Genomic DNA, 144179 nt, shown 5'->3' with positions numbered 1-144179 from the left:
TCCCTGAGCTGTACCCTGGGGCATATCCATGAGCTGTACCCTGGGGCATATCCCTGAGCTTTACCCTGGGGCATTTACCTGAGCTGTACACAGTGACAAATCACTGCACTATATACTGAGTCATATTACTGTACTGTACATGGTGACACATTACTGCACTATATACTCAGTCATATTACTGAACTGTACACAGTGACACATCACTGCACTATGTACTGAGTCATATTACTGAACTGTACACGGTGACACATCACTGCACTATATACTGAGTCATATTACTGAACTGTACACAGTGACACATCACTGCACTATATACTGAGTCATATTACTGAACTGTACACGGTGACACATCACTGCACTATGTACTGAGTCATATTACTGAACTGTACACAGTGACACATCACTGCACTATATACTGAGTCATATTACTGAACTGTACACAGTGACACATCACTGCACTATATACTGAGTCATATTACTGAACTGTACACAGTGACACATCACTGCACTATATACTGAGTCATATTACTGTACTGTACACGGTGACACATCACTGCACTATATACTGAGTCATATTACTGAACTGTACACAGTGACACATCACTGCACTATATACTGAGTCATATTACTGAACTGTACACGGTGACACATCACTGCACTATGTACTGAGTCATATTACTGAACTGTACACAGTGACACATCACTGCACTATATACTGAGTCATATTACTGAACTGTACACAGTGACACATCACTGCACTATATACTGAGTCATATTACTGAACTGTACACAGTGACACACCACTGCACTATATACTGAGTCATATTACTGAACTGTACACAGTGACACATCACTGCACTATATACTGAGTCATATTACTGAACTGTACACAGTGACACATCACTGCACTATATACTGAGTCATATTACTGAACTGTACACAGTGACACACCACTGCACTATATACTGAGTCATATTACTGAACTGTACATGGTGACAAATCACTGCACTATATACTGAGTCATATTACTGTACTGTACACGGTGACACATCACTGCACTATATACTGAGTCATATTACTGAACTGTACACGGTGACACATCACTGCACTATATACTGAGTCATATTACTGAACTGTACACGGTGACAAATCACTGCACTATATACTGAGTCAAATTACTGAACTGTACACGGTGACACATCACTGCACTATATACTGAGTCATATTACTGAACTGTACACGGTGACACATCACTGCACTATATACTGAGTCATATTACTGAACTGTACACGGTGACACATCACTGCACTATATACTGAGTCATATTGCTGAACTGTACACAGTGACACATCACTGCACTATATACTGAGTCATATTACTGTACTGTACACTGTGACACATCACTGCACTATATACTGAGTCATATTACTGTACTGTACACTGTGACACATCACTGCACTATATACTGAGTCATATTACTGTACTGTACACGGTTACACATCACTGCACTATATACTGAGTCATATTACAGAACTGTACACAGTGACAAATCACTGCACTATATACTGAGTCATATTACTGAACTGTACACGGTGACACATCACTGCACTATATACTGAGTCATATTACTGAACTGTACACGGTGACATCTCACTGCACTATATACTGAGTCATATTACTGTACTGTACACGGTGACACATCACTGCACTATATGCTGAGTCATATTACTGAACTGTACACAGTGACACATCACTGCACTATATACTGAGTCATATTACTGAACTGTACACAGTGACACATCACTGCACTATATACTCAGTCATATTACTGTACTGTACACGGTGACACATTACTGCACTATATGCTGAGTCATATTACTGAACTGTACACGGTGACACATCACTGCACTATATACTGAGTCATATTACTGAACTGTACACGGTGACACATCACTGCACTATATACTGAGTCATATTACTGAACTGTACACGGTGACACATCACTGCACTATATACTGAGTCATATTACTGAACTGTACACAGTGACACATCACTGCACTATATACTGAGTCATATTACTGAACTGTACACAGTGACACATCACTGCACTATATACTGAGTCATATTACTGTACTGTACACGGTGACACATCACTGTACTATATGCTGAGTCATATTACTGAACTGTACACGGTGACACATCACTGCACTATATACTGAGTCATATTACTGAACTGTACACGGTGACACATCACTGCACTATATACTGAGTCATATTACTGAACTGTACACAGTGACACATCACTGCACTATATACTGAGTCATATTACTGAACTGTACACAGTGACACATCACTGCACTATATACTGAGTCATATTACTGTACTGTACACGGTGACAAATCACTACACTATGTACTGAGTCATATTACTGAACTGTACACAGTGACACATTACTGCACTATATACTGAGTCATATTACTGTACTGTACACGGTGACACATAACTGCACTATGTACTGAGTCATATTACTGAACTGTACACAGTGACACCTCACTGCACTATATACTGAGTCATATTACTGTACTGTACACTGTGACACATCACTGCACTATATACTGAGTCATATTACTGAACTGTACACGGTGACACATCACTGCACTATATACTGAGTCATATTACTGAACTGTACACAGTGACACATCACTGCACTATATACTGAGTCATATTACTGAACTGTACACGGTGACAAATCACTGCACTATATACTGAGTCATATTACTGTACTGTACACGGTGACACATCACTGCACAATATACTGAGTCATATTACTGAACTGTACACGGTGACAAATCACTGCACTATATACTGAGTCATATTACTGTACTGTACACGGTGACACATCACTGCACAATATACTGAGTCATATTACTGAACTGTACACGGTGACAAATCACTGCACTATATACTGAGTCATATTACTGTACTGTACACGGTGACACATCACTGCACTATATACTGAGTCATATTACTGAACTGTACACGGTGACACATCACTGCACTATATGCTGAGTCATATTACTGTAATGTACACGGTGACACATCACTGCACTATATACTGAGTCATATAACTGAACTGTACACGGTGACAAATCACTGCACTATATACTGAGTCATATTACTGTACTGTACACGGTGACACATCACTGCACTATATACTGAGTCATATTACTGAACTGTACAGGGTGACACATCACTGCACTATATACTGAGTCATATTACTGAACTGTACATGGTGACACATAACTGCACTATATACTGAGTCATATTACTGTACTGTACACGGTGACACATCACTGCACTATATGCTGATTCATATTACTGAACTGTACATGGTGACACATCACTGCACTATATACTGAGTCATATTACTGTACTGTACACGGTGACACATCACTGCACTATATGCTGAGTCATATTACTGAACTGTACACGATGACACATCACTGCACTATATACTGAGTCATATTACTGAACTGTACACGGTGACACATCACTGCACTATATACTGAGTCATATTACTGAACTGTACACGGTGACACATCACTGCACTATATACTGAGTCATATTACTGAACTGTACACAGTGACACATCACTGCACTATATACTGAGTCATATTACTGAACTGTACACAGTGACACATCACTGCACTATATACTGAGTCATATTACTGTACTGTACACGGTGACACATCACTGCACTATGTACTGAGTCATATTACTGTACTGTACACAGTGACACATTACTGCACTATATACTGAGTCATATTACTGAACTGTACACAGTGACACATCACTGCACTATATACTGAGTCATATTACTGTACTGTACACGGTGACAAATCACTGCACTATGTACTGAGTCATATTACTGAACTGTACACAGTGACACATTACTGCACTATATACTGAGTCATATTACTGTACTGTACACGGTGACACATAACTGCACTATGTACTGAGTCATATTACTGAACTGTACACAGTGACACCTCACTGCACTATATACTGAGTCATATTACTGTACTGTACACTGTGACACATCACTGCACTATATACTGAGTCATATTACTGAACTGTACACGGTGACACATCACTGCACTATATACTGAGTCATATTACTGAACTGTACACAGTGACACATCACTGCACTATATACTGAGTCATATTACTGAACTGTACACAGTGACAAATCACTGCACTATATACTGAGTCATATTACTGTACTGTACACGGTGACACATCACTGCACAATATACTGAGTCATATTACTGAACTGTACACGGTGACAAATCACTGCACTATATACTGAGTCATATTACTGTACTGTACACGGTGACACATCACTGCACAATATACTGAGTCATATTACTGAACTGTACACGGTGACAAATCACTGCACTATATACTGAGTCATATTACTGTACTGTACACGGTGACACATCACTGCACTATATACTGAGTCATATTACTGAACTGTACACGGTGACACATCACTGCACTATATGCTGAGTCATATTACTGTACTGTACACGGTGACACATCACTGCACTATATACTGAGTCATATAACTGAACTGTACACGGTGACAAATCACTGCACTATATACTGAGTCATATTACTGTACTGTACACGGTGACACATCACTGCACTATATACTGAGTCATATTACTGAACTGTACATGGTGACACATCACTGCACTATATACTGAGTCATATTACTGAACTGTACATGGTGACACATAACTGCACTATATACTGAGTCATATTACTGTACTGTACACGGTGACACATCACTGCACTATATGCTGATTCATATTACTGAACTGTACATGGTGACACATCACTGCACTATATACTGAGTCATATTACTGTACTGTACACGGTGACACATCACTGCACTATATGCTGAGTCATATTACTGAACTGTACACGATGACACATCACTGCACTATATACTGAGTCATATTACTGAACTGTACACGGTGACACATCACTGCACTATATACTGAGTCATATTACTGAACTGTACACGGTGACACATCACTGCACTATATACTGAGTCATATTACTGAACTGTACACAGTGACACATCACTGCACTATATACTGAGTCATATTACTGAACTGTACACAGTGACACATCACTGCACTATATACTGAGTCATATTACTGTACTGTACACGGTGACACATCACTGCACTATATACTGAGTCATATTACTGTACTGTACACAGTGACACATTACTGCACTATATACTGAGTCATATTACTGAACTGTACACGGTGACAAATCACTGCACTATATACTGAGTCATATTACTGAACTGTACACGGTGACAAATCACTGCACTATATACTGAGTCATATTACTGTACTGTACACAGTGACACATTACTGCACTATATACTGAGTCATATTACTGTACTGTACACGGTGACACATCACTGCACTATATGCTGAGTCATATTACTGAACTGTACACAGTGACACATTACTGCACTATATACTGAGTCATATTACTGAACTGTACACAGTGACACCTCACTGCACTATATACTGAGTCATATTACTGTACTGTACACAGTGACACATCACTGCACTATGTACTGAGTCATATTACTGAACTGTACAAGGTGACACATCACTGCACTATATACTGAGTCATATTACTGAACTGTACACGGTGACACATCACTGCACTATATAATGAGTCATATTACTGAACTGTACACAGTGACACATCACTGCACTATATAATGAGTCATATTACTGAACTGTACACGGTGACACATCACTGCACTATATACTGAGTCATATTACTGAACTTTACACAGTGACACATCACTGCACTATATAATGAGTCATATTACTGAACTGTACACGGTGACACATCACTGCACTATATACTGAGTCATATTACTGAACTGTACACAGTGACACATCACTGCACTATATACTGAGTCATATTACTGAACTGTACACAGTGACACATCACTGCACTATATACTGAGTCATATTACTGTACTGTACACGGTGACACATCACTGCACTATATGCTGAGTCATATTACTGAACTGTACACAGTGACACATTACTGCACTATATACTGAGTCATATTACTGAACTGTACACAGTGACACCTCACTGCACTATATACTGAGTCATATTACTGTACTGTACACAGTTACACATTACTGCACTATATACTGAGTCATATTACTGTACTGTACACGGTGACACATCACTGCACTATGTACTGAGTCATATTACTGAACTGTACACGGTGACACATCACTGCACTATATACTGAGTCATATTACTGAACTGTACACAGTGACACATCACTGCACTATGTACTGAGTCATATTACAGAACTGTACACAGTGACACATCACTGCACTATATACTGAGTCATATTGCTGAACTGTACACGGTGACAAATCACTGCACTATGTACTGAGTCATATTACTGTACTGTACACGGTGACACATCACTGCACTATGTACTGAGTCATATTACTGAACTGTACACGGTGACACATCACTGCACTATGTACTGAGTCATATTACTGAACTGTACACAGTGACAAATCACTGCACTATGTACTGAGTCATATTACTGAACTGTACACAGTGACACATCACTGCACTATATACTGAGTCATATTACTGAACTGTACACAGTGACACATCACTGCACTATATACTGAGTCATATTACTGTACTGTACACGGTGACACATCACTGCACTATATGCTGAGTCATATTACTGTACTGTACACAGTGACACATCACTGCACTATATACTGAGTCATATTACTGAACTGTACACGGTGACACATCACTGCACTATGTACTGAGTCATATTACTGAACTGTACACAGTGACACCTCACTGCACTATATACTGAGTCATATTACTGAACTGTACACGGTGACAAATCACTGCACTATATACTGAGTCATATTACTGTACTGTACACAGTGACACATTACTGCACTATATACTGAGTCATATTACTGTACTGTACACGGTGACACATCACTGCACTATATGCTGAGTCATATTACTGAACTGTAAACAGTGACACATTATTGCACTATATACTGAGTCATATTACTGAACTGTACACAGTGACACCTCACTGCACTATATACTGAGTCATATTACTGTACTGTACACAGTGACACATTACTGCACTATATACTGAGTCATATTACTGTACTGTACACGGTGACACATCACTGCACTATGTACTGAGTCATATTACTGAACTGTACACGGTGACACATCACTGCACTATATACTGAGTCATATTACTGAACTGTACACAGTGACACATCACTGCACTATGTACTGAGTCATATTACAGAACTGTACACAGTGACACATCACTGCACTATATACTGAGTCATATTGCTGAACTGTACACGGTGACACATCACTGCACTATGTACTGAGTCATATTACTGAACTGTACACAGTGACACCTCACTGCACTATATACTGAGTCATATTACTGAACTGTACACGGTGACACATCACTGCACTATGTACTGAGTCATATTACTGAACTGTACACAGTGACACCTCACTGCACTATATACTGAGTCATATTACTGAACTGTACACGGTGACACATCACTGCACTATATACTGAGTCATATTACTGAACTGTACACGGTGACAAATCACTGCACTATATACTGAGTCATATTACTGAACTGTACACAGTGACACATCACTGCACTATATACTGAGTCATATTACTGAACTGTACACGGTGACAAATCACTGCACTATATACTGAGTCATATTACTGAACTGTACACGGTGACACATCACTGCACTATATACTGAGTCATATTACTGAACTGTACATGGTGACACATCACTGCACTATATACTGAGTCATATTACTGAACTGTACACGGTGACACATCACTGCACTATATACTGAGTCATATTACTGAACTGTACACAGTGACAAATCACTGCACTATATACTGAGTCATATTACTGAACTGTACACGGTGACACATTACTGCACTATATAGTGAGTCATATTACTGAACTGTACACTGTGACACATCACTGCACTATATACTGAGTCATATTACTGAACTGTACACGGTGACACATTACTGCACTATATACTGAGTCATATTACTGAACTGTACACGGTGACAAATCACTGCACTATATACTGAGTCATATTGCTGAACTGTACACGGTGACACATCACTGCACTATATACTGAGTCATATTACTGAACTGTACACGGTGACACATCACTGCACTATGTACTGAGTCATATTACTGAACTGTACACGGTGACACATCACTGCACTAAATACTGAGTCATATTGCTGAACTGTACACTGTGACATCTCACTGCACTATATACTGAGTCATATTACTGTACTGTACACGGTGACACATCACTGCACTATGTACTGAGTCATATTACTGAACTGTACACGGTGACACATCACTGCACTATGTACTGAGTCATATTACTGAACTGTACACAGTGACACATCACTGCACTATATACTGAGTCATATTACTGTACTGTACACGGTGACACATCACTGCACTGTATACTGAGTCATATTACTGCACTGTACACGGTGACACATCACTGCACTATGTACTGAGTCATATTACAGAACTGTACACAGTGACACATCACTGCACTATATACTGAGTCATATTACTGAACTGTACACGGTGTCACATCACTGCACTATATACTGAGTCATATTACTGAACTGTACACAGTGACACACCACTGCACTATATACTGAGTCATATTACTGAACTGTACACAGTGACACATCACTGCACTATGTACTGAGTCATATTACAGAACTGTACACAGTGACACATCACTGCACTATATACTGAGTCATATTGCTGAACTGTACACGGTGACAAATCACTGCACTATGTACTGAGTCATATTACTGTACTGTACACGGTGACACATCACTGCACTATGTACTGAGTCATATTACTGAACTGTACACGGTGACACATCACTGCACTATGTACTGAGTCATATTACTGAACTGTACACAGTGACAAATCACTGCACTATGTACTGAGTCATATTACTGAACTGTACACAGTGACACATCACTGCACTATATACTGAGTCATATTACTGAACTGTACACAGTGACACATCACTGCACTATATACTGAGTCATATTACTGTACTGTACACGGTGACACATCACTGCACTATATGCTGAGTCATATTACTGTACTGTACACAGTGACACATCACTGCACTATATACTGAGTCATATTACTGAACTGTACACGGTGACACATCACTGCACTATGTACTGAGTCATATTACTGAACTGTACACAGTGACACCTCACTGCACTATATACTGAGTCATATTACTGAACTGTACACGGTGACAAATCACTGCACTATATACTGAGTCATATTACTGTACTGTACACAGTGACACATTACTGCACTATATACTGAGTCATATTACTGTACTGTACACGGTGACACATCACTGCACTATATGCTGAGTCATATTACTGAACTGTAAACAGTGACACATTATTGCACTATATACTGAGTCATATTACTGAACTGTACACAGTGACACCTCACTGCACTATATACTGAGTCATATTACTGTACTGTACACAGTGACACATTACTGCACTATATACTGAGTCATATTACTGTACTGTACACGGTGACACATCACTGCACTATGTACTGAGTCATATTACTGAACTGTACACGGTGACACATCACTGCACTATATACTGAGTCATATTACTGAACTGTACACAGTGACACATCACTGCACTATGTACTGAGTCATATTACAGAACTGTACACAGTGACACATCACTGCACTATATACTGAGTCATATTGCTGAACTGTACACGGTGACACATCACTGCACTATGTACTGAGTCATATTACTGAACTGTACACAGTGACACCTCACTGCACTATATACTGAGTCATATTACTGAACTGTACACGGTGACACATCACTGCACTATGTACTGAGTCATATTACTGAACTGTACACAGTGACACCTCACTGCACTATATACTGAGTCATATTACTGAACTGTACACGGTGACACATCACTGCACTATATACTGAGTCATATTACTGAACTGTACACGGTGACAAATCACTGCACTATATACTGAGTCATATTACTGAACTGTACACAGTGACACATCACTGCACTATATACTGAGTCATATTACTGAACTGTACACGGTGACACATCACTGCACTATATACTGAGTCATATTACTGAACTGTACACGGTGACACATCACTGCACTATATGCTGAGTCATATTACTGAACTGTACATGGTGACACATCACTGCACTATATGCTGAGTCATATTACTGAACTGTACACGGTGACACATCACTGCACTATATACTGAGTCATATTACTGAACTGTACACAGTGACAAATCACTGCACTATATACTGAGTCATATTACTGAACTGTACACGGTGACACATTACTGCACTATATAGTGAGTCATATTACTGAACTGTACACTGTGACACATCACTGCACTATATACTGAGTCATATTACTGAACTGTACACGGTGACACATCACTGCACTATATACTGAGTCATATTACTGAACTGTACACGGTGACAAATCACTGCACTATATACTGAGTCATATTGCTGAACTGTACACGGTGACACATCACTGCACTATATACTGAGTCATATTACTGAACTGTACACGGTGACACATCACTGCACTATGTACTGAGTCATATTACTGAACTGTACACGGTGACACATCACTGCACTATATACTGAGTCATATTGCTGAACTGTACACTGTGACATCTCACTGCACTATATACTGAGTCATATTACTGTACTGTACACGGTGACACATCACTGCACTATGTACTGAGTCATATTACTGAACTGTACACGGTGACACATCACTGCACTATGTACTGAGTCATATTACTGAACTGTACACAGTGACACATCACTGCACTATATACTGAGTCATATTACTGTACTGTACACGGTGACACATCACTGCACTGTATATTGAGTCATATTACTGCACTGTACACGGTGACACATCACTGCACTATGTACTGAGTCATATTACAGAACTGTACACAGTGACACATCACTGCACTATATACTGAGTCATATTACTGAACTGTACACGGTGTCACATCACTGCACTATATACTGAGTCATATTACTGAACTGTACACAGTGACACACCACTGCACTATATACTGAGTCATATTACTGAACTGTACACGGTGACACATCACTGCACTATGTACTGAGTCATATTACTGAACTGTACACAGTGACACATCACTGCACTATATACTGAGTCATATTACTGAACTGTACACGGTGACACATCACTGCACTATATACTGAGTCATATTACTGTACTGTACACGGTGACACATCACTGCACTATGTACTGAGTCATATTACTGAACTGTACAAGGTGACACATCACTGCACTATGTACTGAGTCATATTACTGAACAGTACACGGTGACACATCACTGCACTATGTACTGAGTCATATTACTGTACTGTACACAGTGACACATCACTGCACTATATACTGAGTCATATTACTGAACTGTACACAGTGACACATCACTGCACTATGTACTGAGTCATATTACAGAACTGTACACAGTGACACATCACTGCACTATATAATGAGTCATATTGCTGAACTGTACACGGTGACACATCACTGCACTATGTACTGAGTCATATTACTGAACTGTACACAGTGACACCTCACTGCACTATATACTGAGTCATATTACTGAACTGTACATGGTGACACATCACTGCACTATGTACTGAGTCATATTACTGAACTGTACACAGTGACACCTCACTGCACTATATACTGAGTCATATTACTGAACTGTACACGGTGACACATCACTGCACTATATACTGAGTCATATTACTGAACTGTACACTGTGACAAATCACTGCACTATATACTGAGTCATATTACTGAACTGTACACAGTGACACATCACTGCACTATATACTGAGTCATATTACTGAACTGTACACGGTGACAAATCACTGCACTATATACTGAGTCATATTACTGAACTGTACACGGTGACACATCACTGCACTATATGCTGAGTCATATTACTGAACTGTACATGGTGACACATCACTGCACTATATGCTGAGTCATATTACTGAACTGTACACGGTGACACATCACTGCACTATATACTGAGTCATATTACTGAACTGTACACAGTGACAAATCACTGCACTATATACTGAGTCATATTACTGAACTGTACACGGTGACACATTACTGCACTATATAGTGAGTCATATTACTGAACTGTACACTGTGACACATCACTGCACTATATACTGAGTCATATTACTGAACTGTACACGGTGACACATTACTGCACTATATACTGAGTCATATTACTGAACTGTACACGGTGACAAATCACTGCACTATATACTGAGTCATATTACTGAACTGTACACGGTGACACATCACTGCACTATATACTGAGTCATATTACTGAACTGTACACGGTGACACATCACTGCACTATGTACTGAGTCATATTACTGAACTGTACACGGTGACACATCACTGCACTAAATACTGAGTCATATTGCTGAACTGTACACTGTGACATCTCACTGCACTATATACTGAGTCATATTACTGTACTGTACACGGTGACACATCACTGCACTATGTACTGAGTCATATTACTGAACTGTACACGGTGACACATCACTGCACTATGTACTGAGTCATATTACTGAACTGTACACAGTGACACATCACTGCACTATATACTGAGTCATATTACTGTACTGTACACGGTGACACATCACTGCACTGTATACTGAGTCATATTACTGCACTGTACACGGTGACACATCACTGCACTATGTACTGAGTCATATTACAGAACTGTACACAGTGACACATCACTGCACTATATACTGAGTCATATTGCTGAACTGTACACGGTGACACATCACTGCACTATATACTGAGTCATATTACTGAACTGTACACAGTGACACATTACTGCACTATATACTGAGTCATATTACTGAACTGTACACGGTGTCACATCACTGCACTATATACTGAGTCATATTACTGAACTGTACACAGTGACACACCACTGCACTATATACTGAGTCATATTACTGAACTGTACACGGTGACACATCACTGCACTATGTACTGAGTCATATTACTGAACTGTACACAGTGACACATCACTGCACTATATACTGAGTCATATTACTGAACTGTACACGGTGACACATCACTGCACTATATACTGAGTCATATTACTGTACTGTACACGGTGACACATCACTGCACTATGTACTGAGTCATATTACTGAACTGTACAAGGTGACACATCACTGCACTATGTACTGAGTCATATTACTGAACTGTACACGGTGACACATCACTGCACTATGTACTGAGTCATATTACTGTACTGTACACAGTGACACATCACTGCACTATATACTGAGTCATATTACTGAACTGTACACAGTGACACATCACTGCACTATATACTGAGTCATATTACTGTACTGTACACGGTGACACATCACTGCACTATATACTGAGTCATATTACTGAACTTTACACAGTGACACATCACTGCACTATGTACTGAGTCATATTACAGAACTGTACACAGTGACACATCACTGCACTATATACTGAGTCATATTGCTGAACTGTACACGGTGACACATCACTGCACTATATACTGAGTCATATTACTGAACTGTACACAGTGACACATTACTGCACTATATACTGAGTCATATTACTGAACTGTACACGGTGACACATCACTGCACTATATACTGAGTCATATTACTGAACTGTACACAGTGACACACCACTGCACTATATACTGAGTCATATTACTGAACTGTACACAGTGACACATCACTGCACTATGTACTGAGTCATATTACTGTACTGTACACAGTGACACATCACTGCACTATGTACTGAGTCATATTACTGAACTGTACACGGTGACACATCACTGCACTATATACTGAGTCATATTACTGAACTGTACACGGTGACAAATTACTGCACTATATACTGAGTCATATTACTGAACTGTACACGATGACATATCACTGCACTATATACTGAGTCATATTACTGATCTGTACACGATGACACATCACTGCACTATATACTGAGTCATATTACTGAACTGTACACAGTGACACATTACTGCACTATATACTGAGTCATATTACTGAATTGTACAAGGTGACACATCACTGCACTATATACTGAGTCATATTGCTGAACTGTACACGGTGACATCTCACTGCACTATATACTGAGTCATATTACTGTACTGTACACGATGACACATCACTGCACTATATACTGAGTCATATTACTGAACTCTACACGGTGACACATCACTGCACTATATACTGAGTCATATTACTGAACTGTACACAGTGACATCTCACTGCACTATATACTGAGTCATATTACTGAACTGTACACGGTGACACATCAATGCACTATATACTGAGTCATATTGCTGAACTGTACACGGTGACACATCACTGCACTATATACTGAGTCATATAACTGTACTGTACACGGTGACATATCACTGCACTATATACTGAGTCATATTCCTGAACTGTACACGGTGACACATCACTGCACTATATACTGAGTCATATTACTGAACTGTACACAGTGACACATCACTGCACTATATACTGAGTCATATTACTGAACTGTACACGGTGACACATCACTGCACTATATATTGAGTCATATTACTGAACTGTACACGGTGACACATCACTGCACTATATACTGAGTCATATTACTGAACTGTACATGGTGACACATCACTGCACTATATACTGAGTCATATTACTGAACTGTACACGGTGACACATCACTGCACTATATACTGAGTCATATTACTGTACTGTACACAGTGACACATCACTGCATTATATACTGAGTCATATTACTGAACTGTACACGGTGACACATCACTGCACTATATACTGAGTCATATTACTGAACTGTACACGGTGACACATCACTGCACTATATACTGAGTCATATTGCTGAACAGTACACGGTGACATCTCACTGCACTATATACTGAGTCATATTACTGAACTGTACACGGTGGCACATCACTGCACTATATACTGAGTCATATTACTGAACTGTACACGGTGACACATCACTGCACTATATACTGAGTCATATTACTGAACTGTAATATTGCTGAACTGCTTGTGCAATGCCACGCCTTGCAGATTTGCGGGCAATCGTCCACTAGCACTATATACTGAGTCATATTACTGAACTGTACACGGTGACAAATCCCTGCACTATATACTGAGTCATATTACTGAACTGTACACGGTGACAAATCACTGCACTATATACTGGGTCATATTACTGTACTGTACACAGTGACACATTACTGCACTATATACTGAGTCATATTACTGTACTGTACACGGTGACACATCACTGCACTATATGCTGAGTCATATTACTGAACTGTACACAGTGACACATTACTGCACTATATACTGAGTCATATTACTGAACTGTACACAGTGACACCTCACTGCACTATATACTGAGTCATATTACTGTACTGTACACAGTGACACATCACTGCACTATGTACTGAGTCATATTACTGAACTGTACAAGGTGACACATCACTGCACTATATACTGAGTCATATTACTGAACTGTACACGGTGACACATCACTGCACTATATACTGAGTCATATTACTGAACTGTACACAGTGACACATCACTGCACTATATACTGAGTCATATTACTGAACTGTACACAGTGACACATCACTGCACTATATACTGAGTCATATTACTGTACTGTACACGGTGACACATCACTGCACTATATACTGAGTCATATTACTGGACTGTACACAGTGACACATTACTGCACTATATACTGAGTCACATTACTGAACTGTACACGGTGACAAATCACTGCACTATATACTGAGTCATATTACTGAACTGTACACGGTGACAAATCACTGCACTATATACTGAGTCATATTACTGTACTGTACACAGTGACACATTACTGCACTATATACTGAGTCATATTACTGTACTGTACACGGTGACACATCACTGCACTATATGCTGAGTCATATTACTGAACTGTACACAGTGACACCTCACTGCACTATATACTGAGTCATATTACTGTACTGTACACAGTGACACATTACTGCACTATATACTGAGTCATATTACTGTACTGTACACGGTGACACATCACTGCACTATGTACTGAGTCATATTACTGAACTGTACACGGTGACACATCACTGCACTATATACTGAGTCATATTACTGAACTGTACACAGTGACACATCACTGCACTATGTACTGAGTCATATTACAGAACTGTACACAGTGACACATCACTGCACTATATACTGAGTCATATTGCTGAACTGTACACGGTGACAAATCACTGCACTATGTACTGAGTCATATTACTGTACTGTACACGGTGACACATCACTGCACTATATACTGAGTCATATTACTGAACTGTACACGGTGACACATCACTGCACTATGTACTGAGTCATATTACTGAACTGTACACAGTGAAAAATCACTGCACTATGTACTGAGTCATATTACTGAACTGTACACAGTGACACATCACTGCACTATATACTGAGTCATATTACTGAACTGTACACAGTGACACATCACTGCACTATATACTGAGTCATATTACTGTACTGTACACGGTGACACATCACTGCACTATATGCTGAGTCATATTACTGTACTGTACACAGTGACACATCACTGCACTATATACTGAGTCATATTACTGAACTGTACACAGTGACACATCACTGCACTATATACTGAGTCATATTACTGAACTGTACACGGTGACAAATCACTGCACTATATACTGAGTCATATTACTGTACTGTACACAGTGACACATTACTGCACTATATACTGAGTCATATTACTGTACTGTACACGGTGACACATCACTGCACTATATGCTGAGTCATATTACTGAACTGTACACAGTGACACATTACTGCACTATATACTGAGTCATATTACTGAACTGTACACAGTGACACCTCACTGCACTATATACTGAGTCATATTACTGTACTGTACACAGTGACACATTACTGCACTATATACTGAGTCATATTACTGTACTGTACACGGTGACACATCACTGCACTATGTACTGAGTCATATTACTGAACTGTACACGGTGACACATCACTGCACTATATACTGAGTCATATTACTGAACTGTACACGGTGACAAATCACTGCACTATATACTGAGTCATATTACTGAACTGTACACAGTGACACATCACTGCACTATATACTGAGTCATATTACTGAACTGTACACGGTGACAAATCACTGCACTATATACTGAGTCATATTACTGAACTGTACACGGTGACACATCACTGCACTATATGCTGAGTCATATTACTGAACTGTACATGGTGACACATCACTGCACTATATGCTGAGTCATATTACTGAACTGTACACGGTGACACATCACTGCACTATATACTGAGTCATATTACTGAACTGTACACAGTGACAAATCACTGCACTATATACTGAGTCATATTACTGAACTGTACACGGTGACACATTACTGCACTATATAGTGAGTCATATTACTGAACTGTACACTGTGACACATCACTGCACTATATACTGAGTCATATTACTGAACTGTACACGGTGACACATTACTGCACTATATACTGAGTCATATTACTGAACTGTACACGGTGACAAATCACTGCACTATATACTGAGTCATATTGCTGAACTGTACACGGTGACACATCACTGCACTATATACTGAGTCATATTACTGAACTGTACACGGTGACACATCACTGCACTATGTACTGAGTCATATTACTGAACTGTACACGGTGACACATCACTGCACTATATACTGAGTCATATTGCTGAACTGTACACTGTGACATCTCACTGCACTATATACTGAGTCATATTACTGTACTGTACACGGTGACACATCACTGCACTATATACTGAGTCATATTACTGAACTGTACACGGTGACACATCACTGCACTATGTACTGAGTCATATTACTGAACTGTACACAGTGACACATCACTGCACTATATACTGAGTCATATTACTGTACTGTACACGGTGACACATCACTGCACTGTATACTGAGTCATATTACTGCACTGTACACGGTGACACATCACTGCACTATGTACTGAGTCATATTACAGAACTGTACACAGTGACACATCACTGCACTATATACTGAGTCATATTACTGAACTGTACACGGTGTCACATCACTGCACTATATACTGAGTCATATTACTGAACTGTACACAGTGACACACCACTGCACTATATACTGAGTCATATTACTGAACTGTACACGGTGACACATCACTGCACTATGTACTGAGTCATATTACTGAACTGTACACAGTGACACATCACTGCACTATATACTGAGTCATATTACTGAACTGTACACGGTGACACATCACTGCACTATATACTGAGTCATATTACTGTACTGTACACGGTGACACATCACTGCACTATGTACTGAGTCATATTACTGAACTGTACAAGGTGACACATCACTGCACTATGTACTGAGTCATATTACTGAACAGTACACGGTGACACATCACTGCACTATGTACTGAGTCATATTACTGTACTGTACACAGTGACACATCACTGCACTATATACTGAGTCATATTACTGAACTGTACACAGTGACACATCACTGCACTATGTACTGAGTCATATTACAGAACTGTACACAGTGACACATCACTGCACTATATAATGAGTCATATTGCTGAACTGTACACGGTGACACATCACTGCACTATGTACTGAGTCATATTACTGAACTGTACACAGTGACACCTCACTGCACTATATACTGAGTCATATTACTGAACTGTACATGGTGACACATCACTGCACTATGTACTGAGTCATATTACTGAACTGTACACAGTGACACCTCACTGCACTATATACTGAGTCATATTACTGAACTGTACACGGTGACACATCACTGCACTATATACTGAGTCATATTACTGAACTGTACACGGTGACAAATCACTGCACTATATACTGAGTCATATTACTGAACTGTACACAGTGACACATCACTGCACTATATACTGAGTCATATTACTGAACTGTACACGGTGACAAATCACTGCACTATATACTGAGTCATATTACTGAACTGTACACGGTGACACATCACTGCACTATATGCTGAGTCATATTACTGAACTGTACATGGTGACACATCACTGCACTATATGCTGAGTCATATTACTGAACTGTACACGGTGACACATCACTGCACTATATACTGAGTCATATTACTGAACTGTACACAGTGACAAATCACTGCACTATATACTGAGTCATATTACTGAACTGTACACGGTGACACATAACTGCACTATATAGTGAGTCATATTACTGAACTGTACACTGTGACACATCACTGCACTATATACTGAGTCATATTACTGAACTGTACACGGTGACACATTACTGCACTATATACTGAGTCATATTACTGAACTGTACACGGTGACAAATCACTGCACTATATACTGAGTCATATTGCTGAACTGTACACGGTGACACATCACTGCACTATATACTGAGTCATATTACTGAACTGTACACGGTGACACATCACTGCACTATGTACTGAGTCATATTACTGAACTGTACACGGTGACACATCACTGCACTAAATACTGAGTCATATTGCTGAACTGTACACTGTGACATCTCACTGCACTATATACTGAGTCATATTACTGTACTGTACACGGTGACACATCACTGCACTATGTACTGAGTCATATTACTGAACTGTACACAGTGACACATCACTGCACTATATACTGAGTCATATTACTGTACTGTACACGGTGACACATCACTGCACTGTATACTGAGTCATATTACTGCACTGTACACGGTGACACATCACTGCACTATGTACTGAGTCATATTACAGAACTGTACAAAGTGACACATCACTGCACTATATACTGAGTCATATTGCTGAACTGTACACGGTGACACATCACTGCACTATATACTGAGTCATATTACTGAACTGTACACAGTGACACATTACTGCACTATATACTGAGTCATATTACTGAACTGTACACGGTGTCACATCACTGCACTATATACTGAGTCATATTACTGAACTGTACACAGTGACACACCACTGCACTATATACTGAGTCATATTACTGAACTGTACACGGTGACACATCACTGCACTATGTACTGAGTCATATTACTGAACTGTACACAGTGACACATCACTGCACTATATACTGAGTCATATTACTGAACTGTACACGGTGACACATCACTGCACTATATACTGAGTCATATTACTGTACTGTACACGGTGACACATCACTGCACTATGTACTGAGTCATATTACTGAACTGTACAAGGTGACACATCACTGCACTATGTACTGAGTCATATTACTGAACTGTACACGGTGACACATCACTGCACTATGTACTGAGTCATATTACTGTACTGTACACAGTGACACATCACTGCACTATATACTGAGTCATATTACTGAACTGTACACAGTGACACATCACTGCACTATATACTGAGTCATATTACTGTACTGTACACGGTGACACATCACTGCACTATATACTGAGTCATATTACTGAACTTTACACAGTGACACATCACTGCACTATGTACTGAGTCATATTACAGAACTGTACACAGTGACACATCACTGCACTATATACTGAGTCATATTGCTGAACTGTACACGGTGACACATCACTGCACTATATACTGAGTCATATTACTGAACTGTACACAGTGACACATTACTGCACTATATACTGAGTCATATTACTGAACTGTACACGGTGACACATCACTGCACTATATACTGAGTCATATTACTGAACTGTACACAGTGACACACCACTGCACTATATACTGAGTCATATTACTGAACTGTACACAGTGACACATCACTGCACTATGTACTGAGTCATATTACTGTACTGTACACAGTGACACATCACTGCACTATGTACTGAGTCATATTACTGAACTGTACACGGTGACACATCACTGCACTATATACTGAGTCATATTACTGAACTGTACACGGTGACAAATCACTGCACTATATACTGAGTCATATTACTGAACTGTACACGATGACATATCACTGCACTATATACTGAGTCATATTACTGATCTGTACACGATGACACATCACTGCACTATATACTGAGTCATATTACTGAACTGTACACAGTGACACATTACTGCACTATATACTGAGTCATATTACTGAATTGTACAAGGTGACACATCACTGCACTATATACTGAGTCATATTGCTGAACTGTACACGGTGACATCTCACTGCACTATATACTGAGTCATATTACTGTACTGTACACGATGACACATCACTGCACTATATACTGAGTCATATTACTGAACTCTACACGGTGACACATCACTGCACTATATACTGAGTCATATTACTGAACTGTACACAGTGACATCTCACTGCACTATATACTGAGTCATATTACTGAACTGTACACGGTGACACATCAATGCACTATATACTGAGTCATATTGCTGAACTGTACACGGTGACACATCACTGCACTATATACTGAGTCATATAACTGTACTGTACACGGTGACATATCACTGCACTATATACTGAGTCATATTCCTGAACTGTACACGGTGACACATCACTGCACTATATACTGAGTCATATTACTGAACTGTACACAGTGACACATCACTGCACTATATACTGAGTCATATTACTGAACTGTACACGGTGACACATCACTGCACTATATATTGAGTCATATTACTGAACTGTACACGGTGACACATCACTGCACTATATACTGAGTCATATTACTGAACTGTACATGGTGACACATCACTGCACTATATACTGAGTCATATTACTGAACTGTACACGGTGACACATCACTGCACTATATACTGAGTCATATTACTGTACTGTACACAGTGACACATCACTGCATTATATACTGAGTCATATTACTGAACTGTACACGGTGACACATCACTGCACTATATACTGAGTCATATTACTGAACTGTACACGGTGACACATCACTGCACTATATACTGAGTCATATTGCTGAACAGTACACGGTGACATCTCACTGCACTATATACTGAGTCATATTACTGAACTGTACACGGTGGCACATCACTGCACTATATACTGAGTCATATTACTGAACTGTACACGGTGACACATCACTGCACTATATACTGAGTCATATTACTGAACTGTAATATTGCTGAACTGCTTGTGCAATGCCACGCCTTGCAGATTTGCGGGCAATCGTCCACTAGCACTATATACTGAGTCATATTACTGAACTGTACACGGTGACAAATCCCTGCACTATATACTGAGTCATATTACTGAACTGTACACGGTGACAAATCACTGCACTATATACTGGGTCATATTACTGTACTGTACACAGTGACACATTACTGCACTATATACTGAGTCATATTACTGTACTGTACACGGTGACACATCACTGCACTATATGCTGAGTCATATTACTGAACTGTACACAGTGACACATTACTGCACTATATACTGAGTCATATTACTGAACTGTACACAGTGACACCTCACTGCACTATATACTGAGTCATATTACTGTACTGTACACAGTGACACATCACTGCACTATGTACTGAGTCATATTACTGAACTGTACAAGGTGACACATCACTGCACTATATACTGAGTCATATTACTGAACTGTACACGGTTACACATCACTGCACTATATACTGAGTCATATTACTGAACTGTACACAGTGACACATCACTGCACTATATACTGAGTCATATTACTGAACTGTACACAGTGACACATCACTGCACTATATACTGAGTCATATTACTGTACTGTACACGGTGACACATCACTGCACTATATACTGAGTCATATTACTGGACTGTACACAGTGACACATTACTGCACTATATACTGAGTCACATTACTGAACTGTACACGGTGACAAATCACTGCACTATATACTGAGTCATATTACTGAACTGTACACGGTGACAAATCACTGCACTATATACTGAGTCATATTACTGTACTGTACACAGTGACACATTACTGCACTATATACTGAGTCATATTACTGTACTGTACACGGTGACACATCACTGCACTATATGCTGAGTCATATTACTGAACTGTACACAGTGACACCTCACTGCACTATATACTGAGTCATATTACTGTACTGTACACAGTGACACATCACTGCACTATATACTGAGTCATATTACTGTACTGTACACGGTGACACATCACTGCACTATGTACTGAGTCATATTACTGAACTGTACACGGTGACACATCACTGCACTATATACTGAGTCATATTACTGAACTGTACACAGTGACACATCACTGCACTATGTACTGAGTCATATTACAGAACTGTACACAGTGACACATCACTGCACTATATACTGAGTCATATTGCTGAACTGTACACGGTGACAAATCACTGCACTATGTACTGAGTCATATTACTGTACTGTACACGGTGACACATCACTGCACTATGTACTGAGTCATATTACTGAACTGTACACGGTGACACATCACTGCACTATGTACTGAGTCATATTACTGAACTGTACACAGTGAAAAATCACTGCACTATGTACTGAGTCATATTACTGAACTGTACACAGTGACACATCACTGCACTATATACTGAGTCATATTACTGAACTGTACACAGTGACACATCACTGCACTATATACTGAGTCATATTACTGTACTGTACACGGTGACACATCACTGCACTATATGCTGAGTCATATTACTGTACTGTACACAGTGACACATCACTGCACTATATACTGAGTCATATTACTGAACTGTACACAGTGACACATCACTGCACTATATACTGAGTCATATTACTGAACTGTACACGGTGACAAATCACTGCACTATATACTGAGTCATATTACTGTACTGTACACAGTGACACATTACTGCACTATATACTGAGTCATATTACTGTACTGTACACGGTGACACATCACTGCACTATATGCTGAGTCATATTACTGAACTGTACACAGTGACACATTACTGCACTATATACTGAGTCATATTACTGAACTGTACACAGTGACACCTCACTGCACTATATACTGAGTCATATTACTGTACTGTACACAGTGACACATTACTGCACTATATACTGAGTCATATTACTGTACTGTACACGGTGACACATCACTGCACTATGTACTGAGTCATATTACTGAACTGCACACGGTGACACATCACTGCACTATATACTGAGTCATATTACTGAACTGTACACAGTGACACATCACTGCACTATGTACTGAGTCATATTACAGAACTGTACACAGTGACACATCACTGCACTATATACTGAGTCATATTGCTGAACTGTACACGGTGACAAATCACTGCACTATGTACTGAGTCATATTACTGTACTGTACACGGTGACACATCACTGCACTATGTACTGAGTCATATTACTGAACTGTACACGGTGACACATCACTGCACTATGTACTGAGTCATATTACTGAACTGTACACAGTGAAAAATCACTGCACTATGTACTGAGTCATATTACTGAACTGTACACAGTGACACATCACTGCACTATATACTGAGTCATATTACTGAACTGTACACAGTGACACATCACTGCACTATATACTGAGTCATATTACTGTACTGTACACGGTGACACATCACTGCACTATATGCTGAGTCATATTACTGTACTGTACACAGTGACACATCACTGCACTATATACTGAGTCATATTACTGAACTGTACACAGTGACACATCACTGCACTATATACTGAGTCATATTACTGAACTGTACACGGTGACAAATCACTGCACTATATACTGAGTCATATTACTGTACTGTACACAGTGACACATTACTGCACTATATACTGAGTCATATTACTGTACTGTACACGGTGACACATCACTGCACTATATGCTGAGTCATATTACTGAACTGTACACAGTGACACATTACTGCACTATATACTGAGTCATATTACTGAACTGTACACAGTGACACCTCACTGCACTATATACTGAGTCATATTACTGTACTGTACACAGTGACACATCACTGCACTATATACTGAGTCATATTACTGTACTGTACACGGTGACACATCACTGCACTATGTACTGAGTCATATTACTGAACTGCACACGGTGACACATCACTGCACTATATACTGAGTCATATTACTGAACTGTACACAGTGACACATCACTGCACTATGTACTGAGTCATATTACAGAACTGTACACAGTGACACATCACTGCACTATATACTGAGTCATATTGCTGAACTGTACACGGTGACAAATCACTGCACTATGTACTGAGTCATATTACTGTACTGTACACGGTGACACATCACTGCACTATGTACTGAGTCATATTACTGAACTGTACACGGTGACACATCACTGCACTATGTACTGAGTCATATTACTGAACTGTACACAGTGACACCTCACTGCACTATATACTGAGTCATATTACTGAACTGTACACGGTGACACATCACTGCACTATATACTGAGTCATATTACTGAACTGTACACGGTGACAAATCACTGCACTATATACTGAGTCATATTACTGAACTGTACACGGTGACACATCACTGCACTATATACTGAGTCATATTACTGAACTGTACACGGTGACAAATCACTGCACTATATACTGAGTCATATTACTGAACTGTACACGGTGACACATCACTGCACTATATGCTGAGTCATATTACTGAACTGTACATGGTGACACATCACTGCACTATATGCTGAGTCATATTACTGAACTGTACACGGTGACACATCACTGCACTATATACTGAGTCATATTACTGAACTGTACACAGTGACAAATCACTGCACTATATACTGAGTCATATTACTGAACTGTACACGGTGACACATTACTGCACTATATACTGAGTCATATTACTGAACTGTACACTGTGACACATCACTGCACTATATACTGAGTCATATTACTGAACTGTACACAGTGACACATTACTGCACTATATACTGAGTCATATTACTGAACTGTACACGGTGACAAATCACTGCACTATATACTGAGTCATATTACTGAACTGTACACGGTGACACATCACTGCACTATATACTGAGTCATATTACTGAACTGTACACGGTGACACATCACTGCACTATATGCTGAGTCATATTACTGAACTGTACACGGTGACATCTCACTGCACTATATACTGAGTCATATTACTGAACTGTACACAGTGACAAATCACTGCACTATATACTGAGTCATATTACTGAACTGTACACGGTGACACATTACTGCACTATATACTGAGTCATATTACTGAACTGTACACTGTGACACCTCACTGCACTATGCACTGAGTCATATTACAGAACTGTACACGGTGACACCTCACTGCACTATATACTGAGTCATATTACTGAACTGTACACGGTGACACATCACTGCACTATGTACTGAGTCATATTACTGAACTGTACACGGTGACACATCACTGCACTATATACTGAGTCATATTGCTGAACTGTACACTGTGACATCTCACTGCACTATATACTGAGTCATATTACTGAACTGTACACGGTGACACATCACTGCACTATATACTGAGTCATATTACTGAACTGTAATATTGCTGAACTGCTTGTGCAATGCCACGCCTTGCAGATTTGCGGGCAATCGTCCACTAGCACTATATACTGAGTCATATTACTGAACTGTACACGGTGACACATCACTGCACTATGTACTGAGTCATATTACTGAACTGTACACAGTGACACATCACTGCACTATATACTGAGTCATATTACTGTACTGTACACGGTGACACATCACTGCACTATATACTGAGTCATATTACTGGACTGTACACAGTGACACATTACTGCACTATATACTGAGTCACATTACTGAACTGTACACGGTGACAAATCACTGCACTATATACTGAGTCATATTACTGAACTGTACACGGTGACAAATCACTGCACTATATACTGAGTCATATTACTGTACTGTACACAGTGACACATTACTGCACTATATACTGAGTCATATTACTGTACTGTACACGGTGACACATCACTGCACTATATGCTGAGTCATATTACTGAACTGTACACAGTGACACCTCACTGCACTATATACTGAGTCATATTACTGTACTGTACACAGTGACACATTACTGCACTATATACTGAGTCATATTACTGTACTGTACACGGTGACACATCACTGCACTATGTACTGAGTCATATTACTGAACTGTACACGGTGACACATCACTGCACTATATACTGAGTCATATTACTGAACTGTACACAGTGACACATCACTGCACTATGTACTGAGTCATATTACAGAACTGTACACAGTGACACATCACTGCACTATATACTGAGTCATATTGCTGAACTGTACACGGTGACAAATCACTGCACTATGTACTGAGTCATATTACTGTACTGTACACGGTGACACATCACTGCACTATGTACTGAGTCATATTACTGAACTGTACACGGTGACACATCACTGCACTATGTACTGAGTCATATTACTGAACTGTACACAGTGAAAAATCACTGCACTATGTACTGAGTCATATTACTGAACTGTACACAGTGACACATCACTGCACTATATACTGAGTCATATTACTGAACTGTACACAGTGACACATCACTGCACTATATACTGAGTCATATTACTGTACTGTACACGGTGACACATCACTGCACTATATGCTGAGTCATATTACTGTACTGTACACAGTGACACATCACTGCACTATATACTGAGTCATATTACTGAACTGTACACAGTGACACATCACTGCACTATATACTGAGTCATATTACTGAACTGTACACGGTGACAAATCACTGCACTATATACTGAGTCATATTACTGTACTGTACACAGTGACACATTACTGCACTATATACTGAGTCATATTACTGTACTGTACACGGTGACACATCACTGCACTATATGCTGAGTCATATTACTGAACTGTACACAGTGACACATTACTGCACTATATACTGAGTCATATTACTGAACTGTACACAGTGACACCTCACTGCACTATATACTGAGTCATATTACTGTACTGTACACAGTGACACATTACTGCACTATATACTGAGTCATATTACTGTACTGTACACGGTGACACATCACTGCACTATGTACTGAGTCATATTACTGAACTGCACACGGTGACACATCACTGCACTATATACTGAGTCATATTACTGAACTGTACACAGTGACACATCACTGCACTATGTACTGAGTCATATTACAGAACTGTACACAGTGACACATCACTGCACTATATACTGAGTCATATTGCTGAACTGTACACGGTGACAAATCACTGCACTATGTACTGAGTCATATTACTGTACTGTACACGGTGACACATCACTGCACTATGTACTGAGTCATATTACTGAACTGTACACGGTGACACATCACTGCACTATGTACTGAGTCATATTACTGAACTGTACACAGTGACACCTCACTGCACTATATACTGAGTCATATTACTGAACTGTACACGGTGACACATCACTGCACTATATACTGAGTCATATTACTGAACTGTACACAGTGACAAATCACTGCACTATATACTGAGTCATATTACTGAACTGTACACGGTGACACATCACTGCACTATATACTGAGTCATATTACTGAACTGTACACGGTGACAAATCACTGCACTATATACTGAGTCATATTACTGAACTGCACACGGTGACACATCACTGCACTATATGCTGAGTCATATTACTGAACTGTACATGGTGACACATCACTGCACTATATGCTGAGTCATATTACTGAACTGTACACGGTGACACATCACTGCACTATATACTGAGTCATATTACTGAACTGTACACAGTGACAAATCACTGCACTATATACTGAGTCATATTACTGAACTGTACACGGTGACACATTACTGCACTATATACTGAGTCATATTACTGAACTGTACACTGTGACACATCACTGCACTATATACTGAGTCATATTACTGAACTGTACACAGTGACACATTACTGCACTATATACTGAGTCATATTACTGAACTGTACACGGTGACAAATCACTGCACTATATACTGAGTCATATTACTGAACTGTACACGGTGACACATCACTGCACTATATACTGAGTCATATTACTGAACTGTACACGGTGACACATCACTGCACTATATGCTGAGTCATATTACTGAACTGTACACGGTGACATCTTACTGCACTATATACTGAGTCATATTACTGAACTGTACACAGTGACAAATCACTGCACTATATACTGAGTCATATTACTGAACTGTACACGGTGACACATTACTGCACTATATACTGAGTCATATTACTGAACTGTACACTGTGACACCTCACTGCACTATGTACTGAGTCATATTACAGAACTGTACACGGTGACACCTCACTGCACTATATACTGAGTCATATTACTGAACTGTACACGGTGACACATCACTGCACTATGTACTGAGTCATATTACTGAACTGTACACGGTGACACATCACTGCACTATATACTGAGTCATATTGCTGAACTGTACACTGTGACATCTCACTGCACTATATACTGAGTCATATTACTGAACTGTACACGGTGACACATCACTGCACTATATACTGAGTCATATTACTGAACTGTAATATTGCTGAACTGCTTGTGCAATGCCACGCCTTGCAGATTTGCGGGCAATCGTCCACTAGCACTATATACTGAGTCATATTACTGAACTGTACACGGTGACAAATCCCTGCACTATATACTGAGTCATATTACTGAACTGTACACGGTGACAAATCACTGCACTATATACTGAGTCATATTACTGTACTGTACACAGTGACACATTACTGCACTATATACTGAGTCATATTACTGTACTGTACACGGTGACACATCACTGCACTATATGCTGAGTCATATTACTGAACTGTACACAGTCACACATTACTGCACTATATACTGAGTCATATTACTGAACTGTACACAGTGACACCTCACTGCACTATATACTGAGTCATATTACTGTACTGTACACAGTGACACATCACTGCACTATATGCTGAGTCATATTACTGAACTGTACACGGTGACATCTTACTGCACTATATACTGAGTCATATTACTGAACTGTACACAGTGACAAATCACTGCACTATATACTGAGTCATATTACTGAACTGTACACGGTGACACATTACTGCACTATATACTGAGTCATATTACTGAACTGTACACTGTGACACCTCACTGCACTATGTACTGAGTCATATTACAGAACTGTACACGGTGACACCTCACTGCACTATATACTGAGTCATATTACTGAACTGTACACGGTGACACATCACTGCACTATGTACTGAGTCATATTACTGAACTGTACACGGTGACACATCACTGCACTATATACTGAGTCATATTGCTGAACTGTACACTGTGACATCTCACTGCACTATATACTGAGTCATATTACTGAACTGTACACGGTGACACATCACTGCACTATATACTGAGTCATATTACTGAACTGTAATATTGCTGAACTGCTTGTGCAATGCCACGCCTTGCAGATTTGCGGGCAATCGTCCACTAGCACTATATACTGAGTCATATTACTGAACTGTACACGGTGACAAATCCCTGCACTATATACTGAGTCATATTACTGAACTGTACACGGTGACAAATCACTGCACTATATACTGAGTCATATTACTGTACTGTACACAGTGACACATTACTGCACTATATACTGAGTCATATTACTGTACTGTACACGGTGACACATCACTGCACTATATGCTGAGTCATATTACTGAACTGTACACAGTCACACATTACTGCACTATATACTGAGTCATATTACTGAACTGTACACAGTGACACCTCACTGCACTATATACTGAGTCATATTACTGTACTGTACACAGTGACACATTACTGCACTATATAATGAGTCATATTACTGTACTGTACACGGTGACACATCACTGCACTATGTACTGAGTCATATTACTGAACTGTACACGGTGACACATCACTGCACTATATACTGAGTCATATTACTGAACTGTACACAGTGACACATCACTGCACTATGTACTGAGTCATATTACAGAACTGTACACAGTGACACATCACTGCACTATATACTGAGTCATATTGCTGAACTGTACACGGTGACAAATCACTGCACTATGTACTGAGTCATATTACTGTACTGTACACGGTGACACATCACTGCACTATGTACTTAGTCATATTACTGAACTGTACACGGTGACACATCACTGCACTATGTACTGAGTCATATTACTGAACTGTACACAGTGACACCTCACTGCACTATATACTGAGTCATATTACTGAACTGTACACGGTGACAAATCACTGCACTATATACTGAGTCATATTACTGAACTGTACACGGTGACACATCACTGCACTATATACTGAGTCATATTACTGAACTGTACACGGTGACAAATCACTGCACTATATACTGAGTCATATTACTGAACTGTACACGGTGACACATCACTGCACTATATGCTGAGTCATATTACTGAACTGTACATGGTGACACATCACTGCACTATATGCTGAGTCATATTACTGAACTGTACACGGTGACACATCACTGCACTATATACTGAGTCATATTACTGAACTGTACACAGTGACAAATCACTGCACTATATACTGAGTCATATTACTGAACTGTACACGGTGACACATTACTGCACTATATACTGAGTCATATTACTGTACTGTACACAGTGACACATTACTGCACTATATAATGAGTCATATTACTGTACTGTACACGGTGACACATCACTGCACTATGTACTGAGTCATATTACTGAACTGTACACGGTGACACATCACTGCACTATATACTGAGTCATATTACTGTACTGTACACAGTGACACATTACTGCACTATATAATGAGTCATATTACTGTACTGTACACGGTGACACATCACTGCACTATGTACTGAGTCATATTACTGAACTGTACACGGTGACACATCACTGCACTATATACTGAGTCATATTACTGAACTGTACACAGTGACACATCACTGCACTATGTACTGAGTCATATTACAGAACTGTACACAGTGACACATCACTGCACTATATACTGAGTCATATTGCTGAACTGTACACGGTGACAAATCACTGCACTATGTACTGAGTCATATTACTGTACTGTACACGGTGACACATCACTGCACTATGTACTTAGTCATATTACTGAACTGTACACGGTGACACATCACTGCACTATGTACTGAGTCATATTACTGAACTGTACACAGTGACACCTCACTGCACTATATACTGAGTCATATTACTGAACTGTACACGGTGACAAATCACTGCACTATATACTGAGTCATATTACTGAACTGTACACGGTGACACATCACTGCACTATATACTGAGTCATATTACTGAACTGTACACGGTGACAAATCACTGCACTATATACTGAGTCATATTACTGAACTGTACACGGTGACACATCACTGCACTATATGCTGAGTCATATTACTGAACTGTACATGGTGACACATCACTGCACTATATGCTGAGTCATATTACTGAACTGTACACGGTGACACATCACTGCACTATATACTGAGTCATATTACTGAACTGTACACAGTGACAAATCACTGCACTATATACTGAGTCATATTACTGAACTGTACACGGTGACACATTACTGCACTATATACTGAGTCATATTACTGAACTGTACACTGTGACACATCACTGCACTATATACTGAGTCATATTACTGAACTGTACACGGTGACACATTACTGCACTATATACTGAGTCATATTACTGAACTGTACACGGTGACAAATCACTGCACTATATACTGAGTCATATTACTGAACTGTACACGGTGACACATCACTGCACTATATACTGAGTCATATTACTGAACTGTACACGGTGACACATCACTGCACTATATGCTGAGTCATATTACTGAACTGTACACGGTGACATCTCACTGCACTATATACTGAGTCATATTACTGAACTGTACACAGTGACAAATCACTGCACTATATACTGAGTCATATTACTGAACTGTACACGGTGACACATTACTGCACTATATACTGAGTCATATTACTGAACTGTACACTGTGACACCTCACTGCACTATGTACTGAGTCATATTACAGAACTGTACACGGTGACACCTCACTGCACTATATACTGAGTCATATTACTGAACTGTACACGGTGACACATCACTGCACTATGTACTGAGTCATATTACTGAACTGTACACGGTGACACATCACTGCACTATATACTGAGTCATATTGCTGAACTGTACACTGTGACATCTCACTGCACTATATACTGAGTCATATTACTGTACTGTACACGGTGACACATCACTGCACTATGTACTGAGTCATATTACTGAACTGTACACGGTGACACATCACTGCACTATGTACTGAGTCATATTACTGAACTGTACACAGTGACACATCACTGCACTATATACTGAGTCATATTACTGTACTGTACACGGTGACACATCACTGCACTATATACTGAGTCATATTACTGTACTGTACACGGTGACACATCACTGCACTATGTACTGAGTCATATTACTGAACTGTACACGGTGACACATCACTGCACTATGTACTGAGTCATATTACTGAACTGTACACAGTGACACATCACTGCACTATATACTGAGTCATATTACTGTACTGTACACGGTGACACATCACTGCACTATATACTGAGTCATATTACTGTACTGTACACGGTGACACATCACTGCACTATGTACTGAGTCATATTACTGAACTGTACACAGTGACACATCACTGCACTATATACTGAGTCATATTACGGAACTGTACACGGTGACACATCACTGCACTATATACTGAGTCATATTACTGTACGGTGACACATCACTGCACTATGTACTGAGTCATATTACTGAACTGCACAAGGTGACACATCACTGCACTATGTACTGAGTCATATTACTGAACTGAACACGGTGACACATCACTGCACTATGTACTGAGTCATATTACTGAACTGTACACAGTGACACATCACTGCACTATGTACTGAGTCATATTACTGAACTGTACACGGTGACACATCACTGCACTATATACTGAGTCATATTACTGTACTGTACACAGTGACACATCACTGCACTATATACTGAGTCATATTACTGAACTGTACACAGTGACACATCACTGCACTATATACTGAGTCATATTACTGTACTGTACACGGTGACACATCACTGCACTATATACTGAGTCATATTACTGAACTGTACACAGTGACACATCACTGCACTATGTACTGAGTCATATTACTGAACTGTACACAGTGACACATCACTGCACTATATACTGAGTCATATTGCTGAACTGTACACGGTGACACATCACTGCACTATATACTGAGTCATATTACTGAACTGTACACAGTGACACATTTCTGCACTATATACTGAGTCATATTACTGAACTGTACACGGTGACACATCACTGCACTATATACTGAGTCATATTACTGAACTGTACACAGTGACACACCACTGCACTATATACTGAGTCATATTACTGAACTGTACACAGTGACACATCACTGCACTATGTACTGAGTCATATTACTGTACTGTACACAGTGACACATCACTGCACTATGTACTGAGTCATATTACTGAACTGTACACGGTGACACATCACTGCACTATATACTGAGTCATATTACTGAACTGTACACGGTGACAAATCACTGCACTATATACTGAGTCATATTACTGAACTGTACACGATGACATATCACTGCACTATATACTGAGTCATATTATGGATCTGTACACGATGACACATTACTGCACTATATACTGAGTCATATTACTGAACTGTACACAGTGACACATTACTGCACTATATACTGAGTCATATTACTGAACTGTACACGATGACACATCACTGCACTATATACTGAGTCATATTGCTGAACTGTACACGGTGACATCTCACTGCACTATATACTGAGTCATATTACTGTACTGTACACGATGACACATCACTGCACTATATACTGAGTCATATTACTGAACTGTACACGGTGACACATCACTGCACTATATACTGAGTCATATTACTGAACTGTACACAGTGACATCTCACTGCACTATATACTGAGTCATATTACTGAACTGTACACGGTGACACATCACTGCACTATATACTGAGTCATATTGCTGAACTGTACACGGTAACACATCACTGCACTATATACTGAGTCATATTACTGTACTGTACACGGTGACATATCACTGCACTATATACTGAGTCATATTCCTGAACTGTACACGGTGACACATCACTGCACTATATACTGAGTCATATTACTGAACTGTACACAGTGACACATCACTGCACTATATACTGAGTCATATTACTGAACTGTACACGGTGACACATCACTGCACTATATACTGAGTCATATTACTGAACCGTACACGGTGACACATCACTGCACTATATACTGAGTCATATTACTGAACTGTACACGGTGACACATCACTGCACTATATACTGAGTCATATTACTGAACTGTACATGGTGACACATCACTGCACTATATACTGAGTCATATTACTGAACTGTACACGGTGACACATCACTGCACTATATACTGAGTCATATTACTGTACTGTACACAGTGACACATCACTGCACTATATACTGAGTCATATTACTGAACTGTACACGGTGACACATCACTGCACTATATACTGAGTCATATTACTGAACTGTACACGGTGACACATCACTGCACTATATACTGAGTCATATTGCTGAACTGTACACGGTGACATCTCACTGCACTATATACTGAGTCATATTACTGAACTGTACACAGTGACATCTCACTGCACTATATACTGAGTCATATTACTGAACTGTACACGGTGGCACATCACTGCACTATATACTGAGTCATATTACTGAACTGTACACGGTGACACATCACTGCACTATATACTGAGTCATATTACTGAACTGTAATATTGCTGAACTGCTTGTGCAATGCCACGCCTTGCAGATTTGCGGGCAATCGTCCACTAGCAGGGGGTGTCAATCAACCCGATCGTATGCGATCGGGTGCATTGATGTCCGTAGCCTCCGAGGAGGCGTACAAGTTAAAGGGACACTGACTGAACTCAATTTTTTCTTTTTTCTTTTGTGATTCAGATAGAGCATACAATTTTAAGCAACTTTCAAATGTACTCCTATTATCAAATGTTCTTCATTCTCTTGGTATCTTTATTTGAAAAGCAAGAATGTCAGTTTAGATGCCGGACCAATTTTGGTGAACAACCTGGGTTGTCCTTTCTGATTGGACAACACCAATAAACAAGTGCTGTCCAGGGTACTGAATCAAATGATGGCTGGCTTCTTAGCTTAGATGCCTTCGAATAAAAATTGATAATAGGAGTAAATTAGAAAGTTGCTTAAAATTGCATGCTCTATCTGAATCACGAAAGAAAAAAATTTGGTTTCAGTGTCCCTTTAAGGAGCAGCAGCCTTAAGACCGCTGCTTCTTAACTCCTGGTTCCGGCGCAGGGGCATTCGGCCCTTGATAAATCGGCCCCAATATCCATGCAACTTGTAATCTTGCCCTTAGTTTTCTTTTTTAACTTAGGGGATCCTAGGTTAGGGATTTTTAGGTTTATCACAATGGCGGTTGTGGCTGTTTAGTGGTTAATAGTTTAGGGATGTGTAGGAGGTTTATTACAATGGAGTTGTTGTGGTTTAGGGGTTAGGTGGTGCAGGGGTTTTTATTGAGATGGTTGTGGCGGTTTAGGGGTTAATAGTGTAGGGAGTTTATTGAGATGGGGGTTGTAGCGGTTTAAGGGTTAATAGTGAAAGAATATGCAGTGGTTTATTGCAACATGGTGGTGTCAGTTTAGGTGTTCATAGTGTAGGCGGTTTATTGAGATGGGGTTGTGGCTGTTTAGGGGTTAATGATGTAAGGGGTTTATTGAGATGGGGTTGTGGCGGTTTAGGGGTTAATGATGTAGGGAGTTTATTGAGATGGGGTTGGGGCAGTTTAGGGGTTAATGATATAGGGGGTTTATTGTGATGGGGTTGTGGTGGTTTAGGGGTTAATGATGTAGGGAGTTTATTGAGATGGGGTTGTGGCAGTTTAGGGGTTAATGATGTAGGGGGTTTATTGTGATGGGGTTGTGGCAGTCTAGGAGTTTATAGTATAGGAGGTTTATAGTGATGAGGTTGTGGCGATTTTTAGGTTATAGAGTAGGGGTTAAATAGTGTAGGTAGGGGGTTTATTATTGTTTTTAAAGTTATTTAATTTATTTGAAGGAATCTTGGTTAAAACTAATGAAATGTCTATTGAAAGTGAGATGCCTGAATGGGTTTAAAATTTTGGAAAGAACAATTTGTTAGAACAAATATTTTTTCCGACTAGACAGCTAGGGGTCTATCTATCAAGCTCCGTACAGAGATTGATGCCCCGTGTTTCAGGCGAGCCTGCAGACTCGCCAGAAACACCAGTTATGAAGCAGTGGTCTAAAGACCGCTGCTCCATAACCCTGTCCGTCTGCTCTGATGAGGCGGACAGGAATCGCCGGAATTCAACCCGATCGAGTACGATCGGGTTGATTGACACCCCCTGCTGGCGGCCGATTGACCGCGAGTCTGCAGCGGGCGGCGTTGCACCAGCAGCTCACAAGAGCTGCTGGTGCAATGCTGAATACGGAGAGCGTATTGCTCTCCGCATTCAGTGATGTCTGTCGGACCTGATCCGCACTGTCTGATCAGGTCCGACAGACATATGACAAATAGGCCTCTTTGTGTGCAAATATCTGAAGCACTATATGGCAGCAGTTTACTTACTCATTGTCAACAGCATTCTAGGAAAAATGCTACCATTTAGCGCTCCAGACACATGCCCTATCCTAAGCCTACCCACCTGCTTTTCAATAAAGGATACCAAGAGAAAAATGTAATTAGAACTTTTTTTTAATTTTATTTTTTAAATGTTACACTTTACCGGAATCAAAAATGAATGATTTGTGTTTCATGTCTCATTAAAAGTGTAGCAGCTCACCCAAACTCTTTTTGGAACAGACTTAGGTACAATGGCCGCCTGCTCCTTGGTGCTGTCTTACATAAGTGAGAGCTTTGCTGTGTAAAATAGCGGAACTTTAATAGCAATGAATGAGCTATATGATATGTCAGGCATTACTGAAGCACGGTGAGACGATACACGTGTTAAGGCAGCAATGCAGAACTTGTAAGGAACAGGCAGTACAAATAGATGAGGAGGAATATGTCTATCTGTTAAAACTAATTTAGGAAGATAATTATAAACTGCTTACAACATACAATCCTTGTGAGTAGAAACGAATAATTACGGGAACAATTACACAAATATTGGTAAGGAGATACTGCAACCTCAGAAAGTATGAGGTCTTTTAAAAATTAAAAAAACAGGCCAACAAGGGTAATTTGCGCAACCAATACACAACTAATACACTGAGGTCCCCCTTTTAAAAAGATCTAGAGAAAGAGATAAAAGAATATACATTTAAACTCTAAAAAAGGAGCGCTGGTAACCACAATAGGAGATGTATATAAATAAAATATGTGTTTTAAAATGAAAAATGTATTACACAAAATTACAACAATAAATATAAAAAATTACAAAAATATATATATAAAATAATTCCGGAATTCATAAATGAAAACATTTAAACAAAGGGCATTGTTCATATAATACAATACAATATACACAAAACAAAGTTAGAACAATAATAACAATATTTTCAGCACGAGACGTCTTTATACAACTCGAACAAATAGTCTTCAAGCAGTCTGAGAAAACAGAATCTAATCCATAATCCCAGTGAACCCAAAATCAGTTGTATCTAAAGACAAAGAAAGAGACAAATGGTCCCGTTACAGGCGGTAAGATGTTAAAGGATTGGTGTATTTCAGTACTTACACCGGATGTTGCTGATTTATTCGAAAACAAAAAGTCCACAGGCTACTTTCCTTGTTATTCAAACTTTAACAGCTAACACGACTGTAGTAATAAGTTATTCCCAGCAACTTGTATTGTTACGTTTATAGTTTAGAAGTCCTTAATAGAGAGCTCAGGAGATCCTTGAAAGTGTATGGGAAAAAACACTTTAAACGGCTGTGGATGAATAGCGTTAAAGGGACACTGAACCCAATTCTTTTCTTTTGTGATTCAGATAGAGCATGTAATTTTAAGCAACTTTCTAATTAACTCCTATTATCACATTGTCTTCAGTCTTTTGGTATCTTTATTTGAAATGGAAGAATGTAAGTTTAGATGCCGGCACATTTATGGTGAACAAACTGGGTTGTTCTTGCTGATTGGTGGATAAATTCACCCACCAATAAACAAGTGCTTTCCAAGGTCTGAACCAAAAAAATAGCTTAGATGTTTTCCTTTTCAAATAAAGAAAGCAAGGGAACGAAGATAAATTGATAATAGGTGTAAATTAGAAAGTTGCTTAAAATGGTATGCTCTATCTGAATCATGAAAGAAAATTTTTTGGGTTCAGTGTCCCTTTAAGCCTATACCATACTCACACACCGTTATTGATCCCCTCCCTACACCTGCTCCTACAGGTACTGCATTAGGTCAACAGCTTAGTGAAAAATGAGCAACGCGTTTCCAAGGTTTCCCTCCTTTCTCAAGCTCATTAGAAGCATCTGGTAATGACTCAATTTGTTAATTGCTGACACAATACAAGTCCCACTGGTGCTCTGATCAGCTGCAGTATTTAAAATGCTGGTGCACTGAGAGTATCTAGCTATGCTTCACATGCACATCATGAGAAGCTTGAGAAAGGAGGGAGACCTCAGAAACGCGTTGCTCATTTTTTACTAAGCTGCTAAGCTTTTGACCTAATGCAGTACCTGTTGGAGCAGGTGTAGGAAGGGAAACAATAACAGTGTGTGTGTTTGGTATAGGCTTAACGCTATACATCCACAAAGTTTCTTTCCCATACCCATTTCCCAAGGATCTCCTGAGCTCTCTATTAAGGACTTCTAAACTATAAACGTAACAATACAAGTTGCTGGGAATAATTTATTACTACAGTCGTGTTAGCTGTGAAAGTTTGAATAACAAGCAAAGTAGCCTGTGGACTTTTGGCTTTCGAATAAATCAGCAACATCCGGTGTAAGTACTGAAATACACCAATCCTTTAACATCTTACCGCCTGTAACGGGACCATTTGTCTCTTTCTTTGTCTTTAAATACAACTGATTTTGGATTCATTGGTATTATGGATTAGATTCTGTTTTCTTAGACTGCTTAAAGACTATGTTCGAGTTGTATAAGGACTTCTCGTGCTGAATAACTTGGTTTTGTGTATATTGTATTGTATTATATGAACTATGCCCTTTGTTTAAATGTTTTCATTTATGAATTCTGGAATTTTTTATACATATTGTTGTAATTTTTTATATTTATTCTTTTAATTTTGTGTAATAAATTGTTCATTTTAATACACATATTTTATTTATAAATATATGAATATTTATTCAACGAATTTCTATCAAATTAAGTGATGCTACACCTTATAACTTATAGGACATCACTGTTTAGCAGGCTACCCATAGGCGATTTAATACATCTTCTATTGTGGTTACCAGCGCTCCTTTTTTGGTGTTTAAATGTATACTTTTAAAAATTAAATCACGGTTAAAAATGTGAAAATTTGCAAATTTTCATCAGATAAAATTTGTATCAGATTTTAAAGAGCAAAGTGAAAATGCTTTATTAAATAGATCAGAACCCCCCCCCCACCACCCAAATTGTGATTCAGACAGAGCATACCATTTTACTTCTATTATCAAATTTGCTTTGTTCTCATTATATTGTTTGTTGAAGAGATACTTAGGTAGGTGTCTGGAGAATACATGGTAGGAAATAGTATTGCCATGTAGTATTCTTGCAAATGGATAACATTCTTGCACAACTGCTGCAACATTGTGCTCCAGAAATGGGCAGGCTCCTAAGCATACGCCTCGGCTTTTCAACAAAAGATATCAAAAGAGCAAAGCAAAATTGATAATAGAAGTAAATTAGAAAGTTATTTAAAATTGCATGCTCTATCTAAATCATGAAAGATAAAATGGGGGTTTTAGATTTCTTTAAAGGGACACTGAACCCATTTTTTTCTTTTGTGATTCAGATAGAGCATGCACTTTTAAACAACTTTTTAATTTACTCCTATTATCACACTGTCTTCATTCTCTTGTTATCTTTATTTGAAAAGCAAGAATGTAAGTTTAGATGCCAGCCCGTTTTTGGTGAACAACCTGGGTTGTTATTGCTGATTGATGGATAAATTCCCCCACCAATAAACAAGTGCTGTCCAGGTTACTGAACCAAACTTTGGCTAGTTCCTTAGCTTAGATACCTTCTTTTTCAAATAAAGATAGCAAGAGAACGAAGAAAAATTGATAATAGGAGTAAATGAGAAAGTTGCTTAAAATTGCATGCTCTATTTGAATCACAAAAGAAAAAAATTGAGTTCAGTGTCCCTTTAATGTTCATTTAACCTTCTGCAAAGGGAATTAAATGGATATTAAACATTAAATAAATGATTGACAGAATTACGTATTTAAAGGAAATATTTACGTGAGAATACGTTTCAGCGTTTAAGCCATAGTCATATGTATAATAGATGTCCAATAAGTATGACCAGGTGGACCATGGACAAATATAACCTACTTCTTTATACAAAGTCAAACACTGATTTACCAGGAAATCAACAGGATGTGTATCTTTACTTCTGCCGCTTTACAAAAATCATCAAACAAAAAATCGATAGTTATAAAACCTTAAAAATATAACTTCAGAAAATCCCACATTGACTTTCGTTTAACTCACAGTTTACATACTTTTGCATTAGGTTTTACCAGCTCAAAAAAAAGGTGATAAGCGTAATACTGGCTTTTCGACATATTTGTGAGTATCCATCGCTATTGTACAATTCATAGAATGAATATACTGAGTATATATATATATATATACACACATGTATTTTTTTTAAGTATCTATAATAATATTTAATCATTATTATTAATTTTAATATTTTTATATGTAATATTTCAATAACAAGCCTTAAGATCACTACATTTTCCGTTGCAGGAACTCGACACAGCATTAGACCCAAAAGGAGAAATTAAAACGACATTCCAGCCAAAATCAGAATCCACGTGGATATATTTCAGTTTTAAATAGATTTTTGTAATATACATTTATTAGCAAAAATGCTTCTAATAAAAGCTATAGCTTTTTCAAAAGTATATTTAAAGGGACACTGAACCCAAATTTTTTCTTTCGTGATTCAGATAGAGCATGCAATTTTAAACAACTTTCTAATTTACTCCTATTATCAATGTTTATTTGTTCTCTTGCTATCTTTATATAAAAAAAAGGCATCTAAGCTTTTTTTCTTGGTTCAGTACTCTGGACAGCAGTTTTTGATTGGTGGATGAATTTATCCGACAATCACCAAAAATGGGCCAGCATCTAAACTTACATTCTTGCATTTTAAATAAAGATACCAAGAGAATAAAGAACATTTGATCATAGGAGTAAATTAGAAAGTTGCTTAAAATGTCATGCTCTATCTGAATACAAAAGAAAAAAATTGGGTTCAGTGTCCCTTTAAGTATGCACCGTGCACCAGCATTTAAGTACCATACTGCCCAACACTTCCTGCAGGCATTCTGGGACAGGGAGGTGAGGGGGACTTGTAGCTGCGTGGCACATTGGTGTTTGGTTGGTGGAGCTCAGACAGGAGGGGCAGGAAAAAAGTTTAAGTTTTAACCCAATATTACAGTAAAAAGTTATACAGCAAATAAACTCTTAGTACTGCATATAATACTATGATATAGCAAACTTCATAAGGTTAAATTAAAGGTATGTTGTACTCCTGATAAATATTTCATGCTAATGCTTATTGGTTGATAAATACTTCCCGATAATGCTTATTGGCTGATAATTATTTCCTGCTAATGCTTATTGGTTGATAAATACTTCCTGATAATGCTTATTGGCTGATAATTATTTCCTGCTAATGCTCATTGGCCAATAAATACTTCTTGCTAATGCTGATTGGCTGATAGACACTTCCTGCTAATTCTTATTGGCTCAAAAATATTTCTTTGCTAATGTTCATTGGCTGATAAATATTGCCTCCTAATGATCATTGGCTGATAAATATTATTACCTGCTAATGCTGATTGGCCAATAAGAACTTCCTACAAATATTCGTTGACTGATATATATGTATATATTTCCTGCTAATGCTCATGGCTGATGGATACTTCCTGCTATTTCTTGATGACTAATAGATACTTACTGCAAACGCAGAACCTTATCTGTTGCTGTGAAGGTTCATTCAAGATCCAAATCAATACTTGACAATTATGATTTTACTGGGACTGTCCAGGTTTTTGGCCTCTTGTCCCGTGTGATAACTGTTCCAGGATTCTGTCCGACAATGTAAAAAATAAATTTAAACTTAAAAGAAATTTGATAACTTTGAAAAAGTGTCAGAGCCGAATGTGTATTCGGAACATCAGTAATGACTTAAGCATCGATCTGCGTCGGATTGAGACCAACGGATTGTATGTTACGTCACAAATTTTAACTTTTGCCGGTCTCTAGGCTTTGATAACTAGGTCGGATCAAGCTCGCAAAAATTACACTGCGGAATTCCGGCGTATTTGCGATTGACGGCTGATAAATATCCCCCTATAACTAGGGAGAAATCTGGTGGAGTAGGCTGTTTCCAGCTCCTAGCTATACAGATTTTCATTACTGCAAAAATGAAGATCATCAGTCGCATGAGTGATTTTGGAATTTTGTCAGGTATAATGTTTAGAAATATGACTTCTGGTTTGGGTTGAAGGGGACACCCAGATCCTTGCCAAGTTAGAACATTCGTTCCCAAAGTGGGAACCAAATGTTCATTTTTTTGTTATTTAAGACAAAATTAAACATTTTCTTCAACTTTAAAAGTTTTTTTTTCTTCTAATTTTCATAGGACGCTAAAAGTTTATGGGCCCAATGCACTGTGTCCCTTGTATGTCGCCTGTCACAAGGGTCTTCCAGGGCTGTAAGAGCATGGGTCTTGGTGATTGTAGCAAGGCTTTGATATTTCAGTCTCTTCACTGAGGACAAAACCTTGCGTTATTACAACCCTGTAAGCACTGCAGACAGCCAACCTATATGTTATGCTGGCTGTCATTAAGGCGTTAAAGAATGCAGAATGTTGAATAAGGTAGATTCATTAATTTAATAAGTGTCAAAAAACAAGGAAAACTATTCACAAATAATAAACTAAGCATAAAGCATTACTCATAAAAAGGGTATTAAAGTTCTAACATAATACCGCAGGAAGAATGCAAAATATAATAACCTAAAATATACTACTTGCTGAAGGCAGACTAATCTGAAATACATATTTTTGGAAACAGTGCTAAACTTTTTTCCAAGCTTTTCATTTCGGGGCATTCCCCAAAGCCTCAAGCAGTGCCTCCACAAAACGCCATACAGTGTGTTAATAGTTGTACCACACAGATGGCATCTCCTTTGAATTTGTAGATGTTTTTAGAGAGCCTACTGATCTAATAAATGCCAGCTCTGCTGGTGTTAAGGTATCGATTGCCATTTCTAATGATCGGTCATATCTACTTGTGAGATATTCTGGTAGAGATGTGGCGAGGTGGTGATTGATAGAGATTGAGGAGCTTTGGTTTGATGGAGGTAACAATGATCGTCAGAAGAGGCTTCTCTTCAATCTGGCCGAACAACCTCCCTTGAGTTTCCTGCGTGGGAATTCTTCTCAATGCCCCCCAAATTGATTGGGCAATGAAGATGCAGATATGTGCCATATGTCAGGCTTCTTTTGTGGGGTAGTGGTACATAGAAGAGTTTGAGTTGGTTAATGAGACTTCTCAAGTGCAGAAGTATTTGTGCAGGATTTAGTCTAAATGTATAGTCATTTTATTTGCGTTGGCTTGCATGTTCTCTTAGACAAAATACAGGAACTTTGGAAGCTGGTGTCTGTCTTTTATGATCAAAACTCCTGCACCTATCTATATGCCATAATGTGTCTTTATATGAGAGCTTTTAGATCCCAGAAATTCTTACTGGGGTTATTTATTCTCTTCTTTTATATATATATATCCTCACAAAAATAGTACAGTGTTCACTAAAAACAGGCGACTTCCCAGATCCTCTAAAAGAAGCTGTGGTAAAACCACTCCTAAAGAAACCTTTATTAGACCCAGACTGCATGAGTAATTACAGACCAGTATCCAACCTCCCATTTCTGGGGAAAATAATTGAAAAAGTAGTGGCAACTTTACTCAACTGGAAGCCCATCTATCACGCCTAAACATATTCGATCCTTTCCAGTCAGGCTTCAGATACCGCCACAGCACTGAAACAGCGCTAGTCCGAGTGCTAAATGATCTCCTCATGGCAAGAGACAAAGGTGATTACTCCATTCTAATCCTCCTGGACTTGACACCATTGACCATAGGATTCTAATAGAGCGCTTGCAGTACATCTGTGCTCTAGGAGGTACAGTCCTTAACTGGTTTAAATCTTTCCTCGCTGGTAGATCACAGAGAGTAATATCAGGATCAAACTCATCAGCACCAACAGAACTGGCCTGCGGAGTTCCACAAGGATCTATCCTGTCTCCCATGCTATTCGCAATTTACTTACTACCACTGAGAGACATCATTAACCAACATGGCCTAAGGTATCATTGTTACGCTGATGACACACAACTCTACTTCTCCTTTGCTCCAGATACTACAGACCCAGCATGCCGCATAAACAGTTGCTTAACAGACCTCATCGAATGGATGAATGCTAGCTGTCTCAAAGTGAACCCGGACAAAACAGAGTTACTCTTGGTGAGGGGACCCTGAGCATCAAAAATATCCCACGATCACCCAACTGGCCTGGAGCTTGGAGGGTCTGAACTCGTTAGTTCAGCAAAGGTACGAAACCTCGGAGTGCTGATTGATGCTGGACTATCTTTTAAACAGCAGATTTCCTCTTTAATAAAATCTGCCTACTTTCATCTGAAAAACATAGCCAGGATACAACACTTAATTCCCCCGGATGATATGCCAACATTAATCCATGCATTTGTATCCTCTAGACTAGATTACTGGAATGCACTTTACTTGGGCCTCCCAAAAAAAGAACTCCATCGCCTTCAGACAGTACAAAACGCAGCAGCCAGGCTTTTGACCAATCAAACTCACTCCTGCCACATAACACCTGTTCTCCACTCCCTACATTGGCTTCCAATTAAATGGCGAACATATTTTAAAATTGGCCTGCTGACTTTCAAAGCCTTAAACAACCAAGGCCCACAGTACCTGAAAGAGCTCCTGACACCCTACATCCCATCCTGTTCACTTATGTCTGCCAACACATCCCTCCTCTCAGTGCCAAGAATAAGGACAAACTCAGGCTCCAGAGCATTCGGCCACGCTGCCCCTACTTTCTGGAACTCTTTACCGTGTGCAATCAGAGAGGCACCGTCCTTACAGACTTTTAAAAAAAAGCTAAAGACCCACCTCTTCCATCAGGCATTCAGTCCGCTTATCTGACCTTCAGAAACTCCTAACTTTTATGTCTTATGTTGGTATATTTGAAAAGTGCTTTGAGTCTCACAGGGAGAAAAGCGCTATATAAATTGCAAATTATTATTATTATTAAATTATTATTATATATATATATATATATATATATATATATATATATATATATATATATATACAGTATATATACAGTATATATAGACACATCCATTCCAAGAAGGCACTCTCCGTTTTTGCAAATAAACAAATTATTCTTTATTGAATTCCTCAGAAGAGGGAGACCTCGAAAATGTTTATTCAATAAAGAATAATATGTTTATTTGCAAAACAGAGAGTGCCTTTTTGGAATGGATGTGTCTATGTTATGGATTTGAAGTGCACTCCGGCTGTTGTACCAGAAGTGGAATAGTGAGTGCTGGATCCCCTTTTAAATTTGTTATATATATATATTACGGTAAAGTCAGATATACGGGTAATCCTAGGATCACCTGGGTGAAACGGACATTACCCAAGCAACTGTAGGAAAATCCTGATGAACTGTAATCCCCCCCATCTACACTATTTGTTTTGCCTCCGCCTGGGGGGTTCAAGGAAGGCGCCCCGCCGATCCTCTGGCATCCACCCCAAGTGAACCTTGGGAAATGTGGTTTACAAGGAGGGATTGAACCCCCCCAGACGGAGGCAAAAAAGGTAGTGAAGATGGGCGAATAACAATGCATTGTATATATGTTTGATGCAGTGACTCGAGTACTCTGAGGGGATTTATGAGGCTTTGAGGATTATAACTATATCGCTTGCAGTCGCATATACTATAATAGCTTGAATATAATTTTGTATATGACTGTTTTGGGATATTTATGCCTTTTTTTCTAGTGTTAATATACTATTCTCATATACTATTCTCTGTACCAATGTAAGACTACCTTTTTGGGCTATTTGGCACTCATGATTTTTTAAGCTCCACCCTACAGCGTTATCGGCGAACTGCACATGCGCAAAACATGGGAGTGTGGACGGACGAAAATGAGCTGTTAGAGCTGCACAATGAAGATACTGATGATGAAATATGGGAGGGGGCAGGCGGGCATTTTAAACAGCCACAAGAGACAAAAGTAAGTACTAATACTTAGAAACGTTTTAGGCTACTAAATTAGGCTATAGTTCAAAATAATAATCATTAGCTAGTTTATAGGAATTACCTTTTGAAATTTTGGGTTGACTGTCCCTTTAATTCTCTTGGAATCCTTTGAAAAGCATACCTAGATAGGTTTAAGAGCAGCAACACACTAATGGGATCAAGATGGTGATTTAATGGCTACACACATATGCCTCTTGTGAGTAATTCACCAGAGGTGTTCATCAGGTCTGAGTAGTCTATTGTTGCTCTGGTGTTGACAATATATCTATGTGTTCAACCTCTTTGCAAGGCGTTTGAGCACCCACATTTTATGGAGGATGTTATGGACCAGATTAAAGATATTTGAAAAGCATGAGTAGAGAAGCAGTGGTCCTTGGTTATCGGTCTTCTAAAGTAAGCAGTATAAGGACACCCGTGCAAAATGTATAATTACTGCCTAGATCTTGAAACTCTCATAACATAAACGGTGTATACATTTTTCCTATTTTTTTAAAATATGGATTATAGTCTAGATCCAATTAAACAGGTTTGTGAAATGAGTATCCCGATAAAAAGTTCCGCTGCTTTATAATCACTGGAGCCCCATCTACTGTATCTCTTGACTGTTAACTTCTCACAGTTGATTCTAACATAGGCACCAAACAAAAAAAGTGAAAGATAAAATACGAATGAGGCAACTTAATCAGCTTTGAAATAGTCAGACACGACTGTGAGACAATATACTTCACATGTGCAATAGAATATTTATGAATTCTGCTCGCTTGGCCGAGAAAAATGTTTTGGGATCCTTTAGCGCTACTTTTGAGCTTCTACACAGGCCTGAGATACATTGGTGTAACTTTCTAACAGTTTCACCATCACTTTGGCAACTTCAACTATTTTTTGCAGTCAACAAGTGCTTCTTTTCTGTGCTGAGGTTCATCTTTGCAAGGCGTATGAGTACCCACATTTTATGGCGGATGTTACAAGTGCACAATGGGCAAGTTGAGCGGGAACGCATGGGAACGGAGTTCCTGCACTATTTTTGTAGGTGGAACTAAAGTCCCCCCTGGACAGAGAACAGAAACGTTTCAGTAAACACTGCTGCTGCTGGTGGGAGACAATGGAGCCAGTCTGGTTAGAGGGATAGTGAGATTCTCTAGTAATGGGCAGTAACACTTCCTACAATACACTGAATGCAAGCCTGTCAGGGGTCCTGCTGTGTGATCACCCCGCACTGTGCTTACATGGTGCTTACATTTAGATCCTCTCAGCAGAAATAGGACTATTGCACTTTAGGTGGGTGAGACTCCGTGACAGAGGAAGAGTCTCAGGCCCAAAGGCAACCATTCAACCCTTCATTGGTTTTAATTTGCTTTCATTAACCAAAGTGTATAGATTATATACATATAAATACAGTGTGTGAGTATAAAACAATATTAATTGTTTTGGGGGTGGAAATCTTTGTGAGTTCCCACACTTTTTTTTGTAGGACTTGTACATAAGTACAGCCTTTTTAAAATTAGTTATATAACACAAATTATAAAGGAACATCAAATACGAATTGTAAACTGCATTAAAATTCACTTTCATACCTGAGAAGAATTTTTGCAACGAAAACTGCAGCTTTATGTTCACTGGACCCTTTTTTTTTTAGCTGCTTATAACATTAGGTTGTGTGAACACATTTCTGTTTTGTAGGGTCCTCACTGACTAGAAATGTTACAATTCTGAAGTCAATTGGCTGAGTTTTTCTGGAGGTAAGTGTTGAAATGATGAGTCAAATCCTACAGCAAAAAATGCTGCACCAATCTTTATGAAATTAGTCATGAATATAGATTTAACATTTGTGAACACCGTTGCTGAGATACAAAGGTTTAAAAGTCAGATGAAAAGAATTAACCAAGAGATGCTCAGAAATTATTTGTTAGCAGAGGTTTTCGGTAGTGTAATCCTATATACTGTAGGTGTGAGTGAGTTGTGTGCATGTGCTTAAAGGGACACTCAGGTTAAATTAAATTTTCATGATTCAGATACAGCATGTAATTTTAAACAACTTTCCAATTTACTTCTGTTAAAAAAAATGTGCACAGTCTTTTATATTTACAATTTTTGAGTCACCAGATCCTACTGAGCATGTGCAAGAATTCACAGACTATACGTATATGCATTTGTGATTGGCTGATTGCTATCACATGGTACAAGGGGAGTGGAAATATACATAACTTTGAAATTTGTTATAGAAAATCTACTACTCATTTGATGTTCAGACTAAGTGCTATTGCATTGTCTTGTTATCTTGCATTTGTTGTTTATGCAAATCTAATATGTTGACTGGTCCTTTAAGATTAAATATACATTTTATGATACAAACTATAAAATTCAGTGGCAAGAAACCTGAAAATTGATGAGAGTTTAAGTTTCCAATTAAACATTAAAGGGATATGAAACCCAACATTTTTGTTTCATGATACAGGTGGAGCACTCAATTTTAAACAACTTTCTAATTTACTACTATTATTTTTTTCATTCTCTTGCTATCTTTGGTTGAAATGCACAGATGTAAGTTTAGGAGCCAGCCCATTTCTGAAGCACTATATAGCAGAAGTTTTGCAAGAATATTATCTATTTTCAAGAGCACTAGATGACAGCACTATTTCCTGTCATGTAGTGCTACAGACACAATCCTAGATATCTCTTCAACACAGAATATCACGAGAACTAAGCAAATTTGATAATAGAAGTAAATTGGACACTTTTTTAAAATGCTATGGTTCTGTCTGACACAAAAGATGTTTTTTTTTTGTTTCATATCCCTTTAAAAGGCATTACATTTCCTAAATAAATCGCACCCATTCTATTGCATTAAAATATTATTTTTTCAGTAAAAATCATATTTCGCAAATCTTTTCTTCAGTTTCAGAAATCTGCAAGGTTTACATTTGCCTGACACCTAATAGGATTTTGTTACCTTACAAGTACTAATATGCTATTCAAATATTTATTTTGTATCCAATTCTATATACAGAATTACTATATTTTCAACAATCAAATAATTTTAAAATGCTAAATGGATTATATTTATATAAAACTACAATAAATGCAAATTTTTAAAATTTTATTGTAAAAGTAAGAATCTATGCAGTCTTGAAACATAAATATATTTAAAACGGTGTATTTACTAATACGACCGCTGCTTCTTAACTTAAGGGACACTGAACCCAATTTTTTTCTTTTGTGATTCAGATAGAGCATGCAATTTTAAGCAAATTTATAATTTACTCCTATTATAACATTTTCTTCTTTCTCTTGGTATCTTTACTTGAAAAACAAGAATGTAAGTTTCGATGCCGGCCCATTTTTGGTGAACAACCTGGGTTGTTCTTGCTGATTGGTGGATTAATGTAACTGACCATTAAACAAATGCTGTCCAGTGTCTGAACCAAAAAATAGCTTGGATGCCTTCTTTTTCAAATAAAGATAGCAAGAGAACAAAGAAAAATTGATGATAGGAGTAAATTAGAAAGTTGTTTAAAATTGCATGCTCTATCTGAATCACAAAAGAAAAAAAATGGGTTCAGTGTCCCTTTAAGTTTCTGGCGAGCCGGAAACTTCAGGGGTAGATTGCAGCATCTGCTGATTGGTAAATCTACCCCATAGAGTCCTTACTGAATGTACTGCACTCCATTTTTAGGTTTGCCAAATATACAGCTTCTTTTTTTTTTACAAATTATAAAGGAACATTAAACACTTGCCTCCAGAAATACTCAGCCAATTGACTTCAGAGTTTTAACATTTCCAGTCAAGGAGGGCCCCAGAATATTGACAAATGTCACAGAATTGTTACAAGGGTCCAGTGAATATAAAGCTGCAGTTTTCATTGCAGATTTCTTCTCAGATATGAAGGGACATTTTTATGCAGCTTACAATTTGTGTTTGAAGAGATATGAAACCTAAAAAATGTATTTTGTGAGTCAGACAGAACATATCATTTTAACAAAGTTTCCAATTTACTTTTATGATCAAATTTGCTTTGTTCCCATGATATTCTGTGTTGAAGAGATGTCTAGGTGTCTGGAGCACTACATAATTCTGCCACCTATACAGAGCTTGTAATTTCCTTTAGTCCCTTATACCTGGATGAGTGACAAATTGCAGTGGAGTTAAAAAAAAGAAGACTTTTTCCTATTTTTAACACTGAAACCTTGAGCAGACTATTAACTTTCTTCCTCTGGGCTAGTAACTTTTAACCCCTAACTAGGGAATCATATATATATTTATATATAAACACACACACACTGTATAGACATATATTACACAGGTCTAAGAATGACAGATGTCAGAAGATTTACTATTTATTACGTTATTCTATCCAGCTGAATCACTAAAGCTTTGCATTGATTGGATTTGAGCACAATGTTGTGTTTTGGGTTTACAGTAATAGAAGTACAGTGATGTATTTTACCACTATAGTATGTAGACTAGACTAGAGTATTAGCTTGGTGACCCACATGACAAAATAAAGGAATATTACAGTACTTTTCATTGGGCCATTATAAGACAGTGTTTCCTCTCTCTGTTAATATGGAATGTTAGTTTTTTTTTAGGATATAAACAAAAATAACAATTAATAGTACTTAGGGTTTGTGTTACTGCTGGGTCAGTAGGACAGAAGGTGCCCTAAATTCCTGCTTAGGGTCACAAATGTTAATGTCTATCTGAGTTGTGACCACCTGTGTGACAGGCTGTGACGTGTGTGACAGTGTGTGTGCCCAGCTCCCAGCTGCTGTATATATAGAGCAGAAAACAGTCCCATATTTCTTGGCTGACACCATGAGAGGACCAGGCTTATTCTTCTGCTGCCTTACGGCACTTTTCCTTTTTGGGGGTGCAGGTAGGAAATCCATTTATCTTTTATCTATATTGAAGATTCGTCATGTCTCCCTGTGACCGTTGTGCAATGCAGATTGGGAACATAGTGCAGGGAAAGTTACAGGGGGCACTATAGCTAATTCTGCAGCACAGACCTCAGCATCAGTAGCAACGAAAAAGTTTCAGAGCTCTCCAAAATGCAGCATTTTAATAGCACATGACCCAAACTTTGTTCAAGTTCCAATCTATGGGGTGCAATACTACATACATATGATATTTACTCCAAATGTAAATCTTTTTAATCCTTTGCCGCACAGAGCAGTTATATCTATTTCAATCATCTCCCCCCCCCCCTCTCTCTCTCTCTTTCTCTCTCATACAGTGACATTTAAATTAAGGGGGGGAACAAAGTTGTATTTTTTGTTTAAAAGATACATTTAGATAAAACATATTGTTGTAACTTAATAGTAAAGTTTTCAGTAATACTTGCTGGAATAAAATAAAAATCTGTACAGTATTACAGAAATGAAGAAATGTATTTGTGTAACATTAACCCTTTTTGGCAGACAATGAGTTAAGCAACATTATCCCTGTACTTTTCTCTCAACTTCGAAAAGGCGACAGGCAGCTGGTCAGCTTTTGCACAGAGGGTGTTAAAGGTCTTTCAGGCATACAGTTCAATATCAAATAGGTCACTGTAGTCTCCCTATTTGGTCCTTTATTTGTCACAGCAATAAGGGTGTGGCGGATACTGAGGCCCATGAAAGTGAGAGTTTTACAATCTAAAATATTTGTGGTTTCATGTGTCAAATTAGAAAGCAAATTCTTTATTTTAATATAAAATATAAAATATAAATTGTAAGAAAGTGTTAGTGTCATTAAAAGACGCATATTATATAATAGTATGTAAAGTTGTTCTACCCTATTTGTATCAATTAAAGCTGTTCTGTTCTGTCACACTATTTGAGGTCTGTTCTCCCGATCACACTATGGATTAATAAAGTAAATAAAATTGTACAAATCTATTTCTCTGTGATTAGAAATCTGCAGTAAGATTACATTTGTCTTATCTGATATGATTCTGTTGCAGTAAAAGTACTAAACTTTTATTGAGATTTTATTATTTTATTTATTATGTTTTTTTGTGTGAATTGTATCCAATACTACATACAGAATTACTACATTTTCTAAAGTCAAATAATTTGAAAAGGCAACATTAATTATTTATGAAATACACAACAAATGTAACTTGTTTTATTTTTTACTTCAAAATTAAGTGTGTTAAACAAAGATGTGTTAAACAAAGGTTTATTTACTGAGTCAAAGATTTCAAATGTTATTGTACAATCTCAAATACTGAAAAAAATATTAAATGCAAATAATTTTCCACAAACACTAAAGTGTAAATGAAAAAGAGGGACAAACCAGTTTGTATAATACAGTAGACATATGTGACAATACCAGCTAGGCAAATGAATGCACCTTGTGAAATATTTTCCCAAGCTAGTTGATCTGATTTATAGGGTCATTAAATAAAAGTGATGGAAAATTCTCCCCTTTACAAAAACAGATCCAGAATGTTAGTGATATTTTAGATGGACTTTAATTCATCAGTTGTAATGAAGATGCGCTATAACTTACTTTTTAACATAGATATAAAATGCTAATACCCTGCGCTCCGCCTTCCACTTCAAAAGTAATTTTTCTGTGAGCTAACGGTTTGAATTGTTGTCCAATCAGCACTCTAGCTACAACAAAAGTGCCGCATGGGGAGATCTCTGATTGGACAACACTTTAAACTGTTAGCTCACAGAAAAATGTACTGTTGAAGTGGGTGGTGGAGCACGGGGTATTTGGATTTCATATCTATATTAAAAGTAAGTTATAGTGCAACTTCATTACAACTGATTAATTAAACTCCATCTAAGATATCACTAACATTACAGATCTGATATTAAAAAAAGAAGAGTTTACCATAACTTTAAGTATTCGTTTGGAAAAGGAATAACACATTTGAAAAACTTTGTCATTTGTTGATTTCATTAATGAACCAAATGTACCAATATTACTTTGTTTTGCTAATGTATTTATTTTCTCTATAATAGACAGGTAAATTAAATTAACAGATATATTATTCATTCATTCATTTTGTTCAATATAGATATGAATGAATATCGGCAAAAGTTTTCATTTATCGTTTTTTTTTTTTTAAACTTTGACATTTTGAACATCAAAACCAAAATGGATTTTATTGCACTCCATTTATATAATTATCACCCCCTCTTTATAAAAAAATAAAAATAAATAGGTAAACTATTAAGAAATAATACAGGAATAAAAAAAGGAAAACATTTTTTTTTAACAAACATACTTAGAGATAAAAATGTTTTTTACCATCTGTATTTTTTAGACTATTCCTACATATATCTATTTTTCTTTCTTTTCTTATTTTTTAATTCGATCATTTCTGCCAGAAGACAATTCTGAGAAGTTATTAAACCATTTATAAAGCAATATAGAGCATAGTTAAAATGCTGATTTAATTATTATTGTAGGAAAATGCAGGTGGTGAAGAAATATTAAAGGGATATAAAACCCAACATTTTTCTTTCATGATTCAGATAGAGCGTGTGTTTTTAAACAACTTTCTCATTTGTTTCCATTGTCAATTTTACTTTGTTCTCTTGGTATTTTTTGTTGAAAAGCAGAAATGTATGCTTAGGAGTCGGCCCATTTCTTAAGCACTATATGGCAGCAGTTTTGCTTTCCATTTGAAAGAGCACTAGAGGGCAGCATTATTTCCTGTCATGTAGTGATCCAGGTGCCTACCTAGGTATCTCTTCAACACAGAATACCATGGCAACAAATCAAATTTGATAATAGAAGTAAATTGGATTTTTTTTTTAAATCGTATGTTCTGTCTGAATCACAAAATATTTTTTTGGGTTTTATATCCCTTTAACGATATCTGTATGGATTTACAGTTGTTGCAGTTTTGCTTTCTATGAAATTATAGTTGGCAACATTGAAACAAATTGCATCATTTTCTATGGGGGAGAGGGGGTGGCATATCTGATGTCACCAGCTGTGGGATACAGTATACAGAGATAATTATAAAGCTGAACATATACACAACCCTCAGCTGTATATAGGAATTCTAATACAATTTCAGTCCGGCAGTTAAATAAAATAAAATGATTGACATGACAATTCTAGGATTGTTTGCTGCTCTGACAATATAACCATCTGTGCTTCTCTCTGACTATATATATGTTTCTCTGACTATATATATATGTTTCTCTGACTATATATATGTTTCTCTGACTATATATATGTCTCTCTGACTATATATATATGTTTCTCTGACTATATATATGTCTCTCTGACTATATATATGTTTCTCTGACTATATATATGTCTCTCTGACTATATATATATGTTTCTCTGACTATATATATGTTTCTCTGACTATATATATGTCTCTCTGACTATATATATGTCTCTCTGACTATATATATATGTTTCTCTGACTATATATATGTTTCTCTGACTATATATATGTTTCTCTGGCTATATATATGTTTCTCTGACTATATATATGTTTCTCTGACTATATATAAGTTTCTCTGACTATATATATATGTTTCTCTGACTATATATATGTTTCTCTGACTATATATATATGTTTCTCTGACTATATATATATGTTTCTCTGACTATATATATGTTTCTCTGACTATATATATGTTTCTCTGGCTATATATATATGTTTCTCTGACTATATATATGTTTCTCTGACTATATATAAGTTTCTCTGACTATATATATATGTTTCTCTGACTATATATATGTTTCTCTGACTATATATATATGTTTCTCTGACTATATATATATGTTTCTCTGACTATATATATGTTTCTCTGACTATATATATGTTTCTCTGACTATATATATGTCTCTCTGACTATATATATGTCTCTCTGACTATATATATATGTTTCTCTGACTATATATATATGTTTCTCTGACTATATATATGTTTCTCTGACTATATATATGTTTCTCTGACTATATATATGTCTCTCTGACTATATATATGTCTCTCTGACTATATATATATGTTTCTCTGACTATATATATGTTTCTCTGACTATATATATGTTTCTCTGACTATATTTATGTTTCTCTGACTATATATATGTTTCTCTGACTATATATATATGTTTCTCTGACTATATATATATGTTTCTCTGACTATATATATATGTTTCTCTGACTATATATATATGTTTCTCTGACTATATATATGTCTCTCTGACTATATATATGTTTCTCTGACTATATATATGTTTCTCTGACTATATATATGTTTCTCTGACTATATATATGTTTCTCTGACTATATATATGTTTCTCTGACTATATATATATGTTTCTCTGACTATATATATGTTTAGAGGTTTTAGTAATGTTGTTCACCAAACTTCATCTATTGCTGCCTTGTAAATGACCCCACTCTCCCTGTAACTTCCCTTTGTAGTATACAGAGACAGCAGCTGACAGGGACAGATACATAATGTGTCCCAGGGCGCAGAGTGACAGATGGCACGAGAGGGCACCAGGTGCCCCACTGGGGGGAACTTGGTTAAGTTGAATATTCTGGTAGTGAAAAAGCAAAGCACTAATCATAACTCTACATACTTAAAGGGACACTGAACCCAATTTTTTTCTTTCATAATTCAGATAGAGCATTACATTTTAAGCAATTTTCTAATTTACTCCTATTATCAAATTTTCTTTGTTCTCTTGCTATCTTTATTTAAAAAGCAGGAATGTGATGCATAGAAGCCGGCCCATTTTTTGTTAAGAACCTGGGTTATGCTTGCTTATTGGTGGGTAAATGTCAGCCACCAATAAGCCTGCGCTATCCATGGTGCTGAACCTAAAATGGGCTGGCTGCTAAGATTTACATTCCTGCTTTTTAAATAAAGATAGCAAGAGAACGAAGAAAAATTGATAATAGGAGTAAATTAGAAAATAATACTAACAATGAAAGTATGTGCATCACTAATACTGGAGTATTCACATTCCTTGGCTGTTATTCACAACTCCAACAGCTGTACCGGTGGACAAAACTCAAAAAAACATGAAACAAAAGGCAGCTTTATTCAGCACATGAATAAAAAAAGAGAAAAAACGAATAAAGAAATTATATTGATCTAACAAATAAAAAAAGATTATTTTCTACTTCTTTTGATTTGGGGTCAGTTAAGTTGTATTAGCTTTAAATGACCTCACTTAGGGTCACTGCCGTATAGCTAAGGTCAGAATTAGCCAATAAAGTGACAACTATCGGTGTTGCGCTTGTTCTGTGATGTTTCTTGCCTATTGGATACTGCAGATAGAGTGTAAGAGCTTATTCCCTGTAGGTGACGTCACAACACTCTCACCATGTGACATCTTAAAGCACTGTTGCCAAACTCGGTATCAGATGTTCAGCATGGGAATAAAAATACAACTTTCATAATTCAAGCAGTGTACAATATACTTTTATCAAATTTAACTCATTCTCTTGGTCTCCCTTTTTGAAATTGTGCTACTGCCCACAAAGGCATACTGAAGTAGGCTCAGGAGTGTGCACATGTCTAGAGCAGTTTGTAACAATAATATACACAAAGAGCTCAAGACACGTGCATGCTCCTGAGCCTTACTTAAAGGGACATGAAACCCAATTTTTTTCTTTCATGATTCAGATAGAAAATACGATTTTAAATAACTTTCCAGTTTACTTCTATTATCAAATGTACTTCATTTTCTTGGTATCCTTTGTTAAAAAAGCAGGAATGCACTATTGGGAGCTAGCTGGAAACTTCAGGTGAGCCAATGACAAAAGGCATACATTTGCAGCTACCAATCAGAAGCTAACTCTCAGTAGTGCATTGATGTTCTTAAGCCTACGCAGGTATGCTTTTCAACAAAGGATACCAAGCAAACAAAACAATTTAGATAAGCAATGTAATTTAGAAAGTTGTTTATAATTGTACGCTCTATCTAAATCATAAGACTTTTTTTTTTTTGGTTTCATGTTATATGAGCTTCCAGTGTTATTACATTTACCTAGCTGGCTACTTGGTACTTCTCCTGGTAGCCACTTATATTTAATACCAGTTGTGTGTCAAGGTTGCATATAAATCAGTAATAGGCTACAGGAAAAAAAACATTTCGGAGGCAGACAATGTGGTGCTTTTTCTGTAACAGTCATTTATACCTACCTGTATAATAAGTTCACTGTTTTGGACCCCCATATTAAATGGACCTTTTAGTCCAACTTGAAATGGACATCAGTCTATACCAGTTTTCTAGCGAAACCTATCACTATTTCACAGGCATGTAGCACATATCTAGATATTTCCAATTCTACGATAGAACAGAGCACAGCGTAAAAAACTACAAGTCCAACGTAAAATATACTTACTTGGTTAAAACAAATAAAAGTCTTATTCTCATATGAAGTTCCAAAGAGTACTCCAAATGGCCCCATCATTGATGTTTGGAAGATTCCTCCCCACATTCAGGCGTCTCTCCAACAGGTGAAGCTTTGCTGTGATCCAGCATTTTCCTTGGGGTTCGGTGCCTGTTTAAGGTACAAAGGAGATCTGTACCCTCAAGAGGCACCATACCCCAAGGCAAACACTGACAAGGAAGTCTGGAATGCTAGATCACAGCACACTGAGCACAGCTTCATCTGTTGGAGAGACGGTTGAACGTCAATGATTTGAGGGGCCATGTGGAGGACTCTTTGGGACTTCATATGAGCATAAAGTTTTATTTGTTTAAACCAGGAGTTTTCAAATCTGTCCTCAGGCCCTCCTAACAGGTCAGATTTTCAGGATTACCTTGGGTAAGAGTTTAAACCAAGTAAGTGTGATTTATATTGCACTTGTTATTTTACAAATAAATAGATTTGAATCAGAGTTGCGCTCTGTTCTATTGTAGAATTTAGCGTTTCTGTGTACACTAGGGGGTATATTTATTAATGTGCGAGTGGACATGATACGTTGTAGCGTATCATGTCCGCTGCACATCGATAAATGCCAACAGCATACGCTGTCTGCATTTATTATTGTACCAGCAGTTCTTGTGAACTGCTGTTGCAATACCGCCCCCTGCAGATTCGGGGCCAATCAGCTGCTAGCCGATTTCTGTCCCCAGCCTCAGAGCAGACGGACAGGTTATGGAGCAGCGGCCCATACGGAGCTTGATGAATCGGCCGCTAGATGTGGGAACGAACGAGTGGACAGAGAGCTGCTGGCAATTCAATATTTTTAGCTGGGATTTATTTGGCATTTAAAGGGACAATTGTGATGACTACAGTATCTATGACTGGATATAGTTATTCATTTTCTTTTCTTTTATACGTTCCATTTTATACATTTTATCTTATTGCTTTGTAATTGAGGGAGCACCAGTTTTTTGGTTATTGTGTTTTTGTGTTAACATATGTAGATATTCTCTGTGCACCAGCATTTTAAACAAGCATGTCTACTCAGAGAGCCAATGGAGCCTTCTTTTGTGCCAGTGATAAATCAATTTACATAATACAAGGCACCACCATCTTTGTTTAAAAAGCTAAATGCACAGAGCATATTTAGATATCTGTGCACAGTAAAAGCTATCAACGAAATAGCTTTCAAAAAGCATTTTTGCCATACGTGTGTATTGTAAAAATGCTTCTTTTAAACAATGAAATGTTTTTACGTGCATCTCAGTATTGAATAGAATATGCCTCCCACCAAATCATAGGGAACTTATTTTGCTAACTATATGAAGATATCCAATAGGCAGTACCATTTCATCATTTTATATCACAATATATTATTTCATGTATATTATGAAAAAGAATAAATGCACTTAAAAATCACATAAAATCTTACTTCATCTCGTTTTCACAATGAAAAATATGAATAAAATGTAATTGTTAAAACAAAAATAGAATGAATCGAATATGATATCATTATATTGATAGTCATTGCATGAAATGTTTGTAAACAAACAACTAAAATTAACTGGCCATATTTTTATTTATAAAGTTTGTACAGCATCGCTTGGCTATATATGTCACAGTCCTTGTGAAACGTTTTTAAAATGCAAATCTGTTTTCCCTAGTTACCTAACTGTCTTGTCTCATCCTTAAAGGACATTGTACACTAGATTGTTCTTTGCGTAAATGTTTTGTAGATAATCCATTTATATAGCCCATCTGGGAGTTTTTTTGTAACAATGTATAGTTTTGCTTATTTTTTAATAAAATTGTGCTAATTTTAAGACTCCTAACCAAGCCCCAAAGTATTAGATGTATACTGATGTCTACAGACTCCTGAGGCTCCTGTTTGTATAATGTGTCTTTTCATATGCAAGGAAGGGAGGAGTATCTACTGTTCCTGTTTTCCCAGACCCTAAACTTGGAGCTTCTAAGTACGTTTTTTAAAAGTATTACATGCAGTTTATATGAACATTGGTGTATGCTGTATACTGTCCCTTTAACAAAATTACAATTTGAGATTTAACTGAAAAATCATGAAAGGTGAAGGACCTGCTTAGTCCCATGACTAATAATTAATGTTGTAATAAGTGAAATAATCATATTTTTAAAGGAGTGGTAACTACAGCTGTAAGATTATATTTGCCCACCTATAAAATAACCCCTAAGCTAGCTACAATATAACAAATAGTTACATTGTAGCTATCTTAGGTTTTATTTTTATTTCACAGCTAAGTTTGTATTTATTTTAACTAGGTACAATAGCTATTAAATAGTTAATAACTATTTAATAGCTACCTAGTTAAAATAAAACAAATTTACCTGTAAAATAAAACCTAACCTGAGTTATACTAACACCTAACATTACAATAAAATTAACCCCTTGAGTGCTAATGATGGCTCTGAGCCGTCACAGAGTTTCCATCTCTGGTGCTAATGACGGCTCAGAGCCGTCACTATCACTCTCCCACCTTGAGGGAGATCTGGGGGCTCCCACCCGCTCCTGCCCTGGCAATCGGGCCTGCAGAGTGACAGGCATCGCCGAGGTTCACGTTATGCGCGTTGATGTCACGGGCAATGACGTGATGGCGTCACCTCACAACTTTATTTAACATTAACAATGTTAAATATAGGAGCAGGGGGCATGCTGCTTAGAAGCCTGTTTCTCAGGCATCTAAGCAGCTACAGACCCCCAAGACCCACCGTTGGAAAGGTAATCGCCTAACCTTTCCAACAGTTTAAGTCTTGGGGATCTGAAATTAAAAAAAAGTAAAATGTAAAATAAAAAAAACCTTTAAAAAACCTTAGCACCCAGGTGGGAAAGTGCTTAGCACTCAAAGGGTTAAAAAATACATTTATCTAAATTACAAAAAATAATAAACACTAAATTACACAAAATAAAAAAAGAAATTATCAAAAATAAAAATGAATTACTCCGAATCTAATAGCACTATGAAAATAAAAAAGCCCCCCCAAAATAAAAAAAAACCTAGCCTACACTAAACTGCCAATAGCCCTAAAAAGGGCCTTTTTTGGGGCATTGCCCCAAAGAAGTCAGCTCTTTTACCTGTAAAAAAAAAAAATACAAACAACCCCCTAACAGTAAAACCCACCACCCACACAACCAACCCCCCAAATAAAATCCTATCTAAATAAACCTAAGCTCCCCATTACCCTGAAAAGGGCATTTGGATGGGCATTTAGATATTTTACATTGCCCAAATCCCTAAGCTAAAAATAAAACCCACCCAATAAACCCTTAAAGAAACCTATCACTATCCCCCGAAGATCCACTTGCAGTTTTTAAACACCGGACATCCATCCTCATCCAGTCGGTGAAGTCTTCATCCAAGCAGCCGAAAGTCCTCAACAAAGCCGGGAGAAGTCTTCATCGAAGCGGCAAGAAGTCATCATCCAGACGGGCAGAAGTCTTCATCCAGACGGCATCTTTTATCTTCATCCTTCCGACGTGGAGCGGCTCCATCTTCAAGACATAGGGCACAGAGCATCCTCTTCATATGGTCCCAACCGTACACTGAAGGTTCCCTTTAGGGGACGTCATCCAAGATGACGTCCCTTGAATTCCGATTGGCTGATAGAATTCTATCTAGATGCCGTCTGGATGAAGACTTCTGCCCGCCTGGATGATGACTTCTTGCCGCTTGGATGAAGACTTCTCCCAGCTTCGTTGAGGACTTCTTCCTGCTTGGATGAAGACTTCGCAGGCTGGATGAGGATAGATGTCCGGTCTTCAAAAACTGTAAGTGGATCTTCGGGGGTTAGTGTTAGTTTTTTTAAAGGGTTTATTGAGTGGGTTTTATTTTTAGCTTAGGGTTTTGGGCAATGTAAAAGAGCTAAATATCCTTTTAATGGCAATGACCATCCAAATATCCTTTTCAGGGCAATGTGGAGCTTAGGTTTATTTAGATAGGATATTATTTGGGGGGTTGGTTGTGTGGGTGGTGGGTTTTACTGTTGGGGGGTTGTTTGTATTTTTGTTTACAGGTAAAAGAGCTGATTTCTTTGGGGCAATGCCTCGCAAAAGGCCCTTTTAATGGCTATTGGCAGTTTAGTGTAGGCTAGGGTTTTCTTTATTTTGGAGGGGCTTTTTTATTTTGATAGGGCTATTAGATTAGGAGTAATTCGTTTTTATTTTTGATAATTTCTTTTTTTATTTTGTGTAATTTAGTGTTTATTATTTTTTGTAATTTAGATAAATGTATTTTTTTAATTTAATTTATTTAATTGTATTGTAATGTTAGGTTTTAGTGTAACACAGGTTAGGTTTTATTTTACAGGTAAATTTGTATTTATTTTAACTAGGTAGCTAGTAAATAGTTAATAACTATTTAATGACTAGTTTTCCTAGTTAAAATAAATACAAACCTAGCTGTAAAATAAAAATAAAATCTAAGATAGCTACAATGTAACTATTAGTTATATTGTAGCTAGCTTAGGGTTTATTTTATAGTTAAGTATTTAGTTTTAAATAGGAATTATTTAGTTATTAATAGTAGGTTTTATTTAGATTTTTTTAAATTATATTTAAGTTAAGGGGTGTTAGGGTTAGGGTTAGGTTTAGGGGTTAATAGGTTTATTATAGCGGCGGAGTGGGCGGACGGCAGATTAGGGGTTAATTATATTTAAATAGTGTTTATTATGCTGGAGGGTGGCGGTTTAGGGGTTAATAATTTTATTCTAGTGGTGACGATGTCGGGGAGCAGCAGAATAGGGGTTAATAAATTTTTTAAGTGGTGGCGATGTCCAGAGCGGCAGATTAGGGGTTAATAATTTTATTTTAATGTTTGCGATGCGGGAGGGCCTAGGTTTAGGGGTTAATAGTTAGTTGGTGTGTTAGTATGGGTGTTAGTTTATGAATCTTTTCGGTATAGGGTGTACCGCTCACTTTTTGGCCTCCCAGGCAAAACTCGTAATACCGGCGCTAGAAGTCCCATTGAAAAAGGACTTTTTTAAAAGTGCGGTACTGACGTTGCATGGCGGCCAAAAAAGTGTGCGGTACACCTATACTTACAAGACTTGTAATAGCAGTGGTAGTGAAAAAGATCCATAACGATGCTTTTTCACTCATAACGCACAACTCGTAATCTAGCTGAATGTTATTGAGCCAGTTGTTCGTTACTGTGAGTGCACTTCTCTCTGTATGTATTTAGTCTGCCTAAGGGAAAAAGGGGCAACCAGATGTGGACTCCTTGCTCAGTGTGCTTAGAGGGATATGGCTACACCTTACTGACAAGGCCCAATGAAGGCCGAAACGATCGTCTGGGGTTGCTGTGTTCTTTGTTCAGAGAAGAATTGCCTGGTATTTCGGCGCTGGACTGACCATAATAGGCGGGATCAGACAGATATACTACAGGAAAGTTCCACTCTGTGAAAAGCATTACTGGGCTAAAAAGAAGCTGCACCCAGGTGGTAAATCGCCATAGAACAGGCTATCAATGGTATTGAGCTGGTTGTTCGCTCCTGTGAGCGCTTTTCTCTGTGTGTGTGTGTATATATATATATATATATATATATATACAGTATATACATATATATACAAATATATATATAAGTGCATTCGAGCCATTTGCAGTCAAGTAGTTGAAAATATGAAAAATAAAATGTATGCAATATTTATATTTGATAAAGAGTTTTACTATGTATGTACTGTAAATATTTCACATTCCAATGTTCTTCACATATGGGAATATGTTCTAAGTATTTATAAATAGATATTCCTATATATATATATATATATATATATATATATATATATATATATATATATATATATATATATATATATATATATATATATATATATATATATATATATCTGTATATATCTATACCTATATATAATCATCTATATTTATATATACCCTTATACATGTGAAGAAGATTGGAATGTGATATATTAATATTTCATGTTGGGTTAGCACACTTGAGAAAATGCTATCGGATTTGCACAACTTATTTGGTGTTAGTTTTTTTTCCCGACTTTTCAAGCTCAATTGAAGTCTATGGGGGAATACGTGCACAAAAAGCTTACTTCTAGCGAAGTTAACACGTGAGCCGGAGCGATAAATAGCGCTCCACTCATAATCTAGCCCTTTGTGGGTACCATACATATATGATTATGATCTAACACAATTTGATGGTGCATGGTCTACAACTTCATAGCACAGACTGCATGATGTAATTTAAAGAAAATAATATGAAAGCTGTTAAGTCCATAATAACATGGTGTTGAGAAATATTGGAATTGTCTGCAGTATTTCGTTTACTGCAGTGATTAGATTTATTTGTTTGCAGATTCTACAGTGTACATATGAGTCAGTCTGCACTGTATATCAGTGTGTATCTGAGTCAGTCTGCACTGTGTGTCAGTGTGTATCTGAGTCAGTCTGCACTGTGCATCAGTATGTATCTGAGTCAGTCTGCACTGTATATCAGTGTGTATCTGAGTCATTCTGCACTGTGTATCAGTGTGTATCTGAGTCAGTCTGATCTATTTATCAGTGTGTATCTGAGACAGTCTGCACTGTGTATCAGTGTGTATCTGAGTCAGTCTGCACTGTGTATCAGTGTGTATCTGAGTCAGTCTGATCTGTTTATCAGTGTGTATCTGAGACAGTCTGCACTGTGTATCAGCAGTGTGTATCTGAGTCAGTCTGATCTGTGTATCAGTGTGTATCTGAGTCAGTCTGATCTGTGTATCAGTATGTATCTGAGTCAGTCTGCACTGTGTATCAGTGTGTATCTGAGTCAGTCTGCACTGTTTAACAGTGTGTATCTTAGTCAGTCTGATCTGTGTATCAGTGTGTATCTGAGTCAGTCTGCACTGTGTATCAGTGTGTATCTGAGTCAGTCTGATCTGTGTATCAGTGTGTATCTGAGTCAGTCTGATCTGTGTATCAGCATGTATCTGAGTCAGTCTGCACTGTGTATCAGTGTGTATCTGAGTCAGTCTGCACTGTTTAACAGTGTGTATCTGAGTCAGTCTGATCTGTGTATCAGTGTGTATCTGAGTCAGTCTGCTCTGTGTATCAGTGTGTACCTGAGTCAGTCTGATCTGTGTATCAGTGTGTATCTGAGTCAGTCTGATCTGAGTCAGTCTGATCTGTGTATCAGTGTGTATTTGAGTCAGTCTTCTCTGTGTATCAGTGTGTATCTCAGTCAGTCTGATCTGTGTATCAGTGTGTATCTGAGTCAGTCTGATCTGTGTATCAGTGTGTATCTGAGTCAGTCTAATCTGTGTATCAGTATATATCTGAGTCAGTCTGCACTGTGTATCAGTGTGTATCTGAGTCAGTTTGTTCTTTGTAGCAGTGTGTATCAGAGTCAGTCTGTGCTGTGTATCAGTGTATATCTGAGTTAGTCTGCACTGTGTATCAATGTTTATCCGAGTCAGTCTGCACTGTGTATCAGTGAGTACCTGAGCCAGTCTGCTCTGTAAATCAGTATGTATCTGAGTCAGTCTGATCTGTGTATCGGTGTGTATCTGAGTCAGTCGGATCTGTGTATCAGTATGTATCTGAGTCAGTCTGCTCTGTGTATCAGTATATATCTGAGTCAGTCTGCTCTGTGTATCAGTGTGTATCTGAATCAGTTTGCTCTGTGTATCAGTGTGTATCTGAGTCAGTCTGCACTGTGAATCAGTGAGTGCTTGAGTCAGTCTGCTCTGTATATCAGTATGTATCTGAGCCAGTCTGCTCTGTGTATCAGTGTGTATCTGAGTCAGTCTGATCTGTGTATCAGTATGTATCTGAGTCAGTCTGCTCTGTGTGTATCAGAGTTAGTCTGCTCTGTGTATCAGTGTGTATCTGAGTCAGTCTGCACTGTGTATCAGTGTGTATCTGAGTCAGTCTGCTCTCTGTATCAGTGTGTATCTGAGTCAGCTTGCTCTGTGTATCAGTGTGTATCTGAGTCAGTCTGCACTGTGAATCAGTGAGTGCTTGAGTCAGTCTGCTCTGTATATCAGTATGTATCTGAGCCAGTCTGCTCTGTGTATCAGTGTGTATCTGAGTCAGTCTGCTCTGTGTATCCATGTGTATCTGAGTCAGTCTGCTCTGTGTATCCGTGTGTATCTGAGTCAGTCTGCTCTGTGTATCAGTATGTATTTGAGTCAGTCTGCTCGGTGTATCAGTGTGTATCTAAGTCAATCTGCTCTGTGTATCAGTGTGTATCTGAGTCAGTCTTCTCTGTGTATCAGTGGGTATCTGAGTTAGTCTGCACTGTGTATCAGTGGGTATCTGAGTCAGTCTGCTCTGTGTATCAATGTGTATTTGAGTCAGTCTGCATTGTATATCAGTATGTATCTGAGTCAGTCTGCTCTGTGTATCAGTGTGTATCTGAGTCAGTCTGCTCTGTGTGTCAGTGTGTATCTGAGTCAGTCTGCACTGTGCATCAGTATGTATCTGAGTCAGTCTGCACTGTATATCAGTGTGTATCTGAGTCAGTCTGTTCTGTGTATCAGTGTGTATATGAATCAGTTTGCTCTGTATAGTAATGTGTACCTAATTAATTTGTTCTCTGTATCAGCATGTATTTGAGAAGTATGTGAGTCAGTCTGCACTGTGCAATAGTGTGTACCTGAGTCAGTCTGCTCTCTAGGTATTAGTGTATCTAATACAGTCTATGTCTTAACGGCTACAATCTGTTCTATGTGTATTAGCTTGCTCTGTGCACCAGTGTGCGTATCCAAGTAGCCTAAGGACCAAAAAAAAAAATTGAAACAGACGATAACAGTGAGAGCCAAACCCCTTATGCATGAGATTTACTACTATTTATGATTTATTTATGAAACACCTGTAGCAACATACTAAGGGATATAACATCTGACTGGGTACATTGACTCTCCCAGTCCAGTTCCCTAGCCCATACCATAGTTCATGTCCTATTCATATAGCATCCAAAAGACAAGAGACGGAGGGGAAAGCCCGCAGCCTCCCTTACAAGCTGGCTTGGCAATACCCTTGCTCGCCCTTGGGTAAATTTAGGCTGCTCCCCTGGGCTTGGAGACACGTAGCTAATGATTCATGTCAGCTTGCTAAGTATGGAAACTGTGTGGTAACTGGACACCAATCTGCTCAGAACTGCAACATCCCCATGTGCCCCTCATAGCTTCACTCCTGCCCTCCTCTTTCCCTGCATGGTCAACTTGCCTTTAAGCTCCCCCTCCTTTTCTCTGTCACAGTTGCCCACAGCTGCTCCATTCTCACACTGTCACATAGCACATTTGTAGACACGGTCATATCCTTTTAAGGTTATATTTCACACACTTTCATTTTGCATGCTCTTAGGGACCAGTTAGGGTTTATTCTACAGATGTTCAATGTTTGTGTCCACCAGAGAGTATTTCTGATAGCTCAGGAAGTTAAGATGGAGGTTTCGGTTTTTGAGACAGTGGCAGTGGTGTTGGGACTTTGTAGGAAGCAGGTGAGGTCTGTAGCTAAGGAGCAATACTCAGACCATCTAAATATGGAAGGGACAACTGACACTAACTATAAGTGAAATAGCAGATGGGTGTGTTACAAGAAGTCTAGCAATGTCTAGTTAATGGAAATAAAAACTAGAAGATACAACAAAATGGTTGCTTACCTTTTTGATTTTCAGACTGGCAAAAAGAACATATTTATGGACACACAAGACTCCAAAGTAAATACAGACAAGGAATAAAACTCAATGTCATTGAGTGAGATATACAAATAAATAACGGCAGACAACGTCAAGTTGTGAGTGAGACAAGCAGATAATGAGTAGCACTCTGTTGCAATGAATAGGACATAAAAATGAATGAAACATATTGCCAAATAATTAGATGAGCTAGACACAATGGGGCATATTTATTAATCTCTGTATGGAGCTTGAGGCCCCTTGTTTCCGGCGGAAGCCTGAATGCTCGCCGTAAAGAGAAGTTATGAAGAAGTTATGAAGCAGCGGTCTAAAGACCGCTGCACCATAACTTATCCATCTGCTCTGAGGTGGTGGACAGAAATCAACCCGATCGAATACGATTGGGTTGATTGTCACCCCCTGCTAGCGGACGATTGGCAGCGAATCTGCGGGGCGTGGCATTGCACCAGCAGTTCATTTTTCGATGTGCAGCAGACATGATACGCTACTTCTTATCATGTCCATTTCGCACATTGGTAAATAAACCCCAATGTCAGTAAATGAACTGCATTACTAATGAGTGAGGCACATCTGCAATGAGTGGAGTCCAATCTCTAATGAGTAATGTCCATTGTTTGAGAGGGAGATTCCTTTATCAGAGCAGTGATGGGCAACTGGCAGCTTAAGGGGCACATGCGGCCCTCAAGACTACTCATGCACTTCCCATGCTTTTTTAGGTAAGACAGGGCAACCCCACAGCTCCATTATTTTAGCTGACAAAACTCACACAGTATTTCTCTTTTCATCCATTCTCAACTACACACATAGTGGATTTTAATTAATTTGCTGTTGGTCAAACATAAAAGAGAAATTAGTTGCACATCAATGTTTCAGGGAGTCTATCAACATCCTCTGTAGTGAATGAATTGCAGTCTTGCTAGGGAAGACCACCGTTCAATAAGGAAAATTACACGCTGAATGAGCTGACACCATACCCACGTGCTATCAGTGTAATATGACTGGGGATATCAGGGTTACAATATTAAGTGCTACTGTCTTGGCACCATCACCGGTACCTGGGTCACCATCACATTGATGACATACACACTCTGGGATAGCGGTCACCCCCTTTAGACTATGAACAAAAATAAATGATTGCCTGAGAAGTAAATTAATGTTATCACATCAACGGTAGCTCTGCAGTCACTCCTTGGATCATAATTTACTACATTTGTTACATAGAAACTTATATTTTTTACAATATTGATAGCATAATTATTTATTTATTTACTTGGGGGTCAAAGTGCTAAAGATACAGGTTTAAGGTAATAGCTGTTATCACCTAATGGTACACAATTTATCAGCCTCAGAAGGAAGAAAGGCTGGTTAACCCCTGCAAAGATTAGAACCTGTCTGAGGTTTCAAGAACAGCCACAACTGGCCAATTCACAAATGGTGCCATCTCACTATCCAGAACGCAAACAATTTCATTTCCTACATCCCCACAGGCTTATCAAAATTAAAATATGACAACATTACAAATGCAGAATAAGTTCAATATTGAAACCAAGGAAGAGAAAGGCCCTCAATAATATTTGATCACAGCAAATTATAATTAAAATTAATTTAAAGCACAGAATTGCATATACAATTATATAAACGTGTCTGTGCAAATTCTCGAGGGACTGTTATAGTTTTCTTGTTTAATTTTTCACATAGAACTTATGTTTTCTGTTTCAGTAAAATATGTATAATTGGTATATAACGTATATGCAGTTGGTGTGAATTCAACAAGTGCTACTGTGAGGCAATGTTACTTCAGGGATGAGGGCATAGGGCACGTGCATGAATATTCTCCTGCTGCCCACTTTGTTATGAACTTGTGTTTTAATAATAGTAATTATGTAACATGATCTGTAGCCTATCTCTCCGAAATGGATGGCCATCCCCATAGCTTGGCACGTCTTGGGCTTGAGCTGGCTCAAGAAAGGGCATCCCCTCTATGTGCACGTGGGCAAGAGGAGCTGCTCGTGTTTATAGGAGATCTAGGCTAAGTACAATGTGATACTTTCAGGAGTCAGAGCATATATTTCCAATGTACTTCTATTACTAAATGTGCTTTGTTCTCTTAGTATTCATTGTTGAAGGAGCAGCAATGCACTACTGGGAGCTAGCTGAACATATAAGGTGAGCCAGTGACAAGAGGTTGTGTGTGCAGCTAGCTCACAGTAATTCATTGCTGCTTCTGAGCTTACCTAGGTATTATTTTCAACAAAGAATACCAACAAAATAGAGCAAATCTGATAATAGAGGTACATTGGAAAGTTATTTAAAATGTGGGGTTTCATGTCCCTTTAAATGTGGTGAAATGTATCTGGCCTGCAACATTCTACTTAGTGACTGGTTAGATCAGAGCCAAGAAAACTAGGAATATGAATTCCACTAAGCTTTTCAAATCTTTGTATACAGATCCTTTTCAAAAATAATATAATATCCCTTTAAAGGGACATGAAACTCAAAAAAATTCTTTCATGATTCAGATAGAGCATGTGATTTGAAACAATTTTCTAATTTACTTCTATTATCAAATTTTCTTCATTCTCTTGGTATCTTTTGTTGAAAAGCAGGGACGTATGCTTAGGAGCCGGCCAATTTCTGGAGCAATATATGGGAGCAGTTTTGCAAGAGCACTAGAGGGCAGCACTATTTCCTGTCATGCAGTGCTCCAGATGCCTACCTAGGTATCTCTTCAGCACAGAATGTCATGGGAAAGAAGCAAATGTGATAATACAATTTTTAAATTGGAAACATTTTTAAAATAGTTTGCTCTGAATCATAAAATACATTTTTTGGGGTTTCATGTCAATTTAAGGCTCATTTGTTGGCAAGAAAATTTCCCAAAAATAAAAAGAGAGAAGCGCTCAACCTGGGAACGAACAATAGCATAATAGCTTTTTCTATGGCTAGTTACCACCCAAGAAGCAGCCTCTTTTTGCTCAACATGTGCCTTTCACAGAGAAGAACTTTCCTGAAGCATATCAGTCTGATCCTGACTTCACAGTACAGTCCAGCCCCGAAATACCAACCAATCCCTCTCTAAACAAGAGAAACAGCAAAAACCCAGATGTACGTTTCAGCCTAGTGTGGGCCTCATCAGTGAGGTGCAGCCATATCCCTCTAGGCACACTGAGCAACGGGTCCACTTCTGGATTCCCGCATCACACTTAGGGAGACTTCCCTAAGAGTCATAATTTGCATAAATAAAAAGAGAGAAGCGCTCAACCTGGGAACGAACAATAGCATAATAGCTTGTTCTATGGCTAGTTACCAGCCAAGAAGCAGCCTCTTTTTGCTCAACATGTGCCTTTCACAGAGAAGAACTTTCCTGAAGCATATCAGTCTGACCCTGACTTCACAGTACAGTCCAGCCCCGAAATACAAGGCAATCCCTCTCTGAACGAGAGAAAAGGCAAAACCCCAGACGTACGTTTCGGCCTATTGTGGGCCTCATCAGTGAGGTGCAGCCATATCCCTCTAGGCACACTGAGCAACGGGATTTCCCAAATCATAAAATTAAATTAAAATACTTGGATACATTTTGCAACCTTTATGAAGACAAAACAAGGAAAATTAGCTTTTTATTTAACTTTAAAGTAACATAAAATTGAAATGCGCACCACGTTGGAAATATAATTCTGTTTACACAATTTCTACTTTTAAAGATAGTGAGATTAAATCCATACATACTGCTAAAAACTTGGGCAACACATTTTTGGTGAATACTTGGCATATTTAGCTTCAGGGCACTTGATGAGATAATAGTGATTGTTCAGACATAGGGCACCAGACCTTTTAGATAGCTGTGCCCTTGATCATGCAGGACTTTTTAGGATAGCAAGCCAGCTCTTAAAGGGGCAGTGTACCCTAATATTTTCTCCTCTTTAATTTGTTCCCAATTATCCATTTTACCCACTGAAGTGTATTACATTGTTTACAAATAGCTTTATTTTACCTTTCTATTGGCATTTGAAATAGCTGATTTTGTCTGTGATATACCTACCAATGTTGAAAGTTTCTATACTATAGGCTATAGAAAAGCTGTGTAAACATAACCAACAGAAAAAATTATACTCCTATTGTGAGGTAGGAGAGATAGTCAATAAAGTGATCATTTTTAATTGTTCTCTCTAGGTACTTGGTTTTTGTTTAAAGACAGAGATAATATAAAGAAGCATGTGTGTGTACAGAACATAATAAAATAAGGAGATCTGATTTCCCTACAAGTTTAACCCATTTTTTTGAGTTGTGGTTTAAAAAACAATGGCTATTTCATATACAAAAATAACCCTAAATAAGCAATTTATACTTTTCAGCTGGCATTACAAGTAATTGGAAACACATTAAGGGGGAAATAATCCTACAGTACACTGCCCCTTTAATAGTATTCTCCATTTTATTAGCAACTAGTGCAGTGAATGGAGGTTGGGTGTCACGTGGCAAAAATTGTGACTGACCAGTTGGTGGTCTTGCTGCACGACTTTGTATCAACTGAAGGAAATCGAGTAGCTTTTCTGGGAGACCATAATACAGTTCTCGTATTAGTCCAGACATGATGTCACCAAAGCATGGGCAACTGTGGAAAAATCTTCTACAGAAATCATGTGCTTAATCCTGGCTATATCCTTTAACTCAGGGGTGGGCAAGTAATGGGCCACGAACACTAGTTTTGGGCCTGGTGAAAATGTAGAGCTGTGAATATGTGCCATAGATTTTGTGGTCCTAGGAAAAAGTGGAACTAAATATGTGTGCTTTGGCAGGTTGGGCAAATTTACATGGGGGAGGGGAGAAGAGCAGATATAATGTACCCTGTCTGACTCTGTGACACTGGACAATTGTAGGAAATGTATTATTTGTGTGATAAAGATCTATACATTTATATGTGGTCCTTAAAGTGATGGTAAACTTTAAATAATCAAATGCCATAAATGTAATCTTTGCCATTAAAAAAGTATATGAGTACCTTTTTTTTAAATTCCTTATGTGAAAGGGTTAAATTAGGGCATACAGTAATGCTTCTATTACAATGTTTTGCCGGCCCACATGGATGAACTCTTTTTTTTTAATGACAATTCCAGTGAACATCCAATCAACATGTGTGTCAGCTGACAATCTTGAAGTCCAGTCCCTTTAAAGCCCATAGAAAGCCTATGTAGAGAGTGGATGTGACTGCTCTATACATCTCAGCCCAGCCAAAAGAGCAAATGAAGGGGGGCGGAGGAACAGACAATACCCATTAGGGTTATAAACCTTTTATTATAAAATATATATACACTTTAACAACAATAATTGTGGTTTTACTTGCAAACTAATATATGTTTTATTGCAACATTCTTATAGTCTGAAATTTACCATCACTTTAACATTCCTGCTTTTTCAAATAAAGATAGTAAGAGAACGAAGAAAAATTGATAATAGGAGTAAATTAGAAAGATGCTTAAAATTAAAGCTGACATGAAAATATCACCTGAACATCTCTATGTAAAAAAGGAAGATATTTTACCTCAAAATGTCATTAGCTCACTAGAGTAAGTGCTGTGTAAACAGTTATACTTCAGATGCTGTCCGGTTGTAAGTTAAAAAACAAAATAGCCAATCAGCATCAGCAGTGCTGACATCATGCTATGCTTTGCTGTGATCTCATGAGATTTTACTGAAATCTTGTGAGATTTCATAGTAAACTTCCTTAAACTGAAAAGGAAAATAACATGCACATGCCAGATGCACACTCCCTTGCAAGTCTTGGGACTAGTATCCTGATTGGCTGCTTAAAGTCCCATTACAATGGGGTGTAAATATTTACAAATATTTTGAGGTAAAATATCTTCCTTTTTTACATAGAGATGTTCAGGTGATATTTTCTAGTCAGCTTTTTACAGCTACGCAGCATCACTTTCAAGTGCTTTAACACTTGGGTATCATGGCCCTTTAAGGTATCTAAAATATTTATCTGCGACCCCCAAGTGTAAAGAAGTTGGACCAAGAGCTGCTGGTGCAACGCCGCCCCCTGCAGACTCGCGGCCAATGGGCCGCCAGCAGGGAGGTGTCAATCAACCCGATCGTACTCGATCGGGTTGAATTGTGGCGATTCCTGTCCACCTCATCAGAGCAGGCGGACAGGGTTATGAAGCAGCGGTCTTTAGAAGACTCGCCAGAAACACGGGCCCTCAAGCTCTGTACGGAGCTTCATAAATGGGCCTCATAGTGTAAAAAGGGAATTTGTTTAACAATAAAAAGCTCTAACAAAACAAAGTATTTTTTTTACACTAAAACGTTCCTTTAATTCATATTTCTTGACTCCGGCTCTAAGCCATGAGCTATGATAATCTTTTATTAAAACAAATTCTTCCATTCAAGTTCTAACCCATTATAGTCGAAGTAGGAGTTCACCAATTGCTGGATGTTGGCAAAATATACTGCTGTGCAGTCTTGGTAGCTATTTAGTGGATAAAAAGCCCTTTAACACTTTCGTTTTAAAATAAATGCAACTGAATGTTCTGGGGGGGGGGGGGAGGAGTTTTCTGTAATTCTGGGAATTAATCAGCAAAAGGAAAGAAAGTTTGAATTTTAAACAAACCGTCGTAGTTGCACATGCGCAGAATAGCAGGTAGACCCTTCAGATCAATGAAACTAATGAATCACAATAACTGTCTGCTTATGAAAGAGGGCCCAATTATCTAAACTTCACCGGATCTAACGTGGTTTTTCACGCTGACTCTCATTGCCCTTGTGGAATTATCTTAAAAAAGGGGAGAGACACAGTGAGTGGTGAAATGTCTCCTATAGAAAGTAATGAAGTTAATTGGAAAAGGAAACTTAGCTGGGTAAAAAATAAATCCGGCATTATAAAGAAATCAAACTGTGCTGCTTTTAAATTTTTTATAAAATACGATTTTTGGTGAACCAATTGTTACGATTTTTGATGCAATCTTATAACACACTTTTTTTCGATTACGATTTTCACTGTGCACTTTTGTAATGTATGTATCTCCTTCCCATACGAGAATGCAGTATACACCCCCTAGGGAAAATAAAAGTACTGGCAAACATTCTTTAAGAATCTTTCACCTTTAGATCATCAAACCCTTAGAATTCATACTGGCGTAACAGCAGGATTGAGCACAAGTGAGTACAATTTTATGGGACGGTCTTTAGCAGCATTTGCGCACATACAGGACCCATCAGACAGTTTGCTAAGATTCCAATGGGGCAGTTGTACAGTTTCTGATTTGCTCTACTATCCTCTTGCTATAAGAACAGGTCACAACAGGAGAATAAAAACGTGCACAAATATAGGCGCTAAAAAAAGACAGGCTGAAAATTGTTTATAGTTTACTGTCTTGTTATTATAATCTCTTTGTAAAGAGCCACCAACTTCCTAACCTGAACATTTTTGAAAAATATTTTACAGTGTGCGCTAATTTGCATACTCTGATCACACACAAGTGCTGCAACATATAAGCATTTATTGCAACATACTAATCCGATGGTTTTATATTATATGTATTTAACAATATTTTTATTTTGACCTAAAGCTAATTTTCCAAGTATTAAATTTAAAAAAAAAAAAAAAAAAAGTCATAAAAAAAGAAATGCATTTTACAACATATTCTTTGATACTTGAATATTAAAATGAGTATATAATAGAAACTGTGTTAAGATTTAAAAGGGACATGAGACTCAAAAATATTCTTTCAGGATTCACACAGAACACACAATTTAAAAAAAGTTTCCAATTCACATCTATTATCAGATTTGTTTCCTTGTCCTGTTATTCTTTGTTGAAGAGATATCTAAATAGGTAGCGTGCACGTGTGGAGAGCTACATGACAGCTATGCTGCCATCTAGTGCTCTTGTTAATGAATAACATTGCAAAACTGCTCCTGTATAGTACTGCAGACACGTGCACTCTACTGAAGTTACCTTCTTGCTTTTCAACAAAGGATACCAAGAAAAGAAAACTTAATAAAAGTAAGGCAAGAAGCGGTTTACAATTGTAAGTTCTCTCTGAATCATGACAGTAAAAAAATGTGGTTTTAAGTCCCTTTAATGGAAACAAATGAAATATTTTCATATAACTGGTAATAACACAATTACTAGGGATGGGCGAATGTTTCGCAACATTTGAATAATAAAACAAATTTTAACAGATTTGTTCGTATGTTTTGAATTTCGATTGTTTGTACAACATTCTAACATTCGCTTAATGTAATAGTATTTCTAATGCTGTCTTTAAATGTAATATTCGAAATAGAAACATTCAAATTGATATATTTGTATCTATTATGTACTGTATCAATTTACTAAATTCGCTACCACATTAATTACTGAACTTCAGGATAGTATTTGTTAAATTGAATGTTACATTAAAAATTTTGAATGTGGACATTCGATCTAATTATGAACATTCAAATTAAGTGACATTCGAAAACTGCAAATAGCATTCGATTGTAGAATTTTTAAGAATATTTGTTCTTTTCAACATTCGATTATTTAAATTGAATTTCTACAATAACATTCGTTCTAACATTCAAATTCAAATATAAACACATTTGCCCATCCCTAACAATTAGATCTCTCTCTCTAATTGCTAGACTGATAAACAGCTGTTCTTGGGTACAAAATGCAGGGTATGCTGTGCACATTCTATTCAGCATCTATAAAATACTTTGATAGAGGGAAAAACAGACAGGCTTATTCATTTCTGATATAAAAGTCAGTGGATAAGAAGCAAATACAGTAATTATTTATTCTCTCTCTTGTGTGTAAATGTGTTTGGGCATTGAAGGGGTTATTAAAAGTAGACGCCTACGCATCTCTCGGTGGCCAAATATTTGGGAAATGTCTCTTTCTCATTGAATCAGCTTTGACCTAAGAGATATATGTCTCCCATAATCTCCTCTTGGGTCAGACAGCTGAATATCAGTGACATAAATACTGACAAAGAAATGGTGACATAAGGATCTAAAGTGAATGTCATCTATGGATCGGGTTACTGTAGTAATTACATGGACAGAACCTGGGATGTCATACAGTGCAGGGTAGGTTATCACTTAACAAATTATTATACACACTGGAAGCATAATGGTTACAAATGTGTGAAATAGACATGTAAGCTGTCAATCATACCTAATTTAACCCTTACGTTTTCAGCAAACTGCAGAGATAACACTCTAAAGGGCTGGCCACACACTCCCAGACCACATTATCCACTCAGCTATTTTTTGTCTCTGTAAGACACAGCTGTTGAAGGTTGTCACTCAGTACCGGGGACAGAGCCTCTCAGCTGATGACAATTAAAAGGGACAGAAAAGTGCAAATGAAATGTTTGTGATTCAGATAGTTCATGCAATTTTAAATCATTTTACAGTTTATTTCTACTATCAAATGTGCTTTGTTCTCTTGGTGCCCTTGTTTGAAATGTAAACCAAGATAGGCTCATAGGAGCTCAGGAGCGTGCACGTGTCTTTATCACTCAATGGCATCAATTTTTATCAGACAGACTCCTGCTGGTTCCTGTTTATGTAATTTATCTTTTCATATGCAGGGAAGGGGAGTGGAGTGTCTGCTCTTATTGTTTTCTCAGCCCCTTTTAGTGGGTGTCCCAGCCTAACCTCATCAACAGTGCTAAACTGGGAGCTTCTAAGTAAGTTTTTAATAAGTTTTATACTGGATTTTTGGATCAGTATCTGTGCATATTCTTCTTTATAGTAGTGTCTATTAAATGAAGTTATATGAAAATTGGTGTATGCTGCCCCTTTAATAATTTAACATATATATATATATATATATATATATATATATATATATATATATATATATATATATATATATATATATATATATATATATATATATATTGTTATGGTGTCTATGGGGTAGATTTAACAAGCAGTGGATGATATTATCTACCCCCGTACTTTCTGGCTCACGGGAAATATAAGTTAAGAAAAAGTGGTCTTAAGACCACTGCTCCTTAACTCATCCGCCACCTGAGGCAGCAGACAGCAATCAGGCCGATCCGATCAGGTTGATTGACACCCCCTGCTAGCAGCCGATTGGCCGTGAATGTGCAGAGGGCGGCATTACACAAGCATTTCACGAGATAGCTGTCAGCATTTATCGATGTCCGCTCGCACTGTGATAAATCCTATATGGGAGACATTCACATTAGATCGGCCTAGTAAAAGAAAAAAAAATCTCTCTTCTCAAGAGGAATTCTCATGTTTGCTTTAGTTAGGTATAAAATATTTTCGCTAAAATTATCATGTATGTTGAAATAATTTTAAGAGTGGACGTGGGCAGACAAAATTATAACTGTATGACTGTGCTTAGAGGCACTTAGAATAGGTCATTTTATGTTCTATTTTAGCTATCAGAAGCTGAAAATAAATATTGGATTATTAACCACTAAAATCTGAAAAAAAACCCATATATATTTTCTATTACCAGACTCAGAAAGTAACTTTAAAAGGGAAATAAAACCCCAAATTTCTCTTTCGTGATTCAGACAGAGCATCCAGTTTTAAACAACTTTTTATTTACTTCTACTATCAAATTTTCTTTGATCTATTGGTATCCTTTGTTAAAAATCAGGCAGGCTTAGGAGAGTGCACACGTATAGAACACTATATGGCAGCTGTTTTACAAGAATGTTATCCATTTGCAAGAGCACTCAATGGAAGCACTATTTCCTGCTATGTAGTGGTCCAGACACATCATCGTCATCCGCACAATGCATTTACTGTGGAAGATGGCCACGTTTCGTCATATGGGGGAAGGGGGTCGCTTTCGGAGCTCATTGCACCCCTTCTTCTACACTCTTACCTAATCCTTGGTAGTCTAGAGATCTGTCATTGCCTGGGAAATCCAGGGATGCCGGTGACGTCACCAAGCCCTGGAAACCCAGAAGTGCTGGGAAGATCAAGAGGGCTTAACGGAGCTGGATAGAGGGGTTGGTGTTCAAACACCTCAATCTCAACTCCCTTAAGCCCTAGGAACCTCCAATACCCACCCTTTGTTTAAGTATAAATACTTTATAAAAATAGAAGTATGCACATGTTATAAGCACAACATATCCTCTACCAGGCTATCAAAAAGGCCTAGAGACTCCCATGACTCCTTGTTCTAAAGCCCCTATATATGTTTAAGTAGCCAGGTCCTCTTTTTGGTAATACTGATCACCTGGCGAGAATAAATGTTCATTTATTTGTCTCATGGGAGCCCCTATGTGCAGATCAACGTTTCATAACTGTACCACAAAGTCCTTAATATATATATATGTTATTTACTATACGCTTTAGGGGGGGGGGGCACACACACTATAGCGTATAACTTTATTTAGCATTTGTTGACACTTTTTGTTGCAGGTTTCTTACAAGACTTGATATATACATAAAATAATAGTATAGTTCAGGGCCAGACTGGGAACGAAAAAGCAGCCCTGGAAAATTTGGACACCAGACCTTTTTTCCATTGAGTCAGTAGAATGTGCACCCACAACCCACTCCATTTTTCTCAAAGGGGATTACTGGAATACTCATTCCCCCAATATTTTTTTTTTAGAATCAAATTATATTCGTTTATATTGAAAAAAAGGGCAAGATTGTTGTTATATAGACACCGTACAACCCAATTGCATGCATTAATCACCCTTTTAATTTGCAGCTTTCTAGCCCCAGCTGATTCAGCCCACCAGGAAATCTCCTGGTATGCTGGTAGGCCAATCCAACCTTGGTATAGTTTGAATCTGCTGGGTCACATATATAATATGTGTGGGTTCTCACTAAACAATGGCTTACAGTACGGCATAAATGTGAGTAGCATCTAAAACACTGGTGGAAATAGCTCAGCAATTAAAGGGTTTTGAAACCCCAATTTTTTCTTTCATGAATCAGACAGAGCATACAATTTCTAAAGTCTCACATTTATTATCAAGTTTACTTCATTCTCATGACATTCATTGTTGAAGAGCATAGCTAGGTTGGTAGTGTGTCTATATGGCACGTAGAGAGAATGCATCAGTGTTGCACTGTTAAAGACATTCGTGCAAAACTGCTGCCATATAATGCTCCAGACAAATGCATGCTCCTGAGCTTACCAACCTGCTTTTCAACAAATGATACAAAGAGAAACAAAGTAAACTTGCTAATTTAAAGGGATATGAAACACAATTGTTTTATGATTCAGATAATGCATGCAATTTTAAACAACTTTCCAATTTACTTCTGTTATCTAATTTGTTCTATTCTCTATACTCTTGGTATTCTATGTTGAAAAGGATACCTAGGTAGGCTCAGGCGCTGCTGATTGGTGGCTGCACATATATGCCTCATGTTAGTGGCTTACCCAATGCATTCAGCTAGCTCCCAGTAGCGCATTGCTGCTTTTTCGACAAAGGATACCAAGAGAATAAGGCAAATTAGATAATAGAAGTCAATTGGAAAGTTGTTTAATATTGTACGATGTATCTGAATTATAAAGGTACATTTTGAGGTTTCATGTCCCTTTAAGTAAACTAGAAAGTTTTCCTTAATTGTACAGTCTATCTGAATCGTGAAATAAAAAATGTGTTTCTTGTCTCTTTAAGTCGATTCTAATCCCTTCCTAAAGAAAGAAAGAAAAAAAGATTTCCAAGTACCTAGGGAGGCACAGAAACCAAATACCCCACTACCAAGGTGTATTTAAAGGAACATCTTGCATAGATTTGTGCTTGTGGTTCAGCAAATGTGTCCTAGCACAACAGCTTGGTTTAGTAGGGAAAATATCAGAATGACAGCTAAACAAGCAAAACCTAAATATGGCACACACCTGTCACTTGTGCCCACCCATAGGAAGAAGTTACTCACTTAAATAAGACTTTTATATTAAAGGGACAGTAAAGCCAAAAGTAAACTCAGAACATACAATTTTAAAGGGACAGTCAAGTCCAAAAAAACCTTGATGATTTAAACAGGGAATGTAATTTTAAACAACTTTCCAATTTACTTTTATCATCAATTTTGCTTTGTTCTTTTCGTATTCTTAGTTGAAAGCTAATTCTAGGAGGTTCATATGCTAATTTCTTAGACATTGAAGACTGCCTCTAATCTGAATGCATTTTGACCACTAGAGGGCATTAGTTCATGTGTTTCATATAGATAACATTGAGCTCATGCACATTAAGATACTCTGGAGCCAGCACTGATTGGCTAAAATGCATGTCTGTCAAAAGAACTGAAATAAGGGGGCAGTTTGCAGAGGCTTAGAAACAAGGTAATCACAGAGGTAAAAAGTGTATTTCTATAACAGCGTTAGTTATGCAAAACTGAGGAATGGGTAATAAAGGGATTATCTTTCTTTTTAAACAACAAAAATTCTGGTGTTGACTGTACCTTTAAACAACTTTCCAATTTACTTCTATGATCTAATTTGCTTCAGTCTTTTGGTATCATTTGTTGATGGATCAGCAATGCACTGCTGGGGAAAATTGTATACTCTGTCTATGTCTATGATTTATCAATTAGAAAATCTTAGTCTTATGTCCTTTTAAGTAGGATCTTTATGAGTACAAGAAGATATTTCAGTGGAATAGCAGCTAACATGCAATTCATCAACCAATTTCATCAACACATGGTATTATATTTGCAACTCTCAATGTCACTTTAAAAAGAAAATATTCTGAGGTTAGAGCTGGACTAATCTATTATTCCTGTCCCTAAGAATATTCCTATACCCGCAGACACCATCAGGATGTCATACATTGCACACACGTCACACACAGAAGACAACTTAGCAATTCTGAAATGTATTTTTACCTTTTTTAAAGGGCAGATGGTTCTCTGCTTGACTTGCAATGCTGCTGCCTATAGTTAGCACACAGTGAAATATTCCAGTGGGATTGTATAATGCTTGCAAAACGCTTCAGCTTCAAAATGCATTGCACGTCTTATGTAACACTTTCTAATGATCACCCATAATATCATATTTATATCTAATTTACAATAAAAAAGCTGACTGATTACACTACACTTTACAGGGCTAATAGATAGTTTCTAAAAATATCACTGCACAAATATCATACTGAGTTTGCTACTATGGTCTTAATTAAACAATATATAATTGAGTTATTCTAATTTTGAGAGCCACTATATATATATATATATATATATATATATATATATATATATATATATATATATATATATATATACAGTATATATATATATATATATATATATATATATATATACATACATATATATATAGTAACTGTCTAAATTAGAGTAACCGAATTGAATAAACACACACACACACACACACATATATATAGATAGATAGATAGATAGATAGATAGATAGATAGATAGATAGATAGATTCAAACCACTCCAAAGTCCACTTTATTTGTGATGTTTTGGGGACAAACCCTGAAAAGTCACAAATTAAAGTGGTGCTGAGTCTATAAGAATTACTGGATACCGTCTTCCCTCAAGCACCCCCAGGTTGATTTCTTGAAGTGAGAGTGCACTTTTTGGACTTATATATAGATACAGATAAATAGATACAGCTAGATAAGATAGACAGACAGATAGATAGATACAGATAGATAAGGTAAAGAAAACAAAGAAAAAAGAGAGACGCACTCAACTGAGAAAGAACAAAAGCTGGAAAAACTTTCTTGCTTGTTCATAAGGCCAGTGCCACTCAGGGTATATAGATAGACAGATAGATAGATATACAGTGGCGTATTTAGGTTTTGTGCTGCCCTAGGCACTCCAAATTCTGCTACCCCCCTAGGTTTTAGGCTGTTTTTCAGCCATAATATTTTTTGGTCAGGGTATAATGTGACTTTTTTAGAAATGCATGTGTGTATGTGTATAGGGTCATCATGTGACATAGCATTTTTTAATCCTCACTCTAATCTTGGTAGAATATCCATTTGTATAATATAATATAAAGCCATTGGTAGATAATGTAGGATTCTCTCTGGGAATGGGTTATATTGAGAAAGCTTATACGAATATTCACCTAAGGTTACTAGTATTGCATGAGAGAGTGGTAACTACTAAACTTTACACATGCATGGTCTATACACACCACTATTAATAAAGTATGTTTGCTACCAGCACTTGTTTATTTGTTCAACTTCAATTAAAGGTACATAATACTCATGTGCTAAATCACTTGAAACTGATGCAGTATAACTGTAAAAAGCTGACAAGAAAATATCACCTGAGCATCTCTATGTAAAAAAGGAAGATATTTTACCTCACAATCTCCTCAGCTCACCAGAGTAAGTTCTGTGTAAAAAGTTATACTCAGCTGCTCCCAGCTGCAGGTAAAAAAAAAATGAAGAAATGAACAGCAGCCAATCAGCATCAGCAGTGCTGAGGTCATGAACTCTTTTACTGTGATCTCATGAGATTTGAGTTAACTCTCATGAGATTTAATTGTAAACTTCCCTAATCTGAATAGGGAAATAATATGAGAGTGCACGAGGCTCATCCTTTCAGCTGTCCCAGGACAGACATACTAATATGCTGCTTAGAAGTCCTTTACACGCCCCCTGGAAGGCCCTGGAGATCACTTCTCTGAGTGATTTCTACCTGAATGAGAATCTCCTCTTGCCTCAAGACATGATCACTAAATTTGGCATCCCTGGCACCCTAAAATTCGACTTTATGAGACTAAGATCTTTGATGAAGGCATGGGGATTCCTGGTTGAAAAAATCAGGACTCCAACTATCTGGGAGATGAGATGGAAGGCGAACCTTCAACTGTGCAAGCCTCTCACGGCCCACTACCGATCCCTTTTGGGCCCTCCCACTCTGATGAAAACTAGGCATATGGCCTCCTGGGAAGCAGAATTGAGACTCACTTTTACGACACTTGACTGGACTAAGGCGATACAGCTGACTAAATCCGCACTTCATTGTGCTACAATGTATGAACTCTACTTCAAGATCATAACCAGATGGCACTTAGTGCCGACCAAACTTTGGACTCTATACCCTGAGCATTCACCCTTATGTTGGAGGGAGTGTGGAGAGATAGGCACCCCGCTCCATGTGTGGTGGTCATGTAACAGACTCCGACCACTTTGGTTGAAAACCTGTGAGGTCTGCAAGGCCTTGGAAATCTCGACTCCTGACACTCCAGGCCTAGCTCTTTTACATCTGGGAGTTAAAAAACTGCCAAAGCACAAGAGATATTTGTTAGTCTATCTATTGACATCAGTTAAGATGTTATTCGCCAGGAATTGGAAGAAACAACAGCCCCCAAGATGGCAGGCAGTTATTGACTACCTGCAATACGTTAAGACAATGGAAGACTATGGTCTCATATAAACCGTTGCATATATATTACTTAATGGCGGCCACCATTTTGGATTAAAAGGGACAGTCAACACCAGAATTTTTGTTGTTTTAAAAGGTAGATAATCCCTTAATTACCAATTCCCCAGTTTTGAATAACCAACACAGTTATAATTATACACGTTGTACCTCTGTAATTACCTTGTTTCTAAGCCTCAGCAAACAGCTCCCTTATTTCAGTTCTTTTGACAGACTTGCATTTTACCCATTCAGAGCTGTCTCCAATTCACGAGCGTGAGCTCAATGTTGTCTATATGAAAAACGTGAACTAATGCCCTCTAGTGGTGAAAAACTATCAAAAGGCATTTAGATTAGAGGCGACCGTCAAGGTCTAAGAAATTAGTATATGAACCTCCTAGGTTTAGCTTTCAACTAAGAATACAAAGAGAACAAAGCAAAATTGGTGATAAAAGCAAATTGGAAAGTTGTTTAAAATTACATGCCCTATCTGAAACATGAAAGTTTTTTTTGGACTTGACTGTCCCTTTAATGTGGCCCCAGATGTTGTGCTCAAGTGCGGCGTTACCTGTAGCGGATCCCAGCAGAAGGATCTCGTCAATTTTGGGGAATGAGTTCACCCCATAACGCTTTCTTTGCAGCAGTTTTGCGATCGCACTCACAGATCCTGTGTTTAGACAGGTAGTCCCCCAGTCCCCAGCACAAACATTAGGGAACATTACATAATACAGACTCAGAGAGAAAGAGAACCAGACTGCTACAGTAGCGCTCTGGTTCTCTACCTATCTGAGTCTGTATTCTGTAATGTTCACTAACGGTTGTGCTGGGGACTGGCCTGGGGGACTACCTGTCTAGTCTAGAGCATAGTAAATTTGTGCAGTGCCAGTGACTCACCTGAGCTATTAAAGTAGTCCAGTCCGCTTAAGCGCCTATGCCACTATTGAAGGCTTTGCCGCATGCAAGATCACGTCGTGCACACGTGTGTGACTCACTTGAGCCACAGGAAGGCTGTTATTGGGGAAAATGTTTTTTAAATTCCACACAGTCAGTGCAGTGCTGGGGGCAATGGACCAAGTGCCGCCCCTAAAAATTTGACGCTCTAGGCACGGGCCTTGTTGGCCTAGGCCTTAATATGCCCCTATATACAGTATATATATATATATATATCACAGGAGATAGTACTCTCTATTCTGTTTTAAAGTGTACTTATAATTTGAGTACATTTAAGGCTAGATTACAAGTGGAGCACTAAATTATCAAGCTCCTGCAAATTTGCCCGTTTGTGAGAGCATGATAATTAACCAGCCGTTACAAGTGGTTATTGCTACTGCAAACTCGCGGTAGCAATTAGCGATCCGAAAATTTATTTTCTAAAAGTGTCCCAAATGGCCTCAAAATAGAGGGCATTATAGTATTTTATTTTTTTTAAAATGTAGCACATATTAACATATAAATACATATGTATATAATCATATACATATATATTTACTAATTGCTGCCATGGCTGCACTACTTACCTCTTTGCTGGGTGTGGTTATAGGCATAGGAGCCTATTGACGCTCGCTCTCATGAACGCAATGATTCCCAGCAATGCGAACGTGAGCTTGCGTTCACATTGCTGTGAACTTGTAAAGTTAAAGTCTGCGCTCCACTTGTAATTTGGCCCTTAATTAGTGTAACGTTTCAAAGATAAGCTTCCCTTCCTCAGAGCTTATACCTGAAACAAAGAGTGCTATCTTCTGTGCTTTCTATATTGATCCTGTTGGCACCCTGGCAGAAGTGACCTTTGGTGAGAGTGTGCTTTATTGGATATTTTATATATATATATATATATATATATATATATATATATATATATATATATATATATATATATATATATATATATAGGCTGTATATATATATATATATATATATATATATAAATAATGATAAAGGTCCTCTAGGTATTAATTAGTTAACCCCTTGAATACCAATGCTTTAAAACCCTCTTTGGCAGCTAAAGGGTTAAAGAGTTACTTGGCGGGGGAAGAGAGCAGCTACGTTAAGACTCCAGCACCCTTCCTTGTCATTCTGTCACAGGACACTATCACAGCTGGTAATCGGAGGGAAGCCTTTAATACCAAAGAGTGTAAAAATAGATTTCAACAGTATAATACAATCATTTGGCGCATTCCTTTGTTATATAAGTCACCAGCCTTTCTTATATTTAGGATAGCTTTATGGATATTGAAAAAGTGTTTGTTCATCTCATATTGTTTTTGTCTGAACTATATGGGCAGTAAGCTGCGGTGTCCAGGATGGGGCAACACATTGTTGCTGTTAATAAGCCGCCATTTTTAAAATGATGCGTAGTTCATGTATTAAAGGGACACCAGAATTTTTATTGTTTTAAAAAATAGATAATCCCTTTATTACCCATTTCCCAGTTTTGCATAACCAACACAGTTATAATAATATACTTTTAACCTCTGTGATTATCTTGTATCTAAGCCTCTGCAAACTGCCCCTTTTTTCAGTTCTTTTGACAGACTTGCAGTCTAGCCAATCAGTGCCTGCTCCCAGATTACTTCACGTGCACGAGCACAGTGTTATCTATATGAAATATGTGAACTAACACCCTCTAGTGGTGAAAAACTGTTAAAATGCAATCTGAAAGAGGTGGGCTTCAAGGTCTAAGAAATTAGCAGAACCTCCTAGGTTAAGCTTTCAACTAAGAATACCAAGAGAACAAAGCAAAATTGGTGATAAAAGTAAATTGGAAAATTGTTTAAAATGACATGCTCTATCTGAATCATGAAAGTTTATTTTGGCCTAGACTGTCCCTTTAAAGCAGCTAAGTACTGCTGCACATGTAGATAATATTATGTCTGGGACATTCCCCTCCCCCCAGTAAAATGTATGCAGATGTCTGTAAGGCTTTTCATAGAATACACCTTCATGTTTATAAAGTAGTAATTCACAAACTAACAAATACATATACAGTGTTCTAATGTTATACTCACAACCACAGTAAAATTAACTACCAGAAAGCCAAATTAGCTGCCTATGGCCCCATCCTATTTGTAGGGCCACGAAAAATAAAACTTACTAGAATTAATTAATCTTGGACCTTTTCCCCTAATCTACGATAATAATCAATCTGGGTCTAATAAGCTTTGTGTGACTTATTTAAAGGGACATGAAACCCAATTTTTTTTCTTTCATGATTCAGATAGAGAGTACAATTTTAAACAACTTTCTAATTTACTTCTATTATCTAATTTGTTTCATTCTCTGGGTATCATTTGTTGAAGGAGCAGCAATGCAGTAATGGTTTATAACGGAACTCATGGGTGAGCCAATGACAATCAGTATATAAATGCAGCTACCAATCAGCAGCTAGAACCTAGGTTCTCTGCTGCTCCTGAGCTTGCCTAGATAAACCTTTCAGCAAAGGATAACAAGAGAAGGAAGCAAATTAAATAATAGAAGTAAATGGGAAAGTTGTTTAAAATTGTATTCTCTATCTAAATCATGAAGGAAAATTTTTGGGTTTCATGTCCCTTGAAGTAAAATAATGAGGTTGTGCTTGCTGGATTGGTGGTGGGAGATGACGCTTAAAGGGTCATGAAACCCAAATTTTTTCTTTCATGATTTAGAATTCTAATTTACTTCTATTATATATTTTGATCTATTCTCTTGATATCCTTTGCTGAAAAGCATATATAGATAGGCTCAGTAGCTGCTTATTGCTGGCTGCACAAAGATGCCTCGTGTGATTGGATCACCCATGTGCATTGCTATTTCTTCCACAAAGGATATCTAAAGAATGAAGCAAATTATATAATAGAAGTAAATTGGAATGTTGTTGAAAAGTGTATTCTCTACCTGAATCATGAAAGAAAAAATTGGGGTTTAGTGTCCCTATAAGTGCCCAATTATTTAAAACTGCCCAGGGCAGATTTTAGTCTTAATGTAGATCAGCTGACAATTCTACATCAATAAACTAAGTATGTAAATGATGTAAGGTCAGATTGGTAAATAATATATTATGTACAAAACAGGTGGCGCTAACAAAGCAGAGGGGGTACTGGTTTCTACTATTTCTTGTTTTCTTTATTTAAAGCCACCTCTTTTTTATCCGAAGAAGAGCACAGAACGCATTAAAAAATGACCTTGTTTGCAAATGCCACAGAGAATTGGGAGTGCTAAAATTATCTAAGCATTTTTCAGAATTGTTACAGTTTGGGAGATCAGCTCAATTTAACCTCCTGCAATCCTCCAGGTCCTTATACAAGTCCTGGTTTAACAAAGAAAGCCTAGCCACAGTTTCTTTCCAGCTCCGCCCACTCACCAACCAAACTACCCCCAAATTAGCTTTTCCAGTACTCAAATTTGCTCCCTGAACTCATTGATTAAGCACCAGCCTCCCTGCCCTAGACAGTCTTGGGTGCATAACAACTCCCAGCCTTTTCCAGAATTGCCACTAATAAACACAGCAAATATGCAATAAAATTGGCATGCCATTTATAATCTATATGAATTCAAAGGGACATGATGAAGCACATGAAAGTGATGCAGTGTAGCTGTAAAAAGCTGACTAGAAAATATCACCTAAACATCTCTATGTAAAAAAAGAAGATATTTTACCTCAAATTTAGTATTTAGTATTTAGTATTCACACCCCAATGAAAAGAGTTTTTAAGCAGCCAGTCAGGAAGCTTGTCCCAGGACTTGCTAGGGAGTGTGCATTTGGCTTGTGCAGGCACAGTCATGTTATTTTCCTATTCAGTTTAAGTAAGTTTTATAAAGTATAACTGTTTACACAGAACTTACTCTGGTAAGCTGAAGACATTTTGAGGTAAAATATCTTCATTTTTAACATAGAGATGATCAGGTGATATTTTCTTGTCAGCTTTTAACATTTATCCTGCATCACTTTCAAGTGATTTAGCATATGAGTATTATGTTTCTTTAATTTGACACTCCTTTTTAGAATATTTCTAGAACGAATAAAAGCAAATAGTAAATTGAAATCAAAGGCAATATTGAATACACCTTATTGATCACTGAATAAAGATCTATACAGTGGTATTTAGAATGTGATATGGCTTTTCTAACATTATAGCTTGCTGACAATAATGTAACAAAAATGACAACTTCACAAACAAAATGTAAGACCAGAGGCAATTATTCACTTATGTTATGATCACTGAACATCCATTAATATTTTTTATGAACATAAAATCTTTCCTTATGTCTGTTTATGACAAATAATATATTAATATCATTAAAATAAACTGCTTAAGGATTACATTTTAGAAAATATATCAAATTGTGCTGGCTATCATATCAAGTGTTGTCCATTGTATTTTTAATAATGATAAGTATTGGTTGGGTAAAGTAAATCTTAGGGCAAGAGATGTACAGTATATGGAATTGTGACCAGGAGTGCAGAATACTAATACTGGAATTAAATCCACAAACTTGTAAATTCAGGGTAACACTTTAACCACAACACGCATCAAATGTTTCTGGACAAACAGTCAGACTATAACCAAATTGTTTTGGCTCTCTTCAAGAGTTCAGTGCTAAGATGACACTGACTAATCATCTTCTGTTTAGAACTTCAAGTTCCTGATGGTACTGATGATGCGGGAAACATTGCAGAAGGCCAGATGTCCTCTGTGGAACCAACATTGGATGAGAAGTCAATCTACGCTGAACAGATTCTAATAGAAAAGAGTTTACTGCTTCCACAAACAGAGGTCCTTGATGCAGAGACACAGGCTGTAAAACCACAGGAATGTGGTTCTGAGAGCACAGAAAAGATTAAGGTTCAAACTGATGTCTTGAAAAATGATGGGCTAGTAAAACCTAATATCACCAGAGATGTCCCTGTTTGTGAAACAGTAACTAGTGTCAGCAATGAACTAGATGAATCAGAGCTTAATAAAGAAGAAGATATCTTGCATGTTGAGGAAACTCTTATAGTTGATTTTGAGGAAGTTGATATAAATACACACAAGGAACTTGAAAGTAAAGTGGGTGAAATAGTGGAGGATAATGATGATGTTGCTGATGAACATTTATTAGAAGAAATAGAGAGTGTGCAAGATGGAGAGCCTTATTTTGAAGGAAAAGAGGAAAGTGAATCTTATCAGATATCAGAGGAAGCTAAAGAGACCATTACTGAAGACAAACAAGCTCTCAGTATCAGTGGGACCAGAAATGAGCAAGGTGATCTGGACATCTCAGTTTTGGAACACCAAGGTAAGGCTACTGGGCAGTTTGATTTCAAAGATGATGGCAAGGTCACCAATTATGAGACAAATTATGTTTCTGACTCTCTTTTAGCAGACAATGATTCCCCCAGTTCAGAAAATGACATGAATATTCTGGAAACAGATAATCTTGTCTCTTTGGATGATGAGTCAGAAGATGTGCAGCAGGTAGAAGGTGTTATTCTGGAAGAAACATACACTGAACACCAAGGCACTGAAGGTACCTCAGAGTCCATAGAAATCTCAGAGGAAGTCAATACTGAGTCAGATTATAGCAATCAAGAAGAGCCAAAGGAATATGAAAATGGAGGTGAAAACCCTACTGAAACAGCAGACCAATTTGTTAATGATAAGGAGGCTGAAAACTCCTCAGAAGACGAGACAGGTAGTCTAGAGGAGTTATATATAGACAAAGAAGAGTCACATGAAAAAGCTAATGAAAATAAAAGAGAAGGGGACATATCAAAGGATGAAAAAGGAATACAGGTAGGAGATGATGATGATGATGATGATGATGATAATGATGATGAAGATGATAATGATGATGATGATGATGACATAAATGAGGATTATGAGTCCATAAAAATCTCAGAGGAAGTCGATAGTGAGTCATATTATAGCAATCAAGAAGACTCAAAGGAATATGAAAATGAGGGTGAAAAATCTACTGAAACAGCAGACCAATTGGTTATTGATAAGGAGGGTGAAAACTCCTCAGAAGAGGAGACAGGTAGTCTTGAGGAGTTAAATATCGACAAAGAAGAGTCACATGAAAAAGCTGATGAAAATAAAAGAGAAGGGGACATATCAAAGGCTGAAAAAGGAATACCGGTAGGAGATGATGATGATAATGATGGTGAAGATGATAATGAAGATGATGATGACATAAATGAGGATGATGAGTCCATAAAAATCTTAGAGGAAGTCAATAGTGCTTCAGATTATAGCAATCAAGAACACTCAAAGGAATATGAATTTGAGGGTGAAAACCCTACCGAAACAGCAGACCAATTGGTTGAAAAGGATGAAAAAGGAATACTGGTAGGAGATGATGATGATGATGATCATAATCACGATGAAGATGATAATGAAGATGATGATGATGACATAAATGAGGATGATGATGATCATAATGTTGATGAATCACAGGAAGTAGAGAAAGAGCTAACTGAAGAATCAGAGCTAAATACACATGAGGAGCAATCAGAAGAGGTTGTTGGAAGCACATTTGTTAAGGATGAAGATGCTGCTGAGAATGAGAGAAGTGTTAAGGAACCAGCACCAAATGAGGAACAGCCACTGAATCCTCCTGCAAAAGCAGCTCAAAAGAAAACTGGCAAACCAAGAAAGGCACAGCAAAAAGGTAGAGATCAACCCTGCCCATTTCCTTCTTTTCAAGAAAATAATACAAGTTTAAAAATCTAAATAACATGACAAGAATGTCCCCTCATCCTTTACTATTTTGAAAACTTGTATCAATTAATTTTAATAGGTCATATTTTAAGGATAGTAGGCAATGATTCAGGATTTATATTGGGTGCAGAGCAGCATAAAACAAATATAATTTCTTGTTTTTTTTAAATCATGATTACAATTCATTCCTAAATTAATTTAGTCAGATTATAGTTTAAGATTGTCAATATTAAGGTCAGATTCTTAATGATAATTATAATTAACTTATGAGCTTTCAAAATGATTGTAGTTCACTGCTTTTGGCATCAAAGAGGCTAAAAGAAGTATGTTTACTTGGAATGAAAAGATCCATAGAAATATAAAGAGAGAACTATTCAGCTGATTCATTATCATATTACTACATAAAGCATTTTTTTTGTTACCTTTATAAAATGTGATTTATTATGACATTAATCATTAAAGATGCCTAGCAATGTCATAAAGGATATGTCTAATATTGAAACAAATGTATGCCATGTATGGTGTAACATATTATTTTCTAGCTTTTCACCATTATATAAAATAATTTCATCAGCTCATAAAAGTGTAACCCTTAGTCCTAAGAGAGTTGTTTTATCTTCACACAGTAAATAATCTTAATGGACATTTAGGGTGGTTTCACTGCCACGGTCAGTAATTTTATAACTGGGTTCAAACATAGAACATTATAGGAAATAGATTCTAGCATTGCTGGTATTTCTGAAGTGTTTTAGGGTAAAAATTCACACAACAATTGTGATTTTAGATAAGTAACAGTCTTTTCTCTGGTTTACACTCACATCAAGTTACAGAAGTAGCCATGACTATAGTTATGGCCAGTTAATAAAAGTGACAATCCTATAGGTAACTGCTGCTGAGACACTAGTAGGAAAGTAGACGTGTCACCTCTATGTCTGGAGAGCCCAGATATAGAGGTGACAAAGATACAGAGATTATAATCTCAGGCAATGTAACTATTATAGTTAGCGATATATTCAACACTCATGGTCATAACTTCATATCAAAGTTGCTTTTCAGAAATAACTCATATTTTTTGTCTTGTGTTTTAGTCCCTTAGGTGTGAGAGTAAAGTTTGTAGTTAAGTAATTAATATATAAACCATCACAATGAGTTATGAAGACTCCTTTATCTGATGAAACTATAAGTTGGTCTACATAAGTGCGGTGATGTTTTAAATATCTATTTACATACATAACCATCTACCATTAGACTGTTCATGGGTTTTCCCTAAAGGTACAGGGCCTCTGACTTCTAAATTGTGAGAACAAATGGGTTTGGCTTGTTGATTAAGAGACTCACAAATTGCTATGGGAAAGTAATGGCTTATTTACAATGACAAAAAGCACCAACCCTAGTACTTATTCATATAGTTACTGTGAAACAGAACCTATTATTTATAGACAGGTTGTTTGCAAAATCTGATAGCTAAAGGAATAGAGTATATAGTTAAATTGATTACATTTCAATGGAGTAAGGAGGCAATATATGTAATCTCAAGAATTAGACAGTTTTTCATTTGGATGTAGGAAATAGTTAATCTGTCATATTTAGCAACAGACAGTTCATCAGTTAGATGAGATGTAAAAAAAGTAATTGACAGTTCATGTTGGGTGCAAAAAAACATTAATCAGATCTAGGGACATATTAGACATGTCATCAGTATGACTGAACTATATAAGAGTTGAAGAGACTATGCAAATGGGTTAAACACATAGGCAAAGTCCTGCTCTGTAGCCAAAAGTATTTCAACTCATAAGCAGTCAAGAGCCCCAACAATGGCCATACTGTGTCCCGGAACTGCAATGCTTGTTTCTCCTGAGCAAGATGTTACCTATGTATTTAACCTTTTGTGCAGGTAAAACCCTCAGCATGCTAAGATCTGCAATGCAAATATTCCATGGTATGACAAATTACAGTAAATGTAACTTTTGCCTTAGAATGTCCCTTTAAGTCAGGGATGGGGGACCTTTGCACTCCTGGTGTTTCAGAACTACATTACCCATGATGCTTAGGCACTCTGAAGTCCAGTTTGAGCATCATGGGAAATGTAGTTCTGAAACATCTGGAGGGCCAAGGTTCCCCAGCCCTGCTTTAAGGTAATGAGCACCTATGTGTTGCTGGATACTTGAAAGATAAGAGGAATGAGTGATTTTTCTTTTTTCCATAACAGAGGATGTGGATGATTCTGAAGAAATTTCCAAGAGGGATCGAACCCACATAGACAGCACACTAAAGCTCACAGATGAGAAGCCAACAGATGACTACTCAGGTAAGGAAAGAACAAGCTTGTTACTTTATATGTCCTTTACAGACTCTTGTAATGACATAATGCATGATACCAATTATTTATAGAACCTCAAAATACTTTGAATGCAGTAAAAACACCAACTAAGTGAAGAGCTTATTAGGTTGCAGCTAATGTTACAAGGCCTAAGCTGAGGCCTTGTTTTGTCACACGCCCCATCCATTTTCTTTTAAGTTATTGTATATATTTGTCTCCCTTGCAGCAGTACTACAGAAGCTAAGAAAGATCTACCACTCAGCAATCAAACCTCTAGAGCTGTCCTATAAATACAATGAGCTGAGACAGCATGAAATTACAGGTAGGAACTTTAAGACTGTGGAAGCAGCATATGGCCTCAAACCATGATTGGCTGATAGCTGCTAAAAATGTTTTTGTTTGGTGGCAAATATTTGTACTTTTTTATGTATTTGGTGATATACATTGATGCCTATGAACGAAGTCAAGACACCTTATTTCCATGTTCTTGTTATGTCAATAACGTTCTGCTCACGTAAAACTTTGTTCTGCCAATGTACAGACACATTCTACTTATTTAAGATCACATTCATATAACCTGCATAATATGGCCATATTTTGTCCACTTAAACATTTACACCACATTTTGTTCACTTGAACTAATTTTTTACCATAATATGACCATTAAGGCCCATTTTGCTCATTTGGAACCATGCTCTGATCATGTAAAACCCCAGCCTGTCCACCTGAATCCATACATACAGTACATATTTCTCCCCCATTTTTTTCACATATAGAAACCACAGTTTGCCCACTTGAACTCATATACTGTAAATATCAATCCATGTCCTGCTCACTTCAACCCATACTCTGTCAGCAAAAATCCACGTTTTTAAGAAGAAAGTTTTTTTAAACATAGAGTGGTTCTATTGTCCAGTAACCACGTGGACTAAATATTGAAAAGTACCTCTACTTTTTTTTTTTTTTTACATTTACCGTCTTATTTTAAAAGAACAAATACCATGCAAAAAAAATTCTTAAATCGTCTAAAAAAACGAATTGATTTGTGTTAACGGCACATATAGATAGGATTTGTCTATCTATTTAATTCCACTGTCTATTTTATCCTAAAGTTTAGTTTGATAAATAAATCTAAAGATAATGTATCATGGTCTAAAAGTACCAATTTTGTCTTTCCTGGATTTGTGTAGGTGCCAGTAACTGTGTTAACAAGCAAATGATTTAGAAAGGTCAATAACAGTTCCCCATAACCCTGATAGACAAATTTATTTCCCCCCAAACCTTTCTACCCCTTACTTGTGATTTAATGCTGACACACATTTACCTCCCCTTCGCTAACAGCTTATCTTGGACGTACCCTTGCTGACTCGGCCGCAGGTGGGTAATACTGCTGTAATTGCTTGTACCCTCTGGCCTACTCAGCTTGTGTGTCTGGCACAGTGGTGGGCAACTGGAGGCCCAAGGGCTACATGCAGCCCTCAAAGGAAACCTGTAGATCCATCATTTCATCTGTAGTAGGACATAATGTTTTTTTTTTAACCAGAGAAAATATGTATCGACAATTTTACCACACTACATCTCCACTTTCCTTCTCAAATACATTTGAATGGGGCCCTTGTGAGGACATAAGGGCAGCCTGTGGCCCTTTATGACGTACTGGTTACCCATCACTGGTCCACGGCTGTCAAGACGGCCTCATATTTTAATGCTTTATGGCTGGCCTTGTCCTGCTTAAATGTTTATTTTGCTTATCTTTGGCTGTTTTTGTCTTTCCTAATCCAGGGAGGTCTACAATGTATCTTTGGGGTATTACTAATAAAATATTTATTGAATAAGAGATTCTGTTTGATATCTTATATAACTGACATACTGGGTAAAAATTAGTTGCAAACAATAGTATAACAATCTTACGATGGTGGGAGGGACAGCAGAATTTAGAAATCGTTGAATTCAATGGCTTTCTTTTATTCTCTTCCAAAACTTGAGATACTACCTTAAGACATTTATCAATGTGCTTTAAAAATAAAAAAAGTAGTGGTACTTTGCTTAAAATGTTGTAATTTTATGCAGTGACAACGCCCTATTGTAAGTTCCAATAGTTTTCTCTCTGGTTTTTATTGTCTTTTCCTTCAATCTGTTTTCTTGTTCTATTTTCCAGATGGCGAGATTACTTCAAAACCAATGGTGCTCTTTTTGGGACCATGGAGTGTTGGGAAGTCCACCATGATCAACTACCTCTTGGGGCTGGATGAGACCCCCTACCAACTGTACACAGGTAAGGCAGTAAAAAGTTTATTTGAAGTTTCACAATGGTGTGAGTATTACATAAAGGTCAGGTCAGTATTGTATTCATAAGAAAGTTTCATGATGCAGATAAGGTGTACACTTTAAAAAAATAAAATAAATTTACTTCTGTTGTCAATTACTCATCTGTACCTTGGTATCCTTCGTTTAAACAGTTGCTTCCCCATTATAGAATGCTTAGGCTAAGGGAGTGTACATGTCTTTGTCACTATATTTCAGTGTTCTTTGCAACAATGCATAACATTTTTACAAGCATTGCTGCATACACTGCTGCCATATAGTGCTTTAGAAAAGAAACATATTTTATAGGTACTGGCAGACAGCTGCCAGTACTAAAGATGGCCGCAAGCAGCGTGAGGAGAAGGGTTAGAGAGCTATATGGGGGGATCAGGGAGGTGTGGGGTTGAGGAGGACCACTACACTGCATTAAAATAAATATAAAAAAATATAAATAATAATAATAATAATAAAAAAAAAACAAAAAAAAAAACTGCATACTGGCAGACTTTCTGCCAGTACCTAGATGGTGGTGACCAGCTAGGCCGGATTGGCCTACCAGGATACCAAGAGATTTCCCGGTGGGCTGCAGCAGCTACAATTAAAAGGGTGATTAATGGATGCAATTGGGTTGTAGGGTTGCTATATAACATCAATCTGGCATTGTTATTTAATACAAAGTAATATCATTTAATTCTGGAAAAAATATTGGGAAAGAATGTCCCAGTAATCCCCTTTGAGAAAAATGTGGCATGTGCATTCTACCGAATCAATGGAAAATAAGGCTGGTCCTCATATTTTTCCAGGACTGTTTTTTATTCCCAGTACGGCCCTGGTGACCAGTGGGGGATTAGGGAGGGAAGAGAGCCATTTGGGAGGGATCAGAGGGTGGGAGGATTATCTCTACTCTAAAGATAAAATAAACCATACAAGCTACCTGATTAACCCCTTCACTGCCGGGTATAAAAGAAGTGTGGTGCGCAGCTGCAATTAGCGGCCTTATAATTACCAAAAAGCGATGGCAAAGTCATGTATGTCTGCTATTTCTGAACAAAGGGGATCCCAGAGAAGCTTTTACAATCATTTGTGCCATGATTGCACACATGGGGGCAGAATTATCAAAGGTCTTGCGGACCTGATCCGACAGTGCGGATCAGGTCCGCACGACCTCGCTGAATGCGGAGAGCAATACGCTCTCCGTATTCAGCATTGCACCAGCAGCTCACAAGAGCTGCTGGTGCAACGCCGCCCCCTGCAGACTCGAGGCCAATCGGCCGCCAGCAGGGAGGTGTCAATCAACCCGATCGTACTCGATCGGGTTGCATTGTGGCGATTCCTGTCCGCCTCATCAGAGCAGGCGGACAGAGTTATGGAGCAGCAGTCTTTAGACCGCTGCTTCATAACTGCTGTTTCTGGCGAGTCTGCAGGCTCGCCAGAAACACGGGCCGTCAAGCTCCATTCAGAGCTTGATAGATAGGCCCAATTGTATGTAAATAAAGTCATTTTTTTCTGTGAGTTAAAGGTTTGAACTGTTTTACAATCAGCACTCTAGCTACAACAAAAGTGCCATATGGGGTGAGCACTGATTGGATTCAAACCGTTAGCTCACAGAAAAATTTACTTTTGAAGTGAGCAGCAAAGCATGGGGTATTTGAATTGCAAGTTATAGTGCAACTTCATTACAAATGATGAATTAAAGGGACAGTATACACTCATTTTCATATAACTATATGTAATAGACACTACTATAAAGAATAAGATGCACAGATACTGATATAAAAATCCAGTATAAAATGGTTTAAAAACTTACTTAGAAGCTTTCAGTTTAGCTCTGTTGAAAAGGCAGTTGGAAAGCCCACTGCAAGTGGCAAATAAGACACTCCCCCCCTCCCCCTTCTTTTGCATATGAAAAGACCCTTTACACAAACAGGAGCAAGCTGGAGTAGGTAGCTGACGGTATTCAAATAAAACTTTGGGGCTTGGTTAGGAGTCTGAAAATCAGAGCAATGTTATTTAAAAATAAGCAAAACTATACATTTATTTTTTTTTAAAACTTTATGGGCTATATAAATAGATCATCTACAAAACATTTATGCAAAGAAAAAATGAGTGTATAATGTCCCTTTAAACTCCATCTAAAATATCACTAATATTACGGATCTGATTTTATCATCACTTAAAGAATAAACAGAACATATAATAATGGGTTGAGCTTGCAGGTAAATCAGATATCCTTATGTTATCACTTTCTGTACACACACATGCTTCTTTATATTATCTCTGTTTATAAAGCAAAGCCTAATTTTTAGAGAGAACAATTGAAAAATAATATTTTTATTACTTATCTCTCCTAATCCCCGCTGAGAGTGTAATTTCTTCTGCTGGCTATGTGTACACTGCTTTTCTATAGCCTAAACTTAAGTATAGAAACTTTCAAAATAGTTAAGGATACCACAGACAAAATTAGCTATTTAAAATGCCGCTCTAAAAGTAAATGAGCTATTTGTAAACAATTGAATACACTACAGCAGGTACACTACCCTTTAATCATTGGAAGGTTTTTGAACCCTGGATGTCAGGTTAACATAATGTCATGTCAATTTTCTGATAGGTGCTGAACCCACAACCTCTGAATTCACTGTTCTAATGCACGGGTCAAAGATGAAGACTATTGAAGGTATTGTGATGGCTGCAGACAGCGCTCGTTCCTTTTCCCCACTTGAAAAGTTTGGCCAGAATTTCCTGGAGAAGCTAATTGGAATTGAAATTCCCCACAAGCTACTGGAAAGAGTCTCTTTTGTGGACACACCTGGTATCATTGAAAACCGCAAGCAACAGGAAAGAGGTAGGAGTCTGGATCTGTATAAAAAAATCCTAAGAAATATTATAGCAAGTGATCAACACATGTATGTAACTACAGGAGTCTCAGAGGTCTCTCTGAAACTGGACCCACACACATCTAGGGGTTCCATTTGGCCCAGTTAGTAGAGGTGTTACTACAAGGGGGACTTGGGAGGCTTGGTCTCCATCTGCAATATGTCTGGCCCCTTTGTGTGCCCACCAGCCCTGCAAAACCATGCTTACAGTGTACACAAATGTGTAGGCATTTACCTTTCCAAATATGGTGACCGGGTTTCCAAGATTGCTTTCATCATGTTGTTGTACAAAATCTAGCACCATATTTGTACAGGAAGGCTGCACAAGTGTATATCCTTTGATATGGACTAACCAAGAGAGAAGGATGACTCACAGTCACATAGAAGAACCTCCTTTTGTTCCAATGTGGCTGCCGACTCAACCTCTGTTAAAGAGACACTCAAGTCAAAGTAAACTTTTATGATTCAGAAAGAGCATCCAGTTTTAAGACACTTTCAAATTTACTTCCATTACCAAATTTTGCACAGTCTTTTTATAAGCACACTTTCTGGGGAACAAACTCCTACTGAGCATGTGCACACGCTCACAGGGTATACGTATACTAGTCTGTGATTGGTTGATGTCTGTCACATGATACAGGGAGCTGGAAAATGGGAGAAAAAAATAGATTTGACAGAAAAAAAATCTACTGCTTATTTGAAATTCAGAGTAGGTGTTAAATCATTGTCTTTTAATTATGCACTTGTTAATTATGCAATTCTACTGTATTCAGTGGTCCTTTAAATGAATAGTCAACACAGTAGATCTGCATAATCAACAATTGCAAGATAACAAGACAATGCAATAGCACTTAGTCTGAACTTCAAATAAGTAGATTTTTTTTTCTGACAATTTTAAGTTATGTTTTTTTCCACTCCCCCTGTACCATGTGACAGCCATCAGCCAATCACAAATGCATACACATACCATGTGACATCCATCAGCCATTCACAAATTCATACACACTTATTCTTGCACATGCTCAGTAGGAGCTGGTAACTCAAAAAGTTTAAATATAAAAAGACTGTGCACATTTTGTTATTGGAAGTAAATTGGAAAGTTGTTTAAAATGGCATGCTCTCTGAATAATGAAAGTTTAATTTTGATTGAGTGTCCCTTTAAATGCAAGCAGAGAAATAGAGAGATTGAAATACCCCCTTCCCCCTGGGCCTATTTCCTGGTGCCAAGTGATGTCTAGTTACACCCCAGGATTAACATTTTAATATACAAAACTGAAACACTTCTAATATTTTTCAACAAAAATACAGCTAAATTGTTGATCACAATAAACAGGTTAAAGTGATTGTAAGACTTAGATAAAAATACACTATAGTGATTAGTGGTTGAGGGAGGCCTAATATCTACACTTTAGTAAAATCACTTGTGCATACCTTCTTTTTCAGAAAACTACCCATCAGTTGAGGACATTATGTAAATATTTTTAAGACTGACAATTTTGTAAAACCTTTTTTTATATGGCCTTTAGGTGGCAGTAACACCTTTGCCAATAACTTTTCTGGTGCCCTTCTTATGTATTTAAATGTTAAAAGTGATATACTATATGTAGTTAGGCATGCTAAAGGACAGATACATCTTTTTACTGGATGGGCACAAGATGAAACAAAGGTGTACAGAAGTGTTTATATTTTATTGTATAGTATGGCATGTCTAATTATCCTCTTTATTTTGTTTGTAGGCTACCCTTTTAATGAGGTCTGTCAATGGTTTATTGACCGTGCAGACTTGATCTTTGTGGTGTTTGATCCAACCAAGCTGGATGTTGGTTTAGAGTTGGAAATGCTCTTTAGGCAGCTAAAGGGACGAGAGTCCCAAATCCGCATCATCCTGAACAAAGCTGACAGCTTGGCCACACAGGAACTGATGAGAGTATATGGTGCCCTCTTCTGGAGCTTAGCTCCTCTGATAAATGTGACAGAGCCTCCAAGAGTCTATGTCAGCTCTTTCTGGCCAGATGACTATCACCCTGAAACTCATCGGGAGCTGTTCCTCAAGGAAGAGATCTCCCTTCTGGAGGATCTCAACCAAGTCATTGAGAATCGTCTTGAAAACAAAATTGCCTTCATCCGTCAGCATGCTATCAGAGTTAGAATTCATGCCTTGCTAGTGGATAGGTACCTCCAGACCTACAAAGAAAAGATGACTTTCTTCAGTGATGGAGAACTGGTATTTAAGGATATAGTGGAGGAACCAGACAAATTCTTCATCTTCAAGTCCATCCTGGCCAAGACCAATGTTAGCAAGTTTGATCTTCCAAACAAAGAAGCCTACAAAGATTTCTTTGGAGTTAACTCCATCACAAGCTTTAAGCTCCTCTCCCAGCAGTGCTCATACATGGGGGGTTGTAACCTTGAAAAGATTGAGAGGGCAATCACTCATGAGCTTCCAGACCTTCTTGGCAGCATTGGGCTGGGAAAAAAGGCCGGAGGACTCAACTGTGATGTGACTGGATGTGGCGAGACACCAAAGAATCGTTATAAGAAACATTAAAACTTTTTCCTCCTAAACCCCTCTCAAGTTTCCATAAAAAATAAACAATGTTTTTCAGTGCAGGTTCCATTTGTGGCGGATTTTATCTGGTCTAGAAAATCTTATAACGCCATATACTTTTTTACAATGTGTCCTCAAGATGTATCACAGACATTGCACTGTGCAAACCCAAACAGTGACATAATATACTGATCCCTTCTGTGCTAGAAGGACCAGTTTGTTACTGTTCACTATGGTGCTGAATGTGGTATCTAAAGGAAGACATTGTGATCTCAATAGTGATAGTGGGACATTCAGAGAGCCTGCACTAGTAATGCTCACTATTGCTCCTTCTACAACTGTGCATTTTCGTGAAGAAGTGCTCAGGACAGGGCAGTTGTCAATTGCTCGTAAAAGAGAAGGAGTCTCTCTGATTTTTCCATTATTGCAAATAATATGAATGACACAAGGCGATGGGAAAAAAACAGTTTTATGATTCAATATGGTAGCTCTCTACATGTAGTTAATAACTCAGTGGCTCAACTTATGTTATGTGGAACTTTGGATCTTTCCTACAACATCCAAGTAATAGGAGGTAGACTATACTTCAAAACATTAATATTAAGTGTGTGCATTTGATTTTGGACGTATGATAACTAATCTTTTTTGTTATTTTGAGTTTTCAGTCGCAAACAATTAACTAATTAAAAATGAACCAAACTTAATTAATTTGTTAATTTGTTAAAGGGATAATCAAATATCAAATATTGAAAATTCACACACACACAAATATATATATATATATATATATATATATATGGATTATCCCTTTATGGAATGGACAAATTAATCAACTCATTTTCATTGGTTTGTTAATTCTCATATTAGTCAGTTAGTTAAAAAAGCCATTACCTATTTGTTTGTGAATGAAAATTCTGAATAATGAAATTGTCATTAGGATCGCTTGTCTGAAAACAAATGCACATGTTTAATTAAGATGTATACAGATTTACAAATTGAAAAACAAAATTGATAACACAAAGATTTCTAGATTGACTTTACAAATTATGATCTTCAGTATCTTTCGGAAAATATTAATTTTGTTCTGCATACACTTTATAACAAAGTATGGACAGCTAGGCCAATTGCTATTAAGATAACATATTCACAACAAAATGGCCTCTGTTTCTCTGAGGACTTTGTTAAGGCTCAACAATACATTTCCTTTAATTCATTTTACTTTTTTTTAAACCCCTAAAGGGGATTCTTAAATATGCTAAGTATTGAAACAAACTATTGATATCAGTTTAAATTTAACAATTTTTTGGTAACTACTCAAAAGCACTGCCAACCGTAAAATAAATTTAAGGATTAAATTTGAGGGGGTTCCAGAGTTCCTTTGTGGTTTAAATCACTTCATACAACAATCTGTTGTTTCTAATGCGTCTTGCTGCCTTAACCCTTCGAATGCCAGATGGACAGCAAACTGGATGAGACTGTATGCTAGAATGTGACATACAAGACTAGAGAGGAGAGCATGAGAGGGAATGTTAAAAAAAAAAAATCCCTTTTTGTTGAATTTCTTTGTGTTTAAAGTAGGTGTATTTTCTGCAATATTTTGCAGCCCCCTTCAGCATTCAAGGGGTTACATGTGTTAGGTTAAAGCAGCAAGTGCAAAATGTTTGGTCCAATTAATAAATTCTGTTGTTTTTTTTTTAATAAAAATTGCAGCTTCTCATTTTAATATGATTCTTTGAGCTGACTTAACTTTAACTTTTGAAGAACAATAAAATATTTGAGCTTGTTGACAGCCAACCTCTTTTCTGTTTATTGTCTCTTGTTTTATAAGCACCTCAGCCATATCTGTCCTCTCTCACAGACATATTATAAATAACAGAACAGCATCTGGTAGTTAGCATCTTTCCATAAAAACATACTGAGGTAGGCTCAAAATAGTGCACGTATACAGCAGAAAAGACAACACAAGTTGTTTTTTGTGGGGGGTGCACTGTCTCTGTGTGAGTGGACCTTATCAATAAGGGAAAGAATAGTAATATATATATATATATATATATATATATATATATATATATATATATATATATATATATATATATATATATATATATGAAGTAACCAATGATTGAATGGTATTAAAAACAACAAATAAAAAAACAATAAATTAAAAGACAAAGGATCATGTAAAACAAACAATAACATGTGTACCAGTTACTCAAGATTACTCTGTTTGTTCAGAGTGTTCATAGACAATGTTTGTCCCAACGCTCCACTTGATCCCGTAGGTGCAATGGTTCTATTCTATATGCAAAAGACTATGAGACATCAGACTACACTGATCTTAAACCATTGTCCCAGACCATGAGACAACAGACTACACTGATCTCAAACCATTGTCCCAGACCTTGAGACATCAGACTACACTGATCCCAAATCATTGTCCCAGACCATGAGACATCAGACTACACTGATCCTAAACCATTGTCCCAGACCATGAGACATCAGACTACACTGATCATAAACCATTGTCCCAGACCATGAGATATCAGACTACACTGATCCCAAACCATTGTTCCAGACCATGAGACACAAGTCTACACTGATCCCAAACCATTGTCCCAGACCATGAAACATCAGACTACATTGATAGCAAACCATTGTCCCATGAGACATCAGACAACACTGATTCCAAACCATTGTCTCAGACCATGAGACATCAGACTACATCAGACTATACTGATCCCAAACCATTGTCCCAGACCATGAGACATTAGACTACATTAGACAATACTGATCCCAAACCATTGTCCCAGACTATGAGACATCAGACTACACTAATCTTAAACCATTGTCCCAGACCATGAGACAACAGACTACACTGATCTCAAACCATTGTCCCAGACCTTGAGACATCAGACTACACTGATCCCAAACCATTGTCCCAGACCATGAGACATCAGACTACACTGATCCTAAACCATTGTCCCAGACCATGAGACATCAGACTACACTGATCCCAAACCATTGTCCCAGACCATGAGACACAAGTCTACACTGATCCCAAACCATTGTCCCAGACCATGAAACATCAGACTACATTAATCGCAAACCATTGTCCCATGAGACATCAGACTACACTGATTCCAAACCATTATCCCAGACCATGAGACATCAGACTACACTGATCCTAAACCATTGTCCCAGACCATGAGACATCAGACTACATCAGACTATACTGATCCCAAACCATTGTCCCAGACCATGAGACATTAGACTACATCAGACGATACTGATCCCAAACCATTGTCCCAGACCATGAAACATCAGACTACATTGATCTCAAACCATTGTCTCAGACCATGAAACTTCAGCCTATATTGATCCCAAACCATTGTCACAGACCATGAGACATCAGGCTATACTGATCCCAAACCATTGTCCCAAACCATGACACATCAGACTACATCAGACTACACTGATCCCAGACCATGAGACATCAGACTATACTAATCCCAAACCATTCCCAGACCATCAGACATCAGACTACACTGATCCTAAACCATTGCCAGACCATCAGGCTAAACTGATCCCAAACCATTGTCCCAGACCATGAGACATCAGGCTACACTGATCCCAAACCATTGTCCCAGACCATGAGACTTCAGACTACATCAGACTATACTGATCCCAAAGCATTGGACCAGAACATGAGACATCAGACTACTTCAGACTATACTGAGCCCAAACCATTGTCCCAGACCATGAGACATCAAACTACACTGATCCCAAATCATTGTACCAGATCATGAGACATCAGGCTACACTGATCCCAAACCATTGTGCCAGACCATCAGACATCAGGCTACACTGATCCCAAACCATTACCCCAGACCTTGAGACATCAGACTACATCAGACTATACTGATCCCAAACCATTGTCCTAGACCATGAGACATTAGACTACATCAGACTATACTGATCCCAAACCATTGTCCCAGATTATGAGACATCAGACTACACTGATCCTAAACCATTGTCCCAGACCATGAGACATCAGACTACACTGATCTCAAACCATTGTCCCAGACCATGAGACATCAGACTACACTGATCCCAAACCATTGTCCCAGACCATGAGACATCAGACTACCCTGATCCCAAACCATTGTCCCAGACCATGAGACATCAGACTACACTGATCCTAAACCATTGTCCCAGACCATGAGACATCAGAATACACTGATCCCAAACCATTGTCCCAGGTCATGAAACATCAGCCTATATTGATCCCAAACCATATTCCTAGACCATGAGACATTAGGCTATACTGATCTCAAACCATTGTCCCAAACCATGAGACATCAGACTATACTAATCCCAAACCATTCCCAGAACATCAGACATCAGACTACACTGATCCTAAACCATTCCCAGACCATCAGACTACACTAATCCCAAACCATTGTCCGAGACCATGAGACATCAGGATACACTGATCCCAAACCATTCCCAGACCATGAGACATCAGACTACCCTGATCCCAAACCATTGTCCCAGGCTATAAAACATCAGATTACACTGATCACAAACCATTGTCCAAGACCATGAGATATCAGACTACATGAAACTTCACTGATCCTAAACCATTGTCCCAGAACATGAGACATCAGATTACACTGATTCCAAACCATATTCCCATGAGACCTCAGACTACACTGATCCCAAACCATTGTCTCACACCATGAGACATCAGATTACACTGATCCCAAACCATTGTCCCAAACCATGAGACATCAGACTACACTGATCCCAAACTATTGTCCCAGGCCATGAGACATAAGACTACATCAAACTACACTGATTCCAAACCATTGTCCCAGACCATGATACATCAAATGACACTGATTCCAAACCATTGTCCCATGAGACATCAGACTACACTGATTCCAAACCATTGTCCCAGACCATGAGACATCAGACTACACTGATCCTAAACCATTGTCCCACACCATGAGACATCAGACTACATCAGACTATACTGATCCCAAACCATTGTCCCAGACCATGAGACATTAGACTACATCAGACAAAATTGATCCCAAACCATTGTCCCAGACTATGAGACATCAGACTACACTGATCTTAAACCATTGTCCCAGACCATGAGACAACAGACTACACTGATCTCAAACCATTGTCCCAGACCTTGAGACATCAGACTACACTGATCCCAAATCATTGTCCCAGACCATGAGACATCAGACTACACTGATCCTAAACCATTGTCCCAGACCATGAGACATCAGACTACACTGATCATAAACCATTGTCCCAGAACATGAGATATCAGACTACACTGATCCCAAACCATTGTCCCAGACCATGAGACACAAGTCTACACTGATCCCAAACCATTGTCCCAGACCATGAAACATCAGACTACATTGATCGCAAACCATTGTCCCATGAGACATCAGACAACACTGATTCCAAACCATTGTCTCAGACCATGAGACATCAGACTACATCAGACTATACTGATCCCAAACCATTGTCCCACACCATGAGACATTAGACTACATTAGACAATACTGATCCGAAACCATTGTCCCAGACTATGAGACATCAGACTACACTAATCTTAAACCATTGTCCCAGACCATGAGACAACAGACTACACTGATCTCAAACCATTGTCCCAGACCTTGAGACATCAGACTACACTGATCCCAAACCATTGTCCCAGACCATGAGACATCAGACTACACTGATCCTAAACCATTGTCCCAGACCATGAGACATCAGACTACACTGATCCCAAACCATTGTCCCAGACCATGAGACACAAGTCTACACTGATCCCAAACCATTGTCCCAGACCATGAAGCATCAGACTACATTGATCGCAAACCATTGTCCCATGAGACATCAGACTACACTGATTCCAAACCATTGTCCCAGACCATGAGACATCAGACTACACTGATCCTAAACCATTGTCCCAGACCATGAGACATCAGACTACATCAGACTATACTGATCCCAAACCATTGTCCCAGACCATGAGACATTAGACTACATCAGACGATACTGATCCCAAACCATTGTCCCAGACCATGAAACATCAGACTACATTGATCGCAAACCATTGTCTCAGACCATGAAACTTCAGCCTATATTGATCCCAAACCATTGTCACAGACCATGAGACATCAGGCTATACTGATCCCAAACCATTGTCCCAAACCATGACACATCAGACTACATCAGACTACACTGATCCCAGACCATGAGACATCAGACTATACTAATCCCAAACCATTCCCAGACCATCAGACATCAGACTACACTGATCCTAAACCATTGCCAGACTATCAGGCTACACTGATCCCAAACCATTGTCCCAGACCATGAGACATCAGGCTACACTGATCCCAAACCATTCCAAGACCATGAGACATCAGACTATACTGATCCCAAACCATTGTCTTAGATCATGAGACACCAGACTACACTGATCTGAAACCATTGTCCCAGGCTATAAGACATCAGGTTACACTGATCACAAACCATTGTCCAAGACCATGAGACATTAGACTATATCAAACTTCACTGATCCTAAACCATTGTCCCAGACCATAAGACATCAAACTACACTGATCCAAAATTATTGTCCCAGACCATGAGACATCAGGCTACACTGATCCCAAACCATTGTCCCAGACATCAGACATCAGACTACACTGATCCCAAACCATTGTCCCAGACCATGAGACATCAGACTACATCAGACTATACTGATCCGAAACCATTGTCCCAGACCATGAGACATCAGACTATACTGATCCCAAATCATTGTCCCTGACCATGAGACATGTTATGGTATAACCCGGATATCAAGGGTTAATACCTGATGAAAGATGCCCTGAATACAGGATCAGCAACACACGAACCCAGTTAATTCCCCCCAAATACGAGACCAAGCTCCATCTTGAGGGTAAAACAGAATGTGTTTTATTGAGGGCTATATGCCCAGTATTTATGAAAGTCTCCCACCTGGTTGACACTCCCTAGGAGACCAGATGGGGGATTGGAAGAAGATAGTACATTAGATGGAGGGAAGATGCCCTTTTACAGGATACAATAGCATTGCATTACTTAACCGAATAAACAATTAAACACAAGAAAACATTGGAGTCCTTCTTGGCACCTGGCAGTCTGATCTCTGGAGGTGATTAAACAAGATGAACGCTTATCACCTAAACTTAATTACAGTAAACAATAGCTGATGCCAGGAAACCTGTCTTCAGAAAATAGTTTCTCAAAACTGAACAAAGTTAACCCTTCCAGTACTGACAGAGGGGTCTGTCACACGGCTCCCTCCTGGTGGGACACTCCGGCACACCCGGCTTGACCCTTTGGCGGGTCAACTTGGGGATGACCGGACTAGCAGGTGGTAGGAATGTCAGTTTGCCAGGACAATCCATCTGCATTCCCGTTATGAGAGAGAATTAATGTCCGTATAAATAAGGGTTCAACTTCTTCAGTGCCCAGACCAGGGCTAAACAGTCCTTCAAGTTTTTGTTTTCAGAGACGCTTCTTTCCAGTTGGAGACAATTCTCATCGGCTTCTTTACAAGTTTTTTGTACCTGCTCTTTATAGGTATCCACAAGCCCTTCATACTGACGTAAGTTGCCCTTGAGTTGCTGCACCTCACTATGAGCCAGCGTCAGCTTTTTCTCCAGTGGCGCTAAGTTTGTCTTTACTGTTTCATGTTCCACTCTGAAGCTGGTGTTTTCTGCGGTCTGTCGGTGAAGCTTGTCTAGCAGAGATTCCCGCTCTAAACGCGCTTTCTCCTCTGCGCTCCTCTTCTCTCCCGCTAGCACTGTTATGTGATTGTTTAACGTGACCATTTCATCCTCTACTTGACTCTTCTCCTTCACCGTGTTGTAACGGGACTTCCACGTATCAATAGCGGATAGAGATTTACTGAGCTCAGCATCCTGGGGCTTAGCAGAAGGTGGGTCGGTCTCGGTGGCACGGATCTGGGCACGGGTAGTCACAGGGTTAACATCGGAGGGACCCATGGGAGCGTAGGCAGAAACAAGGGGGGCCAAGTCATTTCCAAGGAGAACATCAGCTGGTAAGTCCTTCATGACCCCCACATTCACATGTCTAGAGCCCACTCCCCAATTCAAATGTACCAGGGCAACAGGTAGGCGGAACACAGCGCCCCCTGCTACCCTCACAGCCACAGTGTCTCTGGTGTGCTGGTTCTCAGACACCAAGTTCTTTTGGAGCAAGGTCATGGTAGCACCAGTATCCCGTAGACCACTGACCTCCTTCCCATTCACTTTAACCAGTTGCCGGTGCTGTTGCCGGTTATCCCGGTGGGCAGCTTGCACGGGGTCTGCTTCATGTAGGATGCCCCAGCATTCTTCCTCCTCTATGCAGTGGGCAGTAGGCTGAGGGTTATGTGGGTTTCCGCCGGCGGGTCTTCTCCAGGACTGTGCTTGGTTCGCTGTGTTTAGGGGACACTCTGGTCTTTTGTGCCCTAGTCACTAACATCCAAAGCACCGAATAGGCTGTGAGTAGTCCCTTGAGTTGAACCGGGCTGTCTGAGGATAATTCATGGCTGAAGGCAGTGTGGTAGAGCGGTGCGCCGGGGGTTGGTAACTGGTAGCTGCTGGGGTGACTGTGGGTCTGTACTCCACTCTGGCAGGGATCTTAGTGGTAGCAGTGTCCAGTTTGTGGGCATCCGTGTACTCATCTGCCAGGCGAGCAGCTTCATGCAGGGTGGAGGGTTTACGGTCCCGAACCCACTCTCTAACTCCTGCTGATAACTTGTCAAAGCAATGTTCCAACAGGAATAGCTGCAGCACCTCTTCCCCGGATACGGCTTGGCACCCCGCCATCCAGTGAGCTGCTGTGCGGTGCACCTTACATGCCCACTCGACGTAGGAATCTCCAGCTAATTTAACAGTGTCTCTGAACCGTCTCCTGTATGCCTCCGGTGTAATCGCATACCTGGAGAGCAGAGCCTCTTTTACAGCATTATAATCCCCGATGTCCTCATCTGGAATGGTCCGAAAAGCCTCACTGGCCCGGCCGGATAATTTTCCGGATAATATCATGACCCAGTCCTCTGCGGGTACCTTGTGTAGGGCACATTGCCTCTCAAAGTCCGCAAGGTACCCATCAATCTCTCCTGTTTCCAGGAAGTTTTTAAAAGCTGCAAAATGTACTTTTCTCTTTTCCACTGGGGTTGCTGTGACTTGGGCTGCTGCAGCGCCGCTTTGGCAAAGTAGGTTGGCCTCCACAGCTGCTATGACCCAGTCGATAATTTCGGCAGACGGGTTGGGGCCATAATGTGCCAGTCTTATTTTAACCGCCCAGTCAAAGCTTGCTTCTTCGGGGGTTCTGTCTGATATGCTGGGCTCATTGGTTCCTTCGGGCCCTGGTACTCCGTCCATCTCGGTCAGTATTGTAATAATCTCCCTCTTCCTGAGGTTACTGGCTTGTCGGCCCCGTTGTTCTAGCAGGTCTTTAAGGGTGGCTCTTTTCAGCCTTTCATATGGTATTCCCATTAGGTCCGGATGTGTAGTTGCTCTTCTGGGCGATGAGGACCATGCCGTCGCTTGCCACCAATTGTTATGGTATAACCCGGATATCAAGGGTTAATACCTAATGAAAGATGCCCTGAATACGGGATCAGCAACACACTAACCCAGTTAATTCCCCCCAAACACGAGACCAAGCTCCATCTTGAGGGTAAAACAGAATGTGTTTTATTGAGGGCTATATGCCCAGTATTTATGCAAGTCTCCCAACTGGTTGACACTCCCTAGGAGACCAGATGGGGGATTGGAAGAAGATAGTACATTGGATAGAGGGAAGACGCCCTTTTACAGGATACAATAGAATTGCATTACTTAACCAAATAAACAATTAAACACAAGAAAACAATGAAGTCCTTCTTGGCACCTGGCAGTTTGATCTCTGGAGGGGATTAAACAAGGTGAACGCTTATCACCTAAACTTAATTACAGTAAACAATAGCTGATGCCAGGAAACCTGTCTTCAGAAAATAGTTTCTCAAAACTGAACAAAGTTAACCATTCCAGTACTGACAGAGGGGTATGTCACAAGACATAAGACTACATCTGAATATACTGATCCCAAACCATTGTCCCAGACCATTAGACATCAGACTACACTGATTCCAAACCATTGCCCCAGACCATGAGACATCAGACTACATCAGACTATACTGATCCTAAAAACCATTGTCCCAGACCATGAGACATCAAACTACACTGATCCCAAATCATTGTCCCAGACCATGAGACATCAGGCTACACTGATCCCAAACCATTGTCCCAGACCATCAGACATCAGGCTACACTGATCCTAAACCATTGTCCCAGACCATGAGACATCAGACTACATCAGATTATACTGATCCGAAACCATTGTCCTAGACCGTGAGACATCAGACTATACTGATTCCAAACCATTGTCCCAGTCCATGAGACATCAGACTACATCAGACTATACTGATCCCAAATCATTGTCCCAGACCATGAGACATAAGACTACATTAGACTATACTGATCCCAAACCAGTGTCCCAGACCATCAGACATCAGACTACACTGATCCTAAACATTGCCCCAGACCATGAGACATCAGACTACATCAGACTATACTGATCCCAAACCATTGTCACAGACCATGAGACATTAGAATACATCAGACTATACTGATCCCAAACCATTGTCCCAGACCATGAGACATCAGACTACACTGATCCTAAACTATTGTCCCAGACCATGAGACAACAGACTACACTGATCTCAACCAATTGTCCCAGACCATGAAACTTCAGACTACACTGATCCCAAACCATTGTCCCAGACCATGAGACATCAGACTACACTCATCCTAAACCATAGTCCCAGACCATGAGACATCAGAATACACTGATCCCAAACTATTGTCCCAGACCATGAGACACAAGACTACACTGATCCCAAAACATTGTCCCAGACCATGAAACATCAGACTACACTGATCCCAACCCAGTGTCCCAAACCATTAGACATCAGACTATAATAATCCCAAACCATTCCCAGGCCATCAGACATCAGACTACACTGATCCTAAACCATTCCCAGACCATTAGACTACACTGATCCCAAACCATTTTCCCAGACCATGAGACATCAGGCTACACTGATCCCAAACCATTCCCAGACCATGAGACATCAGACTATACAGATCCCAAACCATTGTCTTAGATCATAAGATATCAGATTACACTGATCCGAAACCATTGTCCCAGGCTATATGACATCAGATTACACTGATTCCAAACCATAGTCCCATGAGACATCAGATTACACTGATCCCATACCATTGTCTCAAACCATATGATAATCAGACTACACTGATCCCAAACTATTGTCCCAGACCATGAGACATAAGACTACATAAAACTACACTGATCCCAAACCATTGTCCCAGACCATGAGTCATCAAATTACACTGATTCCAAACCATTGTCCCATGAGACATCAGACTAAACTGATCCCAAACCATTGTCCCAGACCATGATACACCAGGCTACACTGATCCAAACCATTGTCCTAGACCATGAGACATCAGACTAAATCAGATTACAATTATCTAAAACCATTGTCTTAGACCATGAGACACCAGACTAAACTGATCCCAAACCATTGTCCCCGATCATGAGACATCAGACTACACTGATCCCAAACCATTGCCCCAGACCATGAGACATCAGACTACATTGATTCCAAACCATTGTCTCAGACCATGAGACATCAGACTATATCAGACTACACTAATCCCAAACCATTCTCCCAGACTATGAGACATCAGACTACATCAGATTACACTGATCCCAAACCATTTTCCCAGGCTATGAAACATCAGATTACACTGATCCCAAACCATTGTCCCAGACCATGAGACATCAGACTACATCAAACTACACTGATCCCAAACCATTGTCCTAGATCATGAGACATCAAACTATACTGATCCCAAACCATTGTCCCAGGCTATGAGACATCAGACTACATAAGACTCTACTGATCCCAAACCATGAGACATCAGACTACACTGATCCCAAACCATTGTCCCAGACCATGAGACATCAGTCTACACTGATCCCAAACCATTGTCCTAGACCATGAGACATCAGACTAAATCAGATTACAATGATCCAAAACCATTGTCTTAAACCATGAGACACCAGACTAAACTGATTCCAAACTATTGTCCCAGACCATGAGACATCAGACTACACTGATCCCAAACCATTGTTACAGACCATGAGACATCAGACTACATCAGATTACACTGATCCCAAACCATTTTCCCAGGCTATGAAACATCAGATTACACTGATCCCAAACCATTGTCCCAGACCATGAGACATCAGACTACATCAAACTACACTGATCCCATACTATTGTCCCAGACCATGAGACATCAGACTACACTGATCCCAAACCATTGTCCCTGACCATGAGATATCAGACTAAACTGATCCTAAACCACTGTCCTAGACCATGAGACATCAGACTATATCATACTTCACTGATCCCAAACCATTGTCCCAGACCATGAGACATCAGACTACACTAATCCCAAACCATTGTTCCAGACCATGAGACATCAGGCTACACTGTTTCCAAACCATTGTCCCAGACCATGAGACATCAGACTAAATAAGACTAAAATGATCCCAAACCATTGTCTTAGACCATGAGACATCAGACTACATCAGACTACACTGATCCCAAACCATTGTTCCAGACCATGAGACATCAGACTACACAGATATGAAACCATTGTCCCAGACCATGACACATCAGACTACATCAGACTACACTGATCCCAGACCATGAGACATCAGACTACACTGATCCCAAACCATTGTCCTAGACCATGAGACATCAGACTACACTGATCCCAAACCATTGTCCCAGACCATGAGACATCAGGCTACACTGATCCTAAACCATTGCCCCAGAACATGAGACATCAGACTAAATCAGACCACAATGATCCCAAACCATTGTCCCAGACAATGAGACATCAGACTACATCAGATTACACTGATCCCAAACCATTTTCCCAGGCTATGAGACATGAGATTACACTGATCTGAAACCATTGTCTCAGACCATGAGACATCAGACTACATCAAACTACACTGATCCCAAACCATTGTCCCAGACCATGAGACATCAGACTACATCAGACTATACTGATCCGAAACCATTGCCCCAGGCCATGAGACATCAGACTACACTGATCCCAAACCATTGTCCCAGACCATGAGACATCAGACTACATAAGACTATACTGATCCCAAATCATTGTCCCAGACCATGAGACATAAGACTACATCAGACTATACTGATCCCAAACCATTATCCCAGACCATCAGACATCAGACTACACTGATCCCAAACCATTGCCCCAGACCATGAGACATCAGACTACATCAGACTATACTTATCCCAAACCATTGACCCAGACCATGAGACATTAGACTACATCAGACTATAATACTGATCCCAAACCATTGTCCAAGACCATGAGGCAGACTACACTGATCCTAAACCATTGTCCCAGACCATGAGACAACACTCTACACTGATCTCAAACCATTGTCGAAGACCATGAGACTTCAGACTACACTGATCCCAAACCATTGTCCCAGACCATGAGACATCAGACTACACTGATCCTAAACCATAGTCCTAGACCATGAGACATCAAACTACACTGATCCCAAACCATTGTCCAAGACCATGAGACAGAAGACTACACTGATCCCAAACCATTATCCCAGACCATGTAACATCAGACTACAATGATCCTAAACCATTGTCCCAGACCATGAGACATCAGGCTATACTGATCCCAAACCAGTGTCCCAAACCATGAGACATCAGATTATACTAATCCCAAACCATTCCCAAACCATCAGACATCAGACTACACTGATCCTAAACCATTCCCAGACCATTAGACTACTCTGATCCCAAATCATTTTCCCAGACCATGAGACATCAGACTACACTGATCCCAAACCATTCCCAGACTATGAGACATCAGACTATACAGATCCCAAACCATTGTCTTAGATCATAAGACATCAGATTACACTGATCCGAAACCATTGTCCCAGGCTATATGACATCAGATTACACTGATTCCAAACCATAGTCCCATCAGACATCAGACTACACTGATCCCAAACCACTGTCTCAGACCAAGAGATATCAGACTACACTGATCACAAACCATTGTCCCAAACCATATGATAATCAGACTACACTGATCCCAAACTATTGTCCCAGACCATGGGACATCAGACTACACAGATCTGAAACCACTGTCCCAGACCATGACACATCAGACTATACTGATCCCAGACCATGAGACATCAGACTACACTGATTCCAAACCATTGTCCTAGACCATGAGACATCAGACTACACTGAGTCTACAATGATCCCAAACCATTGTCCCAGACCATGACACATCAGACTATACTGATCCCAGACCATGAGACATCAGACTACACTGATTCCAAACCATTGCCCCAGACCATGAGACATCAGAAAAAATCAGACTACAATGATCCCAAACCATTGTCCCAGACAATGAGACATCAGACTACACAGATCTGAAACCACTGTCCCAGACCATGACACATCAGACTATACTGATCCCAGACCATGAGACATCAGACTGCACTGATTCCAAACCATTGTCCTAGACCATGAGACATCAGACTACTTACACTGATCTTAAACCATAGTCCCAGACCATGAGACATCAGACTACACTGATTCCAAACCATTGTCCCAGACCATGAGACACAAGACTACACTGATCCCAAACCATTGTCCCAGACCATGAAACATCAGACTACATTGATCCCAAACCATTGTCCCAGACCATGAGACATCAGGCTATACTGATCCCAAACCAGTGTCCCAAACCATCAGACATCAGACTACACTGATCCTAAACCATTCCCAGACCATTAGACTACACTGATCCCAAACCATTTTCCCAGACCATGAGACATAAGACTAGATCAGACTATACTGATCCCAAACCATTATCCCAGACCATCAGACATCAGGCTACACTGATCCCAAACCATTGCCCCAGACCATGAGACATCAGACTACATCAGACTATACTGATCCCAAACCATTGACCCAGACCATGAGACATTAGACTACATCAGACTATACTGATCCCAAACCATTGTCCAAGACCATGAGGCAGACTACACTGATCCTAAACCATTGTCCCAGACCATGAGACAACAGTCTACACTGATCTCAAACCATTGTCGAAGACCATGAGACTTTGGACTACACTGATCCCAAACCATTGTCCCAGACCATGAGACATCAGACTACACTGATCCTAAACCATAGTCCTAGACCATGAGACATCAAACTACACTGATCCCAAACCATTGTCCCAGACCATGTAACATCAGACTACATTGATCCCAAACCATTGTCCCACACCATGAGACATCAGGCTATACTGATCCCTAACCAGTGTCCCAGACCATGAGACATCAGACTATACTAATCCCAAACCATTCCTAAACCATCAGACATCAGACTACACTGATCCTAAACCATTCCCAGACCATTAGACTACTCTGATCCCAAACCATTTTCCCAGACCATGAGACATCAGGCTACACTGATCCCAAACCATTCCCAGACTATGAGACATCAGACAATACAAATCCCAAACCATTGTCTTAGATCATAAGACATCAGATTACACTGATCCGAAACCATTATCCCAGGCTATATGACATCAGATTACACTGATTCCAAACCATAGTCCCATGAGACATCAGACTACAGTGATCCCAAACCACTGTCTCAGACCAAGAGATATCAGACTACACTGATCACAAACCATTGTCCCAAACCATATGATAATTAGACTACACTGATCCCAAACTATTGTCCCAGACCATGGGACATCAGACTACACAGATCTGAAACCACTGTCCCAGACCATGACACATCAGACTATACTGATCCCAGACCATGAGACATCAGACTACACTGATTCCAAACCATTGTCCTAGACCATGAGACATCAGACTACACTGAGTCTACAATCATCCCAAACCATTGTCCCAGACCATGACACATCAGACTATACTGATCCCAGACCATGAGACTTCAGACTACACTGATTCCAAACCATTGCCCCAGACCATGAGACATCATTAAAAATCAGACTACAATGATCCCAAACCATTGTCCCAGACCATGATACATCAGTCTACACTGATCCCAAACCATTGTCCTAGACCATGAGACATCAGACTAAATCAGATTACAATGATCCAAAACCATTGTCTTAAACCATGAGACACCAGACTAAACTGATTCCAAACTATTGTCCCAGACCATGAGACATCAGACTACACTGATCCCAAACCATTGTCCCAGACCATGAGACATCAGGCTACATTGATCCCAGACCATTGTCCCAGACCATGAGACATCAGACTACACTGATTCCAAACCATTGTCTCAGAGCATGAGACATCAGACTACATCAGACTACACTAATCCAAAACTTTTGTCCCAGGCTAAGAGACATCAGACTACACTGATCCCAAACCATTGTTACAGACCATGAGACATCAGACTACATCAGACTACACTGATCCCAAACCATTGTTCCAGACCATGAGACATCAGACTACACAGATCTGAAACCATTGTCCCAGACCATGACACATCAGACTACACTGATCCCAGACCATGAGACATCAGACTACACTGATTCCAAACCATTGTCCTAGACCATGAGACATCAGACTACACTGATCCCAAACCATTGTTCCAGACCATGAGACATCAGACTACACAGATCTGAAGCCATTGTCCCAGACCATGACACATCAGACTACACTGATCCCAGACCATGAGACATCAGACTACACTGATTCCAAACCATTGTCCTAGACCATAACACATCAGACTACACTGATCCAAAACCATTGTCCCAGACCATGAGACATCAGACTACACTGATCCCAAAACCATTGTCCCAGACCATGAGACATCAGACTACACTGATTCCAAACTATGGTCCTAGACCATGAGACATCAGGCTACACTGATCCCAAACCATTGCCCCAGACCATGAGACATCAGACTAAATCAGACTACAATGATCCCAAACCATAGTCCCAGACCATGAGACATCAGACTACATCAGATTAAACTGATCCTAAACCATTTTCCCAGGCTATGACACATCAGATTACACTGATCCCAAACCATTGTCCCAGACCATGAGACATCAGACTACATCAAACTACACTGATCCCAAACCATTGTCCCAGATCATGAGACATCAAACTATACTGATCCCAAACCATTGTCCCAGGCTATGAGACATCAGACTACATAAGACTCTACTGATCCCAAACCATGAGACATCAGACTACACTGATCCCAAACCATTGTCCCAGACCATGAGACATCAGACTACACTGATCCAAAACCATTGTCCCAGACCATGAAACATCAGACTACATCAAACTACACTGATCCCAAACTATTGTCCCAGACCATGAGACATCAGACTACACTGACCCCAAACCATTGTCCCAGACCATGAGACATCAGACTACACTGATCCTAAACCACTGTCCTAGACCATGAGACACCAGACTACATCAGACTTCACTGATCCCAAACCATTGTCCCAGACCATGAGACATCAGACTACACTGATCCCAAACCATTGTTCCAGATCATGAGACATCAGACTACACTGTTTCCAAACCATTGTCCCAGACCATGAGACATCAGGCTAAATCAGACTAAAATGATCCCAAACTATTGTCTTAGACCATGAGACATCAGACTGCATCAGATTACACTGATCCCTAGCCATTGTCCCAGACCATGACACATCAGACTACACTGATCCCAAACCATTTTCCCAGACCATGAGACTTCAGACTACACTGATACCAAACCATTGTCCCAGACCATGAGACATCAGGCTACACTGATCCTAAATTATTGTCCCAGAGCAGGATACATTCTACTACACTAATTACAAACCATTGTCCCAGACCATGAGACTTCAGACTACACTGATCCCAACCATTATCACAGACTATAAGACATTAGACTACACAGATTCCAAACCATTGTCTAAGACCAGGAGACATCAGACTACATCAGACTACTCTGATCCCAAACCATTGTTCCAGACCATGAGACATCAGAGTACACTGATCCCAAACCATTGTCACAGACCATGAGACATTAGACTACACTGATTAAAACCATTGTCTCAGACCATGAGATATCAGACTACACTGATCCCAAACCATTGTCACAGACCATGAGACATCAGACTACACTGATCCCAAACCATCGTTACAGACCATAAGACATTAGACTACACTGATTCCAAACCATTGTCTCAGACCATGAGACAGACTACATCAGACTACACTGATCCCAAACCATTGTTCCAGACCATAAGACCTCAGACTACACTGATCCTAAACCATTGTCCCAGACCATGAGACATCAGACTACACTGATCCCAAAACCATTGTCCCATACCATGAAACATCAGGCTACACTGATCCCAAACCATTGTCCCAGACCAAGACACATCAGACTAAATCAGACTTCAATGATCCCAAACCATTGTCCCAGACTATGAGGCATCAGACTACACTGATCCCAAACCATTGTCCCAGACCAAGAGACATCAGACTACACTGATCCCAAACCATTGTCCCAGGCTCTAAGACATCAGACTACATCAGACTACACTGATCCTAAACCATTGTCCCAGACCATGAGACATCAGACTACACTGATCCCAAAACATTGTCTAAGACCATGAGACATCAGATTACACTGATCTCAGACTATTGTCCCAGACCATGAGACATCAGACTACATCAGATAATAATGATCCCAAACCAATTTCCCAGATCATGAGATTTAACACTATACTGATCCCAAAACATTGCCCCAGTCTATGAGACATCAGACTACATCAGACTACACTGATCCCTAACCTTTGTCCCAGACCATGAGACATCAAACTACACTGATCCCAAACCATTGTCCCAGACCATGATACATCAGTCTACACTGATCCCAAACCATTGTCCTAGACCATGAGACATCAGACTAAATCAGATTACAATGATCCAAAACCATTGTCTTAAACCATGAGACACCAGACTAAACTGATTCCAAACTATTGTCCCAGACCATGAGACATCAGACTACACTGATCCCAAACCATTGTCCCAGACCATGAGACATCAGGCTACATTGATCCCAGACCATTGTCCCAGACCATGAGACATCAGACTACACTGATCCTAAACCACTGTCCTAGACCATGAGACACCAGACTACATCAGACTTCACTGATCCCAAACCATTGTCCCAGACCATGAGACATCAGACTACACTGATCCCAAACCATTGTTCCAGATCATGAGACATCAGGCTACACTGTTTCTAAACCATTGTCCCAGACCATGAGACATCAGGCTAAATCAGACTAAAATGATCCCAAACTATTGTCTTAGACCATGAGACATCAGACTACATCAGATTACACTGATCCCTAGCCATTGTCCCAGACCATGACACATCAGACTACACTGATACCAAACCATTGTCCCAGACCATGAGACATCAGGCTACACTGATCCTAAATTATTGTCCCAGAGCAGGATACATTCTACTACACTAATTACAAACCTTTGTCCCAGACCATGAGACTTCAGACTACACTGATCCCAACCATTATCACAGACTATAAGACATTAGACTACACAGATTCCAAACCATTGTCTAAGACCAGGAGACATCAGACTACATCAGACTACTCTGATCCCAAACCATTGTTCCAGACCATGAGACATCAGAGTACACTGATCCCAAACCATTGTCACAGACCATGAGACATTAGACTACACTGATTAAAACCATTGTCTCAGACCATGAGATATCAGACTACACTGATCCCAAACCATTGTCACAGACCATGAGACATCAGACTACACTGATCCCAAACCATTGTTACAGACCATAAGACATTAGACTACACTGATTCCAAACCATTGTCTCAGACCATGAGACAGACTACATCAGACTACACTGATCCCAAACCATTGTTCCAGACCATAAGACCTCAGACTACACTGATCCTAAACCATTGTCCCAGACCATGAGACATCAGACTACACTGATCCCAAAACCATTGTCCCATACCATGAAACATCAGGCTACACTGATCCCAAACCATTGTCCCAGACCAAGACACATCAGACTAAATCAGACTTCAATGATCCCAAACCATTGTCCCAGACTATGAGGCATCAGACTACACTGATCCCAAACCATTGTCCCAGACCAAGAGACATCAGACTACACTGATCCCAAACCATTGTCCCAGGCTCTAAGACATCAGACTACATCAGACTACACTGATCCTAAACCATTGTCCCAGACCATGAGACATCAGACTACACTGATCCCAAAACATTGTCTAAGACCATGAGACATCAGATTACACTGATCTCAGACTATTGTCCCAGACCATGAGACATCAGACTACATCAGATAATAATGATCCCAAACCAATTTCCCAGACCATGAGATTTTACACTATACTGATCCCAAAACATTGCCCCAGTCTATGAGACATCAGACTACATCAGACTACACTGATCCCTAACCTTTGTCCCAGACCATGAGACATCAAACTACACTGATCCCAAACCATTGTCCCAGACCATGATACATCAGACTACACTGATCCCAAACCATTACACTAGACCATGAGACATCAGACTATACTGATCCAAAAACATTGCCCCAGGCTATGAGACATCAGACTACACTAATCCCAAACCTTTGTCCCAGACCATGAGACATCAGACTACATCAGACTACACTGATCCCAAACCATTGTCCTAGACCATGAGACATCAGACTATACTGATCCCAAAACATTGCCTCAGGCTATGAGACATCAGACTACGTCAGACTACACTGTTCCCAAACCATTGTCCCAGACCATGATACATCAGACTACACTGATCCCAAACCATTGCACTAGACCATGAGACATCAGACTATACTGATCCAAAAACATTGCCCCAGGCTATGAGACATCAGACTACACTGTTCCCAAACCATTGTCCCAGACCATGATACATCAGACTACACTGATCCCAAACCATTGCACTAGACCATGAGACATCAGACTATACTGATCCCAAAACATTGCCCCAGGCTATGAGACATCAGACTACATCAGACTACACTAATCCCAAACCTTTGTCCCAGATCATGAGACATCAGACTACACTGATCCCAAACCATTGTCCCAGACCATGAGACATCAGACTACATCAGACTACACTGATCCCAAACCATTGTCCCAGACCATGAGACATCAGACTATATCAGACTACACTGATCCCAAACCATTGTCCCAGACCATGAGACATCAGACTACATCAGACTACACTGATCCCAAACCATTGTCCCAGACCATGAGACATCAGACTACACTGATTAAAACCATTGTCTCAGACCATGAGATATCAGACTACACTGATCCCAAACCATTGTCACAGACCATGAGACATCAGACTACACTGATCCCAAACCATCGTTACAGACCATGAGACATTAGACTACACTGATTCCAAACCATTGTCTCAGACCATGAGACAGACTACATCAGACTACACTGATCCCAAACCATTGTTCCAGACCATAAGACCTCAGACTACACTGATCCTAAACCATTGTCCCAGACCATGAGACATCAGACTACACTGATCCCAAAACCATTGTCCCATACCATGAAACATCATGTTACACTGATCCCAAACCATTGTCCCAGACCAAGACACATCAGACTAAATCAGACTTCAATGATCCCAAACCATTGTCCCAGACCATGTGGCATCAGACTACACTGATCCCAAACCATTGTCCCAGACCAAGAGACATCAGACTACACTGATTCCAAACCATTGTCCTAGACCATAACACATCAGACTACACTGATCCAAAACCATTGTCCCAGACCATGAGACATCAGACTACACTGATCCCAAAACCATTGTCCCAGACCATGAGACATCAGACTACACTGATTCCAAACTATGGTCCTAGACCATGAGACATCAGGCTACACTGATCCCAAACCATTGCCCCAGACCATGAGACATCAGACTAAATCAGACTACAATGATCCCAAACCATAGTCCCAGACCATGAGACATCAGACTACATCAGATTAAACTGATCCTAAACCATTTTCCCAGGCTATGAGACATCAGATTACACTGATCCCAAACCATTGTCCCAGACCATGAGACATCAGACTACATCAAACTACACTGATCCCAAACCATTGTCCTAGATCATGAGACATCAAACTATACTGATCCCAAACCATTGTCCCAGGCTATGAGACATCAGACTACATAAGACTCTACTGATCCCAAACCATGAGACATCAGACTACACTGATCCCAAACCATTGTCCCAGACCATGAGACATCAGACTACACTGATCCAAAACCATTGTCCCAGACCATGAAACATCAGACTACATCAAACTACACTGATCCCAAACTATTGTCCCAGACCATGAGACATCAGACTACACTGACCCCAAACCATTGTCCCAGACCATGAGACATCAGACTACACTGATCCTAAACCACTGTCCTAGACCATGAGACACCAGACTACACTGATCCAAAACCATTGTTCCAGATCATGAGACATCAGGCTACACTGTTTCCAAACCATTGTCCCAGACCATGAGACATCAGGCTAAATCAGACTAAAATGATCCCAAACTATTGTCTTAGACCATGAGACATCAGACTGCATCAGATTACACTGATCCCTAGCCATTGTCCCAGACCATGACACATCAGACTACACTGATCCCAAACCATTTTCCCAGACCATGAGACTTCAGACTACACTGATACCAAACCATTGTCCCAGACCATGAGACATCAGGCTACACTGATCCTAAATTATTGTCCCAGAGCAGGATACATTCTACTACACTAATTACAAACCATTGTCCCAGACCATGAGACTTCAGACTACACTGATCCCAACCATTATCACAGACTATAAGACATTAGACTACACAGATTCCAAACCATTGTCTAAGACCAGGAGACATCAGACTACATCAGACTACTCTGATCCCAAACCATTGTTCCAGACCATGAGACATCAGAGTACACTGATCCCAAACCATTGTCACAGACCATGAGACATTAGACTACACTGATTAAAACCATTGTCTCAGACCACGAGATATCAGACTACACTGATCCCAAACCATTGTCACAGACCATGAGACATCAGACTACACTGATCCCAAACCATCGTTACAGACCATAAGACATTAGACTACACTGATTCCAAACCATTGTCTCAGACCATGAGACAGACTACATCAGACTACACTGATCCCAAACCATTGTTCCAGACCATAAGACCTCAGACTACACTGATCCTAAACCATTGTCCCAGACCATGAGACATCAGACTACACTGATCCCAAAACCATTATCCCATACCATGAAACATCAGGCTACACTGATCCCAAACCATTGTCCCAGACCAAGACACATCAGACTAAATCAGACTTCAATGATCCCAAACCATTGTCCCAGACTATGAGGCATCAGACTACACTGATCCCAAACCATTGTCCCAGACCAAGAGACATCAGACTACACTGATCCCAAACCATTGTCCCAGGCTCTAAGACATCAGACTACATCAGACTACACTGATCCTAAACCATTGTCCCAGACCATGAGACATCAGACTACACTGATCCCAAAACATTGTCTAAGACCATGAGACATCAGATTACACTGATCTCAGACTATTGTCCCAGACCATGAGACATCAGACTACATCAGATAATAATGATCCCAAACCAATTTCCCAGATCATGAGATTTAACACTATACTGATCCCAAAACATTGCCCCAGTCTATGAGACATCAGACTACATCAGACTACACTGATCCCTAACCTTTGTCCCAGACCATGAGACATCAAACTACACTGATCCCAAACCATTGTCCCAGACCATGATACATCAGTCTACACTGATCCCAAACCATTGTCCTAGACCATGAGACATCAGACTAAATCAGATTACAATGATCCAAAACCATTGTCTTAAACCATGAGACACCAGACTAAACTGATTCCAAACTATTGTCCCAGACCATGAGACATCAGACTACACTGATCCCAAACCATTGTCCCAGACCATGAGACATCAGGCTACATTGATCCCAGACCATTGTCCCAGACCATGAGACATCAGACTACACTGATCCTAAACCACTGTCCTAGACCATGAGACACCAGACTACATCAGACTTCACTGATCCCAAACCATTGTCCCAGACCATGAGACATCAGACTACACTGATCCCAAACCATTGTTCCAGATCATGAGACATCAGGCTACACTGTTTCTAAACCATTGTCCCAGACCATGAGACATCAGGCTAAATCAGACTAAAATGATCCCAAACTATTGTCTTAGACCATGAGACATCAGACTACATCAGATTACACTGATCCCTAGCCATTGTCCCAGACCATGACACATCAGACTACACTGATACCAAACCATTGTCCCAGACCATGAGACATCAGGCTACACTGATCCTAAATTATTGTCCCAGAGCAGGATACATTCTACTACACTAATTACAAACCATTGTCCCAGACCATGAGACTTCAGACTACACTGATCCCAACCATTATCACAGACTATAAGACATTAGACTACACAGATTCCAAACCATTGTCTAAGACCAGGAGACATCAGACTACATCAGACTACTCTGATCCCAAACCATTGTTCCAGACCATGAGACATCAGAGTACACTGATCCCAAACCATTGTCACAGACCATGAGACATTAGACTACACTGATTAAAACCATTGTCTCAGACCATGAGATATCAGACTACACTGATCCCAAACCATTGTCACAGACCATGAGACATCAGACTACACTGATCCCAAACCATCGTTACAGACCATAAGACATTAGACTACACTGATTCCAAACCATTGTCTCAGACCATGAGACAGACTACATCAGACTACACTGATCCCAAACCATTGTTCCAGACCATAAGACCTCAGACTACACTGATCCTAAACCATTGTCCCAGACCATGAGACATCAGACTACACTGATCCCAAAACCATTGTCCCATACCATGAAACATCAGGCTACACTGATCCCAAACCATTGTCCCAGACCAAGACACATCAGACTAAATCAGACTTCAATGATCCCAAACCATTGTCCCAGACTATGAGGCATCAGACTACACTGATCCCAAACCATTGTCCCAGACCAAGAGACATCAGACTACACTGATCCCAAACCATTGTCCCAGGCTCTAAGACATCAGACTACATCAGACTACACTGATCCTAAACCATTGTCCCAGACCATGAGACATCAGACTACACTGATCCCAAAACATTGTCTAAGACCATGAGACATCAGATTACACTGATCTCAGACTATTGTCCCAGACCATGAGACATCAGACTACATCAGATAATAATGATCCCAAACCAATTTCCCAGACCATGAGATTTTACACTATACTGATCCCAAAACATTGCCCCAGTCTATGAGACATCAGACTACATCAGACTACACTGATCCCTAACCTTTGTCCCAGACCATGAGACATCAAACTACACTGATCCCAAACCATTGTCCCAGACCATGATACATCAGACTACACTGATCCCAAACCATTACACTAGACCATGAGACATCAGACTATACTGATCCAAAAACATTGCCCCAGGCTATGAGACATCAGACTACACTAATCCCAAACCTTTGTCCCAGACCATGAGACATCAGACTACATCAGACTACACTGATCCCAAACCATTGTCCTAGACCATGAGACATCAGACTATACTGATCCCAAAACATTGCCTCAGGCTATGAGACATCAGACTACGTCAGACTACACTGTTCCCAAACCATTGTCCCAGACCATGATACATCAGACTACACTGATCCCAAACCATTGCACTAGACCATGAGACATCAGACTATACTGATCCAAAAACATTGCCCCAGGCTATGAGACATTAGACTACACAGATTCCAAACCATTGTCTAAGACCAGGAGACATCAGACTACATCAGACTACTCTGATCCCAAACCATTGTTCCAGACCATGAGACATCAGAGTACACTGATCCCAAACCATTGTCACAGACCATGAGACATTAGACTACACTGATTAAAACCATTGTCTCAGACCACGAGATATCAGACTACACTGATCCCAAACCATTGTCACAGACCATGAGACATCAGACTACACTGATCCCAAACCATCGTTACAGACCATAAGACATTAGACTACACTGATTCCAAACCATTGTCTCAGACCATGAGACAGACTACATCAGACTACACTGATCCCAAACTATTGTTCCAGACCATAAGACCTCAGACTACACTGATCCTAAACCATTGTCCCAGACCATGAGACATCAGACTACACTGATCCCAAAACCATTATCCCATACCATGAAACATCAGGCTACACTGATCCCAAACCATTGTCCCAGACCAAGACACATCAGACTAAATCAGACTTCAATGATCCCAAACCATTGTCCCAGACTATGAGGCATCAGACTACACTGATCCCAAACCATTGTCCCAGACCAAGAGACATCAGACTACACTGATCCCAAACCATTGTCCCAGGCTCTAAGACATCAGACTACATCAGACTACACTGATCCTAAACCATTGTCCCAGACCATGAGACATCAGACTACACTGATCCCAAAACATTGTCTAAGACCATGAGACATCAGATTACACTGATCTCAGACTATTGTCCCAGACCATGAGACATCAGACTACATCAGATAATAATGATCCCAAACCAATTTCCCAGATCATGAGATTTAACACTATACTGATCCCAAAACATTGCCCCAGTCTATGAGACATCAGACTACATCAGACTACACTGATCCCTAACCTTTGTCCCAGACCATGAGACATCAAACTACACTGATCCCAAACCATTGTCCCAGACCATGATACATCAGTCTACACTGATCCCAAACCATTGTCCTAGACCATGAGACATCAGACTAAATCAGATTACAATGATCCAAAACCATTGTCTTAAACCATGAGACACCAGACTAAACTGATTCCAAACTATTGTCCCAGACCATGAGACATCAGACTACACTGATCCCAAACCATTGTCCCAGACCATGAGACATCAGGCTACATTGATCCCAGACCATTGTCCCAGACCATGAGACATCAGACTACACTGATCCTAAACCACTGTCCTAGACCATGAGACACCAGACTACATCAGACTTCACTGATCCCAAACCATTGTCCCAGACCATGAGACATCAGACTACACTGATCCCAAACCATTGTTCCAGATCATGAGACATCAGGCTACACTGTTTCTAAACCATTGTCCCAGACCATGAGACATCAGGCTAAATCAGACTAAAATGATCCCAAACTATTGTCTTAGACCATGAGACATCAGACTACATCAGATTACACTGATCCCTAGCCATTGTCCCAGACCATGACACATCAGACTACACTGATACCAAACCATTGTCCCAGACCATGAGACATCAGGCTACACTGATCCTAAATTATTGTCCCAGAGCAGGATACATTCTACTACACTAATTACAAACCATTGTCCCAGACCATGAGACTTCAGACTACACTGATCCCAACCATTATCACAGACTATAAGACATTAGACTACACAGATTCCAAACCATTGTCTAAGACCAGGAGACATCAGACTACATCAGACTACTCTGATCCCAAACCATTGTTCCAGACCATGAGACATCAGAGTACACTGATCCCAAACCATTGTCACAGACCATGAGACATTAGACTACACTGATTAAAACCATTGTCTCAGACCATGAGATATCAGACTACACTGATCCCAAACCATTGTCACAGACCATGAGACATCAGACTACACTGATCCCAAACCATCGTTACAGACCATAAGACATTAGACTACACTGATTCCAAACCATTGTCTCAGACCATGAGACAGACTACATCAGACTACACTGATCCCAAACCATTGTTCCAGACCATAAGACCTCAGACTACACTGATCCTAAACCATTGTCCCAGACCATGAGACATCAGACTACACTGATCCCAAAACCATTGTCCCATACCATGAAACATCAGGCTACACTGATCCCAAACCATTGTCCCAGACCAAGACACATCAGACTAAATCAGACTTCAATGATCCCAAACCATTGTCCCAGACTATGAGGCATCAGACTACACTGATCCCAAACCATTGTCCCAGACCAAGAGACATCAGACTACACTGATCCCAAACCATTGTCCCAGGCTCTAAGACATCAGACTACATCAGACTACACTGATCCTAAACCATTGTCCCAGACCATGAGACATCAGACTACACTGATCCCAAAACATTGTCTAAGACCATGAGACATCAGATTACACTGATCTCAGACTATTGTCCCAGACCATGAGACATCAGACTACATTAGATAATAATGATCCCAAACCAATTTCCCAGACCATGAGATTTTACACTATACTGATCCCAAAACATTGCCCCAGTCTATGAGACATCAGACTACATCAGACTACACTGATCCCTAACCTTTGTCCCAGACCATGAGACATCAAACTACACTGATCCCAAACCATTGTCCCAGACCATGATACATCAGACTACACTGATCCCAAACCATTACACTAGACCATGAGACATCAGACTATACTGATCCAAAAACATTGCCCCAGGCTATGAGACATCAGACTACACTAATCCCAAACCTTTGTCCCAGACCATGAGACATCAGACTACATCAGACTACACTGATCCCAAACCATTGTCCTAGACCATGAGACATCAGACTATACTGATCCCAAAACATTGCCTCAGGCTATGAGACATCAGACTACGTCAGACTACACTGTTCCCAAACCATTGTCCCAGACCATGATACATCAGACTACACTGATCCCAAACCATTGCACTAGACCATGAGACATCAGACTATACTGATCCAAAAACATTGCCCCAGGCTATGAGACATCAGACTACACTGTTCCCAAACCATTGTCCCAGACCATGATACATCAGACTACACTGATCCCAAACCATTGCACTAGACCATGAGACATCAGACTATACTGATCCCAAAACATTGCCCCAGGCTATGAGACATCAGACTACGTCAGACTACACTAATCCCAAACCTTTGTCCCAGATCATGAGACATCAGACTACACTGATCCCAAACCATTGTCCCAGACCATGAGATATCAGACTACATCAGACTACACTGATCCCAAACCATTGTCCCAGACCATGAGACATCAGACTATATCAGACTACACTGATCCCAAACCATTGTCCCAGACCATGAGACATCAGACTACATCAGACTACACTGATCCCAAACCATTGTCCCAGACCATGAGACATCAGACTACACTGATTAAAACCATTGTCTCAGACCATGAGATATCAGACTACACTGATCCCAAACCATTGTCACAGACCATGAGACATCAGACTACACTGATCCCAAACCATCGTTACAGACCATGAGACATTAGACTACACTGATTCCAAACCATTGTCTCAGACCATGAGACAGACTACATCAGACTACACTGATCCCAAACCATTGTTCCAGACCATAAGACCTCAGACTACACTGATCCTAAACCATTGTCCCAGACCATGAGACATCAGACTACACTGATCCCAAAACCATTGTCCCATACCATGAAACATCATGTTACACTGATCCCAAACCATTGTCCCAGACCAAGACACATCAGACTAAATCAGACTTCAATGATCCCAAACCATTGTCCCAGACCATGTGGCATCAGACTACACTGATCCCAAACCATTGTCCCAGACCAAGAGACATCAGACTACACTGATTCCAAACCATTGTCCTAGACCATAACACATCAGACTACACTGATCCAAAACCATTGTCCCAGACCATGAGACATCAGACTACACTGATCCCAAAACCATTGTCCCAGACCATGAGACATCAGACTACACTGATTCCAAACTATGGTCCTAGACCATGAGACATCAGGCTACACTGATCCCAAACCATTGCCCCAGACCATGAGACATCAGACTAAATCAGACTACAATGATCCCAAACCATAGTCCCAGACCATGAGACATCAGACTACATCAGATTAAACTGATCCTAAACCATTTTCCCAGGCTATGAGACATCAGATTACACTGATCCCAAACCATTGTCCCAGACCATGAGACATCAGACTACATCAAACTACACTGATCCCAAACCATTGTCCTAGATCATGAGACATCAAACTATACTGATCCCAAACCATTGTCCCAGGCTATGAGACATCAGACTACATAAGACTCTACTGATCCCAAACCATGAGACATCAGACTACACTGATCCCAAACCATTGTCCCAGACCATGAGACATCAGACTACACTGATCCAAAACCATTGTCCCAGACCATGAAACATCAGACTACATCAAACTACACTGATCCCAAACTATTGTCCCAGACCATGAGACATCAGACTACACTGACCCCAAACCATTGTCCCAGACCATGAGACATCAGACTACACTGATCCTAAACCACTGTCCTAGACCATGAGACACCAGACTACATCAGACTTCACTGATCCCAAACCATTGTCCCAGACCATGAGACATCAGACTACACTGATCCCAAACCATTGTTCCAGATCATGAGACATCAGGCTACACTGTTTCCAAACCATTGTCCCAGACCATGAGACATCAGGCTAAATCAGACTAAAATGATCCCAAACTATTGTCTTAGACCATGAGACATCAGACTACATCAGATTACACTGATCCCTAGCCATTGTCCCAGACCATGACACATCAGACTACACTGATCCCAAACCATTTTCCCAGACCATGAGACTTCAGACTACACTGATACCAAACCATTGTCCCAGACCATGAGACATCAGGCTACACTGATCCTAAATTATTGTCCCAGAGCAGGATACATTCTACTACACTAATTACAAACCATTGTCCCAGACCATGAGACTTCAGACTACACTGATCCCAACCATTATCACAGACTATAAGACATTAGACTACACAGATTCCAAACCATTGTCTAAGACCAGGAGACATCAGACTACATCAGACTACTCTGATCCCAAACCATTGTTCCAGACCATGAGACATCAGAGTACACTGATCCCAAACCATTGTCACAGACCATGAGACATTAGACTACACTGATTAAAACCATTGTCTCAGACCATGAGATATCAGACTACACTGATCCCAAACCATTGTCACAGACCATGAGACATCAGACTACACTGATCCCAAACCATCGTTACAGACCATAAGACATTAGACTACACTGATTCCAAACCATTGTCTCAGACCATGAGACAGACTACATCAGACTACACTGATCCCAAACCATTGTTCCAGACCATAAGACCTCAGACTACACTGATCCTAAACCATTGTCCCAGACCATGAGACATCAGACTACACTGATCCCAAAACCATTGTCCCATACCATGAAACATCAGGCTACACTGATCCCAAACCATTGTCCCAGACCAAGACACATCAGACTAAATCAGACTTCAATGATCCCAAACCATTGTCCCAGACTATGAGGCATCAGACTACACTGATCCCAAACCATTGTCCCATACCAAGAGACATCAGACTACACTGATCCCAAACCATTGTCCCAGGCTCTAAGACATCAGACTACATCAGACTACACTGATCCTAAACCATTGTCCCAGACCATGAGATATCAGACTACACTGATCCCAAAACATTGTCTAAGACCATGAGACATCAGATTACACTGATCTCAGACTATTGTCCCAGACCATGAGACATCAGACTACATCAGATAATAATGATCCCAAACCAATTTCCCAGACCATGAGATTTTACACTATACTGATCCCAAAACATTGCCCCAGTCTATGAGACATCAGACTACATCAGACTACACTGATCCCTAACCTTTGTCCCAGACCATGAGACATCAAACTACACTGATCCCAAACCATTGTCCCAGACCATGATACATCAGACTACACTGATCCCAAACCATTACACTAGACCATGAGACATCAGACTATACTGATCCAAAAACATTGCCCCAGGCTATGAGACATCAGACTACACTAATCCCAAACCTTTGTCCCAGACCATGAGACATCAGACTACATCAGACTACACTGATCCCAAACCATTGTCCTAGACCATGAGACATCAGACTATACTGATCCCAAAACATTGCCTCAGGCTATGAGACATCAGACTACGTCAGACTACACTGTTCCCAAACCATTGTCCCAGACCATGATACATCAGACTACACTGATCCCAAACCATTGCACTAGACCATGAGACATCAGACTATACTGATCCAAAAACATTGCCCCAGGCTATGAGACATCAGACTACACTGATCCCAAACCATTGTCCCAGACCATGAGACATCAGACTATACTGATCCCAAAACATTGCCCCAGGCTATGAGACATCAGACTACGTCAGACTACACTAATCCCAAACCTTTGTCCCAGATCATGAGACATCAGACTACACTGATCCCAAACCATTGTCCCAGACCATGAGACATCAGACTACATCAGACTACACTGATCCCAAACCATTGTCCCAGACCATGAGACATCAGACTATATCAGACTACACTGATCCCAAACCATTGTCCCAGACCATGAGACATCAGACTACATCAGACTACACTGATCCCAAACCATTGTCCCAGACCATGAGACATCAGACTACACTGATTAAAACCATTGTCTCAGACCATGAGATATCAGACTACACTGATCCCAAACCATTGTCACAGACCATGAGACATCAGACTACACTGATCCCAAACCATCGTTACAGACCATGAGACATTAGACTACACTGATTCCAAACCATTGTCTCAGACCATGAGACAGACTACATCAGACTACACTGATCCCAAACCATTGTTCCAGACCATAAGACCTCAGACTACACTGATCCTAAACCATTGTCCCAGACCATGAGACATCAGACTACACTGATCCCAAAACCATTGTCCCATACCATGAAACATCATGTTACACTGATCCCAAACCATTGTCCCAGACCAAGACACATCAGACTAAATCAGACTTCAATGATCCCAAACCATTGTCCCAGACCATGAGGCATCAGACTACACTGATCCCAAACCATTGTCCCAGACCAAGAGACATCAGACTACACTGATCCCAAACCATTGTCCCAGGCTCTAAGACATCAGACTACATCAGACTACACTGATCCTAAACCATTGTCCCAGACCATGAGACATCAGACTACACTGATCCCAAAACATTGTCTAAGACCATGAGACATCAGATTACACTGATCTCAGACTATTGTCCCAGACCATGAGACATCAGACTACATCAGATAATAATGATCCCAAACCAATTTCCCAGACCATGAGATCTTACACTATACTGATCCCAAAACATTGCCCCAGTCTATGAGACATCAGACTACATCAGACTACACTGATCCCTAACCTTTGTCCCAGACCATGAGACATCAAACTACACTGATCCCAAACCATTGTCCCAGACCATGATACATCAGACTACACTGATCCCAAACCATTACACTAGACCATGAGACATCAGACTATACTGATCCAAAAACATTGCCCCAGGCTATGAGACATCAGACTACACTAATCCCAAACCTTTTTCCCAGACCATGAGACATCAGACTACATCAGACTACACTGATCCCAAACCATTGTCCTAGACCATGAGACATCAGACTATACTGATCCCAAAACATTGCCTCAGGCTATGAGACATCAGACTACGTCAGACTAAACTGTTCCCAAACCATTGTCCCAGACCATGATACATCAGACTACACTGATCCCAAACCATTGCACTAGACCATGAGACATCAGACTATACTGATCCAAAAACATTGCCCCAGGCTATGAGACATCAGACTACACTGATCCCAAACCATTGTCCCAGACCATGAGACATCAGACTATACTGATCCCAAAACATTGCCCCAGGCTATGAGACATCAGACTACGTCAGACTACACTAATCCCAAACCTTTGTCCCAGATCATGAGACATCAGACTACACTGATCCCAAACCATTGTCCCAGACCATGAGACATCAGACTACATCAGACTACACTGATCCCAAACCATTGTCCCAGACCATGAGACATCAGACTATATCAGACTACACTGATCCCAAACCATTGTCCCAGACCATGAGACATCAGACTACATCAGACTACACTGATCCCAAACCATTGTCCCAGACCATGAGACATCAGACTACACTGATCCCAAACCATTGTCCTAGATCATGAGACATCAGACTACACTGAGTCACAGTTGCGCTGATTGCCCTGATAACTTTTTTACACTTGTCTACACAGACCAAGGAGCGAGGTAGAGCAGCGAGAGTAGGATAAAAAAAACAATAAAGGGAGTAGAAGATAAGGTTCCTCACCTATAGTCCCTGCACCTCTGATTTTTAGCTCAGTGGATTTTTATAGCACATATGTTTATTTACTGTCATGCACTTTCCAAATGTTTTTCAGTTTGTTAAGAATAAAGAGGCAGACAACTCAAATAATTTATATTGTGCATATGACAAAATATTTGCATGGAGAAAAAGTTATGTTAAAGTTGTTTATTTTTAGTCTGAAAACCCTCACTGCTTTCTTGGTGGGCAATGATGCCCCACAAACATAAACAAATCTCAGTTTAGGAATTGTGGTTAAAACAAAAAAAAACACACAAAAAAAAACAAGAAAGAAAGAAAAGCAAGCTTCATATACTCTTTTTTGCCCCTTTCTCTTCTCTATGCTTTTTTTTCTCTCTCCATTAACAAGTGAAGAAATAATAACGAAATGTGGAGAGAATGCTTGTGGGGCAAGTGGAAGATATTGAGCAAGAAACTGAACAATTTTCGCAGTACGATACAATCTGTGAGACAACTGTGAAATTCCAAGGTAAAGGTTACTTGTAAATTGTTTCTTTGAATTATGGGTGATGCAGTCTAGGAGCTACAAGGCGTGGTGTAATAGATTACATACAGAAAGAGAAGCAATTTGCCAGGAATGTAAAACAGCTCAGTGTCTTGTTCTATTGCCTGATTACCACCTGGAAGTAGCTTCTTGAAGCCCAATTGTACTTTTTACAGAAGAGAATTTTCCTGAAGTAAATTAATATGACTCCGCCTAACAAAGTCAGTCCAGCCCCAAAATACCAGGCAATTCTCATCTGAACAAGGGAAACGGCAGCCTCAGACGATCATTTTGGCCTCCTTTGGGCCTTGTCAGTGAGGTGCAGACATATCCCTCTAGGCACATTGGGCAAGGAGTGCACATCTGATTTCTTCCATCACCCTTAGGGAGACTTACCCAAGGGTCATAACACAAATTCTACAATATAGAAAGTGAGGCAATTTACCTGTAACGAACAACAGCTCAGTGGTTTGTTCTATGATCTGGTTACCACCTGGAAATAACTTATTTTAACCCAATTGTGCTTTTCACAGAGAAAAACTATCCTGAAGTATATCAGTCTACCTACCTAAGAAGGTCAGTCCAGCACCAAAATGCCAAGCAATATTCCTCTGAAAAGGGAACCTGCAACCCCAGACAATAATTTTGGCCTCCTTTGGGCCTCATCAGTGAAGTGCATCGATAACTTTCTAGACACATTGGGCAAGGAGTCCATGTCTGGTTTCCCCCATCTTCCTTAGGAAAACTTTCCCCAGGGTCATAATACAAATACATATAGAAAGAGAAGCAATTTGCCAGGAGCAAAAAAAAAAAAAACAGCTCAGTGGCTCTTTCTATGGCCCAGTTACCACATGGGAGTAGCTTCTTTTAGCCTAATTGTGCTTTTTACAAAGGAGAACATTCCTGAAGTATATAAGTCTGATCCCACCTAAAAAGTTAATTCCAGCCCCAAAATACCACCTGGGAGTAGCTTATTGTTTTAGCCCAATTGTGCTACTGTAAGCTACTCCAAAGTGGTAAACGGGCAACAGAACAAGCCACTGAGCTGCAACTTCTCTCCACTCCTATTATCTCTACATCTCTCTCCTGCCTCCAAGATTTCTCACACGCTGCTCCTGTCCTCTGGAGCTCTCTACCCCGCTCCGTAAACCCACCTATCCAGAGAGCCTTACCATCTCGGCTCTGTTTTACATCCTACCCAAAATAAATCTTGAACTGCCTTAACTCACTGACATATTAACTTTAAACAACTTTGTTATTTACATCTATTATAAAATTCCCTACATTATCTTGGTTTATTTTATTGAAGGAGCAACATTGCACTACTGGGAGCTAGCTGAACATATTGGGTTGGCCAATGACAAGAGGCATATAAAATTGAATGCTCTATCTGAATCATCATAGTTTGATTTTGGCTTTTCTGCCCTTTTTTTTTTTTTTAAATGGGTAGCTCGTAAGACAAAACAATAAGTGGCAACTGATTTCCGCCAACCCTTCCTAAATAAAATGAAGATGACTGCAGGATAAACTGGGTAGACCACACGCAAATGTTAGTGATTCCCCACCTCCCTCCTAAATAAAATGGGGTAGGTAACAGGAGATAACAATGAGGGGCAACGGTTACTGTTTCTCATTACTCTCCTGACTACAGTTGGCTAGGGAACAGGAAGAGGGAACAGAAAATATTGTTGTTTCCACCACTCCTTGCTGAATAAAATGCATCAAATCATAGGGGGAAGTAAAGGACTTTACCATAAATATTCATATATACACGTCTAAATATGTGTATTATGCATACAGATATATTTATGTATTTATATGAGTATAAATGTATTTACATGCATTGATACACAAATAAACACATAAATACATATGTACAGACATATATACACACACATTCCCATTTCAATGTTCTTCACATAGGGGAATATGTTCTAAGTATTTTTAAATAGCTATTCCTACAGTATACATACAGGGAGTGCAGAATTATTAGGCAAGTTGTATTTTTGAGGCCTAATTTTATTATTGAACAACAACCATGTTCTCAATGAACCCAAAAAACTCATTAATATCAAAGCTGAATAGTTTTGGAAGTAGTTTTTAGTTTGTTTTTAGTTATAGCTATTTTAGGGGGATATCTGTGTGTGCAGGTGACTATTACTGTGCATAATTATTAGGCAACTTAACAAAAAACAAATATATACCCATTTCAATTATTTATTTTTACCAGTGAAACCAATATAACATCTCAACATTCACAAATATACATTTCTGACATTCAAAAACAAAACAAAAACAAATTAGTGACCAATATAGCCACCTTTCTTTGCAAGGACACTCAAAAGCCTGCCATCCATGGATTCTGTCAGTGTTTTGATCTGTTCACCATCAACATTGCGTGCAGCAGCAACCACAGCCTCCCAGACACTGTTCAGAGAGGTGTACTGTTTTCCCTCCTTGTAAATCTCACATTTGATGATGGACCACACGTTCTCAATGGGGTTCAGATCAGGTGAACAAGGAGGCCATGTCATTAGATTTTCTTCTTTTATACCCTTTCTTGCCAGCCACGCTGTGGAGTACTTGGACGCGTGTGATGGAGCATTGTCCTGCATGAAAATCATGTTTTTCTTGAAGGATGCAGACTTCTTCCTGTACCACTGCTTGAAGAAGGTGTCTTCCAGAAACTGGCAGTAGGACTGGGAGTTGAGCTTGACTCCATCCCCAACCCGAAAAGGCCCCACAAGCTCATCTTTGATGATACCAGCCCAAACCAGTACTCCACCTCCACCTTGCTGGCGTCTGAGTCGGACTGGAGCTCTCTGCCCTTTACCAATCCAGCCACGGGCCCATCCATCTGGCCCATCAAGACTCACTCTCATTTCATCAGTCCATAAAACCTTAGAAAAATCAGTCTTGAGATATTTCTTGGCCCAGTCTTGACATTTCAGCTTGTGTGTCTTGTTCAGTGGTGGTCGTCTTTCAGCCTTTCTTACCTTGGCCATGTCTCTGAGTATTGCACACCTTGTGCTTTTGGGCACTCCAGTGATGTTGCAGCTCTGAAATATGGCCAAACTGGTGGCAAGTGGCATCTTGGCAGCTGCACGCTTGTCTTTTCTCAGTTCATGGGCAGTTATTTTGCGCCTTGGTTTTTCCACACGCTTCTTGCGACCCTGTTGACTATTTTGAATGAAACGCTTGATTGTTCGATGATCACGCTTCAGAAGTTTTGCAATTTTAAGAGTGCTGCATCCCTCTGCAAGATATCTCACTATTTTTGACTTTTCTGAGCCTGTCAAGTCCTTCTTTTGACCCATTTTGCCAAAGGAAAGGAAGTTGCCTAATAATTATGCACACCTGATATAGGGTGTTGATGTCATTAGACCACACCCCTTCTCATTACAGAGATGCACATCACCTAATATGCTTAATTGGTAGTAGGCTTTCGAGCCTATACAGCTTAGAGTAAGACAACATGCATAAAGAGGATGATGTGGTCAAAATACTCATTTGCCTAATAATTCTGCACTCCCTGTATATGCCACTTGGTGAAGACACTCAAACAGGGAGATTCCAAACCATTAGGCTGCCACAAAAATTCCCGCCGTAAAGTTATGTCCGTTAAGAATTACCATAGTAGGACGCATATAGTGCTAATTCAGAATGATAGGGGCGTAATATATATGTATGGAGACCCATGAACATTGAGCACAAGTACCAGAGGGCCCAGTTGTCTAAGATATCCCTTACCAGAGACTGCCGCATCAATAGTATAGTTCATTACCACACGTATAATAATCATTAACCTAGTCCTAGGGAAACCTGTGAGGAATGTTAACTAAGATGAAGGGCACCTGTCAGTATGATTGCCTCTAAGCAATGTGCTATATGAAGAAAATCAGGAGGAATAACCAATATAGCATATACCAACTTCATGAAGCTGAGAATTAGAAGATATAAACCTCTGTAACACATATATATGTTAATAATTATGTTTTCTTAAATTGCTTACCAAGTCATTGTCAGATTTCGGGGCTATGCAGAGCTAGTGGAACACACAAACTGCCAGAGGTATACCCACCCCTACAATTCGTTAACACTTATCTGTACAGGACTATTCACTAGACATATGATATATATTGTATGACATACAAAAGCGTGGTTTAGTATCTCATGAAGTGGAGCTTTGATGGAAAAATGGGAGCCCTAACAGCATATTAATACCTACATATATAACTTTGTATTAAAATAAAATAAAAATAAAAATAAAAGGCTTTTAGAATGGGTCCAGAGCATAGAATAACAGACATTCACAGATGAATATATATAAAAGCATAACAGCTTTACAGGTCAATAGGCAGGGTCTAGGGGGTAGAAGCCAAACCACCCACTTGGGGTATGTACCACAATAGTTAAGTGTAACTGTATATGTCAATTCTGAGTTTGTTAGAAAATAACCCATCATCACTTAAGTAAATATGAGAAAGGGAGATGGTTAATAAAAGTAGCCCCTCTGAACCAAACTATGTAAATAACACTTAGGGCGATAGCTATACATTTCTAAATAAAATAAGCTCTGTAAGTGATTACATTAGAGGGTATGTGTAATACAGTGAGTAGCATAGAGTACAAGATAAAAGTTCCGGAGGCCATAACAGAATCAGCTCTGGCAGACACAAACGGCAACTTCAACTTAGCCAATACCTCCTCTAAGTTCACAGAGAACAACAAGAATCGCCACCTCTATAGGGAGCAAGGATTTATCAAAGGTCCCCTGTTCGTTCCAGAGCATGAGAGGTATCTCGAATAGGATCTGGGAACCACTGACAAGGTAGGTTGTGACACGGTTCTGAACCATATGGTAGTCGGCCAGACCAATGGCCATGCATCTAGGATCCCCTGGCAATTGTTCCGGGTTGATACCTTGAATATTTGGGGTTGTTAGGGTCTCTCTCTCCAGCGTCTTCAGGGCGGATTTACAGGCTTCTCTTGGGAGCGTGACTGTGGTAAACGGCAGCTGCAAAGTAATGTCTATCTCCGTCAGACATGTGGTGCAGCAAGCATCGGCAATAGATTCCCCAGTAGCCAGGACTAGTGCGGAGCCAGAAATCCATCTCTCTGCATGAGGATTTGAAGCGCTTATTGGAGGTAAGGTGCTAACTGACTGCGGT

General features: G+C 39.2%; 1 protein-coding gene across 4 annotated transcripts; it reads left to right on the top strand.

Annotated features, from left to right (window-relative positions):
* Positions 1 to 53302: 53302 nt before the first annotated feature.
* On the top strand, positions 53303 to 105425 carry SRL (sarcalumenin). Of its 4 annotated transcripts, none has more exons than XM_053694459.1 (9): positions 53303 to 53402; positions 91515 to 92162; positions 92250 to 93536; positions 95796 to 95894; positions 96133 to 96228; positions 97248 to 97283; positions 98065 to 98181; positions 100819 to 101052; positions 102820 to 105425. In XM_053694459.1, exons 1-9 carry the CDS (start codon positions 53342 to 53344, stop codon positions 103629 to 103631), a joined length of 3390 nt encoding a protein of 1129 aa, XP_053550434.1. In that variant the 5' UTR covers positions 53303 to 53341; the 3' UTR covers positions 103632 to 105425. The 4 variants fall into 4 exon arrangements, with proteins under 4 accessions (XP_053550434.1, XP_053550433.1, XP_053550431.1 ...); XM_053694458.1 differs by having other exon boundaries at positions 92247 to 93536; XM_053694456.1 differs by having other exon boundaries at positions 91515 to 93536.
* Positions 105426 to 144179: the final 38754 nt, after the last annotated feature.

Source organism: Bombina bombina, chromosome 11 (genome assembly GCF_027579735.1).
Source record: "Bombina bombina isolate aBomBom1 chromosome 11, aBomBom1.pri, whole genome shotgun sequence".
NCBI classification, from domain to species: domain Eukaryota; kingdom Metazoa; phylum Chordata; class Amphibia; order Anura; family Bombinatoridae; genus Bombina; species Bombina bombina.
The sequence above is the reverse complement of the archived record's forward strand: the minus strand, read 5'-3'. Positions and strand labels throughout refer to the sequence as shown.

Excerpts from the sequence above, each read along its gene's own strand:
- SRL (XM_053694456.1), top strand. The coding sequence starts at position 53,342 with ATGAGAGGACCAGGCTTATTCTTCTGCTGCCTTACGGCACTTTTCCTT. Across the intron at positions 95,895-96,132 it reads GCCAACAGATGACTACTCAG|CAGTACTACAGAAGCTAAGA; the intron begins GTAAGGAAAGAA and ends TCTCCCTTGCAG. Across the intron at positions 96,229-97,247 it reads GAGACAGCATGAAATTACAG|CTTATCTTGGACGTACCCTT; the intron begins GTAGGAACTTTA and ends CTTCGCTAACAG.